The sequence below is a fragment of the Schistocerca nitens genome, chromosome 1 (assembly GCF_023898315.1).
Source record: "Schistocerca nitens isolate TAMUIC-IGC-003100 chromosome 1, iqSchNite1.1, whole genome shotgun sequence".
In the NCBI taxonomy this organism is placed as follows: Eukaryota; Metazoa; Arthropoda; class Insecta; order Orthoptera; family Acrididae; genus Schistocerca; species Schistocerca nitens.
Window position 1 is genome coordinate 171,784,798 of NC_064614.1, and position 144,179 is coordinate 171,928,976.

Here is a 144,179-nt window from a genome sequence, read left to right on the forward strand (position 1 = left end):
AGTGGGTTGAAAACCAGACAATTGTTGTTTTATATCAGATAGAATAGTGTTCCATGTCGGCGTGGTTGTGTACTCAGCGATTGCAACTGAAGATGTCAGCCAGATGGATCGCCAAAATATCATGCAGTGAAGACATTGGGAAATGTGAGCATCATTTGTCCAACTCGACTGATTTTATTCAATGGTTGAACTCTTTATGCGTTGGAACATCTGACTTTTTAGTTAGTTTTTATGTGGTTTCTCTTTTCACCCAGGTACCTGTGGAAGAGCCCTTGTTGTTAATTGGTCAACTTTCGGATGATGAATCTATGGAGCTGTGTCGCCACTTGTTGACATCGACATATTTTTTATTTAATGATGTATTTTTTGAACAAACTGATGGTGTGGCTGTGGGGAGTCCACTTTCCCCTATTGTCAACAATCTTTTTATGGAAGATTTTGAAGATATCGCACTCTGGACTACTTCTCTTCAACCTACATGTTTTTGGAGATATGTGGATGATACATTCATTATTTGGTCACATAGAATGGAAGCTCTTAATCGGTTTTTAGATCATTTTAACTGTCTTCATCCACACATCAAATTTTCAATGGAAATTGAAAAAAATGTCAAATTACCTTTTTTGGTTGTTCTGGGGACATAGCATATACTATAAACCCACACCAACGGACCACTATATTCATTCTACAAGCTGTCATCCACTACACCAGTGCATGTGAGTTCTACATACATTGGTCAAGAGAGCTTATGCCATTTCTAATTCTGAAACTTTGACACAGGAACTGGATCATCTTAAGGCTGTCTTCAAGTTCAACAGATACACTGATCATCAAATTACTCATGCTTTTCAATTTGGACCATCAAGTGAACCAGTGCCGGATACTAGTAAATCTACCCTTCGCTGGAAGTATTTCGTCAAAGATTTCTAGAATTCTCAGCAAATATGATGTTAAAAGTGTTCTTTTGCCTTTGTCCAAGACTAGTACCCAGTTTGGATCTGTTAAAGATGATTTGGGATTGAGAAAGCCTGGAGTTTATAAAATTCCCTGTCATTGTGGAAAGGCCTACATTGGACAGACTATTTGTACTGTTCATGACCGATGTGTGGAACATCAGCATCACATACATTTGCTTCAGCCTGGAAACTCTGCCATCGCTGAACATTGTCTCAATGAAGGGCATAACACGTCATTTAAAGAGACACAAATTATTGCTCTGGCTTCTAATCACTGGGATTGTGTTCTCAAGGAATCCATCAAAATACGATTATCTGATGACATTATTAATAGAGATAAAGCAATACATGGAACCTTATTTTATCTGACATGAAACGACAACAGTCTGGTTTTTGACCCGCTACATCTTAATTTGTGACTTATCACTTTCGACAGGTTCTACCGCTGGCGGCGCTGCAATTCTTCGCTTTGCTGGGGGCAGCTCTTCAGCTTCTCGTGCGGGCGCAGTGGCCTGGACCCAGGGTACAAAGGAGCCACCATTTCTGATGTTCATCAAGTTCAGCATGGTTCTGTACTCAGTGATCACACCTGAAGATGGTGGCCAGATGGATCGCCGAAATATCATGCAGTGTAAGACGATCATATCTGGCAGCATACGCGTTAAGAGCACAAAAGAAAATATTACCACCTGCTTAATAGGATGTTGTTCCACTTTTCAACAAAGTAAAGCAGAAGTATGTGGCACCAGATTTCTACACAAAGGTCAACCAATTCCCACAAATTACGGATGGTGGTTTACAGACATGCAGCTGGTGCCTGATAGGTGTTCCAATGGGTACAAATCAGGTACATTTGCTGGCCAAGACATCAATACTACTTCATTATAATGCCCCTGAAGCCGCTGTAGCTGTGTCAGTTAGACCGTCAGCGAGAGCGCATCGCTAGCTCCTGCTACTACTAAGGCGAGTACACCGTTTGCTTCTTACATATTTTACAAACAGCAGCGACTTATTTTCAGTTATCTGTGTAATTACTAGTTTATTTTTGTAATTTCTTGCGTGTTCGAGTGCTTACTAGGTAGAACCTTTTATTTCAATAACAGTGTTTTTGTACTTATTTGCTGCGCTTAGCTTTTAAATAGTTTTTCTGGGAAAACCTAGCGTAGTTTTCGCGTCTCGTATTTCAGTGAGTGTTTCTTGATTATCAGAGTAGCTCATCAGAAGATTATCTTGGGAATTTGTCACCGTATAGAGTAGGGTAAACATAGTCATGTGTAGGGACTGTGGTTGTTGTGAGCGGACGCAAGGAGAATTGGCCACTCTTCGGGGACAGGTGGAGGCTTTGTCTGTTAGGCTCATCGAGCTCGAGGCGCAGGCGTCGGCTCGTAGTGGCGTTGGGGCAACTGTGGTGAGACCTATGCCTACTTCGGTGGCCTTGGAATCACATGGAACCCCTGATGTCGCTGCGTCTTCCGGCAGTGAGCATCTTACCGGTCAGCCATCACTCCAGGGTGAATGGCGGACAGTGGTGGGCTCGCGCGTGCCTGGCCGAAAGGCGAAGGTGGGATCTGGCCGCGTGGCGGCTGCCTTACCCCTTTCCAACAGGTACGGGGTGCTTCCTAGTGGTGATGACATCGTTTCCGAGCCACCACAGGATGCCTCGCCTGTTGGGCCAGTGGCCGATTCTCCGGCAAGGTCCCGACAGTCACAGAGGGCGGGCCTATTAGTTATAGGGAGCTCCAACGTTAGGCGGGTTATGGAGCCCCTCAGGAAAATAGCGGGTAGGTCGGGGAAGAATGCCAGTGTGCACTCGGTGTGCTTGCCGGGGGGTCTCGTCCGTAATGTGGAGGAGGCCCTTCCGGCAGCTATTGAACGCACTGGGTGTGACCGGCTGCAGATAGTAGCACATGTCGGAACGAATGACGCCTGCCGCTTGGGTTCTGAGGCCATCCTTGGTTCCTTCCGGCGGCTGGCTGATTTGGTGAAGACAACCAGCATCGCACGCGGAGTGCAAGCTGAGCTTAATATCTGCAGCATAGTGCCCAGAGTCGATCGCGGTCCTCTGGTTTGGAGCCGTGTGGAGGGTCTAAACCAGAGGCTCAGACGACTCTGCGACTATAATGGTTGCAAATTCATCGACCTCCGTTATTGGGTGGAGAACTGTAGGGCCCCCCTAGACAGGTCAGGCGTGCACTACACACCGGAAGCAGCTACTAGGGTAGCAGAGTACGTGTGGCGTGCACACGGGGGTTTTTTAGGTTAGAGGGACCCCCCCTTGGGCGAAACGATAAAATACCTGACGGCTTACCAGAGAGAACATTATCATCGTTGATAAAGAACGTCCGTCCTCAGAGACCAAAAACAGGAAAAGTTAACGTAATATTGGTAAACTGCAGGAGTATCCAGGGCAAGGTTCCTGAATTAGTATCTCTTATTGAAGGAAATAGTGCGCATATAGTATTAGGAACGGAAAGTTGGTTAAAACCGGAAGTGAACAGTAACGAAATCCTAGACACAGAATGGAATATATACCGCAAGGATAGGATAAACGCCAATGGTGGAGGAGTATTTATAGCAGTAAAGAATTCAATAATATCCAGTGAAGTTATTAGCGAATGCGAATGTGAAATAATCTGGGTTAAGTTAAGTATCAAAGGTGGGTCAGATATGATAGTCGGATGCTTCTATAGGCCACCTGCATCAGCAACCGTAGTAGTTGAGCGCCTCAGAGAGAACCTGCAGAACGTCGTGAAGAAGTTTCGTGATCATACTATTGTAATAGGGGGAGACTTCAATCTACCAGGTATAGAATGGGATAGTCACACAATCAGAACTGGAGCCAGGGACAGAGACTCTTGTGACATTATCCTGACTGCCTTGTCCGAGAATTACTTCGAGCAGATAGTTAGAGAACCAACTCGTGAAGCTAACGTTTTAGACCTCATAGCAACAAATAGACCGGAACTTTTCGACTCCGTGAATGTAGAAGAGGGTATCAGTGATCATAAGTCAGTGGTTGCATCAATGACTACAAGTGTAATAAGAAATGCCAAGAAAGGAAGGAAAATCTATTTGCTTAACAAGAGTGATAGGGCACAAATCGCAGAATATCTGAGTGACCACCATCAAACGTTCATTTCTGAGGAAGAGGATGTGGAACAAAAATGGAAAAAATTCAGAAACATCGTCCAGTACGCCTTAGATAAGTTCGTACCGACTAAGGTCCAAAGCGAGGGGAAAGATCCACCGTGGTATAACAATCATGTACGAAAGGTACTACGGAAACAAAGAAAGCTTCACCATAGGTTTAAGAGTAGTCGAATCATAGCTGATAAGGAAAAGCTGAACGAAGCGAAAAAGAGCGTAAAGAGAGCAATGAGAGAAGCATTCAACGAATTCGAACATAAAACATTGGCAAACAATCTAAACAAGAACCCTAAAAAGTTTTGGTCATATGTAAAATCGGTAAGCGGATCTAAATCCCCTATTCAGTCACTCGTTGACCACGATGGCACCGAAACAGAGGACGACCGAAGAAAGGCAGAAATACTGAATTCAGTGTTCCGAAACTGTTTCACTGCGGAAAATCGTAACACGGTCCCTGACTTCAGCCGTCGCACGGACGCCAAAATGGAAAATATTGAAATAAACGATATCGGAATTGAAAAACAACTGCTATCACTTAGTAGCGGAAAAGCATCCGGACCAGACGAGATACCCTTAAGATTCTACAGTGATTATGCTAAAGAACTTGCCCCCTTTCTATCAGCAATTTATCGTAGATCTCTGGAAGAACGTAAAGTACCTAGCGACTGGAAGAAAGCACAGGTCGTTCCCATTTTCAAGAAGGGTCATAAATCAGATGCGAATAATTATAGGCCTATTTCACTTACGTCAATCTGTTGTAGAATAATGGAACATGTTTTGTGTTCTCGTATTATGACGTTCTTAGATAATACAAATCTCCTTCATCATAACCAACATGGATTCCGCAAACAGAGATCATGTGAAACCCAGCTCGCCCTATTTGCCCAAGAAATTCACAGTGCCGTAGACACTGGCGAGCAGATTGATGCCGTATTCCTGGACTTCAGGAAGGCATTTGATACGGTTCCGCACTTACGTTTAGTGAAAAAAATACGTGCTTACGGAATATCGGACCAGGTTTGTGATTGGATTCAGGATTTCCTAGAAGAAAGAACACAACATGTCATTCTTAACGGTTCAAAATCTGCAGATGTAGAGGTAATTTCGGGAGTACCGCAAGGAAGCGTGATAGGACCTTTATTGTTTACAATATACATAAATGACTTAGTTGACAACATCGGTAGCTCCGTGAGGCTATTTGCAGATGACACGGTTGTCTACAAGAAAGTAGCAACATCAGAAGACTCGTACGTACTCCAGGAAGACCTGCAGAGGATTAATGAATGGTGCGACAGCTGGCAGCTTTCCCTAAATGTAGATAAATGTAATATAATGCGCATACATAGGGGCAGAAATCCATTCCAGTACGATTATGCCATAGGTGGTAAATCATTGGAAGCGGTAACGACCGTAAAATACTTAGGAGTTACTATCCGGAGCGATCTGAAGTGGAATGATCACATAAAACAAATAGTGGGAAAAGCAGGCGCCAGGTTGAGATTCATAGGAAGAATTCTAAGAAAATGTGACTCATCGACGAAAGAAGTAGCTTACAAAACGCTTGTTCGTCCGATTCTTGAGTATTGCTCATCAGTATGGGACCCTTACCAGGTTGGATTAATAGAAGAGATAGACATGATCCAGCGAAAAGCAGCGCGATTCGTCATGGGGACATTTAGTCAGCGCGAGAGCGTTACGGAGATGCTGAACAAGCTCCAGTGGCAGACACTTCAAGAAAGGCGTTACGCAATACGGAGAGGTTTATTATCGAAATTACGAGAGAGCACATTCCGGGAAGAGATGGGCAACATATTACTACCGCCCACATATATCTCGCGTAATGATCACAACGAAAAGATCCGAGAAATTAGAGCAAATACGGAGACTTACAAGCAGTCGTTCTTCCCACGCACAATTCGTGAATGGAACAGGGAAGGGGGGATCAGATAGTGGTACAATAAGTACCCTCCGCCACACACCGTAAGGTGGCTCGCGGAGTATAGATGTAGATGTAGATGTAGATGTAGCATGATTCTGATCTTGCAGCATGGACAGTTATCCTGCAGGAAGATGTCATCACTATAGGGGGAGACTTGAAACACGAAATGATGCAGGTGGTCCGCAGTATTGTTCCCGAAGTTCACTCCTGTCACACTGCCGTCAATTACCAGCACGCAACCCGTGGAAGCCCAACTCAATGTACCCCATAACATAATTCTGCCCTTACTGGCCTTCATCTGTGGTGCGATTCATGTTACATGCAGCTATTCGCATGGATGTCGGCGTGTAAGAACCCAACCATTGACCAGGTGTAACAAGAAATGTGGTTCATTCAACAGACGACACCTATCTATTGTTCCACAGTGAAAATTCAGTGACGCTGTGCCTACTGCAATAACTAACGATGTCATTGGGTCAATACAGAAACACGTAGGGATCACGTGATATAGAGTTCCATGGTGTGCTCCGAAAAACTTTTGCTTGCACCAGCATTGTGCTCTGTCATCATTTCTGCCACAGATCACTACTTGTTCTAGATTACATAGGGGCAACCCCCCACCTCTACATTTCGTGGTGAGACATGTTCATCAGTACCATATGGCCTACTCGTTATTTCACCATCCTTCAGCCACTTTCTATAGGTGCTCATGATAGTTGTACGTCAACAGGTGACCAGCTTCACTGTTTCAGAGATTCTTGTTTCCGGTCGCTTCGCCACAAACATGTGCCCTTTGTCAAAACTGCTTATATCAGTGAATTTCCGCATTTGCACCTTTACCTTCGCTATAATGACTGGCCATTCGTCTCTCTTCCGTTTACATTCTTCCCTTACTGTGTCACATGCCTGCAACACCACCAGACGGTCGTGTGAAACCCAGCTCGCACTATTCGTTCACGAGACTCAGAGGGACGTAGACACGGGTTCACAGGTAGATGCCGTGTTTCTTGACTTCTGCAAGGCGTTCAGTACATTTCCCCACAGTCGTTTAATGAACAAAGTAAGAGCATATGGACTATCAGACCAATTGTGTGATTGGATTGAGGAGTTCCTGGATGACAGAATGCAGCATGTCATTCTCAATGGAGAGAAGTCTTTTGAAGTAAGAGTGATTTCAGGTGTGCCACAGGGGAGTGTCATGGGGCCGTTGCTGTTCACAATATACATAAATGACCTGGTGGATGACATCGGAAGTTCACTGAGGCTTTTTGCAGATGATGCTGTGCTGTATCGAGAGGTTGTAACAATGGAAAATTGTACTGAAATGCAGGAGGATCTGCAGCGAATTGACGCATGGTGCAGGGAATGGCAATTGAATCTCAATGTAGACAAGTGTAATGTGCTGCGAATACATAGAAAGATAGATCCCTTATCATTTAGCTACAAAATAGCAGGTGAGCAACTGGAAGCAGTTAATTCCATAAATTATCTGGGAGTACGCATTAGGAGTGATTTAAACTGGAATGATCATATAAAGTTGATCGTCGGTAAAGCAGATGCCAGACTGAGATTCATTGGAAGAATCCTAAGGCAATGCAATCAGAAAACAAAGGAAGTAGGTTACAGTACGCTTGTTCACCCACTGCTTGAATACCGCTCAGCGGTGTGGGATCCGTACCAGATAGGGTTGATAGAAAAGATAGAGAAGATCCAATGGAGAGCAGCGCGCTTCGTTACAGGATCATTTAGTAATCGCGAAAGCGTTACGGAGATGATAGATAAACTCCAGTGGAAGACTCTGCAGGAGAGATGCTCAGTAGCTTGGTACGGGCTTTTGTTAAAGTTTCGAGAACATACCTTCACCGACGAGTCCAGCAGTATATTGCTCCCTCCTACGTATATCTCGCGAAGAGACCATGAGGATAAAATCAGACAGATTAGAACCCACACAGAAGCATATAGACAATCCTTCTTTCCACGAACAATACGAGACTGGAATAGAAGGGAGAACCGATAGAGGTACTTAAGGTACCCTCCGCCGCACACCGTCAGGTGGCTTGCGGAGTATGGATGTAGATGTAGATGTAGAGATATTCAACCTCATTATGGGCAGTGGTCATAATGTTTTGGCTCATCATTGTATGTGTACTGGCATTTAAGTGTGAGAATTTCCAACTCCCTGAAAAAGACTTCTTTAAGATGTTCAGTTATTTTCTTATGGAATGCATCTGTAAAATAAATAGTTTTTGATATTAGCTGCATTGTCCCAGAAGATTATGCCATTACAATATTGAGTAAAAGTATGCTTCTAGTCCCGTTTGCAGTTCAGCACAATGAGAGAGATTTCTAAGGGTCAGAAGGTAGAACTAAGCATTTTGGTTGACTGATCCATATGCTGGTCCACCTCGGTTTATTGTCCATTTGGATGTTCAGGAACTTAACACAATGAGCCTCATACAGTGTATGCCAATTGATCCCTCCTTGGGAAAAAAGTGGAAGAAGTGATTGAGTCATAACTATAAGGGGCAGTCAAATGAAAATGAGATGAATGAGAAAACATTCGGTAAACTGTTTATTATTTCAAAAGTAATCGCCATAACTATCAGTTTATTTATCCCACGATGAGACAAGACTGTCAACTACCTCCAGTGAAAAACACTTGTGTTTGCCTATGGAACCACAATTGCACCCAGGCTTTGTCTGAAGCAAACTGATGAGCACAAATGTCTTTCTTCAGGGCTCCAAAAATATGGAAATCGTGTGGGGAAAGATTGGGTCTTTATGGAAGATGTGTAAGAGCTTCCAGTGAAACTTCTGCAGTGTAGTCAAAATAACATTTGCCCTTCATACAGTCCTGATTTCCCCACTTCTGATTTGCAAGTTTTTGCAACCTTGCAGAATGACATTCACGGCTGTTGATTTGCTTTGGATGAAGGGGTGCATGCCTGGGTACAACCACGATTCCGTAGGCAACCGCAAACATTTTTCCATGAAGGCATTGACCTTTTTGTCTCACGGTGGGATAAATGTATTGATAATTATGGTGATTACTTTTGAAGTTATGAAAAGTTTACTTACTTTTTCTCCAACTGTCTCATTTTCATTTCACCGCCCCTTATAAAAGTCTCTTGTTTATCTTCACTTAAAAAAGCGTTGGGAGGGGGTATTAGTACTGCATATTTCAGTCCTTCAGGAAAAACATCTGACTTATTGTTGAATTCCAAGTGGGGGTATTGCCTGAGACTGACCAACATATGTTCATGCCAAGGGACTCAGGAGGTTGATCACCATGAGACGAGGGCTAGACTTGGTTTGATAGATATCTCTGCTCAATTTACTGAGGGTTGGAGGATGACAAGGGGAATAATTGACTTAAGAGATACTATGATTTCCAGGTTTCAGTTACAGGAACTGGCTGTCCTGACCGAGGAGCCCCACAGAAGTCGTGAAGGCCTTACACAGAGATGGTTGACTGTCAGTCACCATTGTGTGTGTTCACTGAAACCCCCATACAAAATGAAAAATTATAGTGATGCACACATAAAAATTGCTTGAGTCATGGGCAGTGTGCCATGTGGTGATCTAGTCAATTGCATCATTCTGCCACATCCGTACATAATAGACACTTCTCAGAGTTTGTAGAACAATTAGCATTAATTTTCTTTTTAGTTCAGGTAGGGTGCAGATACTTAGCCATCACAGTGTTTATTATGGATGGCTTAAAGCAAAAAAAGACTCTCCCCATATGAACAGGCCTTGGAAGGCCCAATGGTACCAACTGACTGCTGTGTCATCCTCAGCTGGTAGGCATCATTGGCTGCACGTATAGAGGGGTACATGGTCAGCACACCACTCTTCTGGCTGAAGCCACTATTTCTCAATCAGGTAACTCCTCAATTGGCCTCACAAGGGCTGACAGCACCCTTCTTTCCAACAATGCTCGACAAATATTATGTTAAGAACTGACAGCAATAGTTTTCTGAACATTATACCTTTTGCTAGGGAAAGTCAAAAGCAAAACAGTGGCCCAGTATGGTGATTATCTCAACATTGCTAGTTACCATGGTAGGCAATGACTGAAGTGTGTGGCATGAGAGAAAGACAGACAGCACACAAATAATGTTGCAAAATATTTTTCATTTCTGTCTGCACAGATTACATAACAGAAACCCTTTAAATATTGTATCCATATCAACTTAACTGATCATAGTTCCAGATCTCAATTCTGCTGGTAGATTAGACTGAAATGAGCTGAGCGGACTAAACTCATCTGACTCCTCAACCAGCTGACTGACCTCTGCTGGATGTCCTGTCCTCAAGTTTTGTGCTCCCTTCTGTGCTAGCAGATTAAACTCCTCTGACTGACTCCTCAACCAGCTGACTGACCTCTGCTGGATGTCCTGTCCTCAAGTTTTGTACTCCCTTCTGCACTAGCAATGCCATGAAGTTGAGATGTTCTCCCTTCATGATTGGCTTCCATTGATGTAATGTTACATCCTCCACTTTTGGTGCATCCGGAGATCAGTACGTTGCTTGAAGCACCATCATGCTTTTCAGTGACCTATTGATTTTTGTATGCATAAAAGAAAATGGAAAGTCCAGGAGGTAATAAAAACAATATGGAAAGAGTAGATTGCTGTCACCACATACGACAAGGCATGAAAAGGAATGTTAGAAATATTTTAGCTTTCAGATGAAGTCCTTATTCAGAAGTAGAAAACACATAAACATCCACACAACTCACATAGACATGGCCACTGTCTCTGGGCACTATGGCTTTACTGCAACTGCATCTGACATGAGCAATGAGCTAGTTGAGGTGAGTAGTGGGAATAAGGAGGAGGCACTGGATAGGGAAGGGGAGGGATAGCAGTGTAGGGTGGGGGGAAGATGCTAGTGCTGCCTGTGGGGGCCATGCAGGGCAGAGGTAGAGACCTGATACCTGATAGGACTGCTAGGTGGAGAATCAGGAGGCTGAAGGGTGTGGGGAGGAGAGAGAGAGAGAGAGAGAGAGAGAGAGAGAGAGAGAGAGAGAGAGAGAGAGAGAGAAGAGGAAAAGACTATGTAGGCGGACTGGCAGGATCGGAGGCCGGTGTAGTACTGCGGTGGGAGCAGACATGAGGATAAGGACAAGCCAAGGCTGAGGCCAGGTGGGTTATGAGAGTGAAGGATATGTTGTAAAGTGAGTTCCCATCTGTACAATTCAGGTAAGCTGGTGTTGGTGGGTAGAATTCCAATGGCACAAGCGGTGAAGCAGTCACTAAAGTGAAGCGTGTTGTGTTGGGTGGTATGTTCAGCAACTGGGTGGTCCAGCTGTCTCTTGGCCACAGTTTGACGCTGGTCATCCATCTGACAGATAGCTTGTTAGTTGTCAAGCACAGTGGTTGCACCAAAGTTGGTAGGTCACATGGCTGCTTTCAAAGATGTCCTTTGATGGGGTAGGAGTATGTGGTAGTGGGAGGACATATGAGACAGGTCTTGCATTTGGATCTGCTGGAGGGATATGAGCCAAGAGGTAAAGGATTTGGGTGTAGGGATGGACAAGGATATTTCACAGGTTGAGTGAGTGGCAGAATACCACTGTGGGAGAGGAGGTATGGGGAGGATATTTCTCATTTCAGAGCAGGATGAGAGAGAGTCAAAACCATGGCAGAGAATGTAATTCAGTTTCTACAGTCCTGGGCATAATTGACTCATGAGAGGAGTGCTCCTTTGTGGCCGGACAGTGAGTATGTGAGCAATGGCACATGACTGGTGATACAAGGCAAGGGATATTTGTTTCTGGACATGGTTGGGAGGGAAATTTCGATCAGGGGTTGAGATTCTGGGTGGTTATGAAGGATTCCTCTAGATCAGGGCCAGCCAGGAATTCTGCACGTGTGCGGTGCTCCTGCACATGTGCAACTTCCGGGTGTCACAGCATGCACGCCGCAGCCGTCAGCATTCATGTAGTGCATGTTTCAACCCACAGATGTTGCTTTATCCACTTGCTGGGATACTCTGTACCAGCACATTCTAGTGCTCTTTCCACAGCTTGCAAGCCAACCATGGGAAGGTATTCTGCGTATTAAACATTTAAAATACTGTCACAGTCTACTCATTGAGACACCTACTTTTATGTTAACAGTTTAACCCAGTAAGACAAGTAATACAGTTAACAACCATGGGTTTTTATTAAGGCAGCTTGACTGACGGCACATAAATACCAGTAATGTTTTTGATCTAGTTTTTAAGAAAGAGAGCACTTAGCAACTTCCAATGAACCTTATTCACGATTTCAAATAACATTAAACTAATGCACGGTTTCCTATAACTAATTCTCGGTGCCCTCAGTTACACCCACATAATTTCTAACTCACTGACCTCTGAACAGAATGATAATTGCAGACCTCTTGATGATCACCTGTTATTTCAATACCATTATTGCTACATCTTTCATCAGTTCCGTATGAAATCTGCATAATAACCGACAATTAGATGAATGTTACATTTTATCGACTTCAGCTGAGCGTAGCCCTTCACACATTAAAAAAAAAAAAAAAAAAAAAAAAAAAAAAAAAAAAAAAAAAAAAAAAAAAACCTAAATGTAAGTATACATTGGAACAATCGGTTTAATGATCAACTTTCCTGATAATAATGTAACATGGAGCAGAATGAGGCACTAATGCACAGTTAGTAAACAATAATTTTTAATTATGAAAGGAATAAATCCAAACGTGTTTATCACTGGTCATGAGAAATGATAATCGAGTTGATGTGTCTCATCCATTTTCTTAAGGACATATAATTTTGCTTGTCGTTCTTCACTCTTGAGTACACTACACTCGTCTTTGTGTTATGTATTGTAGTGTCTTTTAATTGAAAACTTACGCTGGCCGCCTATTATTTGGCGGCATAACAAACACTGTGAGTTTTCACCAACGGCTACAAAAAAGAATTGCAGTTCCCAGTCATTTTTAAATGACTGAGAACATAGATCTCCCGTCCTTTGCTTTTTCACAGTACCTGCCATTTCTCAGTACTTCTCTGTTAAGGTTAAGGTTACGGTTACCGGGATAAACGAGACTGGGTATGTTGCACTCTCGCTTGTACCACATAAACAGGGAAGTGGAGCCACCGCCGTTCACTTAGGACACATGTCTAATAACAGATGTCGCTGTCGCATACGTGCACACATGTGCAGCACTTCTGCACGTCTGCACACTGTGCAGCGTTTGGCCGGCCCTGCTCTAGATGGTCAATGAATAGCTTAGCATAGGATGGCGTCATGCAGATGCCCATTGCTGTGCTGTGGATTTGTTTCTATGTGAAGCCTTCAAAGGAAAAGTAATTACAGGTGACAATTTAGTTGGTCATTGTGATCGGAAGGAGATTGTAGGTTTGAAGTCAGGGGGGCATTGGGAAAAGTAGTGTCCAATAGCAGCAAGGCCATGGGCACTGGTGATGTTGGTGCAGAGGTGGCATCGACAATGATGAGCAGGCGCCTGGTGGTAAAGCAACACAAACTGTGGAAATCGTTGGGGTCTTTTTATAGGAGGGCAGGTTATTGATAATGGGCTGAAGGTGTTGGTCTACAAGGGCAGAGATTCTGTGAGTGCACAATAATGAGCCACAATGGGGTGTCCAGGATGGTTGGGTATTACAAACATTAGGCAGCCTGTAAAAGGCAGGAGTGAAGGGAGTGATGACAGTAAGAAGACAGATAGACTCAGAGGTGAGATTCTATGAAGTGAGCAGGGACTGGAGATCCTGGTAGATTTCAGGACCAGCATAACAACTGTGGCAAGGCTTGATGGTGGACGTATCTGACAGCTGAGGGAGTCAGTCTGCTAGATAATCCCTGCGGTTCATAATCATAGTGAGAGAGCCTTTGTTGGCAAGTAGGATTGAAAGGTTAAGATCAGTTTTAGGTGAAGGACTGCAATTTCTTTCTGCAGTTGTGATGTTAGTTTGCATGTTGAGGGATTTGGGGAAAGACAGAGACGTAAGGTTTGAGGTTAGGAAATTCTAGAAAGTTAAGAGGAGGTGATCTGGGGGCAGTGGAATTGGAGCACAATTGGATGGAGGAATAAACTGAGTGGGTAGTGTTCAATATTGGTTTTGGATTGAGTCTTATTGGTAGGATTAATGGCGAAAATGAGTTTCCATTGTAGGGATTGTGAAAAGGAGAGGTCTTTAACAAGCCAAGCATGACTGAATTTGAGAGTAGAGCAAAAGGTAAGGCCTTTGGAAAGGGCTGATACTTCAACTGGACTGAGGTTTTTGGAGGACAGGTTCATGACAGTGTTGCAGGTCTGTTTAGGCCTTGGTTCTGTAGGGTGGTGTGAGAGAATTTCTGAGGGTGTCGTAAATGTAGTAGGTCAGCAAGGCAGAGTTTGGCAGCTATGATGGAATGCAGGGTAGCTTTGATGTGGGCTCTTGCGGTGGTGGTGGATAGTGGTGCTCCAAGGTGGTAGTATGAGGTACACAGGTTATACAGTATTTTAGGTGGCATTGTGCATGATGCTTTAGTGCCTGGAGAGCAAGTGTTTCAGTCTGGAAGATGGAATGCAGGAGTTCAGGATTACAGAACAGGAGAGTTTTATGAATGGAGAGGAGATAGTGCTAAGAGTTTTGGGCCTGACTGATTTTGTTTTGCAAGACTACGTTGGTGTGAGCTACGAACTGACAGAATCTCAACAGATAGAGGTCGTTGTGGAAGGGGGTGTCGCAACGGGATAATTTGATGGTCTGGTCATTTGGGGGGCTTTCATAAATTACACTAGAACACAGGAACAGTGCATGGGACTGGCTTTTGGCTAGGGATTAGGGAAATGTTTCTGTTTTTGCACAGACGGAAGGATTCATATTGGAGGACAACAATCATGGAAAATATGTAAAATTATATAAAAGTACATGGGAAAATCACAAAAAGGACAAAATGGATTAAATGTAGTGAAAAGGTGTAAAATCTGAGTAAGTGGGGCCTACAGAAAAAAAATTAAAACTAAATAAAATCAACACAAAAATGGGATGAGGGCAACGTGAAAAAAATAAATAAAAATATTGTAACAGAGTATGTTGCAGGTTAGTAGGTGGGTGTGTGTGAATGGGTGCAGCAGGTGTAATTGGATTAGGTGAAGTGAGTAAGCTGTGTACCTGAATAAGGGAAGAGAGGAGGAGGCAGCTCATAGGTATGTGGTTCAATGCAATATGTGTGGCACAGGAAAATATGCGAGTTACAAGGGAGGTAGGACAATATTATGAAAAGCATAGATTGCTACCCAGCATATAGTGCAAATGTTGAGTCGCAGACAGGCACAACAAAAAGACTGCTAAACAGTAAGCTTTCTGCCAAAAAGCCTTCTTCTGAATTACACAAAACACACACACACACTGCATTTGCATGAATGTGTGTGTGTTTTGTATAATTGAGATGAAGGCTTTTCGTCCGAAAGCTTACTGTTTAGCAGTCTTTTTGTTGTGCCTGTCTGCAACTCCACATTTCCACAATAAGGTGAGTACCAGTCTGTTTCACAGTTTTGTCATTAATCCATCCTGGATTTTCCATTGTTAGAAGGGTGTTACTGTGATCAGTTTGAAGGCCCAGGAATAATTATATTGATGAGAGGCATGTAGGATATGAGACACTGCACATAAAGTCTGCACAGGCAATAGGGAATGAAAAGGATGAATACTAAGTAATGTAATGTGACAGAGAATAATAGCAAAGGAAACAGCACTGGGTTGTGAGATGAAAGGAAAGCTGTTATACAAAATCAAACAGTGGAAAGTCCAGGATAGAATAACAACATATTGGTGATATTTGGAGACAGTGAATTCATTTTTCAAGTGTTTCCCTTGAAGACTTGACAACAGCTGCAAGTCTTTTAAGGAAACACTTGAAAAATGAATTCACAGTATCCAGATACCGATGTATCTGACTGTCTTTACAAGAAGAGTATAGGGGACTGAAGATGGCACTATTGAGATGCCGAAACTGGTCGTTTGAATAAAATAACTTCTCAAAATGTACAGCTGTTTGGCAATTTTCCTTGGAAGAGCTAAAATATTTCTAGCATTCCTTTTAATTAAGCCTGTCAGTAACTCATTGCCTCCTCTATGTGGTGAGTGGCAATCTATCCTTTCCATATTCTTCTGATGAATTCTGTGATATCTTCAAAAGCTGTATTGACAAAACTCATGCCTTCTTGTGGAATATGCAATGACTGTCCAGAAAAAATCAAATAGATCTGCTTCCAGTGGTCCATTTGTTTTATCCCTGTGTTTTCAGCTACTGTCACAAATAATTCTTTGAATTTGGTGGCCAATTATTTGAATGCAATATCTGTCTTAAACCTACTGTCACCAAAGAGTAAAATATCATTTCCATTATACAGTTTATTAGTTTCATGCTTAATAATACTATAAACCACTGTTACCTTGTTCTTAACAATTTCTATTTTTTGTGCAGAGATTATCCCTTAAAAAGTCACTTTTAATGAGGCTCTATGTACACTTAACTGTACACTTAAACAAGTCATCTGATTTAAGAGTCTAGCTCTTACTACATTCCAGCTTTGACATATTGCCAGTATTTCTTGAGCATATTGCCTAACGCTCTTTTGTGTATCTGTGACTGAAGTACACTCCATTTCTCTGGGATTAGATCCAACTTTACAAGCTAATATTTCTTGACAGCCTGTCAAAATTAATACCAGTTACAGTGGTCTTTCCCTAGTGAGACACTCATCTGTGTCAGAAAGGTGGACCGTAGTGAAAATCTGTTCTGGTCATGACTATCTTTTTCTGAAATTAGTTTGGTAGGTACTTGATGAGCTACTTTTTAACTACATGGGCCTCAATATCATATTTTTGTTCTATTCTAGGTGGAAAATTAAATTGAAGAAAATTAATACAAGGACAGATAAGCATTCAACTTGAAAATCAAATATGAGTAAAAAAACAGCACAAAGATGGTGATGATAGCTTATCTGTACAACTTTTCTTCTTTGGAACTGCCAAAAGTTGTTAAAAAATACACATATCAATCTTAATTATAAATTCATATTTAGTCATACCGAGCAGAGCTAGTTCAGTGGAACTTATGATATGGATCACCCTCATGAACCTTAAGTATGGGTATTTTACAGGAGGGGGAGGGGGGGAGGGGGGGGGGGAGGGAAGGAGGGGGAAAGAGAAAGAGAGAGAGAGAGAGAAATTGTATTTTTGTGTTTTATTTTCACAATTGAGTAGTACTGATAGTGCCTTATAGGTATTTATAGCAATGGTATCATTGCAAAATTCTGTTTTGCAAGTGTTATAATCGAGTTGAGTCACTAATGTTCTCTAAGTATTTACAGCGATGATATCATTGTAATATCTTGTTTTACAAGTGTTACAGCAACTACAGCAGAGGCACAAATTTTTCTGAATTGGAATTTCATCCTTAATTATTGTGTATATTAAGACCTTAATTTTGGCTGAGTGGAATTGAATAGTGTCATCTTACAATTGTGTAATGGATGCATCTCTCATCATTCACACATAATCTGTGTCTAGTGGTTGGAGGAAAGCGCAGGTCGAACTGTCTGTAAGAAGGATAGCAGAACTGGTGCACAAAACTAATGCCCAGAGTTACTAAATACATTCATAGTAGAATCTTCGAACATTTTCTGTTTAAACATAACCATATATCTTGAACAGAATGACTATCTCCATTTCAACTGGCAGTAATTCTTCTTACAAGACATTTGGAAAACCATGCATAAAAAATCAGGTGAATGCATTATTTCATGACTACCGAAAAGCATTTGACTCAGCACCACACCAACAATTTTTAATGAAACTATGACCATAAGGGGTGTCAAATGAAATATGTGACTGGATTGACAATTTCATGGTAGGAATGACATGACATGCTATATCGGACAGAGTGTCATCGACAGACATAGATAAAGCTTGAGGCGTGTCCCGGGGAAGTGTGTTGGGATCCTTGATCTTCATGCTGTGTATTACTGAATTGGCAGACGATATCAACAATGACCTCCGACTTTTCACACCTGATGCAATTATCTATTATTTACTACTATCTGAAAATAGCTGCATAAAATCTCATCTGAAGTTGATACAAGACTGATAGTGTGCTTTAAATGTTCAGAAACGTAAAACTGTGCTCCTAAAAAATACAGAAAAGTAGTAATCTATGACTGTAAGATCAATGGAATCAATCAAAACATATAAAGACCAGGACCTAACAGTTTGAGGGATATGAAATGGAATACAAGCTCAACCATGGGTAAAGCATCTGGCAGACTTCAGTTTGCTGGTAGGATGCTGGACAAATGCAATCAGTCTACAAAGGAGACAGGTTGCAAAAAACTCTTGCAAAGCAACCTAGAATATTGCTCACGTGTGTGAAACTGGTACTAAATAGCACCACCAGGAGATGCTGAATGTGTACAAAGAAGGGCAGCACAGATGCCTACAGGTTTGTTTGATCCATGGGAAAGTGTCACAGAGGTACTGAAGAAATTGGACAGGCAGATTTTTAAAGATAAGATGTCAACTATCCCAAGAAAGTCTGCTAGCAAAGTTTCAAGAACCAGCTTTAAATGATGACTTTAGGAATATACTACAAGCCCCTATGTATTGCTTACACAAGGATTGTGAGAATAAGATTAGAATAATTACAGCACACATAGAGGCATTCAAACAATCACTCGTTCTGCACTCCATAAGTGAATGGAACAGGAAGAAACCCTAATAACAGGTACAATGGGACATACCCTCTGCCATGCACTTCATATTCGTTTGCAGAGTACAGATGTAGAATGTTATGGAAAAGCCTGTACTGGCAGATGTTCGATGATGGGTGCCAACTATTCTGCAAAGTATAGTATTAAGTGAGGAATCTATTACAGATAGAGCCTGCTATGTAACATTCCCTTAGGGACTGTTAAGTCAGAATTAGACTAATTACACTGCATACAGAAGAATTTAAACTCATTCTTTCCATACTCCATATGTGAATGCAGTGAGAAGAAACACTAATATGTGGTGCATTGGGAAGTGCCCTCTGCTATGCACTTTTCAACAGTTTGCAGAATATCCATGTAAATACATTTATAAATGTGTGCAATGTTTTTAAACTAACTATTATTTGTGTAACATAAATGTAACCATGTATAAGTGTCTCAGATATGTATGTTACATTTACATTTTTAGTTACACATTGTTGTAGCTGTATATTATGACCAGCAACAAACAGCAATTAACTCTTGCAAATAACTGCTAAAACTGCCCCAAAGCAAAAAAGACATTATTATCAACAAGTTCCAGATGGACATACTTTTTCTTGATGAATATCATGAAATTTATTTTCTTTGTGGATGGAAAATGGTGTTATACAAAAGCAACATTTGTACAAATAAAGTATAAAGTATATAACATAAAAACATTATTCAGCTTCTGTCAAGGGCTTTGTGGAAATCAGCAAGGTCTAATGTTAACTACATACTTGAACATTAAAGTGACCACAAATGCAAGTACAGTTTTGTTTAATTTCATGGACTTCAAAACTGACTGCTGACAAAAAAGGCAAAATTGTGATTCTACATATGACTAACATATATAAATAATATACATGGCTAGCAATAATACAATTGCTCTGAGCACATTTTATCAGTCTTCACACTTTAAAAAAATTTATATTTGGCATATTTTTTTCCAATGAAAATTTGGTTAACAGTATTTCTGCAAATGTTTCTTTTTTGATACGTAAGTCAAATTCTGCTTTTAATTCAAGCAGAAAAATGTTTACCACACGAAAAGTGATTCATTATAAATGTACCTGTTGGTATCAAAGACTCATTTTATTTTAAGGAAAATATAATTCCATTCACTGCTACCTGGGCAAGTCTGCATAATTAAATCAAATGTCTACTAGCAACAACCTTGTAATATAATCTTGTATCAAAATGTTGAATAACAACAAATGAACATTAGTGACAATGTTGTAATACAACTGTTTATCAAAATATTGCAGGTAAATAAACAGACGATTCACTCTTCTATGTAATGAAAGACACTCTTCTTCTTCCTCAAAAATTTCCTTTAAAAAAGTGCATGTAATCACCCTGTTCTAAGCAGTCCACTTCACAATCTTGATACAAACTGAATATCAATCCACAAGTGCCCTTTTCCTTCTCACAGAATTCATGCTCTACTACCAGGCACATGACTAGAAAATAGCAATGCCTGTTCATCATAATTCAATGTCTGCTGGTTTGAAAAACGGTCGACATCGTTCATAGTACACTTTTGTGCTTCTCTCTTTCACCACTTCTTCCACATTCAGTTCTGACTGAAGCAATCTCAGCTGTAAAAGAAAAATTACACATTCTAACATAATAACAAAGTATCACATTCAGATGAAGCATAATCTTTTTTTGATTTTGTGTATAACATGCTCTATACTGTCATTAAAATTTGGGTGATTTTTTATGTTTATGCTTACTGTAAAGTCATTGTACAAACAGCCTAAAGTTTGTCAATAACTCTTATTTCAAGAGCAATCTGTACATGTCATATATTTTCACTGATTCATGTTCAGGAGTAGGTATGTAAAGTATCAGAGCAAATGCTATCAGAGACTAGAGAACATTAATTGGGAGAAGTACAATGGATCATGGGAGCTAGCAGAGCATGACAAATACAGAGAGTGTGCCAATAAAGATTTACTAATCTGAATCAATATAATCACAAAATATTTAATTGGTGAAAGACTTTCTTATCCTGATTCACATAATCTGCAATAAAATGCTATGCCTCATACAATAGTGTTCTGAGTGTCATATTGAGGACAGATTACTAAAATATAATTATCTAATCTTATTCTACTTTATTTGTTTTGGCCATTTAAGGAGTGTGTTTAAACTTGGTAGTTGGCTTGATGTTTTCCGTCTTCTTATACTGTCAAAATCTCTTCATGAACTCACTGCTTTTTACTTCAGTTCTTCTGACTATTTCTAGCTAGACTACTATTTATACTTCTCCATGAATCTTTGCTTATTATGTTCCAAAGGCTAGAGAATTTATTGTGTTTGCATCTGTGATGCTCATGTCTTGTAAATCTTCTCTAGTGTTTCCAAACCAACCAATTTTTCACCTCCTTTGAATTAATAATTTTCAGGAACCTTTTAGTGAGTCTATAGTTGGACGATAAATAGTTTAGACAAGAAGAGAATAGAAGCTTTCGAAATGTGGTGCTACAGAAGAATGCTCAAGACTAGATGGGTAGATCACATAACTAATGAGGAGGTATTGAATAGAATTGGGGAGAAGAGGAGTTTGTGGCACAACTTGACTAGAAGAAGGGATCGGTTGGTAGGACATGTTCTGAGGCATCAAGGGATCACCAATTTAGTACTGGAGAGCAGCATGGAGGGTAAAAATCGTAGAGGGAGACCAAGAGACGAGTACACTAAGCAGATCCAGAAAGATGTAAGCTGCAGTAGGTACTGGGAGATGAAGAAGCTTGCACAGGATAGAGTAGCATGGAGAGCTGCATCAAACCAGTCTCAGGACTGAAGACCACAACAACAACAACAGTAGTCCATTCTACTAATATGTCCATAAAATTTCAAGTTTTGTTTGCGCATGGTGTTAATAAACTTATATATTTGTATATAAAGGTCAGATGTTATCCTCTTCATCCAAATTCAAACTTTTTTGTGTGGCCCATATTGTTCTCAATTTCTGCAACTTTAGTGTGTCCACCAACATTTATATACAAAGGACATTTCTGGAGAAAGTGACAGTTTTGCAATACGCAGATGATATATGTATTTACATGGAAAGTACATCCCTAGAAAACAGCAAGTTACAACTGACAACCGCAATGTTCATGCTTTGGCAGTGGTTCATAAGAAATGGACTGGATAAATAAAATGTACTATTGTTTTGGGGGCACAGAATGAGCTTGCCTCAGGTAAAAGCCCTACGCCCATACCACTTCTCTTCAAAGATGGTAGTCAAATACCTGGGATTCTTCATTGACCATAAGCCAACCTGGAATGTGCACTGAAAATATGTGGCTAAGAAATGTGAGATATCTGTCAACATAATCAGAGCAATGTCAGTACAGCACTAACACTTTACCGCACAATGATATGTCCAATCATTGATTGTGCAAGTGGATGTTATGGATCTGCACCTGACAGTTACCACAATAGATTTAATAAATGCCAATATAAAGTGCAGAGAGAATGTTTGGAAGCAATGCAGTCCACCTCTAGACATGTACCTACAATCTACTTATGCTGGCAGTATCTCTGCACCAAAGTTCTTCTTAAAAGGTATCAATACGAATATGAAATTGATTGCCTCGGACCTTACCATAGAGTGCTTAACTGGACACTTCTGGATCACTAGAACTCATACTGCCCCTTCGTGCATGAGACAATATGCACATACACTGGCAGTTCCAAAACCATTGAATATGTCAGAGGTGCACACTGCAAACCACATTTGCAGAAGCCTGAGCTATTCAATTTACTAACAGTGGGATCACTGGCAATGAAGCTGGGGACCACTTACGCTGTGTCAAGGCATACCACCTAGACTGCTAAATGAATTATGGATTACCAGTAAGTCCTATACACACATCTAACATGGCACAAATGCAAGAAGTACAAAACAATTCACCTGTCAGTCCCCTAGTCCATGAAACCTCATACAAAGTGAATGCCTAGGCACCTCACCTCTCTCATAGCCCATTCAAATTTGATCACAGATTTTCCTAAACATCTTCATACCCACTGTAGAGACATCTTTCTGCCATTGTGGAGAAGAAGAGGATGCAAATCACCTTTCCTTAGGACACCCCAGGCTACATGGAAGTACTCCAATCTTTTTAGAAGGACTTATGAAGCTTGGGGTTGTCTGCTGTCAACCTGCATGATTACTTTGTTAGTACCACAGGATCACAAACTTTTCAATGTGATGTACAGATTCACTGTTGCCACAGGTGACCACGTATAGTGATGTTGCATCAAACTGTACATGCTATAGGTAGTGTGTACTGGGACATAAGGATAACATGTTGTATGTTTTAATTGTGTTGTATTTTGTTTGTGAAATGCTAGTGTTCCCTGCCACTTTTTATTACAATTTGATGCATCATCACTATGTGACTTTCAGAGCTATAAAAAGCACATACAGCTAGTAACATTAGAAGATCCAATAATGATATTGTAGATCTGTTGAAACCGATAATAGCAATAAAAACAGTTATTAGCAATCTTGGCAAACTTGATTCTTCAAGACTAATATAACCTTCAGATCACCTCCTATGAATGATGTAATGGCAAACATACATAAAGTTTTATAACATTATATTATTTGTTTACATTACATTTACATAACATTATATTAAATGTTTTAACATTATAAAACATTTGATTTTATAATTTTTCAACACTATCTGCATATTATATGTAAGTATGAGCTGGCTGTATGGTATAAGCTAAATGCCAATAAATTCAATTTAAAAAAGTACAGAACATGTTTAAAAGTTTAAAAACAATAGGTTTTCAATGTTGACTCAAAATGAAAAGAAGTTGTACCATCATAACTTAGAAGCTATACAACAGAAATCCAGTGCCACTCCCCTATTAATTCAAATTCAAAATACAGAATTTTGTTTTCATATGTTGTGCATTATCCTAAGTATTTACGAGTGTAAAGCTCCAAAACAACAAAATGCTCTGATACCAGAACAAAACATATGGTGTAAGGAAATGCTATGGTGTAAGGAAATGTTATTAATACTAAATTCCTGCTGTCATAATGAAGTGAAAAACAGACTATAAGTGGAAGGAAAGAGAGGAAGACTACAACAGAACATGAAAATGAGGGCCAACATTTAAGTTTTTAGAAATGGCCACTGCATAGCGCTCTTGGCATGAGATCTGACATCACCATTGTTTTAAAATTTGTCATTTGTTATAATATAGTGCTGTAAACGAGAAAGACAAGTGGAGACAATTACAGAGAATGATGTCGAAAATAAATTGTAGCAATTAGTACTCTATATAATACATCTTCTGTCACAACATGGCTTTTTTTATATCTAATATATAACAATGAATATTTCTATGTTTGTTTACTGTATGTGCTTCCTGTATAAGTAACCCAGTTATGATGAAACTTTGGTGAGTTGTATGTAGTGTGTTTGCCTGTGAAGATTTCCACCTACCATCCAAAGGGGTGGAGGTGAAAAAGGTGGTGACTTAGAAACCTCACTCAAACAATGGAAAATCCAAGATGGAATAATGAAATATTATGAAGAGAATAGATTGCTATTCACCATATAGTGAATATGTTGAGTCACAGACAGGCACAGAAAGAAGACGGCTAAACAAGTGAGATTTTGGCCAAAATGCCTTCTCCTGTAGGAGATAAAACATACACATTCACCCAAGCACAATTCACACACACGTGACCACTATCTCTGGCCACCAATGCCGGATTGCAAGCAACAGTGCATAATGGGAGAAGCAATCTGGTTGATGGGGGAAAGGAGGAGGCTGCAGCAGGGAGGGGGAGGGATAGTAGCGTAGGTGTGAGGAGACGATAAAGTGCTGTTTGTGGGAGCATACAGGGACATGGTGGGGATAGTGTAGGGCATATAGGTGCAGTCAGGAGGTTAGACAGGGGCGGAAGGGAGCAGGAAAGGAGAGAAGTAAAGAGACTGTGGGTGCATTAATGGAATAGAAGGCCGTGAAGTGCTGGAGGGGATAGGTGAGTGAAGGACAGTGACTAATAGAGATTGAGGCCAGGGGGGTTATGGGAATGTAGGATATATCACAGGGAGAGTTCCCACCTCCACCATCCAGAAAAGCTGGTGTTGGTAGGAACTTCACTCAGAAACATCTGGAGCAATTTCCATCAAATTTTGTATATATGTGACTTATTACTGATATAAAAATACTATGAGGGTACTGTGCCCCAACCACTTCTACAGATGTGGGTGGGGGTGAGAAGATGTGACATGTAAAAACATTCGACAACAACTGATGTTATTATCAAATCCATAGTTTTTGGAGTTGCTAGGCTTATTGGTGACAGTCTGATCATGTTTCACACCTAGAATTTGGGGTAGGGCCAGGGTGCAAAGACAGTGACAAGTCACCAAATCTCTGCACTGCCTGAAGGAATTTCTACCAAAATCAGCACATGTGTCATATGCTGTCTAAAAATATTTACTGTGACTGAAAGACATCCCTACCGCCTCTATGGCCAACTTGTATAAAAAATACTATGGAGTAAGGTACCCCCACTATTACTACACGGCATGTTGGGGTGAAAGATCATGTCACATGTCTCAAAACCACAGATACACTTAATGCCCGCTCTAGAGTCACATGACGTAATATAGCGGAGAGTCAGACAGTTCCCAGTAACAGTCCTTCCTCTTTAAACAGTTGTGATTTCGTAGGCTTTCCCAATGTAATAAGTCTTGAAAATTTAGTTTAGTTATGTCATGTTCCGTAGATCATTTTCACAATTATTTTATCGATATGATGTGGAACAAGTCAGATTGCAAAATATATATACACACATGAATAGTGCTAATATTAATATTACTGAAATTTTTAGTTCTAGACATGCAACCACATTTTTTAAAAATTTTTATTTATTTATTTATGTTTTATTCGGGTTTGCTGCTGGATCCTAAAATCAACTTGACTCGATATTTCGGCTATCCAACTGGTTGCCATTTTCAGGAGAATGCTGTTTCTGCTGATGAATCCCACTGAGAATTGACGCCAGGCTGCAAATCGACATCGTATATAGGCCACCATTCAGTACATGGCACATGCGCCGCCCATCACGGTTGCTGCCCTCCAAGACTGAGAGGTGGCACTGCCCTTAGTAGAACTTTGGCGGCAATGATACATCGCACTCAGGGTCGCACTGAAGAACATTCAATTTCGATGAATTATAGTACAGGATTCCACATCCTGCTAAGAAGAAACTCACTGTATCTGTTAATTAAATTATCCAACAACATAATTTCAATTGCCTCTTTATACATACTGTTCCAAAAACCGGAAATGTTGGCAACTACCACAGTTTCATCAAATTTCATACCGTGCGCCTCATTTACGTAGTGTTCTACTACTGCCGACTTTTCCAGCTGTTGTAGCCTCATATGACGGCAATGTTCCACACACCTGTCATGAACTGTACAAATTGAATGGTCAATGTAAGCCTTCCCACACTGACACAGAATTTTGTAAACACCGTGTTTCCTAAGCCCCAAATCATCTTTCACAGTGCCGAGTAGTGCCCTAATCTTAGAAGGTGGATGGAACAAACTCTTAATGTTAAAATTCCTTAAAATTCATCCAACCTTAAACGATATGCCTCCCGCATAAGGAAGAAAGGCCAGCGATCTATGTTTCTCTTCATGTACCTCCAGTGATTGTCCAAACTCCACAGAATGAATAATCTGCTTCTCGGAGTATCCATTTTCCTTAAAAACAGCCATCAGATGCACAAGTTCTTGGATTAAGCTGTCCGCGTAGGAAATGACATATGCTCTGTGTACCAAAGTCCTAAGGACACCACTGCATTGGTATGGTGGATGACAACTCTTAGAATGCAGATACCCATCTGTGTGAGTTGGCTTTCGTTGAATGCTGTGTCCCAAAGTAACATCTGGCTTTTTATAAACCATAACTTCTATAAATGGAAGCATCCCATCACTTTCAATCTCCATGGTAAATTTAATGTGGGGATGAAGACAGTTAAAGTGGTCCAAAAATCTATTAAGAGCATCAGGTCCATATGGCCAGACAGAAAAGGTATCATCCACATATCTCCAGAAGCACAGTGGTTGCAAAGCCGAAGTCCTCTGGTGCCATATCCTTAAAGTCCTCCATAAATAAATTGGCAACTATGGGTGATAAAGGACTGCCCATAGCCACTCCATCATTCTGTTCAAAAATGTTGCCATTAAATAAAAAACACATGGATGTCAGTACATGACGACAAACCTTCACCAACTCTTCCTCCAGTTTTTCACCAATCAAACTAAGGGACTCTTCCCTAGAGATTCCTGTAAACAAATATACCACATCAAAACTCACTAATAGATCTGAAGGACTCAGCCTCAAAGATTTCAATCGTCAAATAAATTACACTGAATTGGAGATATGGTGTTCACACTTGCCAACATATGGACTGAGAACAGATGATACATACTTTGCCAGGTTATAAGTGGGTGCATCCAAATTACTAAAAATAGGGCATAGAGGATCCCTTCCTTATGCAACTTAGGCAAACCACACAACCTAGGCGGAACAGCAGCACCAGGATGAAGTTTCTTATGTAAATCTTTGGACAACAAACTTTTTTTCAAGAGTGAAAGTGTCTTGCACTTAATCCTTTATGTGGGGTCACTAGATAATCTTCTGTACGCCGAGTTGTTGAGTAGTAAATCCATTTTTAGGACATAATCATCCCACATCATTACTACTGTGGCATTCCCCTTGTCAGCTGATAAAACTACTACTTCATAATCATTCCTAAGGGAATGAATGGCTGCTCTCTCTGAGGAAGAGATGTTATCCTGCAGTCGCCGAGGCAATGTTCTACTAAGGGTGGTGCTACCTCCCAGTCTTGGAGGGCAGCAACCATGACGGGCAGTGCATGTGCCGTGTACTGAATGGTGGCCTATATAGGATATCGATTTGCAACCTGGCGTCAGTTCTCAGCAGGGCTCATCAGCAGAAGCACCATTCTCCTGAAGATCGCGACCAGTTGGATCACCAAAATATCGAGTCAAGTTGATTTTAGGATCTGGCAGCAAACCCGAAGAGACTTTCTCATCTCAGTTACTGGCAGAATTACAAGTTTCCTCACAACCCATATGTAGCTGCAGGACAAAATTTGCTAGACATATAGATAAAATGTGTGCAAAAATATTTGTGGTGTGTGTGTGTGTGTGTGTGTGTGTGTGTGTGTGTGTGTCTGCATCTGCTCACCTCTAATAGCCTCATTTAATAACCATATTTATCTTATATTAACAACTTTCATTAAATTTATGATTCAATACAAACTCACAATGTACAGAGCTGTTGTCGTTTGTATGCTCCTGTACAGCTGTGAAACTTGGACAATCTATTGCTTCGATATCAAGAAACTTGAGCACTTCCACCAACAAAAAATTAGATACATCTTGAACATTAAGTGAGAGGACCATGTGACCTACATTGCAGTTCTCGAGAAGAAAGCACATCTCAGCAAATTGAGATCACTCATCAACTGAGATGGTTATGTCTTTTTCATCACAAGGGTGGTACGAGGCTTCCCCACTCAACTGAGATGGTTAGGCCATTTTCATCACAATGTGGTATGAGGCTTCCCCACCAAATCCTTTATTGTGAACTCTGCTCTGGCAGTAGACCTCACAGAGTCCCTCTCAAGAGCTTTAAGGACTAACTAAAACACATCATAAAGATGACTGGCATAAACAAACAAACAGGGGAAGATTGTGCTGTGGACCACTTAACTGTGGAGGGATGCTGCAGGTCCACCACTGTCAACTGATTGAAGGAGAATGTCACAGGCACAAAGAGGCCAAGCAACAAGCAAGAAAGCTCCGTCAGTTACAACCCCGCCCTCCTCCAAATGTTCAGTGCAATTTGTGTGGACACATGTTTTATGCCAGGATTGGTCTGTTCAGCCACTGGAAACACAGTGCATACTCACAACTAAGTTGCAGCTGACAATGATGGTGCAATACTGATGAAAATAATACGGTTGCACTGGGAGTAAAGAATAATAATTTATGAACTGTACTACAATAAGAAAGCAAAAATTAATATGAAGAGGTCAGAAAGGAAGGCTGAAATCAAGGAAGAGGCAACTTAATGCTGTATTTTGTCTTCATGTTGCTGTGGTTTTCAGTCTGAAGACTTCTTTGATGCAGCTTTCCACACTACTATTGTATTTGTCTCTTGGCCTCCTTCTACAATTTTTACACACCACACTTCCCTCCAACCCTCCAATACTAAATTGGTGATTCCCTGATGTCTCAGAATGTGTTCTATCAACCGGTCATTTCTTTTACTCATGTTATGCCATAAATTTATTTTCTTGCCAACTCTAATATGTACGACAGAGAAGCTATACAAAATCTGAAAACATTAAAACCCACTGAAAAAAGAAACACTACATCAGACTGCTGATGACATAGTTGGTTTCACATTCAGATATGGAAGTGAATCACATGTAGCAGGTAAACAGGGAAAAATCTTAAGTAACAACTAGGGAAAAATATTAAAGGGATTAACAATGTGAGGAAAACTAATGTCACTAAAGTCAATCAAGTAAAGTTGTTCTGCTACCTCAGCAACATAATTACATAAGACAACACTTGTTTAACAGAAGTAAAGAATATCATTAGAAAAACAAGAATTTGTGGGAAAGAAAAACGTTTTTACTAGGAAAACACATCAATGCAGAAATCCACAAAATCATTTGTGCGGAGTACACTTGTCTGTGGATTTGAAAGCTGGACATTTCGGAAACAAGAAAAGACCCAATTAGAGGAAACAGAAATGTGAATTGGAAGAAAATGGCAAGAACAATATGGATGGAATAACAAGGTAGCTTTAGGAAATGAATAAAGGAATGCAGGTGAGAGTCTTTATTTTGTTCAGTTATACAGCAAAATCATGCAGTACTGTAAAAAAAAGTAAATGAACATTCAATTTTTGGTCTTTTACCTTTGTTTGTTCTTTGCGTAGATTCTTCAGGAGGCTTATATCATCAACTCTACTTTCCCTTTGAACCTTCAGCTCTTTGACTCGCTCTGCAGCTAAAGTAATACATTTTTTAATGGCTGCTTCTCTTGTATCATAACTGGATTTCAGCTGGAATGAAAAATATGCATGCTATTCACAAGCAAGCACTTTATGCAACAGCAGTAACTAAAAAGTACAAATAAATCATACCTCTTCATAAAGCTGTTTGCATGTCGCTGTTGGATCAACTTGCCCTTTAAATGATTCTGTTGGTATAGATGTATTCAGCATATACACAATTTTGTCATCAACAGTCCTCATTTTCTTCAATGCATCCTGAAATTAAAAGGAAATACACTCATTCTGCAGCTATGATTATGATCAATTCAGTTTTTTTTTTTTTTTCTGTAAGCAATAAGAGACGTTTCTCCTCTCAGGAACTATGTTAAAGTGCAGTCATAAAATTATCTATAGAGCAACCCACCAGTGTAATGATTTTTTTATCTGTGGTCAGAAGTGCAGCAGTTTCATCCTCTTGTAGTTTTGGATCAGATTTCCAAGCATTGCCTTGAGAGAATTCCTATGCCTTTATTGTAGGACCCATTTATCTTTATTAAGTAACATAAAAACTAAAGTAAACTCTGTCCGAACAGATCTTGGAAGGCCCAGTGTTATTGATCGACTGCCATGTCATTCTCAGCTGACAGGCATCATAGATGAGGCTATGGAGGGGCATGTGGTCAGCACACCACTCTCCCAGCTGGTGTCAGTTTTTGTGACTGGAGCTGCTACTTCTCTGTCAAGTAGCTCCTCAATTGGTTTCATGTGGGCTGAGTGCACCCCACTTGCCAACAGCACTCAGCAGATCCAAATGGTCGTCCACTGCAGTACTAACCACTTAATTTCAGTGATCTGACAGGAACCAGAGTTACCATCACTGCAAGGCTGTTTGCTGATTAAGTGACACACTATAACCCTGTTGGTATTCCTCCAGGCCCACTATATTAAGTCACAGTCTCTTCTTACTTTTCCAACAAACTTTCTGTACAGCTTATCTCATGAAATAATTCCTCCTGGGATATTATGATAATTGTTTCAAGTGAGAACATTGATTGTTAAGGCGTTATGAATTATAGTATATTCAAATACTCACTAAACATTAATATTTTGATAACAATTAGCAATCAGCATTTCAGTTTACATGCCACAATTTGCTACCGGTCGCTTCCGCACTGAAACTTAAGCAATGACCAAGCGTGGCACAGACAAGCTATAAAAGCATTGAGATGGCTACTGAGCACTGTTGACAAATGCATTATCCAAACTTGACTCACTCCATCCTGGCCGGGAGTCCAACTGCAACTAAGTTGCACCACAACAATAACTGGTCTCCAGAGTATTGTCAATATAAAAATGACTGCATCTCAAAGGCAGATATTTCTTTGCACTATGATGCCCAGCTTCTAGAACAAATGGTAATGGTCAATACATCACATAATAGGGTCACATCTTATCATTGCAAAACAATCAATAAATTGGTGGAACTGACTTGAGTTCATGACAGTAGATTTTGACTAGATATTTGATGGTGAAATAGGTCACAGCAAAATTTTATTCAGGTGTTCTTCCTGAACAAATAATCCAAAATTGTATTAAAATGGAAAACACTTTCTAATGTTCTGTAATGATTTTCAGAACATTACGAAGTGCTTTCCTCTTTAATATTATTATTGTGTTCTGCCAAGCATCAATGAAAAATTTAGTTAATGTTAATCAAAAGTTGGTTACCACAAATTCTTCTTGGTTTTAGATTGTGTCATATTCTTCAAAGAAAACACTTCCTCCAGTTCAGATACTGATGTCACAGCTATCGGTTCACACCAGCACATGGCTTACTGTCTCTCATAAAAGAAACACCAGCTCAACCACACTCTCAATACACCAGAGCAACAAGTTTGTGAGATCACCATATATGGTGTGTAAAGTTATTGTACAGAACAAAGTGCCAGTTCACACAACTTTCTATTTGACATCACTTGTAAACTGTATTTTTTCCAGTATTCATCCTTGTGTGCATCACAAGATGATACAAATTTATCAATAATAAAATAATTTAGTCTACAACACAGAAGAATTTTATTATAATTGTCTCTGTCCACAAAGGTCTACAAATGTAAAAAAGAAATTAATTTGACATTTTTACCAAGAGTCACTAAGAGTGGCAATTGATGGCCTTGTTAGAAGGTTTGTTGAGAGCTAAGAAATTTTAGCAGGGAAAAAACAACAGCAGATTTCACAAATCTTATTTATATAAAATAAATCAGGAACAAGTACTTTCAGATCCTCAAGAGGAGATCAAACAAAAACTGCTGGGATCAATGAACGGTGTAACTCAATGTTGATAATGAGTAACATATTAGCAGATGTGCATTAAACCCTATGGAAATTTTTGTCCTAACAAAAAGACTTTGATGCAAAAATACTCTCTACACCTCTGAGCCCATCCTTGCATCAGGATGTTGCCATTCATGAGCATCAGGCCTACGGTCCATGCTATTCGTCCAGGGAACTGGCAAGTTACCTTAGCTCTTTGGGCCAGTTAGTGCTGCTATTGCCAGTTCTTGCAACTCAACCACATGTGGCAAGTGTCGGTGACACAACTTAAGCAGACTGAGGAAGATATGCAGTTCTTTAAAGGTTCTTGGTGGTGGAATTTATAAGATGGCTTCAACTTTCTCAGATATAGGTAGTGAACATCATGATGAGATCTTACAGCCCAGGAAGTTAATCTGTGTCCGGCCAAAAATGCATTTAATGATGTTTAAAACTATGCCGTACTGTTCTAAACATTTAAATACCAGTTAGAAGCAGCCAATGCTGTTCTGGCAAGGCAGAAAAAAAAACAGGATACCATCAAAATACACAAAGGAAAAGGGGAGACCATGTCGAATCTATAAAACTTTGCCAAGTTTGTGCAGAGTTTCGGAGGCAAAATATCACAAAATGACTCTCGAATAAACCAAACGGAGTGATTATGGCCATCTTCAGTATGTCTGCCTCTGACACTAGAATCTGAGTGTACACCTTGGTGCAGTCTAGAACACCAAATAAAGTCATACCACTTGGCATGTAGTTAAAATCTCATACTAAGGGTACAGGGTATCGTTTCAGTACAGTTCTGGTACTGAGGGTTCGAAAACTGCGCACGAGCGCCGAGCACCACACTTCTTAAGCACTAAGCAAAATGGGGACAATCAAGGACTGCTGCTCGACCGGCACATAACACAGTCCTGAAACATGCTGTTGAACTCAGCTTTTGCTATGGCCAGACGGTCTGCGTATAAACATTAGAGTCAACAGGACACCAGTGTATGCTACTGCATTTCATATGAAAACTGAGATTGTTAAGCCGGTAATGCCATCAACTAGCTGAGTGTTTGCCATGTCTAACAGTTGACACTACGCTGAAAACTTCTCCCCCTATAATGGGTTCTAACACAGCTGCAACTGTCAAGTCCCATGCCAGTTCATGCCAAAATCCAAGATCCCCTTGATCCGCAGTGTACCATACATTGGTTTGGTAGAATTATTAGCAGTTGTCAGGCAGAAGGTGGTCGCTGGTTGCCTGTTGTGTAACAGCATGTGTGGAAATATGCATAGGTTTGATCCAATGTCTACTATATATTTTCAATCGGACTTGCAGTCATTTGTGAGAAGGCGTTGCAATGCAGCCTGGCAATCAGCTGATGTGGCTACGTCCGATTTCTGCTGGCATTTGGATGGATGCAAGGCCTAGTACATTTATGCGCCTAGTCTCCAAAGCTTTTATAGTACCAACAGACAGAGGTTTCACTTGTACCAGATGCTGAAGAGGCAGTTGTAGAGTGACTTCTAGATTTCTTGTAGTATGTCCACTGTCCTTGCTGCGATCCTGCTTAGTCAACAGTTCACCAATCTGTTTAGTCAACAAATCAACCTTCGCTGCCACAGCGTCATGAATGGTGTGTGAAACCAGGGGCATTGACAAGCTGTTGCATGGCACTGTGACTGCATTTACTGACATGGGCATGATTGTGCTGAATATTTTACGAGCCTATTCAGCCACTGTGACCAAGCCATGTCGGTTTGTGTCACTTCACTTGAAGTGGCTGACAACTACTCCACAATGTATGCAGAAGACTATCAGGGTTGATACTAATGTCATCTTTACTCCGTAAATGTCTAGAATATTGTGACAGTTTCCTGCCACCAACTTCTTCTTGTGTTAAAACTTATCTGATTAATTCCTCTTGCGATGCAGACGTCCTAAGACACAGTTCTGTCTCCATTTTTTCATAAGCAGAGCAATGATCACATCTTCAATCTCCACGGCATATTTATGTTTCACCCAGCTTACCACGATCATGAATTTGGCGAAATCTGCTGTAATGCCCATGTAGAGGAAACTTGCTTCCACTTGGTCGAACCACAATGCCAGATTACATGGCTAGAAGGATGGTAAGTGCACAGTGAGCCAAGAGACGGAAGGTACACGTTCAGTCAATGATAATGTTATGTTACAATCTTATCCTTACAGTGCTATTGTGTGTTCAAATCATGCCATGAAACGGAAGCTATCTGATCAATTACCGTGCATGTCATAGTCAAGGTGTCTGGCGTACAAAATGCGACACTCGCACATGAGAAAAATTTTCAAACTTTATTCAGTTATACAGGAAGGAAGAGCTTGTCAATGGAGAACACAACTTTGAGAAATTCCACCTTATGGTAGTATTATTCCTACCTCTAACTAATAAGTATTTGTGAGCATAATATTGCTGTGAAACACAGTGCCTCTCACAGGTGGAATCAAAATATCTGACAGCGCAATAAAAATATTCGCTCGTGGTACCACAGTACACTGAGAAGCAGTGGTTCTGGCTGCTACAGACTCCCATTGTTCCACAAAATGCTACTTATAAATTTTCAAGAACCATATCAAGTTAAATGTACTTCAGCCCCATATATACACTATGTGATCAAAAGTATCTGGACACCTAGCTGAAAATGACTAACAAGTTCGTAGCGTTCTCCATCGGTAATGCTGGAATTCAATATGGTGTTGGTCCACCCTTAGCCTTGATGACAGCTTCTACTCTTGCAGGCATACGTTCAATCAGGTGCTGGAGGGTTTCTTGGGGAATGGCAACCCATTCTTCATGGAGTGTTGCACTGAGGGGAGGTACTGGTTGGTGTTGGTCAGGGAGGCCTGGCATGAAGTTGGCGTTCCAAAACATCCCAAAGGTGTTCTATGGGATTCAGGTAAGGACTCTGTGCAAGCCAGTCCATTACAGGGATGTTATTGTCGTGTAACTACTCCGCCACAGACCATGCATTATGAACAGGTGCTCGATTGTGTTGAAAGATGCAATCGCCATCCCCAAATTGCTCTTCAACAGTGGAAACCATGAAGGTGCTTAAAACATCAGTGTAGGCCTGTGATGTGAAAGTGCCACACTAAACAACAATGGGTGCAAGGTCCCTCCATGATAAACATGACCACACCATAACACCACCGCCTCCGAATTTTACTGTTGGCACTACACACGCTGGCAGATAACGTTCACTGAGCATTCGCCATACCCACGCCCTGCCATCGCATTGCCACACTGTGTACCATGATTCATCACTCCACACAACGTTTTTCCACTGTTCAGTCATCCAGTGTTTATACTCCTTACACCACGTGAGGCATCGTTTGGCATTTACTGGTGTGATGTGTGGCTTCTGAGTAGCCGCTTGACCATGAAATCCAAATTTTCTCACCTCCCACCTAGCAGTCATAGTGCTTGCAGTGGATGCTGATGCAGTTTGGAATTCCTGTGTGATGGCCTGGACAGATGTCTGCCTATTGCACATTACGGCCCTCTTCAGCAGTCGGTGGTCTCTGTCAGGCAACAGACAAGGTCAGCCTGTACACTTTTGTGCTGTACATGTCCCTTCACATTTCCATTTCACTAGCACATCGGAAACAGTGGACCTAGGGATGTTTAGCAGTGTGGAAATCTCACATACAGATGTATGACACAAGTTACACCCGATCACCTGACGACATTCGAAGTCTGTGAGTTCTGCAGAGCACCCTATTCTGCTCTCTCACGATATCTAATGACTACTGAGATTGCTGATATGGAGTACCTGGCAGTAAGTAACAGCACAATGCACCTAACATGAAAAACGTATGTTTTTTTGGGTGTCTGGATACTTTTGATCACATAGTGTATCATTTCTGCAGAGACCTCAAAGACAAGATTACATTAATTACAGGATGCAAAGAGGGTTTTAAGCAGTTATCCTCCCCTTGCTCTATACATCATTGGAACAAGAAGAAACCTTAACATATGATACACACTGCCTTGCCCTTCACAGAGGTTTGCAGAGTCTGTATACTTTGACCAAAAGCTTTCTGCTTTCAGTCTTTTTTATGTGTGTATCAAGCACTCAATTTACTCCTTGCAATACTTTTAAATGGTTTTATCAATTCATTGTTTCAATTATTGCTATGATCGCAGTATGCATTTACAACCTGCAATACATATGGAGACTACAGATTCATTTTGCAAAAGCAATAAACAAATCAGTTTTGGCGTGGTTGACTCCTCCAAATATCTTAAAAATTCTGAGACATGGTCATCTACACCAAGTGTCTTCCCTTTCCACACTACTGTCTTAAATTTTCTTTTGTGTATATGAACATTCTACATATTACTTTCACCTTCCAGTTTTCTATTTTTCCTTAATATTGGATTGCTATCAGCACTCTTGACGGCCATACAGTTGCTTCTCTGTTTCCCAGAGTTTTCTTTGATTTTTATGTAATCAAAATCCTATAGCCAAACATACTTCTGCAGTTCTGCATTTGCCTTCTAGACTTTCCTGCTTTGTATTTTCCTCAAAAAAATTAATTACATTAAAAAAAAAAGAAAACTACGATTTGCCAATGACACTGTCATTCTATACAGAAATTGGAAAAGTCTTGGAAGATCAGCTGATTGGAATGGTTAGTCTCTAGATGAGATGTAAAAGAAACACCAATAAAAGCAAAACAGGGGAATAGAGTGTAGTCATATTGAGTCAGGTAGTGATGAAGGAATTCGATTCAGAAATGAGAAATTAAAGGTAGTAGACGAGTTTTGCTATTTGAGTAGCAAAATAATTGAGGGTAGAAGTAAAGAGAAGATAAAATGAACGCTGACAATGGCAAGAAAAGCTTTTCAGAGTAATCAAAATATGTAACATCTAATTTAAGTTTTAGTGTTGAGGACTCTTTTCTGGAAGTATATGGGTGCGGCATAGCCTTATGTGGAAGTGAAATGTGGCGATAAATAGTATAGATGAGAAGAGAGCTTTTGACAAGTGGTTGCAGAAAAGTACTTTATATTAGATGCGCAAATCAGATAACTAATGAGGAGGAAATAAATCAAATTGACGTGAAAAGAGCTTCAACACACAATTGGCTACAAGAAGTGATTTGTTGATAGCACATATCCTAAGCCATCAAGGGATAATTAATCTGATAGTGTAGGAACATGCAGGAGTTAAAAATTATAGTGGGAGAACAAGGCTACAATGCAGTAAGCAAGCTCAAATGACTTGGTGCTGTACCTCAGGAGAATGTTCCCCTTTGAGAGCCCTGATAGTTTTCTTTGTTTCAGAGGGAGTTTATGTGCCTATTGCCCTCTCAGCTATACAGTGATTTGTTGTCTTAAAGCTCAGCCATATTTACCAGTGCAAAAAATTCCCTCAGTAGCAGTACCTCCATTGAATCTGGCTGGAAATTGGTGGTAGAGACAGTGTACCACGAATATTGTGGTCCACACAGGATTTGGAAATCAAATATTTTACTTGCTCTTTGATTGCTGAATTAAATACTGTTCATGGTCAGATCAAGTCTCATCTAACATAATTTATGCACAGATAAATGAGTAGCTACATACTACACTCAGTCAATGTCCTATAAAGGGATTGTTTGTGAGAGCAGTAATCTAACATTGAAGAGAGACAAAAGTTTACATGTGACAAACAGATAGTTAACAAAGTTGCTGATTAAACTTTTTAACTCACTGACCTTGAAGTATAACCGTTATTTCAATATGAAAATGAAGTGCGCTTTAAGTATAATTTGGAAGTAACACAGTTCACAGTCTGATGCTATTATCACAGAAGCATTGTTGACGTTTGGCACAGTCCGTGATACTATTACGCATTCAACGTCCAACTAACCATTTAAAACAGTCACTAACTAAACTCTCAAATACAGAATTTATATAAAATACAATACATTTCCTGACTTATAACTGATGCCAGAGCATCTTTGGTACATTTCCCTTATCAGCGGACATAGACCTTGCACATTTCATAATCTTCCACAGGCTGACTAAAATGGCTTCCAGCAGCTTCTCTTTTATAAAATTACAATAATTAGAGTTACATTTATCTATTGTCATTCACTGGCTTTTACAAATTACAATTAAACATTTATGCATCTGATTAACTGAACAGTGGAGGGAGACACTTCTGAATTTGAACTTTTGGATACAACAATAATGACTATAGAATTACGCTGTCTATTTTTCTAAAATATCTTATTCTGTTTCAATAACAATGTTTTAACTGTGAATGCTAATTACTCCAGAATTAAATGAGTGCAAAAGTTGCTAACGTATTTCCAAAGAAGTATAAATGCTACCATTCTTTACATGGCTTTTTCATCTACATTGTCAGGAAGTTTGAAATTACTGGTATTTCTAGTGTTCAGTTTTCAGGTAAACTAATCACACTTATGAGTTCTAATTAATCAAAAGAATATAATGGACAATAAAGTTACATTAGCTAAGCTCTGATTAATATTCACAGTTTTTAGTATTGTGTATGTGCCATATAAATTATCATATCAATGATATTTGCAAAAAAAATTGGCGTGGGGGTGGGGGGTGGATAATTAACAGCTACATGGAATCCACCTGCTTTGTCACAACCTTTATTCCCTGCAAACACTTGGTAATTGTTTTATGAAGTAATAGTTACAATTATTGTTATGACTGCAATTTGTAGTATATGTAGTCACAACTTCTATCAACGTATGAGGGTTGAATTAAAAGTAATGCCTTCAATTTCGTTAATTGGGTTTGGATGGGAATATTTTAATAAATCAAATGCAAAAATAATCCTTCGAATGTGATTTTTAATTACCAATATTCACTTTTCTGCATAATCACCAGCCAATTGGATACATTTCTGCCAACAATGAACAAGTTTTCTGAAGCCGTCACAGAAGAAGTTGACACTCCGTTTCCACAACCAAAGTCTCACAGTTCTCTCAACGTCTTTATCAGAAGCATGATGATGTCCCCAAAGATTGTCTTTCATTATTGGGAACAGATGGAAGTCAGTCGGTGCTAAATCTGGACTGTGTGGAGGATGCCGTATGATGATGAGAGTCGGTCTCTGAAGTTCTGCTGTGGTGGCACATGAAGTGTGTGGTTTGGCATTGTCGTGCTGCAGGAAAACATTTCCCTTTTCCTTTCGGACCCTTGTTAGCCATCGTTTCAGAGTTCACAGCGTTGTGATGTAATGCTCTGAATTTATTGTTGTTCCACAATCAAGGAAGTCAACTTGGATAACACCATCTGCATCCCAGAACATTGTGGCCATAATTTTTCCAGCTGAGGGCTGCATCTTGAATTTCTTTTTCCGGGGCAAGTCTTTGTGTTGATATTCCATAGACTGACTTTTCATCTCCAGGTCATAATGGTGTACCCTCATTTCGTCTCCTGTCACAATTGAATGGAGAAAGGCATCATCTTCATTCTCATAACGCGAGAGGAGTTCCTGGTAAATTTCAAGTCTGTGTGTTTTCATTTCAGGAGTCAGCATCCGGGGTACCCACCGTGCACAGATCTTCCGATAATGTGCCCCAATAATGTGACCCAAACGTTCTTGTGAAATGCCGATTGTGCTTGCAATTTCTCTCTGAGTGATACGACGATCGTCCTGAATCAATCTGTCAACATTTTGCTTGTGAAACTCGGTGGTGGCTGTCACAGGACGTCCATCTATTTGTTTGTCATGCAGGTTAGACGTTCCCACCTCAATATCTTTAAACTTACTCGCCCAATGATGCACATTACTCGCATCAACACAGTCACCATAAACTGCTCTCATTCTCTGATGAATCTCCTTTGGGGTGACACCTTCTGCTGTCAAGAATTCAATGACTGCATGTAACTTAAATCGCACTGACCGTCCGCCTGTGCATGGTTCCATACTTTACACTGCAACAATACAACCATTCAATGCTAAGGCTTCCCACCAACTGGAGCTGCAGAGAAGAGGCTACAGAACAACCAGTACCTGCTGCAAACCAACGTTGCCAACTATTGAAGAGTTACGAATGTGGAGGCATTACCTTTCAGTCAACCCTTGTATTTGTTACAAATGGACTGTACTCATAACTTTCTCATTCCTCTTAACAGAAATAATTTCATCCTTCATGTCTACTTTTCATGAATCTCATTATAGCAATATTTCACATTTATTTTCAGAGTTATCAGTTTCAGGTAGAAAATGAGAACATCTTCTCAACTTAAGAAGAAAAAAGAACAATGTGTTATAGTATTATGGAAGTATTTTTGTGTCATTACTAAATTGGAATATTTTACAGAATTAATACGCTTTTCTGAAGAGACAGTAATCTTTCATTTACTTTTCCCCAGTACTGTATTTAATTTTTTATTTTAATTTAAAGTTTATTCATAAATATGTTGAATGTTAATATCAATGTTTACCTTACTGTGAACTTCAAAATTGTCAACATTTTGGCAGCTAGAGACAGTGGTCATGAGTGTGTGAGCTGTATTTGCGTGAATGTTTGTGTTTATACTGTACATTTCAGAAGAAGGCCTTCTGGCCGAAAGCTGTGAGGACAGGTCATGTGTTGTGCTTGGGTAGCTCAGATAGTAGAGCACTTGCCCACAAAAGGCAAAGGTCCTGAGTTTGAGTCTCGGTCCAGCACACAGTTTTAATCTACCAGGAAATTTCATATCAGTGCACACTCCGCTGCAGAGTGAAAATTTCATTCTGGAAACATCCCCCAGGCTGTAGCTAAGCCATGTCTCCGCAATATCCTTTCTACCAGGAGTGCTAGTTCTGCAAGGTTTGCAGAAGAGCTTCTGTGAAATTTGGGAGGTAGGAGATGAGGTACTGGTAGAATTGAAGCTGTGAGGATGGGTCGTGAGTCACACTCTCAGATGGTAGAGCACTTGCCTGCGGAAGGCAAAGGTCCCGAGTTCGAGTCTCAGTCCGGCACACTGTTTTAACCTGCCAGGAAGTTTCATATCAGTGCACACTCTGCTGCAGAGTGAAAATTTCATTCTGAAATCAGAAACTCTGTTTACAACAGGTCAGGTATATGTTTATTTAGCTTCATGTTACATTATGTATCAGGGTACTACTACCTCTAGGACCTAACTGAGTAAAGATAACTATGATTGGTACTCAATCACAAAGAGCCAGTAACGTCTATAGACCATTTCAGTCTAACATCTGTTAGAAGTGTAGTGGTGTATGTATTTTCATCATGAGTAAATGGAAACATGCAATGTTAACTCTCAAAGAAAATCTGAATGCTTTGAAGTGGATAGACAATGGTGAGAATGTATCTAAACGGGCAATGGAACTGGGTGTTGGTAAAGCAACCATTTGTGATTGGAAGAAGAACTGAGTGAAGCTTGAACAGTCCTGTGCAAGCCTTCATGAAAAACACTCGAAAGTTGGCAGACTTTGAAACAGTCCCAGTACAGTAAAGTGGATGAAGCTCTTTTCCTTAGGTTTATGCAGGAAAGAGAAAGGGGAACTCCTTTGAGTGGAGTACTGGTTCAGGAGAAGGCTATTTACCTGAAGAAGTTAATGAATGGTGATGAGTCTTTTAGTGCGAGTATGGGTTGGTCGGACAGATTCGAAAAACGTCATGGAATCCGTCAGCTAACAATTACTGGAGAGAAGCTTTCTTCTGACCGTGATGCAGTGAAGGAATACTTGGGTGAGTTTGAAAAAATGATAAGAGAGGGAAAGTATTCTCCCCAACAAATTTATAACGCTGACACGATTGGCCTTAATTTTAAGGCACTATCAACAAAAAGCCTGGCATCAAAAGCAGAAGACCATTCTCCTGGTTTTAAAATGTGCAATGATCATGTGACTTTATTAGCGTGCAGCAACGCTGCTGGCAATCACAAGCTGCCTTTAATGCTGATCAGTAAATCTGCTAGGCCCAGAGCTTTTAAGAACTGCAACATGAAGTCCCTGCCTGTATATTATTGCAACCAGAAAAAAGCATGGATGGATGGTAAGCTGTTCAAAGAATGGTTTCATGGCCAGTTTGTTCCCCCTTGTCAATGGTTTTCTATGGAAAATCATTTGTCTCCCTGTGGAATACTTTTGATTGATAACGCGCCATCTCACCCCAGCAGTGAGCAATTATGCGATGGAGAAATTGTGGCAGAAGTTACACCACTTCTACAGCCGATGGGCCAGGGCGTACTGCAAAATTAAAACTGATTTACAGAAAACAATTCTTAAGAATGCTGATCCAAGATGATGGCATTCCTTTAGAGGGCAAAATAAAAAAGACCCATGTGAAGGATGTTGTTTATTGGGCAGCTGAGGCATGGCAGAATATTTCAGAAAAAACTCTGAGGAAATCGTGGAGAAAACTGTGGACATCTCTTGAATTTCAGGACAACCTAGGTGAAAATGAAGAGGAAAATCTACTACAAATGATACAGACAAACCCTGGATGTGAAGAAGCTAGTGAAGGAGACGTAGATGAGTGGATTGCAGTGGATGGGGCATGTGTGCAGAACCTTACTGACGCTGATTTAGTTGCTGCTGTGACTCAAGACCAGGAAGAAGTGGACTGCTGTGACAGAAGTGACAATGAGCCAGAAAGCGACAAAGGAGAGCTGGTGCCACACAGTGACGCAGCTGAAGCCCTTGACCTCACACTATGTTATTTGGAGCAACAGCCCACTACTTCACCTGCTGATTTGATGTTTATGAGACAATGGTGCAACTATGCATCATATAATACACTGTCTTCATTAAGCCAAAAAACAATGACAGTTTTTGTCATCTAAAAAGTAGGGAGAAAATGTCCGCTGTATTTTAGTAAGTTTGACAGCTTTTCTTTCATTGTTATGCATTGTTTAAACCCAATGTTTTCTTGACAACTTTTGTAATATATGTTTACTGTACAGTGTAAATTAAAATACTGTGTACGTACAGCAATTTACTGCACAGTTTTCAAAAGTTAGACTAACATTTTTCATGTTCAGATTTACTGAACGTTCGGATTACTGGGGTTCGGATTAGTGGGACTCTGCTGTATTATTTATAATTGTAAGGTGAATGTAATATGTGATACAAAGCCATAAAATCCATATATTCATTTTGATTGGTTGGTTGGTTGGTTGGTTTTGGGGAAGGAGACCAGACAGCGTGGTCATCGGTCTCATAGGATTAGGGAAGGATGGGGAAGGAAGTTGGCCGTGCCATTTCAGAGGAACCATCCCAGCATTTGCCTGGAGTGATTTAGGGAAATCACGGAAAACCTAAATCAGGATGGCCAGACGCGGGCTCATTTTGAAATACCCTGTACAGAGAAGGGCAGCACAAATGGTCACAGGTTCCTTTTTTATGTGTGGGAGAGTCACAGAGATATTGAACAAACTGAACTGGAAGACTCTTGAAGATAGATGTAAACTATCCCGAGAATGTCTTTTAGCAAAGTTTCAAGAACAAGCTTCACATGATGACTCTAGGAATATACAACCCCCTATATAGTCCTAACACAGGAATCATGAGGATAAGGTTAGAATAATCACTGTATGCACAGAGGCATTTGAAAAATCATTCTTCCCATGCTCCATATGTGAACGGAATGGGAAGAAACCCTAATAACTGATTCAATGGGACATACCCTCTGCCATGCATTTCACGATAGTTTGTAGGGTAGAGATGTAGATTTGTTGACCTTGAAAAAGCTTTCAACAATGTTAAATGATGGCAGATTTTTGAAATATTGAGAAAAATAAGGATACCCTACAATGAAACATGGGCAATACACAATACCTACAAGAGCCAAGAGGGGCGATAAGAGTAGAAGAACAAGAATGAAATGCTCAGATTAAAGGGCTGTAAGACAGGGAAGTAGTCAACTGATACATCAAAGAAGAAATAACAAAGATAAAAAAAAGGTTCGAGAGTGGAATTGAAATTGATGGTGACAGGATATCGATGACAAGACTTTCTGATGACATTACTATTCTCTGTGAAAGTGAAGAAGAATTACATGATTTGCTGAATGGAATGAACTGTCTAATGAGTACAGCTTACGTATTGAGAGTACATTGAAGAAAGGCAGAGGTAATGTGAAGTAGCATGAGTGAGAACAATAAGAACATTAAAATCATAATTAGTGATCACAAAGTAGATGAAGTTAAGGAACTCTGCTACCAAGGGAACAAAATAATCCACAACAGGTGGCACAAGGAGGTCATAAATAGCAGACTAGTAATGGCCATAAATGCATACCTGGCCAAAGGAAGCCCCCTAGTATCAAAAATAGGCATTAATTTTAGGAAAAAATTTCTGAGACTGGAGCACAGCATTGTCTGGTAGTGAAACAGAAGAATATTGAAAATTAAGTGGACTGAAAAAGTACAGAATGTGGAGGTTCTCTGAAGAATCGACAAGGAAAGAAATATGTGGAAAACCCTTCCAAGGGAAGAAGGAGCAGAATGATAGGACACCTGTTAATGACATCACGAAATAACTTTTATGGTGCTAGAGGCAGCTGTACCGGGTAAAAGCTGTGTAGGAAGACAGAGATTGGAATACATCCAGCAAATAATTGAAGATGTAGGTCGCAAGTGCTACTCTAGAGATGAATATGTTGGCATAAGAAAGGAATTAGTGGAGGATCGCAATAAACCAGTCAGAAGAGAGAGAATGCAGCAGAACTGCACGTTGCCTTTTTGGAGTCAACTGGAAGGGCTTTGTTGACCCAACCAGTAGACAACCACCTCCACTATCAACTTGTTCTCCAGGCATACATTATGAACAACAGAACAATTCGGCAGCATAATTACATGTGTAGATTGTGCGCAAGGGAATATCTAGATTGGAATCTGAATCAATGGTGCCAGGTTGTTAGGAGAAACCCAAATGGAATGGCTTGTGGTATTTGCTGACACGAAGATGATTGAGCACAACTGAGATCAGTTGATGCTTGCAAGCATTGTCACAGGTACCCTCTTCACACATTAGATGAACTCAGGAGGGCCATCATCAGAGAATGAGACAGGCTCGAGTGTCTTATCCCAACTACCTTGTGGGCAGCAGGTCGAGGAGGATCCATAAATGTTACAAGTGGAGCAACTTGGGACTGAATGTTACATAGCAGCAAACTTTGATTTCACAGATGGCACATTCAAACAAACTGGCTTTATTTTAGTTAGTTTCTTTGTCTTAACAGTAAATTTAATCCCACAAGTTTGCAGATATGCACGTGGTGCTTTTTTTTTTTTTTTTTTTTTTTTTTTTTATGTAGTTCATACAATTTAAGAGCTCTCAATATGCTTCTTAAATATACAAGCTTAGTTTTTCTTCCAAACTACATGAGCCAATCATTACAGAAGTAATTAGCCCATTGTCCTATATATGTGCTTGATGAATGACACTAATTACTTGTTTTTTGTTTCAGGCTTCAAATGTTTCAATGTGCACCAGCTGAGGCTCACACAACTGCACTGACACACATTTCTACATTTATACCTACACTCTGTAAACCACTGTAATTGCACAACAGAGTGTACTTTCCACTAGACCACTTATTAGGGCTTCTTTGTGTTCCATTCACATACTGGATGTAGGATAGATGAATGCTGAAATGCCTTGATGTGGTCTTCACCTGTATACAGGAGTGATATATGTATAGGGTTATAGAGTATTCCTAGATTCTTCACTTAAAGCTGGTTCTTCGACTTTGTACACAAGCTTTTGCAGTGTAGTTTGCATCTCTCCTCAAGTGTCTGTCATTTCAGGTTTTTCTGCATCTCTGCGACATCCTCCCATGCGTCAAACAAACCTTTTGTGTTGCCCTTCTTTGTGTACATTCAATGTCCTGTTAGTATTATCTGATGTGGGTCCCATAGATTTGAGAATTATTCAAGGCAGAATCACACGAGATTTTGTAAGTGACCTCCTTTCCAAACTGATCACATTCTCCCACTATCCTACTAATGAACCGAAGTCTGACAACTGGTTCTTCTAGAACTGAGCATATCTTATCATTTTTTCCTGCAAGTTGTTTCATATACGTAGGTATTTGAATATAATACTGATTCTAAATGTGACTTGCTGATATTATTATCATATATACTATGTATTTTCATTTTTTACTACAGACAGAACTTCGCTGTAGATAACTTCATCACCTGCAAAACGTTCGAGGTTACTATTAATATTGTCTGTGATGTCATTAATATACAATATGAACGGTGCAATCAATTCTACATCTGTTAGTGATTCTTCATCCAAGATAACATGCTGTGTCCTCCTTACCACAAAATTCTCAATCTAGTCACAAATTTCATTTGATAGCCCTTTTGACTGTAATTCTTCAGGCTTTTGCGGCGATATCAACAGATTGTTGTTTGATTGTACTTTCGTTATTAATTGTTGTGAAACTGAATCAAATGCTTTTCACTTTATCCAAAAAATATTGAATCTACCTAACTGCCTTGATCTTTGGCTTTCCATATGTTATGTGAGAAAATGCGATCTGGGTTTAGCATGACCAATTTTTTTGGAGCCAAGCTGGTTGGCATGGAGGTCATTCTGTTCGAGATACCTTCTTTGGAGCATCAAGCAAAAATACATGTAATGTAGTTTTGCAAAGGTGCAATATCACCAAAATATAGGTGAAATAAGTTTCTTATACATCCACCTAGCTTCCAGAACTAATAGTCCTTTTTCAGAGAGGAGAGAGGGGGACATTTTCGGAAAAGTTAAAAAAGATCAGGTCATCCAAGCCTCAGTGTGTGAGGGATCCACATTTAGTGAGAACATGGGTAGAGCTTCCTGACGAACGAACTATTAGTTCCAAAAGTTATGCAGTGTGTCTCTTTTACTCTTTGTGTGTCTATCTGCAACACATTTCTCATCCTGAGAGTAAGTACTTTCTCTTTAGATTATTGCTGTTTCAAGGGAAATTTGAATTGCAAACAATCTCCATAGCGAATGCTGTCTTCAAACTTAAATTATGCAATGGCAGTGGGCACATGACACCGTAAAACAAAAACTGGAACATGCTGTAATAAAAATACCAAAGTTTTTGCTCTCCACCAACCTAAACAAGGAGCAGTCAGCTCGTCGCATACTGCAGGGGATAAACTTCGTAAACATCTAACTTCTTTCCCAAACTGAACGTGAAGCTCTATATTTAAGGGTGGAAACATATCGTCAATGGAGCGGTACCTTAAATATCTATTATATAAATCTGCGTGTAAATGCTTTGAGACAACGAAGACAATGTACAATGGGAAAACATATTCATGTTACTCGGAAAAAAACATTTTTTTAAATCGAGAATGCTACAACGAACAGGTGGCGCATTTTAGCTGTTTCAAGACATTTTAACTTAGCCGGAATTTGGACCTGGGTACCATACAGTGGACTTTAGACACGAATACCACTACAGTGGCTGAGTAAACAAAACACTTATTTGTTTACCGTTTTTGTCATTTATTTTAAAATTCTTATGTGATTCACTTATTGTTTTTCAATTCTATATGCTTATCAAGGCCTTTAGTCAAGCACAACATAGTAGAAACACCGGAGTACTTCCACATCACATTCACGCGCCGCCTACACAGGCTACAAAGTGATAAGCTCTTTGGTAGCTTGTCTTTGTAGGTTATGTATTCCGGTCCGTGTAACTAAGAAACTGTAACAATATAAAGTGCTTGTCTCAAAGAAAAGCGCCTATTTTACCTTCAACTAACGCGTTACCCACAGTCACTGCAAACATATCTATATTTTACCTGGAATTCTAGAAAATCGCCACATTCTACGGTAGAGGAGGCTGCCATTTTTACTTAAATCTCGTACACCGAAAGAGAATACCCATGAGCCCCTGGAAGCGAAGGGCCTTGAAGTTGAAAGCTGCGGAAGAAATTTTCTATGATATATTCTTCTTATAAATCTCGCTTAGTAACACGATAAAAGGTAAATATTGGAGTCTAACAAGATTCTCTTAACGCTGTGCAAGTATTAAGGAGACTGCTGAACTTAGGGAAAAAATAGGAAATTGTGTGAAATTGCGTGTAATTTTAGGCCTGTGGACAGTGTGAATGTCAGCTGTACGCGAGTGACAAAACCATTTTGCAGAAACTGCTGCAGCACGTTAATCAGTGTCGTAGTAGCAGTAGTACTGTTTACCTGACGAATATTGAAGTATCGTGGTTCAGGCAACTGTGAATATTTCTGTCGATAAAAATCAATAAGTGACTGTTGACCTCGTGAGTCATCAAGCCTTTTAACAAATTGACAGTCACATTTTGTTGAGAGGTTAAAGTATTAATAGATGTGTCGGATGCTGTGGGGTAAAAAGCATTCTCATTGAAACTTTTCCCGAAGTTGGTTCTAACCATAACATCGGTCTTTTTATAGATGTCGGGGCCTACTCACAAATATCGCTACAAAAATGTGGGATTGGATTCCCAAGAATTGCGGCGTCGAAGAGAAGAGGAAGGTGTTCAGTTGCGGAAACAAAAACGTGAACAACAATTATTCAAAAGGCGCAATGTGCTTATGCCAGCACTCGCTGATGAAGAAGGCGGTATGCAGGTAAGTTTCTTGCTTTGATGGTCATTTATAATCTGTACATGGTTTGTTATAGTTTATTTAGGCCTATATATTTTCTGACGTCGTTGTTCAATATTTTTGAGACGATAGTTTCCCCATTAAGAAACTTCCCAGAACCTCTGGTTGCAAGATGACTAGCATGTGCAAAACATTGTAAGACTTAAAACCTCAGTCATCACCCACATATATTTTCTAGGTGGTGAACCACAAGCCTCGTTTCAATTTCAATAACTTAGTTGTTCAAGGGTCATTTTGCAATGATATAGCATCTCTTGGTTAAATTCAAGTAAAACAAGAGTAATTTATGTTGACATACAAATTTAGAAACACAGGGCTTGGCTGTAGTGAAAACCTAAACCAGGCTTGTTAGACAGAGCATGAACCTCCACCTAAACCAGGCTTGCCAGAGCATGAACCTCCACCTAAACCAGGCTTGCCAGACAGAGCATGAACCTCCATCCTCCCAAATCCGACCCCTGTATCTTAGTAAGTGCACTGTAGTCAAAATGGCGTAAGAAGAACAGGATGGCTTGCAGCGTTGTTGACAGCTTTTAACTGCAAAGTGCAAGCTGCTACAGGTGAAAATGGCACCCATTTGTGGAGCTGTGACAACACCGAGACATCACCACAGAGTTGTTTACAGAATCACGATGCACTTTTGGATGAGGTAGATGCCTGAAGCTGCTGCGTCCAGCCCACTGTGACTGCCAGTGATCAATATATGCAGACTCATCTATAGGGACCTGCCTCAGCCAGTTATACCTAATGTACAGTTCTTAATGTTTTTACATATTTGGAATAAGTTTGCTTGGTTAGATTGGAATAAGTTTGCTTAGTACAAGGTGTAAAACTTAGCTTCCGCTGTTTTTTCCCCAACATTTGAGGCTTTAATGAAACAAATTGGTTACACATGTATCATTCAAAGTATTTTCCATCGCTAGCCACTACTTTCTCCCATCTTTCAGGCAGTGTATGAATCCTGTGTCGAAAAAATTGTTCATCTTTTGAAACAATCCACGAATCTATCCAATTTGTGACTTCTTCATGAGATCGGAAGTGTTGGTCAGCCAGGCCATATGTCATTTATCTAAACAGGTGATAGTCAGAGGGAGCAATTTCTGGAGAATACGGCAGGTGGGGTAGGACTTCCCATTTTAACGTTTCCAAGTATGTTTTGACCCCTTTTGCAACATAGGGTCGAGCATTGTCGTGCTACAAAATCACTTTATCGTGCCTCCCGCTGTGTTGCGGCCATTTGTCTTTTAATTCTCTCCTCTAACGCATTAATTGTGTTCCATAACGAGCACCTGTGATTGTTTCACTTGATTTTAAGAGCTCATAGTACATGACGCCGAGCTGGTCCCACCAAATGCGGAGCATGATCTTGGAGTTGTGAATATTTGGCTTGGTCGTCGACATGGAAGCATGGCTGGGATATCCCCATGAATTTTTGCATTTAGGGCTATCATAATGAGCCCATTGTTTGTCCACGGTCTCAACGCGATGCAGAAATCTCTTCCGTTTTTGCCTCTGAAGCAACTGTTCACAAACGCTGTTCAACGTCTCTTGATTTCAGCTCAAACAGGACCCAAGTTCCTTCTTTCTGAATCATGCCCATAGCCTTGAGATATTTTGAAATGGCTTGCTGTGTCACTCCCACTAATTGTGCCATTTCTTCTTGAGTTTGACGCGAGTCTTCACTCAGCAATGTCTCCAATTCTGCTTCTTCGATAACATTCTCTCTTCCACCACTATGCCGGTCTACAGCGGTAAAATCACTGTTCTTGAAGCATTGAAACTACTCGTTACACGTTCTTTCACTAATAGCTTCCTTACCATACATACTTGAGAGCATTCGATGGGACTCAGCCGCTGTTTTCTTTATATTGAAACGAAATAGTAACACCTCCCTTTAATTATGAGAATTAGGCTCGTAAATTTACATTTTCAGTCAAGAACAACTTTATGATGCAGACACAAATCAACTAATGTTTGAATAGGGTTATGTTGACCGAGTCCAAGCTAACTGCCTGACGTCTGCGATCTGTTTCTTACGTCCGCAAATTACCGTTGTCGCCACCTATCGTCAAACGGCGGAAGCAAAGTTGTACACCTTTTAACATGGAAAAATAACACACTATTCATTGAATCTCTTCACACTTTTCACTGTACACAACCCTTCAGGCTTGCAGGTGCCTTTAAGATGATGGGGAAACTGCTACACCTCTACTAGAAACAGTGAAAAATCCAGGATGGAATAATGACGACACACACACACACACACACACACACACACACACACACACACACACACTTCTATCTGAGGCTCGGTGTGCAGACAGTGGTCATTTGTGTGTGAGTTTTGCGTGTCAAACATTAGAAACTTCAGGTAGGAATTGCACACACATTCTGAATCTTAGCAGTGGAGATTTGTGTGGTTATGCAAAGTGGAAGATCCTCTGAACAAGCTGTTGTCAGTAACAAAATTCAGATCACTGTTGTTTTGATGTAGATCAGGGATGCTCAACTCATCGATTGCAATCAACCGGTCAATTACCATGGTTTTATAAGTCAGTCTTTCAAATCCTTTGTCAGAAATCTGTTTTTGTAAAATACCAGTTTGTTGACAATTAGCATTTCACACGGATTTGCAGGGAGTAACTCTGACAACACTTGTCTCACCTCTTTCATCTTCATATGCGTTTCACCACCCTTAATACTCATGCCAAGCAACCGTCTTCCATCCTTGCCTGGTGAAGTTACTGCTTGCGAACTGGAAGTTGGTGCATTGTGAGTGGAGGTTGCAGTGAGCAGGGAGAGTGCTCAGGGTTTGCTGCAAGACTTGACCTTTGGATAGCACAGTTACAGATATTAATTGTGAAACACTGTCCTCAAATACAGTCAGAAATGTCAACAAACATCAAAGTTTGAAAACAGATTTTCAGTTTTGAAGGCAGTTATGTTCTAGCATTCATCGCTAAACTTTTCCAAAAGCTGGATGTTGAATATATTTAAAGTAAAATGAGTGCTCTTTTCTCTTGTACTAGGACTGAACTTGAACAGAAAATAATTGGATTTCAAAATGACATTTCCACAAAGTGAAATACAATGAAGATAACTTTTGGAAATTAGTGAGTGTGAAAACCTACCCTAACATTGTAAAAGTGTCATCATATGTTTAATCATTTTTGGTTCAATAATGAACATTGTGAAATCTATGTGTAGAAATAAACTAACTGATCCTCATCTTTCAGACTACGTAAGGTTGGTTCTGACAAATTATCTACCAGATTATAATAAACTTGGCAATGATATGCAAAGCCTAGAGTCTCACGAAACTTTTTTAACCATTTGATGCTGTATATTGTAATTTTTTCACATGGGTAATGTCTTGAAAATTGAGTAGTAAGTTTACAACTGTTGATGGAGAGAGAATTGCCTTAATGTTTTTATATAATTAAAATGATTAATTTTGGCTACAGTGTTGTTTCGTGCTAAACAATTACAAATTTTTAAATCAGTAGTCCTCCAAATGGACTAAACTGCATGTTGTAGATCTTAAGCCTAAGAGTACCCCTGATCTGGATGAAGTGATACAATCAAGTACAAGCCATGTATGCTAAAGCTGCCTTGATTTTGACTATATGTTGGAACAACTAGATGTTGCGTGTATCAAATTTAAATGAACAGCTATGGATTGTGACGCTAGAACCAAGAAGCTGTATAGTGCGAAAAACAGCATCCACATTTAATGTCCCAATAAATATGGTGAAGATTGACAGAAAGTTAGGAGAAAGAAAGAAAGAGAAATTTTTACACTGCCCAGAAGAAAATAAGGAAAAAGGATTTCGGACCAAATAAAATGATGAATATAGCAGGACGTGTCTCGGGATCAAAGTTCGTGTTCATGTTTGTGTTAGAATTGAAGGACAGAAGATGAAGAAGCAGGAACAACTCTTACTTAGCAGCCTTAAGAATCATTTATCATGCACTGAGACCACAGTGAATCAGAAATTAGATTCTGTAAATTCTGTGAATTATATCCAAAGTGCTGTGTGCCTGTCAGTTCTTCTGGAACAATCAGTTCGTGTCTGTGCAGTACATTGGAATGTTGAGCAGTGATAAGACAGAAGTCCAGTTCAAGAAGATTACTACAGTATGTTACTGTAGGTTGAGGCCAGGTAATTACAGGCATGTAGAATGTGTCGTAAGGGTAACTCCCATCTGTGCATTTCAGAAAAGCTGGTGGTGGAGATGAAGATCCAAATGGCTTGGAGTGAAGCAGCCATTCAAATAAAGCATTTTATTTTCAGCTCATGTTGTGCCACAGGGTGGTCTATTTTGCTAATGGCCACAGTTTGGCAGTGGCTGTTCATCCAGGTGGACAGCTGGTTTGTGGTCATAACAGTACAAAAAGCTGTGCAGTGATTGCAGCAGAGTTGATATATGACATGGCTTCTTTCATATGTCACCTAGCTTCTGATTGGGTATGATAGTCCTGTGACAGGACTGGAATAGGAAGAACAGGGTGGGTGGACAGGTTAGGTCTTGTACTTGATTCTTCAACAGGGATATGACCCTTGAGGCAAGTGGTTTGGATTGGGAGTGGCATAGGAATGGACTAGGATGTTGTAGGCGATGGAACACCACGTTAGGAGGGGTGGGAAAGATCTGTAAGATTTCAGGGCATGATGATAAGGTGATCAAAGCCCAAGCCACACTCCATCAACAATAGTTCGCGCACAATGCACGACTTCATGGACATATGGATTGTTGATGCTGCATCTGATGTCCCAGTTTCTTCCCCCCGATAATTACATTTATTCCTATTGATCCCACTTCATCCCTCATTCTCAAGTAGTTCACAGCTGCCCATGCCATACGAACTTTTGATCCTCAACCAAACCCACTCCCTTCCCCTTTTTTCTCTTATTGCAACACACACATAGTCCCATAGCTCATCTGTTCCTTTGCACCTACATTTCTGTATATTTTTAAGGTATTTTTATGTGGTTTCACATGGTTTCATACATTTTACGTGTTTTTGCATATTTGTATGTATTTTTACGTATCTGGGTGTGTCTTGGCGTATCTGTGCATGTTTTTGTGTGTCTTTAGGTATTTTTAAGCATCTTTTCTCTTATCCGGCTCCTCTCACAACCATCAACATCTTATTTTGCCCATTTGTACATCATTCCCATTTCCTTTACGCCAACCTTGCTGCAGTGGACCCCTGCTCCTTCTTTCTGCACCAGTTCAGAAAGTATCCCTTTCCCTGGTTAAAACCCAATCCCACATCCTATTTTTTAAATTCTGCCTAAAGCTTGGAATTCCCACCCCCAATGCCTTAACCATAAAAATTCCTTTCACTGGATCCCACCCCTCATTTCATAGTGACCTTCACCTTTTCACATTCTGCCAGTCACTGGCCCTCACAAACATTGTACTGCAAAAACATATCTCCATGGCATAGGTATCCCAGATCTACCTCTCCTCCCTCTGCAAGATACTGCTACTGTGCAATCTCTGCTACATACATTACATCTCTGAAATTTAATCCCATGGAGGAGCATTCCAGGCACCACCTCCATAAGTTATCCAACCTGCTGGCATCCTGTTGCCGCCTCAGGGCACCACTATCCAACCCCTATCGTACCTACAGTGTTCCTCCTTGTGCACCCCATGTAGCACCTAAATCCTGCCTAGCTGACTTTTTAAACTTGCCACATCCCCCAAAACTCTCTACCAATACTCTACCAAATCCAAAGCCGAAACAGTCCTTTCCACCAAAACTCAGCCTCCACAGAAGTTTGTCCTATGCAAAGGCATCACCTTTAGGCTTACATCCAAATTTAACCAAGCTGGACTTGTCAGAGACCTACTCTCCTTGTTTTGATGCCTGCAAAGTAAACACTTCTTTGCTGCAAATCCCTCCAACCAGAGCCACCCTAAATCAAACACCAGAGCCTGCCTCTCTCAGTTTATACCACCATCCAAAAGTGATCCTCCCTCTGTCCCTCCCTCCCTCCCATCCACCCGCTGTTCACCTTCCAGGAATTCCTCACCTCCAACTTGGTCTCACTAGTCTTTCCACAGAAGAAAGAATAACTATACACAAACTGAAAACAAATTCTGACACTGAGAGATTTTTATTCAAAATTATGACGTAGTCATCCTGTCATGCTGACAACGGTGCCACCACTATTGTTATGAATCACAGTAACTACCTGGCAGAAGGCCTATGCCGATTATCTGATTCCTCCTGCCAGAATGATCCCACCCCAGAAGTCCAACACAACCTCCAGTCCCCGCTAAAAGTCTTAGGCCTTTCCCAGAACCTCTTCCCTGAATCCATTTCCCTCCTCACCTGTATGATACCCGGCAGACCCACCTTCTACAGGCTCTCCCAAAATCCATAAACCCCAACAATCCTGGCCCCCATTGTGGCTGGTTATTGTGCCCCCACAGAAAGAATTTCGGTCCCCATTGACTAATACATCTAACCTATTGCCTGTAATCTAGCCTCCCACATCAAAGATACCAAGCACTTCCTTCACAGACTCTCCACCATCCCCACCCGTTTTATCTCCTGGATTCCTACCTACCACTGTTGACACCATCTCCCCATACTCCATCCCTTGTACCCATATTCTTACTACAATTGAACACTACCTTTACCAACATTCTTCAGAATCCAAACTCACTATCTCATTCCTCATACACCTTACTAACTTTATCCTAACCCACAACTACTTTTCCTTTGACGGAAAACATACAAACAAATATTCGGCACAGCCATGGGCATCCACATGGCACCCTCCAATGCCAAACTGTTTATGGGCCATCTACAGGAGATTTCCCTACACTCCCAAAATGCCATACACCCAATCTTGTTCATGTTCATTCTGATGTCTTCATGATTTGAACTCATGGCCAAGACACCCATCTTCATTCCTTCACAACCATAACACTATTTCTCCCATCTGCTTCACATGGTCCTTGTCAACCCAGCATGCCACCTTCCCAGATGTTGACCTCTTCCTCTCTGATGGTTCCATCCACACCTCTGTCCACATTAAAACCATCAGTAGCATCAGTATTTTGACAGCTGCCATCCCTTTCACACCAAAAAATCACTCCCATACAACCTGCCCACATGGGGATGGAGTACCTGCAGTGACAAGAACTCCCTTGCCCAGTCATGGTGAGGGTCTCACCAAGGCATACACAGACAGGCACTATTCCCCAGACCTAGTCCACAGACAAACAGCAAGCAAGGTGGCACAGTTGTTAACACACTGGGCTCGCATTCGGGATGACAACGGTTCAAACCTGCAACTGGCCATCCTGGTTTAGGTTTCCCGTGATTTCCCTAAATTGCTTCAGGCAAATGTCGGGATGGTTCCTTTGATAGGGCAGGGCTGATTTTCCTCCCAATCCTTCCCTAATCTGAGCTTGTGCATTGCCTCTAATGACCTAATTGTTAACAGAACATTAAACACTAATCTCCTCCTCCTCCTCCTCCTCCTCCTCCTCCAGTCCACAAACAGATCTCCTGTGCCATTTCCCACACCTCCAATCCTCCCACCATCACCAAGAACCAGTCACAAAGGAGCACCCCCTATTTCATCCAATACTCCCCTGGACTGAAACAACTGAATCACATCCTTCTCCATGGCTTTGATTATCTATCATCATGCCCTGAAATGAGGGACATCCTACCAGAAATCATTCCCAACTGTTCTAAAGTGGTGGTCCATTGCCCACCCAACCTCCACAACATCTTAGTCCATCACTATGCCACTCCCAGTCCCAACTGCGTGCCACAAGGATCAGATCCCTGTGGAAAACCCAGGTACAAGACCTACCCAATCCGTCCACCCAGCACTTCCTATTACAGTCTTGTCTCGGATTGGGCTACCTGTGAAAGCTGCTTTTTCTGACAAAGGCTGTGGTCAAAAGCTTACGTGTAAGAGTCTTCTAAATGTACCTGTCTGCAACTTAACGTGCCATCTTTATGGTAAGTAGCAATCTGTCTTGTCCTACATTGTTGATATTCCAACCTGGAGTTTTCATTGTTTGATATGAAAACATGAAACATTCACATACCGTAATTCAAGGTAATAGTGAAATAAACTCACCAGTTGATGTGTTCCCCATAGAACAAAGAATGCCTTCAGTTCAAGCAAACATATTTTTCCAGTTCTCGAACATTTCTTAGTACTGCTAAAGTACTTCGAACATAGTTTTGAAGATATGCTTATTAGTTTCAATTTAAATATGATATTTCTGCCATAGCAGAAGTAAGTGGTGCAGTCAAATACAGCTGAAGAGCTTTGCATACATAAGGGAGACTACTTTCAAGAAAAGTATTTTCAACAAACAAAAATTTCTGAGATCTTTGACATGTTCCTTTTATAACATTCTTAGGGGTTGTTTTACTTATCGTATCAGGCAATATGTCACAGCATAAGTCCCGGAGACAGTTACTGTAAAATTCCAACTTCAGAAAAGTTGAAATTAAAAATCCTCTTGCATTATGTTATTTTAAATACATTTATTATACTTTTAAAAAATAGTTAAAGCATTATTACAAAGGCAAACAATACTTACAATACAAAAAGAGCAGCTACATGCTCGCTGCTCAGAAACTAAAACCAGACTGACTCACTCTGCCAACATGGCAGCCACCCTTTATACTTTCTTAACAATCCCGAACAATCCTCGGCATTGTTTAAGATGAACATTTGATTAATTAACAATTAAAATTCACACAAAAAATGAAAATACATACATATGAATATAATAGAGGGAAACATTCCACGTGGGAAAAATGTATATAAAAAACCAAAGATGCTTTTACTTACCAAACGAGAAAGTGCTGGTATGTTGATAGACACAATAAAACACACACACACACACACACACACACACACACACACACACACACATATATTCAAGCTTTTGCAACCTCTGGTTGCTTCATCAGGAAAGAGGGATGGAGAGGGAAAGACTATAGAATTATATCTTGATCTTCTTTTAGATTTTTTGCTTTAATTTTTTTGTCATTTTTTAGAGCTGTTTAAAGGATGTGGGTTTTAAGGGAGAGGGTAAAGAGTCATTCCAATCCCGGGAGCGAAAAGGCTTACCTTAGGGGGGAAAAAGGACAGGTATACACTCGCGCGCACACACACATCCATCTGCACATATACAGACACAGGTAGACATATATGTCTGCCTGTGTCTGTGTATGTGCGGGTGTGTGTGTGGGGGGGGGGGGGGCGGCACGCGCGAGCAATCGAGCGTATACCTGTCCTTTTTTCCCCCTAAGGTAAGTCTTTCCGCTCCCGGGATTGGAATGACTCCTTACCCTCTCCCTTAAAACCCACATCCTTTCGTCTTTCCCTCTCCTTCCCTCTTTCCTGATGAAGCAACCCGGGGTTGCGAAAGCTTGAATATTTGTGTGTGTGTGTGTGTGTGTGTGTGTGTGTGTGTGTGTGTGTGTGTGTGTGTGTGTGTGTTTTTATTGTGTCTATCAACATACCAGCACTTTCTCGTTTGGTAAAATAAAATACATATATATATATATATATATATATATATATCTAAAAACAAAGATGATGCAACTTACCAAACGAAAGCGTTGGTATGTCGATAGACACACAAACAAACACAAAATGTGTGTGTTTGTGTTTGTTTGCGTGTCTATCGACATACCAACGCTTTCGTTTGGTAAGTTACATCACCTTTGTTTTTAGATATATTTTTCCCACGTGGAATGTTTCCCTCTATTACATTCATATCAAAATACATATATAAATGTATGTCTGCTCAGAACAGTAAGAACACTACGGTATTATTACATGTCTGTTATTTCTTTCGAGAATAAACTCTCAAATAAGAAATTACAATAATACATGTATATTTTCTATTAATTACTGGAGACTCCCGTCACGGGAATTATCCCCTTCATTTACAGAGCTTCTACACTTTGAACTGAAATAGATTAAACAGTTATTTTCTCAGTTATAAGTTTTTCTAGACGAGTTACATATTTTGTTTACATTTGCGATCCTGAATTAGACTGGGAAATGTTCATTTTAAATAGGCCTCAGTGGGCTGTTACGTTTCAACACCCCCAAAAGCATTTGTGAAACTGAAAGTTGAACAAAACCTTTTCTGGCATATGTACGTAACAGTCCTCATTTTATAAAAACTGGAAGAACAAGCATTTTACTTATGGTATGAGATAAATCCTATGTTTGATTAAAAATGTAAATTAATTGGGAAGTATTATGCAATAATTATTACTCAATAGTACAAGGGAAGAACACATTATTTCTTAACTGTAAGGGGCAGAAGATAAGACTAACACAAAGGAAGAAGCAGCTAGGAATGGTGAGAATAAGTCTTGAGGGTAAGAGATAAGGAGATGAAGAGGAGACAGAAAGCGTTCATGTTGGACACAATGAAAAGGAAGTAAATTGGAGTTACACAAATTATTTTAAATTGAAGTAGGCTGAATGAGCACATGTTACAGAGCAAGTTTTCATATGTGTAGTACTGCAGTGCTTTGGGGGAGGGGGGGTCAGAATTGCCTTCGCAGTGAAGTAACTTTTAAAGCTATCAGCTGTTGTGCTGGAGAGTGTACTTTGGTTAGGTACTGTGCTTTACCAATCTTTGCCAGTGTGTTTTCATTGTCGTTGACAGCTTAACATGCGGAAAACTGGACAGCACTTACTTATTTTGTGGTAATTAACAGTGGTCATCTCATGATTAACTGCTCCTCTTATGAGGTACATAATTGAGCAGTTGAATTACACATATGTTCTCTGTTGAAGAGAAAGTATTGTTATTGCCATGGGAAATGCAGTGGTGAGTCATATCACATAGCTGGGATGTTATCAGACCTTGTAGACATACGTGTCGACAGTGTACATTGAGTGTCTCAGTTTGAGTAAAGAAGTAGCTGGAGTGGCTGATGATGTGTTTTTTAAAGGGATATTGTCAACTATTACAGGTTGCAGTAAAAGCAGACAATTCACATAACAGCTAATTGAATACCCATAGCATCCACAATATTCTCCATGATATGGACTACAGAAGTCATTGTCCTACATTAAACTCTGCCTGTGGCACTTCACAGCACGACAAGGCACAGAAATTATTGTGGTTATTTGAAAACCACCATTTAACACTCGAAGTATGGAAAATATTTGTAATAAAGTGGTCATCTGTCTTCATCTTGGGGGTAGATGACCACTTGCATGCTAGTTAACAATGTGTAGTGCGCGCACACACACAGATCTGCACACAGAGCAGTTGCAGAGGTGAGCATTTTGCTCCCTGTTTGAATGTGCGATGGTGTTTGTTCAGTGGACATAATAAGGCTGAAAATCAGTGCAGCTACGCATTTGTTAGATGTTGAAGTTTGTGGGAGTGCCACTCATTGCAGGTGAATTATTGTCCGTCCTCGTTTTGTGTATATTGTTTCCACATTGGAATTGTCTTCAAGCCTTCCAGATTTATTTCCCTTCTGCCTTCCACATTTTGTATAAACTCTGTAAATAACCTACAGCTATTTGCATATTTTTGATCGTCATTGTATTTTAATGTCTTACTATTGCTGTATCACTTCCCACTATGGCAGTAAAAAATTTGAATTAATGATGTCCTACTTGAGAATATTACAAGCATATATTTGCTCCCACACATAAAACAGTTTCCAGAACAATCGGTATTTCCTTCTTTCATGAGAAGACATTACTGGTGCTCAGAAGGAATTGCAATCTTTGGATTCACAGTTTTGTTCTATCAAGCGGTTATGATACACGATTTTTCCATATTATAATGGAATATCAAATTTAAAAAAATCAAGGATATAGGGAGAGGATGAAGATGAGTGTGTGTCAGAAACAAAAAAAATCACAAATGATAAAATAGAGCAAATATGGAGTTGCAATACGTTCAGGAGTGATGGAGGATTGGTAGTGAATGGTAGATCTCCAAGTTAGGTGAATGTGGTATTTATACACAGACCATGAGGATCAATCACTTCTATTTTATAGATCCCATCAAGAGGAATCTTCTTGGATGTGAAACCAATGTATACACTAACAAAAGAAGAAATTCATAGAAACTTAACCTGTGTACTGGATTAATAACAAAGTATCATGATGCTTATTATTTTAGAAAGAGGCATGTTGCAGAAGAGCTGGAGATGCACAGCGATTGATTGAAAATGTGGTTTCTGCAGTGGTGGGATTGAACCATAATATGTGTTTTATGATCTGAGGATGACAAATACCAGCCGAGACCCGTCAATTCATTTTAAATTGATGTGGTTGTGCTGGAAAATAAATATTATGCTTAATATTATTTGTGCTACACCAACTAATTGTAACGTAATAATTTAGAGGAAAGCCACTATTTGAAACAAATTGCTGTGTATTCAGTTTACTAAATGGCCTCTGTCTATCTTATATTAGTAGCTTAATATTCACATTGAGTACATTGTTATTTTTCAAAGAAAATAGTTATTTACATCTGTAACAACACACCACTGCTTATCATGCAGCATTTGAATGAATTTTTCTACATACCATAGAGTTAACAGGAATTTTCAGTCCTTGAATGTAGATAATCAGATAATTTGTAGGAGTGGGTGATGTCTGTTTTTAATTTTTTTTTCAGCAGATTAGATAGTCATTCTGTCCCAGAACTTGACAGACAGATTAATAAATGCCAGTTAAGGTCCTTGATGTAGCGTGTTGCACAGACACCCAGTTAGATCTCAACAAATTATCCCAGGTAAGGTGCATTTATAGTTGTAGCAGACAACCAATTGATGTAACGTTTTTGTTACAGGATGACATACATTCTCTTATGAGTGCACCTGGAATAACACAGGCAATGGTGCAGGCACTATATAGTACAAATGTTGATGACCAGATGATGGCAACACAGAAATTTCGGAAGTTACTGTCACGTGAGCCAAATCCCCCCATTGACGAGGTTATACAGACTGGAATAGTACCAAGATTTGTTGAATTTCTGCAGAACAACACAAACTGCACACTTCAGGTAAGCAGAAAATTGCTTGATAAGTTTCTAAGGACTTAAATGATAACATTAATGATTATATGAGGTCATGTACAGTGCAGATGCAGACATTTATGTAATCATTCCTGCTAAATTTTTACAGTAGGTTCTGCAAAGGATTTGAGTGCCAGGGCACATTTATATATACCATAAGTTGATGCTATGCATGATTCTTGAAGTCTTATATTTTAAATTATTTGTGTACAATTTTCCTTCATTGTCTCAGCTTATTTCCCATCAAATATAAAATACATGTTGCAATACTAATAGTCTTCTGTCTACATCTTTAGTGTGAAAATTGGGATAAGACATCAGAGACTGCTGCTAGATTCAGCTGTTGCTATTAAATAATTATTGTTGTGCTATGAAAGAGCTTACTTGACAGTGGAACTGATCTGCAAAGTGGGAATAGTTGCTGAAATTGCTCTGGGTTGAGTTGAATTAATAGTAAAAGATTTCAAGACATTTGATAAAATTGTAACTGAAAGTCATACAATATTAAATTTCATCACAGTCTATCTGCATGAAGTTGATATTAGAAATGGGAAGACAGTTATCCAGCTGTTGTCAGACTCTTGCAACCACTGGAGGGGGAGAAATAAAATGCAGTAGAATAACAAAGAAATGAGTATGAAAATTATTCCAATTGTAAAACAAATCAGGTGTTATCAACTACTTATACATTCGTTAAATATATCTAAAAACACAGATGATTTGACTTGCCGAACGAAAGTGCTGGCAGGTCGATAGACACACAAACAAACACAAACATACACACGAAATTCAAGCTTTCGCAACAAACTGTTGCCTCATCAGGAAAGAGGGAAGGAGAGGGAAAGACGAAAGGATGTGGCTTTTAAGGGAGAGGGTAAGGTGTCATTCCAATCCCGGGAGCGGAAAGACTTACCTTAGGGGGAAAAAGGACAGGTATACACTGGCGCGCGCACACACACACACACACACACACATCCATCCATCCGCACATACACAGACACAAGCAGACATTTGTAAAGACACACACACACACACACACACATCCATCCGCACATACACAGACACAAGCAGACATTTGTAAAGGCAAAGAGTTTGGGCAGAGATGTCAGTCGAGGCGGAAGTACAGAGGCAAAGATGTTGTTGAAAGACAGGTGAGGTATGAGCGGCGGCAAATTGAAATTAGCAGAGATTGAGGCCTGGCGGATAACGAGAAGAGAGGATATACTGAAGGGCAAGTTCCCATCTCCGGAGTTCCTTTCAACAACATCTTTGCCTTTACAAATGTCTGCTTGAGTGTGTGTGTGTGTGTGTGTGTGTGTGTGTGTGTGTGTGTGTGTGCGCGCGCCAGTGTATACCTGTCCTTTTTCCCCCTAAGGTAAGTCTTTCCGCTCCCGGGATTGGAATGACTCCTTACCCTCTCCCTTAAAACCCACATCCTTTTGTCTTTCCCTCTCCTTCCCTCTTTCCGGATGAGGCAACAGTTTGTTGCGAAAGCTTGAATTTCGTGTGTATGTTTGTGTTTGTTTGTGTGTCTATCGACCTGCCAGCACTTTCGTTCGGTAAGTCACATCATCTGTGTTTGTAGATATATTTTTCCCACGTGGAATGTTTCCCTCTATTATATTTATACATTAGTTAAGATGTACATTTCCTCTATAGCATCTGGATTAGTGTCTGCTAGAGTTATTTCATTTTTGTGATGGCAGGAAACCTTTTTTTTTTTAAAATTTTATTTATTTATTTATTAATTTATTTTAATTTGAGATTATTGTATGTGGGGGAATAAACAGCAGAAAAGACATGTCCTTTCATAATCACAATGTTAGTGTTCAGACACCAGTGCAAATGCTATATGAAATGCAATTCACAAATACCTGTTGATGAGACATAACATATAATACAGTGTTAATAAATCATTGTGATTTGTTACTTATTAAAAAATGGTTCAAATGGCTCTAAGCACTAAGGGGCTGAACATCTTAGGTCATCAGTCCCCTAGACTTAGAACTACTTAAACCTAATTAACCTAAGGACATCACACACATCCATGCCCAAGACAGGATTTGAACCTACGACCGTAGCAGCTGCGTGGTTTTGAACTGAAGCGCCTAGAGCCGCTCGGCCACCACGGCCGGCTTACTTTTTTAACACAGTGATAGTAGGTGTAACCTAAAAGAGACTGCATCTGCTGTTGTGTTTTATTTGGGTTAGCTGTGAATTATCTGATGCAGATTTAATATGATTTTTCTTGATCTCTTACTTTCTTGAGCATTTATTGCCTTGGATACAGCAATAAAGAACTCCATTCCCTCCTTGCTCTCTGGTTGCTAAAAGAAAATTCAATATTGCAACTTCTTCCTTTCTTGAATAAATACACAAGACACCTCTTGTGTTCCTGTATTGTCTACAAAGTGTACAATAACCTTTAGGTAACATTACACATCAGTTCAGAATGCCCAGCATGAAGCCTCTATTTGCAAGTTTGTGCAAGGGGCAATGAAATCAGAAATGACATTTCATTAACAGTTCCCTCATAACCATTGTTAGCATTATATTGTCATCAACACAGGTACTTCCTCTCACGAAGTCCTGTCTTGAAGACTTCGGCTGACATTCAGCATGGTTCTCCATATGCAAATAACATAACAAATCCACACAACGTATTTCCTCTCCTGTATAAGAATTTGTTTTATGGCTTTCATTACCTAGTATTATTCGTAAGTAAGAACATGTAGGGATAAGATTCACTCTTATGGAATGGTATATAACACCATGCTACACTTACTAACATACTTTGCATAGTTTTCAATGATGAACAATTGATAGTTACACCTAATTGGCAGACTCTCCTTAGTTATTCTGCAGTTTATGATTATCCAGAGAAATAGGAGCCAGTACACTTTCCTGGACAGAGAGTGTTTGTTGAAACCCAAGGTACTGTCAGGAGTGCCCCAGGGTAGTGTGATGACACTTGTACTCTACACACGTAAGCCATCTGACTCATAAGATGAGACTGTTTGCTGATGATGCTGTAGTTTACAGGAAAATGTCATATTTGAGTGACTGTAAGAATGTACAGGATGACTTGAGTAGAATTTCTAATTGGTTTGATGAATGGCAGCTTGCCCTAAACACTGAAAAATGTAAGTTAATGCAGATGAGTAGGAAAAAGAATTGTGTAATGTTTGAATATACTATTAGTGGTACGTTGCTTGATGCAGTCATGTTGATTAAATATGTAAATGCAACGTTGCAAAATGAGATGAAATGGAATGAGCTTGTAAGGTCGGTTGTAGGGAAGGTGAATGGTCAACTTTGGTTCACTGGGAGGATCGTAACAAAGTGTAGGTCATCTATGAAAGAGACCACCTACAGAACATTAGTATGATCTATTCTTGAGTGCTGCTCTAGTGTTTGGGACCCTGCCAGATCGGATTAAAAGAAGAGATTGAAGCCATTCAGAGAGATGCTGCTAGATTTGTTATTGGTAAGTTCTATTAACACGCAAGCATTAGTGAAATGCTCCATGAACCTGAATGAGAATTTCTGGAGTGAAGTTTATTTGCAAACAACAGTTGGAAAAAGTTTAGAGAATAGGGCTTTGTAACAGGCTGCAGAACTTCCATCCCACTTAAGGATAAGAGAAATCAGGACTTGTATGAAAGCATATTGACTGTTGTTTTTCCCTACACCATACACCACATAGTAGCGTGCGGAGTATTTATGTAAATTTAGACAAGATGAATGAAGAATGCCATATTAATCCTTTTCATGTAAATCACTTTAAAGACACACTAGTGAGTTTCAGTATGTACACACATATTTAGAGTGTGAGTGTATGATATCATGGAGCTATGTAAGTTGTGTATGAATATTGGTGTTGTTTGTTTGCTTGTTTCAGAGGGGAAAAAAGTAAAATAGTTTGGTTTTGCAGTCATAGAAATGCCATCTTACCATAGTTTTGTAGCCACTAGACACTGCTGAAACCTCTCTCCCTATTGTGAAAATGTCATTCGCTCTTTGAAGTTGTAGTAGTAGTAGTAGTAGTAGTAGTAGTAGTAGTAGTAGTTGTTGTTGTTGTTGTTGTTGTTGTTGTTGGTGGTGGTGGTGGTGGTGGTGGTGGTGGTGGTGGTGGTCTTCAGTCCAGAGACTGGTTTGATGCAGCTCTCCATGCTACTCTATCTTGTGCAAGCTTCTTCATCTCCCAGTACCTACTGCAACCTACATCCTTCTGAATCTGTTTAGTGTATTCATCTCTTGGTTTCCCTCTATGATTTTTTACCCTCCACGCTGCCCTCTAATACTAAATTGGTGGTCCCTTGATGCCTCAGAATACAAAAAGGGAGATAAAGACTCTCCATCTAGTTACAGGCCTATTTCAATAGTACCCACATTCTCCAAGGTAATAGAATGCATCATGTACCAACAATTATCTCTCACTTTGAGAATCTAGGAATAATTAATGCTACACAATACAGGTTTAGGAAGAATCTGTCGACCATTGATGCAATCAACACGGTAGTCAGTTACATCCTCAAAGTTTTTGAGAACAAAGGCTTTGCTCAGATCTCATTCTGTGACCTAAGCAAGGCCTTCGACTGTGTTGAGCACACGCCACTACTAGAGAAACTAGAATTCTACGGTATCAAAGGAAACAGTCTCAGACTATTAAAAGCTTATCTCAATAACCGTAAACAGGTAGTTTGTGTTGGTAAGGATATGTCAAACATAGAAAATGTTAAAGTAGGTGTGCCTCAGGGATCTGTACTGGTCCCCTTCCTGTTTCTGATAATGATCAATGACCTCCCCTTGTTTATTAGATCCACCACTGTATTGTATGCAGATGACATGACTTTTCTTCATATCAGTAACAATCTTAATTATCTTAAAACCTGTGCTGAAAATACACTCACACAGCATATTGGTCAGAGCAAATGGTTTCCTGCTAAATGAAAATAAAACTCAGCAGAAAATCTTCACTCTAAGAGACAAGCCACTATCTGATGACCCTAGTTCTGTTAAATTCCTGGGAGTTTATTTAGACGAAAAGTTATCCTGGGGCCAACATGTAAACTATGTTAGTAGTAAGCTATCTAGAGTAATTTATTTATTAAGACAACTCAGAAATTGTGTACCTGAAACATACATCAGATCATCTTATTTTGCATTTTTCCAAAGTATAATATCCTATGGCATTATCTTGTGGGGTAACTGTAGTCATATACATGACATCCTATTATTGCAGAAGAAAGCCATTAGGATAATTACAAATTCTTCACATAAGGCTCACTGCAAACCCTTATTTACTAAACAAAAAATTATGACAGTAATAAACCTCTATATATACAATGTCTTAATCTTTACGAAGAAGAACCTACAAGATGTGAAACGTAGAGAAAATGTACATTGTTACAACACAAGAAGCATCAAACACACATACACGCCTTACCACAGATTATCAAAATCAATAAATAGCTATGAAGTCACAGGGCACAAACTATTTATTAAGTTGCCACATGCTATACAGGATCTTCCTGAACATACATTCAAAGAAAGACTGCATGAATGGTTTGTTGCCCACCCGTTCTATGATATCAATGAATTCTTCAACTGTAAAATGCAGTAATCCAACAGATGACCCACTGTACTTTTATTGTAATTTAAGCTAAAATATTTCAGTAGTCAATACCTTATCACACTGTGTTATAAATTGTATTTTCATTTGAAGTTGTCCATTGCTGTAACGGTCTAAAGACAATAAAATCTTTATTATTATTATTATTATTATTATTATTATTATGCCCTACCACCCGATCCCTTCTTCTAGTCAAATTTTGCCACAAATTTCTATTCTCTCCAATTCTATTCAATACCTCCTCATTAGTTATGTGATCTACCCATCTAATCTTCAGCATTGTTCTGTAGCACCACATTTCAAAATCTTCTCTTCTCTTCTTGTCTAAACTATTTATTGTCCATGTTTCACTTCCATACATGGCTACACTCCATACAAATACTTTCAGAAATGACTTCCTGACACTTAAATCTATACTCGATGTTAACAAATTTCTCTTCTTCAGAAACGCTTTCCTTGCCAGTCAGCATTTTATATCCTCTCTACTTCGACCATCATCAGTTATTTTGCTCCCCAAATAGCAAAACTCATTTACTACTTTAAGCATCTCATTTCCTAATCTAATTCCCTCAGCATCACCTGGTTTAATTCGACTACATTCCATTATCCTCGTTGTGCTTTTGTTGATGTTTATCTTATATCTTCCTTTCAAGACTGTTCATTCCATTCAGCTGCTCTTCCAGGTCCTTTACTGTCTCTGACAGAATTACAATGTCATCAGCGAACATCAAATTTTTTATTTCTTCTCCATGGATTTTAATACCTTCTCCGAATTTTTCTTTTGTTTCCTTTACTGCTTGCTCAAGTTAAAAAGTAAAAAAAAAAAACACCTAGATCCTTAGCTAAGAATTTCATTTGGATTCCACAGTGTGTTTGCACAAATGTTGACAAGTGAAAGAGTAAAAAATCTCCTTGAAACTTGGATTAATTGGCATTTTGAAAATGTTCTAAAAGCCATAGCCTTACTTTTTTGATTTATCTTCCCTACCCCATATGCCCCCTCTGCTCCTACCCTGCTGAAGCACATCTCTGCATACACTTGCAAGGATGGAGGGGGCCACATTGCCCATTGCTGATAATATTGTAATACCTTCTGTTGCAGTTTGAGGCAGCATGGGCACTGACGAATATTGCTTCAGGAACTTCCGCACAGACACAGATGGTCATTGAAGCTGGTGCAGTTCCCATATTCATTCAACTGCTCGGTTCTGAATACGAGGATGTCCAAGAGCAGGCAGTTTGGGCCCTGGGTAACATTGCTGGCGATTCTCCTGAGTGCCGTGACCATGTGCTGGACTCTGGCATTCTAGTTCCACTGTTGCAGTAAGTACTACAAATGCAGGGAGAATTAGCAGGTTTATATGACTGTGAGTAATGGAATTAAGTTTTGGAAACTTTGTTGCTTTTACTAATTTTACATTTATTGGAATGAGCATTTGTCATGAGGGTTGAGCATCAGAGATACCTTTGCATTTTAGAGCCTAGAGGGATAAGTGTTCAAAATATTTAAATTGTCTTAAATCCTTATAGCTATTACAACTTTTGCTTGCTTCTCCTTTTCTGTGTTAGTATGCCTAAGGCAGCCGTTACTGTTTTTATTGAGAGCAAACTGAAGGAATTGCAACAACTATTACATCAGCATGTGAGAGAAAGTTAGAAGCAGATACTATGTATCCGTGTGTGCGTGTGTGTGTGTGTGTGTGTGTGTGTGTGTGTGTGTGGTGCGCGTGCGGTTATCTGCTTCAGAGCCTGTATCCATTTCAGTTTACTTGTGGGATTAGTATGTGTAGATGCAAATAAAAAGTTATGCCATCTTCTTTTTCAGGCTTTTGAGTAAATCCTGTCGACTATCTATGACAAGAAATGCTGTGTGGGCCCTGTCTAATCTTTGCCGTGGCAAGAATCCACCACCAGACTTTGCTAAAGTTAGCCCATGCCTGCCCATCCTGGCACGTTTACTGTTTCATTCTGATGGTGATGTTCTGGCTGATGCCTGCTGGGCACTTTCCTACCTGTCAGATGGACCTAATGATAAGATTCAGGCTGTAATTGATGCTGGCGTCTGTCGCAGACTGGTGGAATTGTTGATGTGAGTACCAATTTTAACATTTCTTCTTCTTCTTCTTCTTCTTCTTCTTGCAGCGGCACAGTGCATTGCACAGTGTATAAAGTTCCACTCACCTCGTGGTAAATCTCCTCTAACATGCACGCCTACTTTGTTACTGACATGCAGTTATCAGGCATAAAAAGCTATAGAAAAGACATCTCTTTACAATCCTGACTACAAGCTTTACTAAAATTGTTTTGTCGGAGGAAGGAATAGTTACATAAAAGTATTTGTGTGTGTAATATTTCACTGTGTTACAATAAACTCGTACGCACCAGTCACTACCAAGCCTTACTCTAAACTGTACAAAGTCTGAAAAGTCTGTACGTACAAATCTTGCTTCCTCTTTCCACACACATTACTCCAGGCAACTACGTCTAAAGTTGTAATTCCTTACTCTTAGAAAAGGCTGTTCCCTATGGGTAGATAGTTATATACACATATTGACTGCACTGAACTCAAAAACTTCTATTATACCATAATTAATATTAAGATCTAGTATGTAAGATTTGTTTTTACTGCATATTGCCTCTGCTGCTACACCAATGAGCTGATTAGGTCAGATGGTAATGTTTTCAGATAAGCTGCACCTTCTCCTCAACATATGCAGACACCTTTTATTTCTGTTTACCTTACCTTCCTGTTTGACAGAAATTCTTTAACCATTGCACCAATTTACTTCTTCCGCCCTCTTACGATTCCATTTCTTATAACTAACACTATGAGAAACTTTTTCTAAAACATTTCTATACTAAAGAACCCTACTGTACAAAATCACATGACAGTCAAAGAAAGAATTATTCTGATTCACTTATGAACTACAGATAGTATAGGAGAAGAGTTTGACTGCCTCAGGAAACATGAAAAATGAGACAGACAGCTAGGGTAAGCATTATTGGCACGTAATAAATCCAACACAGAATATTGAACCCCCTACTTGCCAATTGCACAAGAAATTAGTCCCAAATATTACATCAATGCCAAGATTTTGAATGACCAAGAAATTGCACTCCAACAGCTGTCCTTCCAATTCCACAGGTAATGGCACCTCTTGTTTCACACTCTATGATAGCTTACCAGTAGCACCGATAATTTTTATTCCAGAAACACGCATCACTACTATACCCTCTGTGTTATTAATAGATTCAAAAAATGCCTGTGAAATACCTTTCAAATCACTACCACTGTCCAGTAAACACTTAACATGTATCTCTTATATTGCTGTTATTATAGGGTACCATACCTCCTTTTTACTTACCAAGTATCTTCTTCATACAACAAAACCTTATTAATCCTAGAAAGCAAACCTTTTCCAAAAGTCTTTTACTGTATTGACATGAATTGCACCGACACACATAATTTACACTATAACAATAATAAAAGGAGGAGATACCTACCCTACACACTATACAGTAATTACAACTTCTTTTGTCGCACTAATACAGAAGTCAAATATCGTAGTTTCCCAGCACACTACAAAATGAAAACATCCACAAAATACTTACACAATTACAGTAATATAATAAATAGAGTTACTTTTCCTATATACAACACATATTTACAATGCCTCATTTTTTGAAATACCTGTAATCAAAAATGGTAGTCTGCTTTTTAGCACTGTTGGATTTTAGGTTCAAAAGTCAATCTTCAATTGATTTACTCTTGTCTTTAACAGGGTTGTCCACTTTAAATGCTGTGACAAATCTCTGGATAGTGTCTATGCTGGCAATAGCTTCACTGAATGATGGTGTTTGCATTTCTTCATCCCTAACATCGTCGTCTTCTTCGATATCATCATTCTGCTTTACTTCATCTTTGCAGATTTCCTCAACATCTCGGATGCATGTAGTGATGGCATCATCATCACAAGCCACAAATTCATCAAAAGTGATTGGTAAATTGTTAGATACCTGCATCCAATCATGCATGTCCACTACTGATTCATCACCGTCTCTGTTGTGAGTGCTCATTTCATTAAATCCAGCCTTATGAAAGCAATTTTAGATGGTTTCCTTAGTTTCCATTTGCAGGATGTTCAGTTTAAACAGTTCATTCCTATCAATAAAGGCAAGTGCCTTAAAGACAAGAGCTTTCCAATACTTGCTTTTCAGGCTATGAATAATCCCGAGATCCATGGGCTGGAGTCAGCTAGTGCAATTTGCAGGAAAGAAATGCACTTTCACATTCCGCAGAAATCCTAAATCTGTTGGATGAGCAGGACATTTGTCCATAAAGAGAACAACCTTCCTGTTTCTAGCACCCATTCATGCATGAAAAGCTTGCAAGAACTTTTTGAACAAGTCCGCAGGAATCCAAGCACTTTTGTCGGTATAATACTTACATGACAGCGTAGCACTGTTCTTGAAGCAACATGGTTTGTGGGACTTTCCAATTACTATGGGATCCAGCTTGTCGCTGCCATCTGCATTGCTGCATAAGAGAACAGTAATTCTCTGCTTGCTCATTCTTCCTCCATGGCATTCTTCTCCTTTAACACTTAAGGTTTTAGAGGGCATGAGTTGGCAAAACAGACCTTTTCATCCACATTGTACACATCTCGAGATCGAAACCTTCAAAGAGGGGTGGCAGCACCTCTTCTTTCCAGTGTTCAACACTTTCATCACTAACTGCAGCACTCTCTCCACATACTGCCCTGCAAATTATTCCATAGTGTTTTTTGAACCTATCCAGCCAACCATTCGAAGCTTTGAATTCTGTTAGCCCAAGTTTCCCTGATATCATAGATGCTTTCATTTTTATCAATGCCCCATTTTCAGCATGTACTCCATTGAAGCACTCCATTAGCTTCGATTCCATTTCTTCATACGGCGACTTTTTAACATTTTTTCTCTGCTTTTGAACTGCACTGTGTTTCTTGATCCAGAATCTTCTCCTTATTGATATATTGAATATTGAAGATATTCTTGACAATAAAGACTGTGCAAGTCCTAGGCGTCGAGCCATTTCACTTACGAGCACATTTGTGTTATTCTCCAGTTCCCGAATCAAGTTCACTTTCTCCGTGACAGAGTTTTTCTTTTTGCTGCCATAGTCAACTGCACTACAGCAACGAATGTGAGTGAGCAAACTGATATACAGCTGGATTCCCCATGCAATACACTAACTGATGCAAACTTGCGTAAACTGACACTATATTGTAATGCTGCTACGAACGTACAAACTTGGACAGAGCTGGGCCGCATGTAAGCATGCAAAGTGGCATGAGTGTTAGCACGCTGTACATTGTTAGTCTTTGGCTGTGGCCAGCTAAGGTCGAGCTTGCTCGTACATGTAGCGAGGAATCGATATGGAAGATGATCAATCGTATCCAATATAAATGCTGGAGTGTACTATAGTTACTGTATTTACCTGGTTGCAAGCTGACCTCGAATGCAAGCCGCACCCGAGTAATGAGATTCGTAGAAAAAAAATTAAGTAAATAAATTTTACCCCGATTTCAAGCCACACTTAAAAGTGAAAGATATGGCTCATCATATGATGGATAAAGTATTAAGTGGCCCTACCTGTCAGGGATAGGGGACACTTAAAATTACGATTACATTGCAAAACACTGACAACAATGAAAATTTACAATATCTATCGAAATACAGTTATTCCATATCTAAAAGTACGTGAGCTGTGACGTCACAGGCGAGCTCTCTGCACTGCATACCGGAACACACTCATGATTTTTCATGTTTTATTATTAACGCTATCAACCCCTTGTCGCTACTTTCATACAAAGCATCATTCTCTGTGCCATCAAGTGCATTAGAAATACAGTATTTTTTAAATGCGTGATGAACAATTTCACTTGATACACATTTCCAAGATTGACTAATGCACATGCACACTTGAAACAAGCTTGCACACTTTATATGTCCTGTAGGCGTTACTTGTCTATCTTCTTTCGTTAAGCAATGTGTATACATATTTTTCTGCTTGTCCATAAAAGATTTGTTTAAACAAACATTTAATGGATGCAGACTGGACACCATCCATTCTGGAATTACAACTAAGTCCGTTTTACCCTCTGCTAATTTATTTTTCACAGCTAGTGTACAGTGACCTGCATACAAATCTAATACAAGCATGCATGGCAAACCTAGCAGGGTACCAGGACAATGTTGCGAGACAAGTCTGATCCACTCTAAAACGTGTCCTCCGTGAACCAGCCAATTTTGTTAGCATGTAAAAAACATCTTTAGGAGACACTTCGGACATCAGTAAAGTCTTCTGTGTGACATGAATGGTGGCAGTTTATGGCAATCAGCTGTACAAGCCAGCATGAATTCCTGGTGTGCAGTTTGATGATGTAGCACTGAAATGCGACGAGTTTTTCCCCGTATTTTTCAGGCCCAATCTGGCTCCCTTTAAAATCCTGGATTTTCTGATGTGCTTTTACTTGAATTATTTCTGCAGTTACAGGTAAGCACAGTTACTACTTTCTCACAAAATCGTTCACTATGACTTCCAACTCAGAGTGGCAGCCATGTTTTGGTCCAGAAAATGCTGTTCTGTTGCTGGAACAAGCTGAAAGTTGTTACTTTTGCTGTCTCCATGTCTTACCGAAGTTCAAAAGCAGACTGAAAGAAACGTTTTTGCGAGCACTGCTCTCATTAGCTGGAGTTGTCGAAATGTAAAGCCACGCTTGTGAAGTTTCTTCAAAACATCGATTTTGATGGTGTATATGTAAAGTACCCCCCCCCCATGAACCATGGACCTTGCCGTTGGTGGGGAGGCTTGCGTGCCTCAGCGATACAGATAGCCGTACCATAGGTACAACCACAACGGAGGGGTATCTGTTGAGAGGCCAGACAAACGTGTGGTTCCTGAAGAGGGGCAGCAGCCTTTTCAGTAGTTGCAAGGGCAACAGTCTGGATGATTGACTGATCTGGCCTTGTAACAATAACCAAAACGGCCTTGCTGTGCTGGTACTGCGAACGGCTGAAAGCAAGGGGAAACTACGGCCGTAATTTTTCCCGGGGCATGCAGCTTTACTGTATGATTAAATGATGATGGCGTCCTCTTGGGTAAAATATTCCGGAGGTAATATAGTCCCCCATTTGGATCTCCGGGCGGGGACTACTCAAGAGGATGTCGTTATCAGGAGAAAGAAAACTGGCGTTCTACGGATCGGAGCGTGGAATGTCAGGTCCCTTAATCGGGCAGGTAGGTTATAAAATTTGAAAAGGGAAATGGATAGGTTAAAGTTAGATATAGTGGGAATTAGTGAAGTTCGGTGGCAGGAGGAACAAGACTTCTGGTCAGGTGACTACAGGGTTATAAACAGAAAGTCAAATAGGGGTAATGCAGGAGTAGGTTTAATAATGAATAGGAAAATAGGAACGCGGGTAAGCTACTACAAACAGCTTAGTGAACGCATTATTGTGGCCAAGATAGATACGAAGCCCACACCTACTACAGTAGTACAAGTTTATATGCCAACTAGCTCTGCAGATGACGAAGAAATTGAAGAAATGTGTGATGAAATAAAAGAAATTATTCAGATAGTGAAGGGAGGCGAAAATTTAATAGTCATGGGTGACTGGAATTCGAGTGTAGGAAAAGGGAGAGAAGGAAACGTAGTAGGAGAATATGGATTGGGGCTAAGAAATGAAAGAGGAAGCCGCCTGGTAGAATTTTGCACAGAGCACAACTTAATCATAGCTAACACTTGGTTTAAGAATCATGATAGAAGGTTGTATACATGGAAGAACCATGGAGATACTAAAAGGTATCAGATAGATTATATAATGGTAAGACAGAGATTTAGGAACCAGGTTTTAAATTGTAAGACATTTCCAGGGGCAGATGTGGACTCTGACCACAATCTATTGGTTATGACCTGTAGATTAAAACTGAAGAAACTGCAAAAAGGTGGGAATTTAAGGAGATGGGATCTGGATAAACTGAAAGAACCAGAGGTTGTACAGAGATTCAGTGAGAGCATAAGGGAACAATTGACAGGAATGGGGGAAAGAAATACAGTAGAAGAAGAATGGGTAGCTTTGAGGGATGAAGTAGTGAAGGCAGCAGAGGATCAAGTAGGTAAAAAGACGAGGGCTAGTAGAAATCCTTGGGTAACAGAAGAAATATTGAATTTAATTGATGAAGGAGAAAATATAAAAATGCAGTAAATGAAGCAGGCAAAAAGGAATACAAACGTCTCAAAAATGAGATCGACAGGAAGTGCAAAATGGCTAAGCAGGGATGGCTAGAGGACAGATGTAAGGATGTAGAGGCTTATCTCACTAGGGGTAAGATAGATACTGCCTACAGGAAAATTAAAGAGACCTTTGGAGAAAAGAGAACCACTTGCATGAACATCAAGAGCTCAGATGGAAACCCAGTTCTAAGCAAAGAAGGGAAAGCAGAAAGGTGGAAGGAGTATATAGAGGGTCTATACAAGGGCGATGTACTTGAGGACAATATTATGGAAATGGAAGAGGATGTAGGTGAAGATGAAATGGGAGATACGATACTGCGTGAAGAGTTTGACAGAGCACTGAAAGACCTGAGTCGAAACAAGGCCCCCGGAGTAGACAACATTCCATTGGAACTACTGACGGCCTTGGGAGAGCCAGTCCTGACAAAACTCTACCATCTGGTGAGCAAGATGTATGAAACAGGCGAAATACCCTCAGACTTCAAGAAGAATATAATAATTCCAATCCCAAAGAAAGCAGGTGTTGACAGATGTGAGAATTACCGAACAATCAGTTTAATAAGCCACAGCTGAAATACTAACGCGAATTATTTACAGACGAATGGAAAAACTAGTAGAAGCGGACCTCGGGGAAGATCAGTTTGGATTCCGTAGAAATACTGGAACACGTGAGGCAATACTGACCTTACGACTTATCTTAGAAGAAAGATTAAGGAAAGGCAAACCTACGTTTCTAGCATTTGTAGACTTAGAGAAAGCTTTTGACAGTGTTGACTGGAATACTCTCTTTCAAATTCTAAAGGTGGCAGGGGTAAAATACAGGGAGCGAAAGGATATTTACAATTTGTACAGAAACCAGATGGCAGTTATAAGAGTCAAGGGACATGAAAGGGAAGCAGTGGTTGGGAAGGGAGTAAGACAGGCTTGTAGCCTCTCCCCGATGTTATTCAATCTGTATATTGAGCAAGCAGTAAAGGAAACAAATGAAAAATTCGGAGTAGGTATTAAAATCCATGGAGAAGAAATAAAAACTTTGAGGTTCGCCGATGACACTGTAATTCTGTCAGGGACAGCAAAGGACTTGGAAGAGCAGTTGAACGGAATGGATGGTGTCTTGAAGGGAGGATATAAGATGAACATCAACAAAAGCAAAACGAGGATAATGGAATGTAGTCAAATTAAATCGGGTGATGCTGAGGGTAATAGATTAGGAAATGAGACACTTAAAGTAGTAAAGGAGTTTTGCTATTTGGGGAGCAAAATAACTGATGATGGTCGAAGTAGAGAGGATATAAAATGTAGACTGGCAATGGCAAGGAAAGCATTTCTGAAGAAGAGAAATTTGTTAACATCTAGTATAGATTTAAGTGTCAGGAAGTCATATCTGAAAGTATTTGTATGGAGTGTAGCCATGTATGGAAGTGAAACATGGACGGTAAATAGTTTGGACAAGAAGAGAATAGAAGCTTTCGAAATGTGGTGCTACAGAAGAATGTTGAAGATTAGATGGGTAGATCACATAGCTAATGAGGAGGTACTGAATAGGATTGGGGAGAAGAGGAGTTTGTGGCACAACTTGACCAGAAGAAGGGATCGGTTGGTAGGACATATTCTGAGGCATCAAGGGATCACCAATTTAGTATTGGAGGGCAGCGTGGAGGGTAAAAATCGTAGAGGGAGACCAAGAGATGAATACACTAAGCAGATTCAGAAGGATGTAGGTTGCAGTAGGTACTGGGAGATGAAGAAGCTTGCACAGGATAGAGTAGCGTGGACAGCTGCATCAAACCAGTCTCAGGACTGAAGACCACAACAACAACATATGTAAAGTGTTTTTTTAATTACTATGAATATTTGAAAAATTGCTGAATTCGCCCATGATAAAAAATACCTTAACATTCATTACTCAAAACTAGCACAACAGCTTCTGTGGCAGCTTCTAGCAGCAAAAAGCAGCAATAAAGGCCGCAATTGCACCCAAATGAAAACTGCAGGTGGTTTTATAGATTTCGAAAACCGGAAAAAAAGTGTGGCTTGCATGCGGGCCGCAAAAGCCACTATTGTATTGTTTTCAATATTTAATATTCCTGACACTAAATGTGGGTTTTGCCGTAATGCGAATTACATTAAATCAAATATAAAATTGCATTGCACTTGTGGAATAATTTTCGGGACTTGAAATTGCTTCTGTTAAATGTGGGTTTACGCTAAATCGAGGTCACGCAAAATCGGGCCTATACTGTACATCATTCTCATCACTACTGGATTCGTCATTGCTATCATCATTACAACTGCTTTCAAAATCAGACACACTTTCACTTTCTCTGTGCTTTAGATTTTGTACCTCTTCCACTGTTTTCTCTATTTCAGTCACTTTTGAATTTACATTTTTATTTACTTTTACCAGTTTTTCCTCTGCCACTACTGTACCCTTGGTTTCTACCTCAGTTTCAAAATCATTTTTAATCTGATCCATTTGGTTCTCAAGTTTAACTCTTGTTTTCAGCACAAAATTTCGTGGCAGCTTTGACTTCAATTTTACATACTCTCCTACTACAGTCATCACAAAGCTTCTTTCTCTCTTCTACACATTTACTACTCGTCAATGTTAATTTCTCATTAGTGTTATATACTACTGTATTTATCTTTCCATCACAATCTTCAGCTGTCGCCTCAACCTTCTTATTTAATTCTAAAAGATTAGAGCTGACTACCTTAATCTCCTTTGTAATTTCTTTCTTCAGGTTCATCCTTTAAGTTAACCATGTCAGTTCTAATGCTATCAATGTTCTTATCCATACTACTAATGTCTTTTTCCATACTACTAATGTCTTTTTCCATACTACTAATGTCTCTTTCCATACTACTAATGTCTCTTTCCATACTACTAATGTCTTTTTCCATACTACTAATGTCTTTTTCCATACTACTAATGTCTTTTTCCATACTACTAATGTCTTTTTCCATACTACTAATGTCTTTTTCCATACTACTAATGTCTTTTTTTTTCCGTGCTACTAATGTCTTTTTTTCTTTTTTTTCAATAGTACTAATGTCTTTTTTTTCCATAGTACTAATGTCTTTTTTTTCCCATACTACTAATGTCTTTTTTTTCCCATATTACTAATGTCTCTTTTTTTCCATACTACTAATTTTTTTCACACTAATGTCATTTTTCATACTAATAATGTCATTTTTCATACTACTAATGTCTTCTTTCCTACTCATACTACTAAAAATTTGCCTTAATGTCGCTTCCAAATTTCCGTCCGCCATGAACTATTGCCCTTGCCTACTTTCACTACTAGATTCCTCCTCCTTAACTTTTTAACTTTAATGACCTCATCCACTTTAGCACTGTTTTAGTCCATTTTGCTCTTTACAATAGCACTTTCGTCCCCATCCTTCAAGGTTACATTCATCTTCAGAACCCGTCGCACTTACGTCCTTCTGTTCATTTAATAACTTAACCTCTACAGCTTTGTCCTCAGTCACACTGTCTTGTTCGTTAAGGCCACCCATTATGTAAAACTTAATATTAAACAGCCTTTGCTATGAAATTACCTTATTCTCATTCACTCTTCTTCTGCTGTTCTGCTGCTGCTGCTGTTCCTGTTGTCATCTGGATATGCACGGCTGCGGAAAATAGTAATTCTCTCAGCAAGGCATCTTGTTTATCTCTGCTCAGCTGTGTTCACCTGTGTGCTGATCGGCTGCTCCTGTACTAAACGACTGCTTCCATAGACCCCGCTCGCTGATTGGCAGCTGTCATACTGTGACAATGAAACCCATGTGTTGATTGGTTGTTGCACCACTGCACTGTGAACCGCTGTTATGTTCACTGCTCAAAATTCGTGAGTCTTTGTTTATTGCGGCTGCATACAATATTCCTGATGTCAGGGCACCACATGTGATGGTTCACCTTCTTTATTTCTTCGTTTTTTGTCCTCTGTGTCAACATACTGGCTGAAAAATATGGGGTGAAAGTGCAGTACTGTGTGCTGTAAATGATGTAGGTGACAAGTGCACATTTGTGTTCCACAATTGTTTGCTTTCACTCTTCACAACCCCCCATATACACATTTAATATGGCCAGTGCACTATTATTTAATTCTTGATAAGCCTCATTAATAGTTTTCAGGTGAACATCCACATACTGCTACAATAGTTTACTGTTGAATATCTGTGAGTAGTAAAAACATAACCATATAATTCACAGTTCTTTTGGAATAATCAGGCGCGTATGGAACACACACTGTCATTGTTTCAACATGCAGCCTAATTGTGTAACACTTATTTCACAGGTAAGTTGAAGCATTGTTGTTGTTCTAACCAACACAGGTTTCTTGTCTGAAACTCGGCCATGGACTGACTTGTCTCGTGACCAAAAATCGGACCCTTATATATCCTCACAATAATAGGGGCCGAAACTACATGTTGTTCGAAGTTAAATTTACAGAAATTACAATTAAAACTTAAGTCATTAAATTAACTGACTACATCGAAAAAAATTTCTGTCTTTTTAACAGTTTCGTTTATTACAAGAGTTAGGCCGAATTATTTGTTTAAATTGTGAACTTAACAAATATAGTCATGCAAACAATACTTTTAACAAAGCTGTTAATTACTTTGGAATTAATGAAGGGCTGGCTTAGCTAACATGTTTTTGAATAGAGCTAAATAGACACTTTAAGATTACTAGCATTTTGTCTTCCAGGTGTTTACAATTATTACAGAATTTATATTTGTTTATAAGTCAACAATAGAATTTAAGTTACAAAAGAATTACTGATTTCACCCTATAACAATAGATACCAACTAGGAATAGTTGAAATAAATTAGAAAATCAATTACACACACAAAACTAAGCACAAAATTAGACCTGGTGTTGTATTCTTTAAAACTTTTATGGAAAGGCAGATTATATTCACATACATTAATGGTTATGAGTTAAAAGTGAAAAAATGAATTTTAAGAAGACAGATGCAAAACAAAAGGGGAAGTAAAATTATCCCACCTTGCTTTTCCACAAGTCCACATGCAAACATAATTCATAACTGTAGCCAGTTTATGGCAATTATCAATGACACTTCCCAAATTGTTTCTGTTAGAATAGCTCGCTCAAATGTTGTTATAAACAATCTCTCATAACACAATGTTCACGTTGGTGCAAGTAAGCAACATTCCATTCGGAATTTCTGTATTTTAAATATCACCAAAAATTCAGAATTTCAGCCTGTGCATTAAATCAATTATTTTCAGTGGAGCATGTATCAATTGGTCTGATCCCTATGAGATCCAAGCCCCGACTCTATTTATCTCTCTACGCAAAAGAAGTTTCTAGTTCTCCAAAAAATGCACAAATATGCTAATTTCTTATTGGCAGAGAAACATCACAGCCAATCAGAAAGCAGCATATAAACAAAACCAGAGCAGTAAATTAACATAAATAAATTTTGAAAACCCACAAATGTAAAATTCATTCCCTTTTAATAAAACTACTTTTCTGAAATCATAATCTCATTTATCCAGTACTATAAACTGACTAAATAGTTTATAACAAATTCCCCGGTACAAATGAGTAACACGCGTCATTCTCGAACATTCTTCATGTGAGCAATTACTTCACTGTGTAGTATTTCGCATTCACACCTTCATTCACTCTCACAACTAAGCACAATTATAGTTGTAATTAATAAACAATTAGAAAATTAAACAAACAGAACCTGAAATAAAACTGACAGTATTTTGACTTCAGCGCAAACAGTGTCCGTCAGCTAGTGACCTCTATCAGATCGTGTAAAAACAGCATACACTCATGCAATCTGATTTCACCTGTCCTGTGCATTACTCGTACTGCACGTCTGATCACTGCTGTAATTTCTCATCTAAATAGGTGCAATTTAGAGGTGCTAAGCAACATTATTCTTCTTCTTTTTCTTCACTTTCCATGTTAAGCCATTTATTGCCTATTACAGTTCCAAGCTTCCAGAATCTTGATTTCTTTTTGGTTTGTCTTTCCTTATTTTCGTAGATAATCTTTCAGGATCCATTCCTTTTTAATGTTCAGTTAACCTTCTTTTCTTTATCCTGCGTCAACCATTCTGATTCTATCTGTCCTTTCACATCTCTTGACAATACTTGGAAACCTTATCTCTGAACACTGGATATGCATTTCCTACTTCTTGTTTACTACCCACTATTCTTTTCCATTTAATAGTTTTCCTAATGCAACCATCTCGTAAAACTTTAATCTGTGTATTCAAGAGTTTTATTTTTCAGCTATCTGCTATCTATAAATATTTCTAAACTTATTTACATTATTTTGCATGTTTTGTATGTTATATAATAGCAAAGAAATTTGAAGAGTTTGCCTTATTCTATTATTTTATTGTTAATAACAATTTTAGTCTGAGTTGGTTATTTACTTGTAAAAGCCGTGCTGTTAGTTGTCTGCACCGAAATTTTGAGGTAATATTTGTAACACAATTTATGCCATTTGTGAGCAGCTGTGTGCATATCATTTACCTTCTTAGAAATCAGTGCAAGATTAGTGGCATAAAGCATTGTTTTTCTCCCGTACCCCCTGTTTACTTTAAAACTTCATTTTTAATACATATTGAACTTAATTTTTAATACATATTGTGACGTAGTGACATGCATTGATGATTAGGAATCTGTAAGATTCTTCTTGCTGATCACAGTAGCCTGGTGCCCTACAGAATGCGTTCCCATGCCGAGAAGTTACCAGCTCTCATCACAGTCCTTGAACGCTCCAGGCCTACTCATGCGTGTTTAACTTTCCAGACTGTATAAATGACACAACAAACTGTGGATTAATAAAGTCATTATGTAGCCTTTCAGATTGACAGTAGTTTATTGCTATAAGAGTTTCAGGTCTACACCAGAAATAATTTGAGATACTGAAATTTACCCAAAACCTACATTTTATAACTTTTCATTACAAGCAACTCCCTGACTTGCACTTTGACAGCTGCCACAACCTTCCACACCAAAATATTCCTCCCATACAGCCTGGCCACCTGTGGCAAATGCATCTGCAGTGATGAGAACTCCCTCGCCCAGTATACTGAAGGCCTTACAACAGCCTTCGTAGACAGGCAATACCCCCCCCTCCCAGACCTAATGCACAAACAGATCTCCTGTGCCATATCCCCACACACACCTGATCCTCACATCCATCCCAAGAATACCAATACCACTTGGGACTGGAACGACTGAACCGTGTCCTTCACCTTGCCCTGAAATGAGGGACATCCTACCCAAGATACTTCCACCCCATTCCCAAAGTGGTGTTCCGCTGCCCACCATCTTAGTCCATCCCTGTGCCTCTCGCACCCTGAATCCCCTGCCACAGGGATCATACCATTGTGGAACACCCAGTTACAAAACCTGGCATGCCTAGCCTCCCAACCAGCACCACCTACTCCAATCCCATCACAGGCTTATCCTACCCCATCAAAGGCTGGGCTACCTGTGAAAGCAGCCATGTTATATACCACCTCTGCTGCAGCCACTGCACAGTGTTTTACATTGATATGACAGCCGACCAGTAGTCAACCAGAATGAATGGCCACTAACTTAGTATCGTAAGAGTATTGCTGAAGTTAGAATGCAGCACAGATTTCTTAGCCAAGAGTATAGTTTAATTAGTAACTTCAGTCAGACCCGATTCAATGAATCCCCTTTCCAGTAGAAAACACTTTGTTGACATGCTTAGGACAGCATTTGATTTAAATAGCTTCACCAAGTTGAACCACATTATGTTTCACTTCAGGGGCTGCCATGGTTTGAAGAGCTAAGTGAGCAAATTCCGGAAAAAGAATGATTCCCACACTGCCCCAAGATGATTAATAGGTGTGGATATAAATTACATCCATTGTTTGTTGGGCCTGGATCTATCACTTTTACACCTGTATTGAACACACATAATGAGTTCTTGTGCATGTTCTGAATTGGTGATAAAAGAAATAAAGAATATGCTCTGTACAGTACTTCATAATATTCCAACAGTTGGTAGTTGATGGTTGGAGACACATCATAATTGTAACAGTCTATGGAAACCAGTTTGTAGGTGTTGGCCACTGATAGAATCATGTATATGATTGAGTTAACCCCTCAGCATCAGTTAAGGCCTGAAGATGGTGTATTGAATCACTGAAACTGATAGCCGTATAATAAATAACATAGAAAGGACAGCTGTAGGTGTTCTGTTTTATTACATAAGTGAACGGGTGCAGGTGTTCCATTTTACGTAAGTGAACAGCCAAAGTCTCTCAAGCCTTCAATCAGAAGGATGGACATACAAAAACAAATAGTAAGTGTGTTTCTTGATTAAACAGAAGTCTTTCCACGACTTATAAAGTAAAAATATTGTCAGTAGTTGTCACCATTGTCTAAAAAAAATTGGTTCTTCTGCAAGCAAATATCCAGCTATTGACTCGAATCTGCTGTTGATAATTCTGGCACACTGTTTGTAAGTTGTATTAAGTAGGGCAAGTACTTGGAAGTTATTACAAGCTCTTTCCTCATCTTTCTTGTACAAATGATTTCTTGTTGCTTCTGGCACATACTAAAAAGATGTATCAGTCTACAGTGAAGCTAATTCAGATAATTACGAGCAAACTTGGTTTCGTGCTGTTTCTGGAGTGCACGTAATGTGATATTTGCAATGTTTTGCATCACCAAAGATAGAAGCATCCTCATTTAGTATATCACAACAGACTGATATCCTTTTTGAACTCACTGTAAAAAATTTTTCTGATTTATTGGGATGAATACTATTGCACCAGTATTCTAGAACAGCTGGGATGTGTACAAATTTTCTTATCTCTAGTTTTCTAATGTACTTTCTGGCTATTATCGAAACAAATTTTTTGAAGAGGTTTATAAAAGTGGGAGAAGTGATGCAACAGTGAAAAGGGAAGTTTTAAATTCTGTGGCAATCATTTACATTGGGATTCAGGGTGCAGCAGCTTGTTCAGGTAAGAGACAAGTCGTAGAGACTGCGTAGCTTGACATTAGTAAAACATTCTTGATCTTTACTCAGGGGTGCAGCATGAGGAGAATCTACGTAATTTTACATTAAAATTCTGGTTGACCTGTGGGTAAAGCTTGTTGCTCTGTAGGATAACGTGGTCACAGTTGAAACTGGAAACATGCGGTGTGTATATATCTATGAGATTTTGTAAGCAAATGGTTTCATTTTCAAAATTTGAGGAAAATGGGAAAGAAGGAGCAGATCTTGCAAAGTTAGGGGGATTACTCGTAGATTCAGACTTTGATGTGGACCATGAAGCATGAAAGGGTAGCTCAGTCATTAAGAACAACCACAAAAGGCAATTTTGTATGTTCAAGTCTTTGTATGGCACAAAGCTGTAGTCTGTCTGGATGTTTCAAGAAAAAGGAAAATTAAATCTGTTGTATGGTTAAGCATTAAATTATTGTTCGCCTATGTTGGTTCTTCAGTAAGATTTTGCATTTACTCTTTTCCTTTTGAGAGAAAAACAAATGATAGTTAATAAATTGCTCTGGACTAGCAAGTTGAAACTAGTTTCATTTTTAATATAAAGGTAAAACTGTGTTTATCCATTGAGATGTTGAACATATGTTACTATATGTGTAATGCACTTACTTCTGTGGAAAACTTGCAGGCACAATCAGCACAATGTTGTGTCTGCCGCACTGCGTGCCGTGGGCAACATTGTCACGGGAGACGATGTTCAGACGCAGGTGATCCTTAACTGCTCGGCCCTCCCTTGCCTTCTGCATCTGCTTGCATCACAAAAGGAATCTATCAGGAAAGAGGCATGCTGGACCATTTCCAACATAACTGCAGGAAATCGGCAACAAATACAGGTTACTGATTCAAATTTTTGTCAAATACAGCTTATATAAGTGAAGTCTGTAAGGCAATTTTTTTCTTTTCAATTTTGTGCATGTTACTTCATGACGCACTGAATAAATTAGTAAATTAGATGCTTACATTCAAAGGAAAATAACCCCTTTCATAATTGACTAAATACTACTAACATGACCGTTACACTGTGTTCTGAAATTTTCCTAAAGTATTTCATCTCTGTGTGCTACTGAAGTGACATTTTATGTCACAATAAAAAGGTGTGATACAGAGAGTGGCTGTAAATGTAAGTTTTGTGTGAATAGTATCTATGAAACTATTCTACTTTTTTTGCCATTTTGCAGATGTGGAGTACTTTATTAAGGATAGTTTCTGTTATCTATGTGAAGAAATCACTGTTGCTTCAGTGAGCATATTAAGATAAACATTACTTCTTACTTAAGTTGTCTGGGATATGCAAAGTGATTTTGTAAAGCTGTAGAAAATAAAATGAGGAATGCCATATAGAATGGTTTGAGGTTGGGAACATTGTGTGAGCATCTGTGCTGGAATTGCATCTTGTTTATTACATTATTGGTAAAAATACCTGTTGGCAATGTTAAAATTATAATGAACTTCAGTGCTCTAGAGTCAATGGCAGCCCCAATGTACTTCCCAAATTTTCCGTATTATGTACAGATTTAAAAATCTGTGAATAAGCAGCCTTATTCTATGGCTCTTGAATATCCATGTTTGTTATCTTTGTATCCTGTAGACAAATGGGATTTCAGTTGTATTTTTTAACAGTTGTAAGTGTTACCTCAAATGTAGAAATTACATAATGTAACATCTTAAGCCACTGTTTAATTTAATCTTTATTGTGTGACTGGTTTCTGTGAAAGAGCATTGTGCAGTACCTGTTGTACACACTTAATGGATACAGGAAAATTTCAGGTGATGAGGATGTTTAGAAATTGTAGTAAAAATACAAGCAATACTTAAATATTTTAGTCAACATCAAGAATTACATAAATACATAAAAAAGTCAAAATATAATATTTACAAATAATTTAGTATTTTTGGTGTTTATGTGTAACTCTTGCTGTTAACAAATATATGTAAGTACTACCTTTATTTTTACTAAAATTTTCATACAACCTTTTCACCTGAAAGTTTCATGTCTCCATGATCATGTGTACAACAGGTGCTGGATGAAGGACTTTGACTGAAACTGGTTGCGCAACAAAGATTAAATAAAATATCAGTTTAAGGTGCTACATGATGTCATTTCTACAGTTTATTAAAACTACGGAACACGACTAATACAAAATATTTTGTACCTTTAAAGTCAAACAGCAAGTGTACTCTTTGGGTTGTGGAAGTGTTGCTTTGTGTGCTACATGTGAAAGTGTTGCGAAATTCTGAATGATTTGGTTTAAATGGTGATTTTAATAAGTAATAAGCATATGTTGCAGAATTTCCTTGAACTATAGGATTACAGAAAGCTGGAGTGTTAATATTTTGTTCCATGTGCTCAAGTGACATTAATATCAATTTACATCTGCACCTGTACTCTACAAAACACCGTGAGGTGCATGGCAGAGGGTACGTCCCATTGTACCAGTTATTAGGGCGTCTTCCAGTTCCATTCGCATATGGAGCATACGAAGAATGGTTGTTTGAATGCCACTGTGCATGCAGTAATTATTCTAATCTTATCCTCACTATCAGTGTGTGAGCAATACATAAGGGGTTGTAGTTTATTTGTAGATTCATTATTTAAAGCTTGTTTGTAAAACCTTGTTAGTAGACTTTTTTGGGATAGTATGTCAGTCTTCAAGATCTTGTCAGTTGAGTTCCTCCAATGTGACACTCTCCCACAGATTAAACAAACCTGTGACCATTCGTGCTGCCCTTCTCTGTATACATTCAATATTCCCTGTTAGTCCTATACGGTGTGGGCCCCACGTACGTTAACAGTATTCTAGAATGGATCACATGACTGATTTGTAAACACTCTCTTTTTGTAGACTGATTGCACTTCACCAGTATTCTGCTCATAAACTGAAGTCTACACCAGCTTTACCCACAACTGAACCTGGGTGATCATTCCATTTCATATCCCTACAAGTGTTACCCAGGTATTTGTATGAGTTGGACTATTCCAACAGTGACTCATTGATATTATAATCATAGTATACTGTGTGTTGTTTTTTTAAGTGCACAGTTTTAGTTTTCTGAACATTTGGAGCAATTTGCCAGCTCTGTATCACATCACAATTGTATCAAAATCTGACTTAATATTTATACAGCTTCTCTCAAATAGTACTTTATTGTAGATAGCTGCATCATCTTTAAAAGGCCTTATTTTACTGTTAATAATGTTTGCAAGGTCGTTAATATACAACATGAACAGGAAGTGTCCCAACACACTTCCCTGAGGCAAACCTGAAATTACTTTTAACTGACAGTTCTCCATCCAAGATAAAATGCTGTGTCATGCCTACCAAAAAGTCCTCTGTCCACTCACAAATTTCACTTGATAGACTGTATGATCATACTTTCAACAATAAGCGTAGGTGCAGTACTTAGCCAAATGCTTTTCAGAAACCAAGAAACACTGCATCTGCCCGGTTGCCTTGATCCAAAGCTTTCAGCATGTCATGTGAGAAAAGTGAGAGTTGGGTTTCACATGATTGATGTTTTCGAAATCCATGCTGGTTGGCATTGAGGTGGTCATTTGGATCAACATGCCTCAGTGTGTTTGAGCTCATAATGTGTTCTAAGATTGTCCAACAAATCGATGTCAAGAATATTGGATGTTAGTTTTGTGGATAACTTCTACTACTGTTCTTGTAGCCGGGTTTGACCTGTGCCTTTTTCCAAGAACTGGGCACAGTTTTTGTTCAAAGGATCCACAGTGGATTATAGTTACAAAAGAGGCTTACTCAGCCAGAAATTCGGCATAGACTCTGACAGGAATTTCATTGGGACCTAGTGCTTTGTTCAGTTTTAACAATTTCAGCCATTTCTCAACACTGCTGACACTAATATTTATTTCGTTCATCTTTTCAGTGATATGTGGATTAAATTGGGGCAGTTTTCATGACTTTTGCTTTGTAAAGGAACATTTGAAAATGGAGTTAAGCATTTCAGCTTTTGATTTGCTATGCTCAATTCCAGTTTGTCTCATTCACTAGATACTGGACACTAACTTTGGTGCCTCCAGCAGATTTTAAATACGATCAGAATTTCTTTGGGTTTTGTGAAATGTCATTTGACAGTATTCTGCTGTGGTAGTCATTGAAGGTGCATTGCTCTCTTGACAACCAAAGGCATCTATGTATAGCCCTACGCTTTGTTTTATACCTATTTCACAGTAATCTCTGTTTCTTTAGAAGTTTCTTTACTGTGACTGTATGCCAAGGAGAATCCCTCCCATTATGAACTGTTCTACTTGGTATATATCTATCCATTGTGAGGTCAACTATTCTTCTAAACTTGAGCTAGAGTTCCTATACATGCTCCTGACCTGTGCTGAAAGTTTCAAGTTAAGTAAACTGAGGTTTCCTCTTAAGTTTTCAATTACATCAGGAGATGAGTTTTGTGGCTAAGAGAAAGACCAGTTATAATTTTATGCCCACTCCTGTTACAGAGTTGTGCCCAAACAATCTCAAATGCAACTTCAATTTCTATCTTGGTGGATTTGAGTTTCATGTCTACTGCGACAAATACACCACTTCCATTTCCCATTTGTCTATCCTTTCAATATACACTTATATTTTCCTCCAAAATCTCACAGCTACCAATTTCAGGTTTCAAACAGCATTCTGTATCTAGTATTATGTAAGTTTAACTGCTTTTCATGAGCAGTGCAAACTTTGAGACTCTTGTTGCAAATGCTTTGGCAGTTTACCATTAGGATTTTAATACTCTCACTTGTTGCAGGCATTTCTTTTGATCTTGCACAGATACTTCTTTGTTTCCTACAGCTATTGTTATCTGGATTGGATGGAGAGTCGCCTAATCTAAAAAAAACCTTGTGTGCACCACACACACAGTCATCTACCTGAGTAGCAGCCTCTGATGTGTTGTGCGCATCTATTTAGGGGGACCCTACAGTTCTCATCCCTTTGGCACAAATCCAGGAAGTCGCAGCCTAGCTTGTCACACAACCTTCAAAGTCTCTAACTCAGTCCTCCTACTTGACTGAGAATCAAATGGCCACAATCAGTTCTGGGGACAATGCTACAAATTGTTAGGTTTGTTGAAACTCCATGCACAAGGCCGGTCTTCTCAACTTTCTCACCGGAATGGCCCAAGAATGATGTTGGAGCCCAATTGACAGGCATCGTTTGTTCCAAAGTGCGCCACAATCTGCAGTTTGTTGCAGCCTGTTCCCTCAGTGGCTCTTGGAATAGCCTCTTCAACATGTTTGATGTGGCGCCAGGCGTACACACTGAGTGAATGTGGTGTCCTTTCCTGTCTCTTGCTGCCATTTCCTTAAGGGAATATATCCACAGTGGAAAAAGTTTCAGTAAGTTATGCTAAAAATTGCTAAATATGCATCCAATATGTGATCATTGGAAAACATTTTGAAAATATAAATCATTTGGCATTCCACCATCATCCAAGGCACATACTACTTGTCGAACATTTTCTTCGTACTGGTCTCTCTAGTTGTGATTGTGTAACAGTCTGAAGACTTTGGATTGTCGATGTTTAGTGTCCAGCTGCTAACAGTATTACATATCTAACACTAACGGTATTGTTTTTAGCCTTAAAGCAGTCATTAAAATATGTAGTGAACATTGTGTAGTTCTGTAGGGCCTTTTCATTTCATCATTTGTGATACAGCTGTTCTACTCCCATTGCAGGAGCTCTCTCTCCCCTCAGTGAAGATTGGTTAAAATGTAGAGTGTAGCAAGAAAAATAATTAAGTTTTGCTGAAAGCCGCTTTTGAGAACTAATACATAATTGCAGCAATAAGTTAGTATCGTAATTGAAACTGTACTTCCATGTGCCACTTCTACTTTCGTACAGGGGGCAGTGACTGTGTAGCTCCAGTGCTATGAGACATAAGCAGAATTTCATTCATCCAAGTTGCTTCTCTGCTTCCCTCAGAAAGCGTGCTCTGCACTGCACCCTACTTACAGTTGTAATTGTTCAGCTCCGATGTTGACCAGAGCTGAACAATTACACTTTAGGGATAATAGTAATTCTTCATAAAAGAAAATTGCTGACGTGTGTGGTTGAATAAAAATATGTGCTTTTCATACGCATATTTATGTTACAGTCCACTTTAATTTATTATTTAATCTTGTAACTCAGGTGTAACAACATATTACTTTGTAACTCAATAGTTGCTTTAAATAATGTCCACTCTCGACACACAACATTTGGAGAAAAGCTAAAGCTCATATTGAGCTGTGTGTTTTGGATACCCTCAAGTTTGTTACCATTTTGTAGTTGCGCCCAACGTGTTCTTATTCATAAGTTACTTTAGATATTCCCATCAGAAATAGAGGTGTGGATGACCTGAAGATTATGGAATAGGGCTTCATCTTCCAGTCTAACTTCAGCACTGAGATGACTGTGGATATTCACATTTAAATGATCTGTTGATCTTTTGAAGATCTGTCAGTATTTAGTAACACATCTTGTGTGACATGATTACCTTAAAGACAGTAGGCAGAGGCAAAAACTAAGTGAATTGTTCAATACAGCAGAGGATACTACTTATAGGCATGTTTAAACTGCTATTCCTTAGCTAGCTTCACAGTGCCCTTTGTCCCCTATCTCAGTATATTTGGTGGAGCTTTCCATGTGTTAATATACACACAAACTAAATTGACACTCAGCATGGTGGCTGATGGGAGGGACCCTAAATGCATATATCACTTATGATCGCTCCCATCAGCCACTGTGCAGAGTGTCAACTTAATTTGTGTATATAGTAGTTGCTCTAATTTACAAAATTGCCACGTGTACACGTATGTACATACATTAAGTCTATGTCATTGTCTTATGCTAATTGTAACATACTTACGTCACTTTAAAAACATGACAAACCATTTGCATAATGAGTGTAGGGGCTTGTTTAACTAATTCACCCATCTTGATTTGTATTAATCTATTTTTTTTAAATTAAGTTCTGCATATGTTGTATAATCTCATATGACCTTGCACCATTGACACTTTTTTCTAATGGATTAAAAATGAAACAAATAAATACAGCACGAAGACTGTCACAATTAAATCTTTTGGCCAGTAAGGCCTTTGTCAAAAGTAGACTACAGACACACACACACACACACACACACACACACACACTCACACACACACACACACACACACACACACACACACACGCAACTCTCGCACACAACTGCAGTCTCAGGCAACTGAGGCTACACTGCGAGCAGCAGCACCTGTCCTCTCCCATCCAGCCCTGTCTCTGTTCCCATTCCAGCACTACACAGCCTACATTCCACTGCCGCATGCAGTTTTTTTACATCTCTCCATTTCCACTGCACCTCCCCCCCCCCCCCCCCCCCTCGCCCACCACCACCACCATCACTACTCCCCTGCCCTCCGTCTAACCTCCCGACTGCACTTAGCGGCCCTACCCATCTCCACATCATTCCTGCATGCTCCCCAGCAGCACATCACTGTCCGCCACCCAAACCGTACTGACCCTCCCCTCCCCAGCCTCCTCATTACCCCCACCTAATCGCCACTCCCATCATGCGCTGGTCTAGCTGCTTGCAGTGTCCTGAGACTGCAGTTGCGTGTGCGAGTTGCATTTGCGTGTGTGTGTTGTGTTGTGTTGTGTCTATTTTTAACGAAGGCGTTACTGGCCAAAAGCTTTTTATGACAGTCTTTTTGTTGTGCCTATCTGCCACTCATCTCTGCTATATGGTGAGTAACAACTTTCCTTTTCATAATATTGCTACATTCCATGCTGGATTTTCCATTGTTTGAAATAAATAAGCATATAGGTGTATTTGATTTACTGATTCTTGCACAGTATTATTGCTTGCTATAGCTTAAGGTATGGGTCATGGAATTTTGATGTACTGTATTTACTCGAATCTACGCCGCACTCTAATCTAAGCCGCACCTGAAAAATGAGACTCGAAATAAAGGAAAAAACATTTCCCAAATCTAAGCCGCACCTGAAATTTGAGACTCGAAATTCAAGGGGAGAGAAAAGTTTTAGGCCGCACCTCCAAATCGAATCAAAGTTGGTCCATTGTAATATGAGACACAATTTAGGTCGAATGAATGACGATACAGCTACAGTAGTTTGGTTCGAGTTGTAAGCTTAGCAGTTAAGCTTTACCAGGTAGCCATTGCTATGCGTCAGGCGCTCCGTCCGTATTTATACGGGTACCCTTCCTTTTCCACGTGCTTCGTCTGGTTTGAATCTATTGCTTATTTTGCTTCGATCTGATAAGTGCCGTTTTCTTTGTTATAGGTGTTTACGTCACTTTAAGCTGAAAATGCATTACTGTACTGTGTCATGCATTGTTTGTCGCATTCTGATAGTGCGTGTTTACGGTCTGTCGCCGCTCGCGGCATGGCTTGCTTTTGTGCGCGCTAATGCCGCTAACAATAAAAAAAAAAAGAGAGAGAGGAATCGTCTCATTAGCGAAACAATGGCAAGAGACTGCTATTTGTTGTTACTTACATTGCTGCTTTCTTTGATAATGATCAACAAGAACCAAATAATAGACTGCTTATGATAGAACATGTTCTGAAAGAGAGTTAGGCGAAAATTTTTCTCCGTTTGAAAATCTTTGTGGCCGCTTCTTTAGTACATCAAATTCTGCACAGAAATTAAGTCATTTTAGATTTGAAAATCTAGTCAGTTGCCGTGCTTCATTTCTGACTGTATCACTATTAGGCATAAGAATAATACGAATATAAACATGACACGATGCATATATTCTTCCGCGTTTGCTGTTGTCTCACTCTAGTTTCGTAGTTTATTAGGCAGGCAGGATTTAAATGAGATAGCAGCAAACACGAAAGAAAACGTGGCAAAATGTTTATATTCGTATTATTCTTATGGTGAAAAGAATACTGCATATGATTCACAATTCATAAAAGTTCTTATTAGCAACCATCTCTTGTCAAAGGTAGGAAAAATTTCAGAACGTAGAGTTGGCCATATTGACAAACGTCCCAAACAGTCTTGCCAGTCGGATTTTCGTAGTACAGTGAAATTCTGCTACATTTGAAGATAAACAATACGGAGTTTATATTTACTTCGTTGGATAATGTATGAAAATGCAGTGGTCAAACTCGGGGTGGAGAAAAAAAGTTAATCTTCCACCTTTTTTTTTTAAAATTATTTACTGACGCAGAGGTTTTGGCACCAGTATTTATCTTTGTGCCTACAAACCATGCCTGTGTAGCGCTACATATATTCAACGGCAGAAGTTCGTTGTGGTGTCACCTACCAACATTTTTGAAAACTTCCGCTTGCTTTGCACTCGATTCTAAGCCGCAGGCGGTTTTTTGGATTACAAAAACCGGAAAAAAAAGTGCGGCTCAGATTCGAGTAAATACGGTAATTGTTTTTGATCAATTGTGGGAATTTATCATTGTCTGATCACTGTCCTAACAGCATCACACTTTCTCCATATGTTTACAGGCTGTCATTGATGCCAACATATTTCCTGTTCTCATTGATATCCTGGGAAAAGCCGAATTCAAAACTCGAAAAGAAGCAGCTTGGGCCATCACTAATGCTACGTCTGGGGGTACTCCAGATCAGATACGTTATCTTGTAGATCAGGTAAGGCTAATCAGTTGTTCATGTAGTACTTCAGTGATTTAATGTGACATGTTACTATGGGTTTAAATTATATTGCTACCTGTGACTTTTTCATACTGTTTGTGGCTTGTTCATCACAGTAATTATTGCTGAGGCTCTTTGACTTTATGCCAGACAGGATCACTTAGACAAGGTTTGGGTTCCAGTGCTGGTAATGGTGAAATCACTTCAACATTACTGCTGCAATAGAAGCAATAATTTATTACTTTTTACCATCTGATTCAGCAGCATGTATGGTAATTTATTTTTGTCACTGTAGAAGACCGTGCTGTTTCACCTAAGTAGTGTTTAAATGCAAAATACATTGCTTTCCTTTTTGCTGTACTGCAGTTAGCACCTGCACACTTTTTGCTTAATGACATTCTAAGCAGAGCCCTTGTTATATCCACCCTCATTGATTAATCCACTAAATTACAGGCCCATATCGTTAACGTCGATATGCAGCAGGATTTTAGAACATATATTGTGTTCGAACATTATGAATTACCTCGAAGGAAACGGTCTATTGACACACAGTCAACATGGGCTTAGAAAACATCGTTCCTGTGAAACACAACTAGCTCTTTATTCACATGAAGTGCTGAGTGCTATTGACAAGGGATTTCAGATTGATTCTGTAGTGGACTGTTAAGGCAGCCAGTCCACAGTGAAGTAGCCGAAAGGGCACGCGTCAACTCACGCCGTCTGGCGTTAAGTCTGGAACAGGATTCGTAATGAATGTGATAAAGAAAAGAACGTAGCTACTAGAACACTTAACTTTTATATTGTCCTTTGGTATACAGCATTCTGGATGATACAAGTGAGACTCTTATCTTGAGGTACATGCAACGTTACAAATGGTTAATGGCGCCTTGCTAGGTCATAGCCATTAACTTAGCTGAAGGCTATTCTAACTGTCTCTCGGCAAATGAGAGAAAGGCTTCGTCAGTGTAGTTGCTAGCAACGTCGTCGTACAACTGGGGCGAGTGCTAGTACGTCTCTCGAGACCTGCCTTGTGGTGGCGCTCGGTCTGCGATCCTGACAGTGGCGACACGCGGGTCCGACATGTACTAATGGACCGCGGCCGATTTAAGCTACCACCTAGCAAGTGTGGTGTCTGGCGGTGACACCACAGATTCCATATTCCTGGATTTCCGGAAGGCTTTTGGCACTGTACCACACAAGCGGATCGTAGTAAAATTGCGTGCTTATGGAATATCGTCTCAGTTATGTGACTGGATTTGCGATTTCCTGTCAGAGAGGTCACAGTTTGTAATAATTGACAGAAAGTCATCGAGTAAATCAGAAGTGATTTCAGGCGTTCCCCAAGGTAGTGTTATAGGCCCTTTGCTGTTCCTTATCTATATGAACGATTTGGGAGACAATATGAGCAGGCGTCTTTGGTTGTTTGCAGATGACACTGTCGTTTATCAACTAATAAAGTCATCAGAAGATTTTAAAAAAATGCAAAAAAATTTATAAAAAATATCTGAATGGTGCAAAAAGTGGCAGTTGACCCTAAATAATGAAAAGTGTGAGGTCATCCACATGAGTGCTAAAAGGAACTCATTAAACTTCGGTTACACAATAAATCAGTCCAATCTAAACGCTGTGAATTCAACTAAATACCTAGGTATTACAATTATGAGCAACTTAAATTGGAAAGAACACACAGAAAATGTTGTGGGGAAGGCTAACCAAAGGCTGCGTTTTATTTGCAGGACACTTAGAAAATGTAACAGACCTACTAAGGAGACTGCATACACTATGCTTGTCCATCCACTTTTAGAATACTGCTGCGCGGTGTGGGATCCTTACCAGGTAGGACTGACAGAACACATCGAAAAAGTTCAAAGAAAGGCAGCGCGTTTTGTATTATCGCGAAATATGGGAGAGAGTGTCACAGAAATGATACAGGATTTGGGCTGGAAATCGTTAAAAGAAAGGTGTTTTTCGTTGCGACGGAATCTTCTCACGAAATTCCAATCACTAACTTTCTCCTCCGAATGCGAAAATATTTTGTTGACACCGACCTACATAGGGCGGAACGATCACCACGATAAAATAAGGGAAATCAGAGCTCGTACGGAAAGATATAGGTGTTCATTCTTTCTGCGTGCTATACGAGATTTGAATAATAGAGAATTGTGAAGGTAGCTGCTGCTGCTGCTGCTGCTGCTGCTTTTGTTGATTCCCCCATCCCCACCCCCTGATCTCCTTGTTTGATTTCTTCTTGTGTCTTAACCATAATATTCTTTCCCTTCTCATATCTTCCTCTTAACACATCTTTACTCCTCTCTGTCTGTCATCTCTGTAGTGAAGCTAACAGAGCACCTACTAATGTACTACCTTGATCTTCTCTCACCAATACCTTCCCAGCAATTATACTCTAGTTGTATGTTCTCTTGTAGATCTTTTCTTTATCTCATCTTAAAGCAGGATGCAGTATAGATCGGGAAATTGACTTTCACTGTGTCACATGAGGTTTCTGATGGATGATAACCATTTCATTGTTACTCATTGCCTTCTCCTCTGTAATTAAACTTCACAGAATACCATATGCCACTGCATTTAACTGAATGTCTGATTAACAGTTAAATTAAATCTTGGACCTCGAGCTGTGAACTACTATTTCAGGAAACACTCTTATCATCCACAGATGGATCATTTCAAGACTTTGCTGACCGACAACTACTGCCTGCAGCACTACAACCCATTTAAGCAGATGCAGTTTCACTTATTCTCATTACTCACCAACACTTTTGCCTCTTAGGCTCTTATGCACACTTTGATATTCAGACAACCTGTAAGAACAACCTTACATTGTTCATGTCTCCGTTCACCTTCACAATGAGTGGCTCTCTCAGCATGGGCATTGATCGAGCTGCCTATTTTTCCCAGCCTTCCAAATCCTATCCTATCCTCCTTGAGGAGGAAGGTACTATCAGTTCCGTAAACAAGAAATACACACATTAAAAAGAGTTTTGCATCACCTTGGTTCCTAGAGTTCTGGAACCTGTACAGAAAATTGGAATAGAGAGCAACATAAACATCGTTTCTGCCCTTTTTATTGATCATGAAAACCACACATTGCATGTTGTACCACCACACAGCGAGACCTTCAGAGGTGGTGGTCCAGATTTCTGTTCACACTAGTACCTCATACCCAGTAGCACATCCTCTTGCATTGATGCACGCCTGTATTCGCCGTGTTATACTATGCACAAGTTCATCAAGGCACTGTTGGTAAAGATTGTCCCACTCCTCAACGGCAATTCGGCGTAGATCCGACAGTGGTCAATGGATCACGTCGCCCATAAACAGCCCTTTTCAATCTATCCCAGGCATGTTCAACAGGGTTCATGTCTGGAGAACATGCTGACCACTCTTGTCGAGCGATGTTGTTATCCTGAACGTAGTCATTCACAATGGGGGTGCGAATTGTCGTCCATGAAGACAAATGCCTCACCAATATGCTGCCGATTTGGTTGCACTACTGGTTGGAGGATGGCATTCACGTATCGTACAGCCGTTACGGCACCTTCCACGACCACCAGCAGCGTACGTCAGCCCCACATAATGCCACCCCAAAACAGCAGGAAACCTCCACCTTGCTGCTCTCGCAGGACAGTGTGTCTAAGGTGTTCAGCTTGACCGGGTTGCCTCCAAACATGTCTCCGGCGATTGTCCAGTTGAAGGCATATGCAACACTGATCGGTGAAGCGAACGTGATGCCAATCCTGAGCGGTCCATTCGGCATGTTGTTGGGCCCATCTGTACTGTGCTGCATTGTGTCGGTTGCAAAGATGAAACTTGCCATGGACGTCGGGAGTGAAGTTGCGCATCATGCAGCCTATTACTAACACAACATCCTGTGGCTGCACGAACAGCATTATTCAAAATGGTGATATTGCTGTCAGGGTACCTCTGAGCCATAATCTGTAGGTAGCGGTCATCCACTGCAGTAGCAGCCCTTGAGCGGCCTGAGTGAGGCATGTCATCGATAGTTTCTGTGTCTCTGTAGTTCCTCCATGTTCGAACATCACTTTGGTTCTCTCAGAGACACCTGGACAGTTCCCTTGTTGAGAGCCCTTCCTGGAACAAAGTAACAATGTGGATGCAATCGAACCGCGGTATTGACTGTCTAGGCATGGTTGAACTACAGACAAGATGAGCAGTGTACCTCCTTCCTAGTGGAATGACTGGAACTGATCGGTTGTCGGACCCCCTCCGTCTAATACGCGCTGCTCATGCGTGGTTGTTTACATCTTTGGGCGGGTTTCGTGAAATCTCTGAACAGCCAAAGGGATTGTGTCTGTGATACAATATACACAGTCAACGTCTATCTTCAGGAGTTCTGGGAACTGTGGTGATGCAAAACTTTTTTTGATGTGTATAGTTTCCTCTGCTTTTCCATGTGTGTATTGGCAGTACTCTGTCTCCTTGTATTGGCCAGCTGCTCTGTGTCTTTGTAAATTTGTGTTTATCTAATGATTTCAACAGGGGTAGACCCATTAAAATGATTCTTGTTTCAGGGGTGCATACATCCGTTGTGTGACCTATTGACAGTTATGGATGCCAAGATTGTCCAGGTGGCACTGAATGGTCTGGAAAACATACTCAGGCTAGGTGACCAAGATGCCAAGACACATGGAGGCATCAATCCCTATGCAGTGCTTATTGAAGAATGCTATGGTAAATATTTTTTGTGCAAATTTACAAAAATTCCTCCCAAATCTATTGTGTGATGACACTTCAGTAAAATTAAATGCTCTACAGTGCAGTTAGAATTACTTTTCTTGCGAATGAAAAATGCTTTGTTGCCTAACCATACGTAATTTGTATAATTCCGTGTGAATTGGTACCGCTGAAAATTTTTGTGTATCATTGTACTAAAAATACCTGGAGTTTGCTGGCAGTTATGGGCAAACTTCTATCTGTCACTGTTTTCTGTAACTGTACGTGTGTTCTATAGGCACTGCAAAAAAGTTACATTCACTCGTATGAAAAGATAGCAGTAGTCATATATAACAAGTAAAAGTATCAAACTTAACTTTCACATGAATACGAAGCAGTTATCCCAAAGAAAGCAAAAAATTGTGTGGTAACATTATAATCATTCATATCTAAATGACTTAACAAAAGAAACAATCGTATAAGAAGGAAAGAATAATGCACAGATTAATTGGCCAGAAAGAAGCTTGATTAATCTGCAGATAAGTCAGTTGCAAAAACATAACCATTTCTTGTGACTCTTCAGGTATTCTGAGCAGATATATTCAATATATGGCTCTCAGATCTGCTGCTGGATAATGATTTCAGTATCCCACAGTATTCCCCCAAGGCAACTGCTGCTTTCTGTTGACAAGTAGCAACAGCTTCTGATTGCCTGCAGTAATGAACATTCACTATGTGAAAGCAAGGATTTATTGTAGGATTAACAAAATAACCTGATCTGGTGGCAGACCCTAGAGCCATACTTGATGATAAGCATTTGTGCCAATGAAAGTCACATTTAATTCGAGGAAAAGGGTAATAATCTCCTATATTAATAGTATTTATTTAGTTGATTTTATGATGGGAACTTCCAGTGATCAGTTTGCTTCACATTCAAGTGAACCATTAAATGGTAACTATGGTCTGCTAAGCGATATTGGTGTCGTGGTGATGTTGTCCATACTTTTGTTTTTGATACACCAGTCTTGTTTTAAAATAATGTTCCACGTTTTTCCTGAGAGTGCTTTCTGAATGAGAATTGCTGTACGCAACAGGATAGCATCTTTATTATGGGATACTTCGGATCAGTTCTATGTTACGTGTATGTTGCAGCTGTTACAATTGCAGTGATAATGTTTCTTTCAAGAATGTTTTCCAGCTACCCTGAATACACAGTTTGGATTTGATACTTGTTTGTGTTTCTTTAATTGGTAATAAGGCTCCCAGTGCTACTTCACTTCTGTATTCTTCACTGGCTTCATATCAACATGTATTTCACCAATGTTTTTGTCATTTGACATTAGTCTTCTTTATTGTCATCTGAAGTATTTTTTGGTTGCTATTAGTTTTCTTCTGTCCATATACTACTTCTTTATACAGTTTTAAACAGCAAGTTGATTGTATATTAGCAATTAATAGAACAATATTTGTGCAATGTATATGAGGAAGGCACCTGAACACTCTAGGATATGGATTAGTGCTGCAAGGGAATGTAAATTTTAGTGACAAGATTGTAATTTGAATTTGACGCTTCTTCTGTGCAGTGTGGTGGAAAATCTGAAGCACTGGCAGTTGTCAGAGCCAGTCAGTGAACATACACTATGTGATCAAAAGTATCCGGACCCCCCCCCAAAAATATACGTTTTTCATATTGGGTGCATTGTGCTGCCACCTACTGCCAGGTACTCAATATCAGCGACCTCAGTATTCATTAGACATCATGAGAGAGCAGAATGGGGTGCTCTGCGGAACTCATGGATTTCGAATGTGGTCAGGTGATTGGGTGTCACTTGTGTCATATGTCTGTACGCGAGATTTCCGCACTCTTAAACATCCCTAGCCCGACTGTTTCCGATGTGGCGGTGAAGTGTAAACGTGAAAGGACATGTACGGGCCAACCTCGTCTGTTGACCGCCGGCAGTTGAAGAGGGTCGTTATGTATAATAGGCAGACATCTATCCAGACCATCACACAGGAATTCTGAACTGCATCGGGATCCACTGCAAATACTAAGTCAGTTAGGCGGGAGGTGAGAAAACTTCGCTTTCATGGTTGAGCGGCTGCTCATAAGCCAGCCATCAACCCGGTAAATGCCAAATGACACCTCACTTGGTGTAAGGAGCATAAACATTGGACGATTGAACAGTGGAAAAACATCATCTGGAGTGACAAATCGTGGTACACAATGTGGTGGTCCGATGGCAGGGTGTGGGTATGCAAATGCCTGGTGGTCATCATTTGCCAGGGTGTTTAGTGCCAACACTAAAAATTCGGAAGCGGAGGTTTTATGGTGTGGTCATGTTTTTCGTGGAGGGGGCTTCCACCCCTTGTTGTTTTGTGTGACACTATCACATCATAGGCCTACATTGATGTTTTAAGCACCTTCATGCTTTCCATTGTTGAAGAGCAATTCGGGGAAGGTGATTGCATCTTTCAACACAATCGAGCCCCTGTTTATAATGCACGGCCTGTGGCAGAGTGGTTACATGACAATAACATTCCTGAATCCTGTAGAACACCATTGGGATGTTCTGGAACGCCGACTTGTGACAGCCATCACCGACCGACAACGATACCTCTCCTCAGTGCAGCACTCTGTGAGAGTACACACATCAACCACAGCGTGTGCCCAGGGCTGATTTCCTCAGGCCTCAGGAAGCGATCTGGCCAAAAATAAATTTTAGCTTTGGGGCACCAGAAAGTGAATACACTGTGTCGTGTTGTTGAAATGACATTCCAGTGATGAGACCTGAAGCCCATTGTCATCACTCAATAATTGACAAAAGTAAAGTGGCTACTGCTAGTATCAGTAGCTAGTCATAATTTTGCTCCTGGTTATAGCCTCTGACATCATGACAGTCAGTAGTTCCAACTCTGTTACCTAAATGAGTTCAGTTACTGTTATGAAATTTTCACCTGCTCTAGCCATCCACCTTTTGGTAGTGAGATGGATGTTAAGAATTTATTTTGTAAGAGCAATGACCTTGAAATACAAAGAGGATGGCTTGAGGCAGTTTTCCTCACAGTTTAAATTTTTTAATAAGTCTGAATTATTTGATACATTGGTGCACAGTAATTTATTTGGAGACAGTTTCATCTTCTCTTCATTTGCATCCTTTCATTTCCATTAATATGATCTGTCACTATTACAGGGCTCTGAAAAGTGTGCTAGAGTACAATAACAAAGTGTTTTCATAATTCGAAATGGTTTTCACACACATACACCAATAACTTATGGCTGGTTCTCAAATGTAGTCGTACAAAGATAATTTGTAATGTTTGTCTCTCTGGTGTTTACATCATAAATTCTTGCTATTAGTAACAGCATGTTCTGGAATGCTGCTCCTTGTGCAGGGTGCAAGAACTGGAAATCTTTTTGACCAGTGAAAAAATGTCCAACCCAATTATACATACTTCTGAAAATATTTTACTTCATTATTGTTTCAGGTCTGGATAAGATAGAATTCTTGCAGTCACATGAAAATATGGACATCTATCAAAAAGCATTTGACATAATTGAGCACTACTTTGGAAGTGAGGAGGAGGATGCGAGAGTTGCTCCAGCAGTCGATGCAGAGGCACAACAGTATCAGTTCAATGCTGACCAGAGCGTTCCAATGGGTGGCTTCAATTTCTGAAACTCTGGATGATGGGCCACAAGAGTCGCCTCGTGAGTAGTTCGGAGTTTATTTTCGTTCTTATTGAAGTGAACTGAACTGGCAAAAATTGTAAATTTTAAAGAAATGGAGCAATTTTGTGATCATTTAAAAGGAACACGGAAAATAAGAACACTAACTAATGATATGCAGAGAAGAAAAGAAATACAAAATTAATATTCTTTCTGCAACAATGTCTCAGTTCGCGCCTTGTGTGCTGCTGTTTATTATTCTGCAGAACTGAAAACTCCTGTTCTCCGGTTGTGAAACATCATAGAATTAATACAACAAAAATGAGTATTTGTGGGTCCAAGTACATGACAGGGTCACTGAATCCTGGGTGTAAGAATCTGTGATGTTCAGGAGCAGAGTATAGTTGCCACTTGCAAGACACACTTTTGTGTTACTTGAAGTAATTGTGTCTAGCTTTCACAGTTACCGGTAGATTTCTGTTCCATTCCTCTGCCTGGATAATGCAGTTTCTTTTGCCTGGACCCTAAAAGATGAATGCCATGTGGAAGTACTTTCTTAATTAAATAATGTTTGTAATATATCTTGCATGTGTAGAGCATTGTGCAGGTGTAACTAAATACAGCAGTTTATGATATTGTAATGTGAAAATTTGCTGTGACCATTCTGGCCTCTTGAATGTGTATGTATTCAATTGGTTTGTAGCTTGAAAGAGTATCTCTCTAATGAAAAGGAGAGGAACTGATATCAGGCATATTTTTTTGTTATGCAGAGGTAATTCATAAATATTTGGGGTGTTTAAATGCTGATACAGTGTTTCATATTGTCCAGACATGCTATAGAAATTACTGTAAAGAACACTGTAAACGCTTTGACAACCCACAACAAAGTCTGTCAGTGCAAATGATAGTTTTTTCCTCGCTTCATTCATGCCTTTCAAAACGCACACTACTACTTTCTGTTCCATTCCCAGTCCTGTTACTTTGCATCTGTAGATCTACCTTTATTAACAGAATCCCTCAGAGTACATCTGTGTTCCAGTATTTTTCCTCTGAATGCTACGCTATGTATAATAAATGATGTACACTGTTTACTATTTAATTTTCTTTTGACATGCTATGAAAAATACAGGAAACATAAACATTGTGGAAACTGATAACTTTTCACTTTTTGAATTGTATAGTTTCTTTAATTTCTCATACAGAAGCTGTAATGAACAACATTCTCAGTTTCTTTACTGATAACCTTGTAGTTCATGCCCCCACTTTGTTACCTGCTCGCCAAGAATTGTTAACATTTTGCGCAAAGTAAATTTGGTTCTAAAAGGCATTCAATGTTGTGCCTGTCTTTAATGGCGAAACTTAGTGAAGCTATGAAAAATGCGTAAAATTAATAATTCTTTGCATTACAAATGACGACGTGATGACTGACCATAGTTAGGTGACAGTGAAATAAATTTGACTGGACTTAAAGAAAAAGTTAAGTGAAAAGTGATGACTTAAAGGACAACTTCATTAGATCCTTAAATGTTTACAATTACAAAATTGTAATACTTTGTAAGTGATCAAAATAAGAACTGTGCATTGAGCAACTGAATTAAGATTGTTCAATCAGCAACAGAAATTATTTCGTGTAAATTACATTGATAATGCTTGGTGCTCTCAGTGGATTTTTAAAAATGTAAATAGGATAAATATTCTGATATAAGATGTCCACTGTTATAGAAAAGCTGGAAGATATGTTATAGTGCTGTTTGAATTTGGTGGCACCACCCAGTCATTTCAGTGTTTTGTATTCTGACATTGTGCCCTCTGACACATTCAGTAGGGGATGTCATGTTATTTATGGAATATTTATTGTGTTAAGACTTGAGACATGTTTCTCTTTACTTTGGCTGGTAGCATGTATTTTTAGCCAATTGTAGAGAATGTGTTGGAAGTAGGAGGTAGAAACAATTGTGTTTCTAATTCATTTGTAATACATTGTTGAAATGTGTTGCAGCTGATACGTTATGGCTACCACATAAGAATGCATGTCATATTTGTTGAAATGAAATGAAGTTTTCAGAGAACTCGTGCTGTATATTTTATTTGTAGTCAAGAGTGTCTCTGTAAAACCCACAGATTTTTCTTTGTTGAAGAAGAGAGCCTTTGCACACTATGTATGCAATACTTTTGTTGAATATTTTGTAAAGGTAACAGAAATCCATTCAAATAAAGGCAGTATTTTCCATAAAAAGCAATCAGTATAAAACAAATGCCAACTCTTTGTAAATTTTTGCAGATCAAAAATGTGGAAGAAAAACGAGATGACAAGAAATTCATTAATTTGGTCTTCTAGAATGTTTGCTGAGAAGTACAGACTGATACTGGTATGGAATGTGATAAGACTGCGTAGGGGTCTCCCCCAAATACTCTTGACTAAAAACGACTGCCAATACATGAACTGTCGAAAGCAAAAAGTGGGAGTGTGAATCATGTTTTATGTTCCATAACTGCCTTGAAAACAGAGCTAGTCAACTTTCCACCTCATACTGAATTATAAATTTAATAAAAACCCTTTGTAAGAAAAATGTATTATATTTAATATTCTCCTTTGTTTGACTGGTACTGATATTAATACTGATGATGTTACAATATATAGTTGGCGAAGAAGCAAGAGTGTATAAAAATGAGAACTGTGTTGCTTGAAATAAATTTGAAACTGTATTGATATAGTTTTAATAATTTAACTGCTTGTATTCTGTTACACCATGAGGACAATATAAGGTAAGGAGTAGATTACAAGTTTTTTTTATCAAATATTATGTTTGTTCCATGGAGAAGGTAACGAGATTTCAGTAGTTAGAATATTTGGGAAGTATGTTTGCTAAGCAAGTAAACTGATAGTTCCTTTCCCATTGTGCAAAAGCTATAAATCTATTCTGCTTCTTTTTATTAGCACCTGATTAATTCCTTGAAATGAATCATTTGCCCAAACAATATTGTACCCAACATTTTTACCAAAAGCGAGTTAGAGTTGGGATAGCATTATATCTGACCTCCTTTATCTACTGGTTAAATTGTTTCTATCTTGCATTATTTTTGGTACTGTTGTCAAACCTCAAAACATTGTAACTTATCATTCTGGGTTATGCACCGAATGTTGTCGTAACGAGAGGAGTGCAACAGTGTTTGAATAAAGGAAGGAAATTTAAGTTAATATTTATGAGGTAAAGGACAATATATGCAAGGTGTTGAAGGATAGCAGGTGCCCTATACACTCTTAACCAATGCACCCCGAAGGAATTATCCAAATTAAATGGAAATCGCTAGATGTGATATACATTTACAGGAAAACAAATTATTACAATTTCAGAAAAATTGAATGATATATTCAAGAGAAGACTTTCGCAAATTGAGCAAGTCAGTAATGCATTGGTCCACCTCTGCCTCTCATGCAAACAGTTATTTGCCATGGCATTGATTGATACCTGATGGATATGTGCCAAATCCTGTCAATTGGTATTTTAGAATGTCAAAATCTTGAGCTGGTAGGAGGGCCCTGCCGTTACCACTCCAAACTTTCTGTAAGCATGAAGACTAGTAGTAGAAAATCACCGTGTGTGGCAGACTGTATCTTGCTGAAATGTAAGCCCAGGGTGGATTGATATGAAGGGCAACAAAATGGCATAGAATATCGTCAACTAACTGCCGTGCTTTAAGGATGTCATGGATGGCAACCATAGCAGTCGTGCTAAGAAATGAAATGGCACTCCAGACCATCACTCCTGGTTGTTGGGCTGTATGCTGGGTGACAGTCAGGTAGGTATCACACTGCTAGCCAGGGTGTCTCCAGACAAGTCTTTGCTGGTTATCAGGGCTCAGTTCGAAGCAGGAGTCATCACTGAAGACAGTTCTTGTCTGGAGACATCCCAGGCAGTGGTGGGATACCTACCTGACTGTTGCCCGTCATACGGCCCATGAACCAGGAGTCTGGGTAGAACATCCAACAACTCTGTCAATCAGTTGCCAAGCTGAATAACTGCTTGCATAAGAGCCAGACGTGGACCAATGCTTATTGACTTGCTCAATTTGTGAAGCTCTTTCTCTTGAATAAATCATCCAATTTTTCTGAAAAACTAGTCATTTGTTTGTCAGTACATGTGCAGCACACCTATCAATTTCTATCCCACTGGAATACTTCCCTTAAATATAGCAGATTTTGTGAGAGATGTTAAAAGTTGAATTTTGTTCTTTTCTAGGAAAGAATGTGCCACTGTCAGTTTTCACGTGGAAATTTATTGGCAAATTATAAGGTGCAACCTATTTGGATATTTTATGCACTTGATTATGGCAGAAACATAATTTTTGGTTTTCCAGTGCACTGAGGTAACTGGTGTGAAGAGATGAACAACAGAAGAAAGTGTGTCTTGTCACAGTTGTTCACTTACATGTCATTTATCTTTAGAAATCAGTAAGGTATGCATTTGCCGAAAGACACTGTGTAATTTTTTGTGTATTACACCTCAGAGTGTGCAAATTTTTATCAACACATTAAAGAGTAATCCACACCTTGAAGACAAAAGAGGAAAGCATTTGAACAGGCCTCACAGAATCCTGGATCATGACATAGATCTAATGAAGAAACAAACTGAATTGTTTCTAAACCAAGAAAGCCGCTACTTTTGGCATAAAACTGTTAGTTGCCATTTCAGTCCAGATCTGTGAGGGCGTAATTGTATGTCTTTCTCTCCAGGAGAAGTACCCTGAACTAAATTAGCTACAGTAGGTTTAGAGATATTTTCAGAAGTGATTTTAAATTAAAATTGTGTTTGCCAACTTCTTATTGCAATAAACTTTTTATGTTGGTGGTTAGTGCAGAGCCTGCTGAAGGAAGTAAGAAAGCTGAAAAGGAAGGTACATTTCATCATGCTAGGGCTGAAACAGCATACAAAACACTTGCTGCTGATACCAGAAAAAGCAAACCAACAGGTAATAGTAACTTTGTGCTGACACAGTTGCTGACAGTTAAATTATTTTTCTGTATTTTATCAATGGTATTACTCTTGCCACAATCTTCCAGTACATAATACTGGTAGTAACACTGCTTTCATGGGTTTTTGGCATGAAAGCATTACCAAGAGAGGCTCAGTAAAGATATTTTCATGAATGAATGCCAAAGTATATTCTTATACATTCCAATCCACTCAATGATGGGTTCAGAATCTGATCTGAACAGTGAGTTGGGCACAATTGGCAGATAATTTCCCTTTTGCAGACTCTTGATCATCCATACATACTATAATAGAAATTCCTCATTATAGGGAATAGTTTCCTACCATGTGGTATGATCATGCCTTTATAGAAAGGAACAAGAGATTCTTTCTGTGTATCACACTGACAATTGGATTCCACTGATTACCAGTGACAAGGACAATGAATTCCTTGTCTGCAAGACAGAACAGAGGATTTCTGGGATCACCCCTACTACACTAAGGAGAAGAAACAGTTATAACATTGTGCATCTGTGTGTTTATCAAAGCATTGCAAAAAAACTGGGAGGAGAAATATGTTGCCATATAAAACTTCACTTTTCCCTGTCTTGTCTGATAAACTTTTGCCAATAAAAGTTTGAGGAAGAAAGACGTAGTCTTCATGTCTCAATATTATTCCCACCTAAGAAATGGGATTTCTGTCAGCAACTACCAAGTGAATAACAGATTTTCATATTCATCTAGCAAAACCCATTGATTAAGGACTGAGTGTACATGTTTAGCATAATTACAACACCAGTGGTGTTGAATTTTTCAGTATCTTTTGCTTCAGCTTGTGTAGATTTATATTGCAATAAATACTGTGTGTTGACCTGTTTTGTGGTATTTTTTCAAAGTAAGCTTTCTGTTTCTGAAATAAGTAACAAAGTGTGTTTTAGCAGTACAACATTGTTTGTCCAAGAAAGTTAAAATAGTTTCAAAGATAACATAAGCAATTATATAGTAATTGTTACAAAAAGGAAGAGGCAGATTGGCATTTTATGTCATATATAAAGCCCAAATAGATAAACAAAACAAGTTTTTTTCTGTAAAATGTACAACATTGTTCGGGCGAATGATTCAAACATAGGTGAGTACTCTACTGACCGAGCATGTTCTTTTCTGACACTGAACTCAAAACTTCCTGCATTTGTTCAACTGTTAAAATCTGCTGGTCACAGCATTTTCATTACAAGTAGTAAACATAAGTGCAGAGGGAGTACAGTTGGCTTTATACAAAGCCAACCTTACACAGGGTATGAATGCAATTATGAACTGGAATGGGATAAGTTTTACAATACTTTGATGTGGCCTTTGATGTTGGGTAGTATTTCAGAGTGTGAAAGATGTGAAAAGCTAGTCAGTGCAGTGTAAGATCGCATTCTGTGCCACAGGTCAACCTGCACAGAATTTATGTTGGAAAAGGCCACTCTGAAGCTAATCTGAGGTATTTGGTGGTTTTTGCATTAAAACTCACATGCTATGAGTGTATGCTGTTTCAAAAACCCAGCGCGCGCACGCACGCACGCACGCACGCACACACACACACACACACACGCACACACACACACGCACACACGATACATATTTTTTGGTACAATTTTTTTTAAAAAAAGTTTTAGCAAATGATACATCAGTGGTTTAAATGCAAAGGTATAAAAGGGGATAAAAACCTCTCCAGAAGTTGTACTCAAGCATTCTCTTTCTATCTCGATCAGTTTCATTCAAACAAACATTTTGAGGTGAGCTTGGAAGGTGTGGAGACAAACAACATAGAAATTTAAACTTTCAGAATGCTAATGATGCATGCATAAATAGTATATCTGATACCTTACTGATCTGTAAATTCTAGGAACTATTTTAGTTGCCTTGCAGGGTGTACAATTTTAACTTCTCTCTACTGCTTGAAACTTCATTTACTTATTCAAATATCTTGTGACACTGTTTAGGAGGAAGAACAGTATCTTTAAACATCTTAGAATTCTTGAAGCAGATGCCACCTTCAGAATTTTCTCCACCTGTCTCCTGCAAAATTTAATAAACTTAATGCAACTTTTCCAACTGTTTCCATTTATTGAAACCAGCCTGTGGGTGCAGATGTAGCTGGCAACTGCTGCTGCATAGCAGTAGTCACAGATTCGCACATACAGGGAAATGTGCTTAATTTGCCATGTATAGTGGCTGTGAACGCTAGAAAGACGATTTCGTGTACAAAATGGGCAAAAACATTCAAACAACTTTGTGTGGTAAGTAGTAAGGTAATAGCAACCCCTCACAATTTCGCTCCCGTTACTGTAAATCGTGTTCTGCAGAAGATGAAAGCTATTCTTGAAGAATTCATTGCCTTTAAACTTCCGGCTGGTGCTGACGTGTTGCTACACGTCTAGCTTAGCGCAGCCTCATTATTGCATAATGCATCAATCTGTGGTAAGCAGCATGCATCTGGGCTTCTACCGGGGCCGGGACTATCCAAGTGGCCTGTTTTGCCAAGTGCTGAATGCTTTCTGTGATGTCTCCTGTTGCTTGAAGATTGGTCATCTCAGAGAGAATTATTAACGTAGGCATACAAAATATTCTGACTTTGAGGGTGTTTGTGTATTAACAGTTGTTACAAATTCACAGAAATTTAAAGATAGCTTTTTGTTGAATAGTATCTGATGTGATTTTGGTAAACCATTTCGATAGTTACATGTCACTTTCCCTAAACGTCAGTAGGTCACTGTTTCTTCATAGCTACAGATCAGTAATACCTACAGTACAGCATGTATTCAGTACAGTAAATGTTGTTGTTTGTTGTGGTCTTCAGTCCTGAGACTGGTTTGATGCAGCTCTCCATGCTACTCTATCCTGTGCAAGCTTCTTCATCTCCCAGTACCTACTGCAGCCTACATCCTTCTGAATCTGCTTAGTGTATTCATCTCTTGGTCTCCCTCTACGATTTTTACCCTCCACGCTGCCCTCAAATGCTAAATTTGTGATCCCTTGATGCCTCAAAACATGTCCTACCAACCGATCCCTTCTTCTAGCCAAGTTGTGCCACAAACTTCTCTTCTCCCCAATCCTATTCAATACCTCCTCATTAGTTACGTGATCTACCCACCTTATCTTCAGCATTCTTCTGTTGCACCACATTTCGAAAGCTTCTATTCTCTTCTTGTCCAAACTAGTTATCGTCCATGTTTCACTTCCATACATGGCTACACTCCATACAAATACTTTCAGAAACGACTTCCTGACACTTAAATCTATACTCGATGTTAACAAATTTCTCTTCTTCAGAAACACTTTCCTTGCCATTGTCAGTCTACATTTTATATCCTCTCTACTTCGACCATCATCAGTTATTTTACTCCCTAAATAGCAAAACTCCTTTACTACTTTAAGTGTCTCATTTCCTAATCTAATTCCCTCAGCATCACCCGATTTAATTTGACTACATTCCATAATCCTCGTTTTGCTTTTGTTGATGTTCATCTTATATCCTCCTTTCAAGACACTGTCCATTCCGTTCAACTGCTCTTCCAAGTCCTTTGCTGTCTCTGACAGAATTACAATGTCATCGGCGAACCTCAAAGTTTTTATTTCTTCTCCATGGATTTTAATACCTACTCCGAATTTTTCCTTTGTTTCCTTTACTGCTTGCTCAATATACAGATTGAATAACATCGGGGAGAGGCTACAAGCCTGTCTTACTCCCTTCCCAACCACTGCTTCCCTTTCATGTCCCTCGACTCTTATAACTGCCATCTGGTTTCTGTACAAATTGTAAATACCCTTTCACTCCCTGTATTTTACTCCCGCCACCTTCAGAATTTGAAAGAGAGTATTCCAGTTAACATTGTCAAAAGCTTTCTCTAAGTCTACATATGCTAGAAACGTAGGTTTGCCTTTTCTTAATCTTTCTTCTAAGATAAGTCGTAAGGTTAGTATTGCCTCACGTGTTCCAACATTTCAACGGAATCCAAACTGATCATCCCCGAGGTCCGCTTCTACCAGTTTTTCCATTCGTCTGTAAAGAATTCGCGTTAGTATTTTGCAGCTGTGACTTATTAAACTGATAGTTCGGTAATTTTCACACCTGTCAACGCCTGCTTTCTTGGGGATGGGAATTATTATATTCTTCTTGAAGTCTGAGGGTATTTCGCCTGTCTCATACATCTTGCTCACCAGATTGTAGAGTTTTGTTATGACGTGCTCTCCCAAGGCCATCAGTGGTTCTAATGGAATGTTGTCTACTCCCGGGGCCTTGTTTCGACTCAGGTCTTTCAGTGCTCTGTCAAACTCTTCACGCAGTATCGTATCTCCCATTTCGTCTTCGTCTACATCCTCTTCCATTTCCATAATATTGTCCTCAAGTACATCGCCCTTGTATAAACCCTCTATATACTCCTTCCACCTTTCTGCCTTCCCTTCTTTGCTTAGAACTGGGTTTCCATCTGAGCTCTTGATATTCATACAAGTGGTTCTCTTCTCTCCAAAGGTCTCTTTAATTTCCCTGTAGGCAGTATCTATCTTACCCCTAGTGAGACAAGCCTCTATATCCTTACATTTGTCCTCTAGCCATCCCTGCTTAGCCATTTTGTACTTCCTGTCGATCTCATTTTTGAGATCAGTAAATATAGAAATAAATATAGATCAGTAAAAAATAAATCTAGAAATAAATACACTTTATTTTAGATAAGTGAATATTTTTGTATATCACATCATTGGTTGCTTTTGTTCGTTTGCAGATTATACTTTTCTTTGTGTGTCAGGGATGAAAGTCATAAATAATAGTTTTATTTTACAGAACTTTTGTAGACAAAAGCATTTTGTTGCTTTTTATGGTCAACAAAATATACTGATTGTAACATCTTTTTCACATATTGGCTTTCGTAGCGAGCCATAGCAAAAACTTTTTTAGCGATGAGCAAGGAGACCTGATTGACTTGCCAATAGTGCACGAGGAAAACCCAGAGGCTACTTTCGCAACTTGTCGAGAGTACCCTGGGGAGCAGCATGATGAGTTAACTTGGTGCCATCTGCCAGGTATGCATCTGTGCCTCTCCCCATAACAACTTCAAAATGGTGGCTTCTTTTTTTGTAATTGTAAAGTACCATCAGATATCTGATACAGTGAAAAATAAGTGATGTGTTGTGAATTATAGTGCATGCATTAATAACATGGCAAAAAGTTCAGCAGCCATGTTACACTGCAGTTTGGAATTCTATTGTCTCGGGAAGATACCACCACAAAACATTTGAGGTTGTAATGTCTGGAACATGCTCGTAAGCTGAAGGGTGCTTGGACTCAGAATTACATGCACCGATGTGTTAAGGTCAGGTCCTTCAAATGATTGGAAGTATGTCAGTGAATACAGTCAATCTAACAGGATAGCGAAAAGTTTTTGCCATTTGGTGATTGTGTTCAACCACTGCATATAAGTTTTTCACATGCTAAAAAATTGTCAATAACATATTTGAACATTACTGTGGCTCTGTCTGCCCACAGAATATAGCAAGAAAATGAGGTTATTCTGTGCTGCAATGCAGAGACCACAAGCTATGGCTTGTATTGTTTAGGCCTTATGAATGGAAAGCTTTATTTGTGACAGTCTTTTTGTTGTTCCTATCTGTGAAATGGAAGAGGATGTAGATGAAGATGAAATGGGAGATACGATACTGCGTGAAGAGTTTGACAGAGCACTGAAAGACCTGAGTCGAAACAAGGTCCCGGGAGGAGACAACATTCCATTAGAACTACTGACGGCCTTGGGAGAGCCAGTCCTGACAAAACTCTACCATCTGGTGAGCAAGATGTACGAGACAGGCGAAATACCCTCAGACTTCAAGAAGAATATAATAATTCCAATCCCAAAGAAAGCAGGTGTTGACAGATGTGAAAATTACCGAACTATCAGTTTAATAAGTCACAGCTGCAAAATACTAACGCGAATTCTTTACAGACGAATGGAAAAACTGGTAGAAGTCGACCTCGGGGAGGATCAGTTTGGATTCCGTAGAAATGTTGGAACACGTGAGGCAATACTGACCCTACGACTTATCTTAGAAAATAGATTAAGAAAAGGCAAACCCACGTTTCTAGCATTTGTAGACTTAGAGAAAGCGTTTGACAATGTTGGCTGGAATACTCTCAAATCCTGAAGGTGGCAGGGGTAAAATACAGGGAGCGAAAGGCTATTTACAATTTGTACAGAAACCAGATGGCAGTTATAAGAGTCTAGGGACATGAAAGGGAAGCAGTGGTTGGGAAGGGAGTGAGACAGGGTTGTAGTCTCTCCCCGATGTTATTCAATCTGTGTACTGAGCAAGCAGTAAAGGAAACAAAATTTGGAGAAAGTATTAAAATCCAGGGAGAAGAAATAAAAACTTTGAGGTTTGCCGATGACATTGTAATTCTGTCGGAGACAGCAAAGGACTTGGAAGAGCAGTTGAACGGAATGGACAGTGTCTTGAAAGGAGGATATAAGATGAACATCAACAAAAGCAAAACAAGGATAATGGAATGTAGCCGAATTAAGTCGGGTGATGCTGAGGGAATCAGATTAGGAAGTGAGACACTTAAAGTAGTAAAGGAGTTTTGCTATTTGGGGAGCAAAATAACTGATGATGGTCGAAGTAGAGAGGATATAAAATGTAGACTGGCAATGGCAAGGAAAGCGTTTCTGAAGAAGAGAAATTTGTTAACATCGAGTGTTGATTTAAATGTCAAGAAGTCGTTTCTGAAAGTATTTGTATGGTGTGTAGCCATGTATGGAAGTGAAACGTGGACGATAAATAGTTTAGACAAGAAGAGAATAGAAGCTTTCGAAATGTGGTGCTACAGAAGAATGTTGAAGATTGGGTGGGTAGATCACGTAACTAATGAGGAGGTATTGAATAGGATTGGGGAGAAGAGAAGTTTGTGGCACAACCTGACTAGAAGAAGGGATCGGTTGGTAGGACATGTCCCGAGGCATCAAGGGATCACAAATTTAGCATTGGAGGGCAGCGTGGCGGGTAAAAATCGTAGAGGGAGACCAAGAGATGAATACACTAAGCAGATTCAGAAGGATGTAGGTTGCAGTAGGTACTGGGAGATGAAGAAGCTTGCACAGGATAGATTAGCATGGAGAGCTGCATCAAACCAGTCTCAGGACTGAAGACCACAACAACAACATCTGTGACTCAGCATCTCCGCTATACGGTGAGTGGCAACTTTCCTTTTCATAATATTGTTACATACCCAAACAGCTGTGATAATGAACAAAGAATATGTTTTTGAAATTTCTGTTCACACAGAAAATATGCTACTGCTATGTTCTCTCTTGCAGTACTATTTAAGGGGTGATATTTGTCATTTTGGTGTAATAGAATCAACGGACTATCAGTAATTCGAAAACTGACATGCAGTGCACTGTCAAGTTAACACATAATACAATATTGTTTTCTTAATATAGATAACTGTTTACAGATTTTAGGTCTTGATTAAAGCAAACATTGACACAACTGCTCTCGTCTTTCTAGGACTTTCTCGTAAAACAATTTCATGTATTGATTTTTGTAGAGCAGCTACTTTCTGCAGAGAAGATATAGTGACAGTACCAACAGGGGAGAATGAATTGTCAAGCATGGAAGTGGCAGGAGGAGTAAAACAAAAAATGCTGAAAAGAGGAAAGGAACCAGGAATAGATGGCATTCCTGCAGAAATCCCGAAAAAGGAAGAGAGATCGTACAGGAGAGAGAGTACCATCAATCTGTTAAATTCGGAGGAGAAAAGATCCTGACAGAATGGAAGCAGTCTGTCTGCTTAAGAAAGGAGATCTAGTGAGATGCAGTAAAATAAGAGTAATTATGTTTCTGTATACAGTTTACAAGATCCTGAACGTGTTGTAGCTGAAGCTGACAACATACATAGAGGAGGTGCTTTGATTTAACAAACAGGGTTCAGAAAGGAAAAATCAACTATAGATCAACTACATATAAGGCAAGAGCTGTCAAAGAGCTAGGAATTTTGCAAAAATGTTCATTGTTTTGTTGTGAACTACTAAAAGTGTTAATGTGAATAGGCAAGTGATAATGACTAGAACTGAAAAGGATGCAGTTTCCCAGAAAACTACTAAAACTAACACAAGCATGTATAAAATAGACAACATGCAGAATGAAGTGAGTTGGAAACATATAAGGGAGGTTCCAGGTGAGGGCTGGAGTGTGACAGAGAGCCTGTCTGTCCTCCCGTCTGGTTCTTGAAAGAGCACTAAGAAAGATGATAAGCCTAGAGACTGGAATTCAGCAGGGTAGGAGGCTCAACATCCTGGCCTATGTGGATGATGTAGTTTTAACAGTGCAGAATGAGTGAGATCTGGTTCAGATGGCAAGAGTGTTAGTAGAAGAGGCAGAGAGAAGAGACTTGAACATATTTCCCGTCCCGACTACTCTTTCGTTAATTGTTTTTATAAATTGTTAGTCTCTTTGGTTCATTTATTTATTTTTTAATTATTATTATTAGCGTAACAACGCATATATGGAAAGAGTGACGAGAAATTCTTTTAACAATGCTGTGCCTTTAATTTCTTTATCATCGTTACCTTTTAGTAAAATAAAATGATTCTATGGAAGTCTTATTGTTCTGGATCTGGCCTACAATTTAAAGAACGATTTTTAGTAACTGCAACCCATGCTAAGGATCAATATATCTTTCCTACTTCATAATTATTCAAAGTTGAAATTACTGTTTTATGATCACTGATGTTACAGTTCGTACAATCGTTCAAAAACACAAGTTTGCAGTGGATTTTATTTCTTACTAGAATGCTGTTTCATACCACGACTAGCCCAAGAACATGAGACTCTCATTAAAGTAAATTACGTTATCACTATGAAATTTAGCCAGATCAGAACGGAGCACAGCAAGATTCCTATCAGATTCGGTAAGTACATTAAATTATTTGCACTGTAATTTATATCCTATCAGCAGCCCGCGTCAACCTGCAACACATCATAAAATCTGCTGATCTTCACTGCCAGTCTGGGAGCTAAAAGAAATAATATTATTCTACTATTATTTTACCGCTTCCTTGCGGTATACTCGACGATGTTGTAAGTCGTTTAAATACGCCGCGGCAGCGGCTCTTCTTTCTCCACACAGCTCAGCTCCACAGATAATAATTTTTTTTATATAACTGAAAAATATCTTAACAGGATGGGATAATAGGCAAGCAAGCTTTAACAATTAAATAATACACGTTTTCATTTAAACAACTCTATTGAAACATCTAAATATCTCAACAATTACAGACCTGTGTAAATGCACACGTAATGGCGTACAATTCCCAATCTCGACAAAAGAATGCTACCTTCTCGCTCTCTACGACAACAACAGGAGATCTTTCTCTCACAGCTTCCAGATTAAGAAGACAAAGACTTTACTTTACATCATGCATTATATACTAATTCATTTTGTGATCTCTGTACAACATTTATCTTCTGTGTCGGTCTTATTACTCGCCGACGCAGACGTTCTCAGAAATAAATAATAAGGAAAAAATACATAATTTTACACAATGACACAATATGACACATCTAATATTCTCATTATTACACAATATATTGTCTTTGTTTATTACTAGACGTTACAATGCCCCCTGGCAGCAATTGACTAACGTTGAAAATGTTCGGCAATATGCTGCCACTAACGTCTGTTTAGTTATTGTCTGTTACTTCTGTTGGAACATTCACTTTACACTACTCAGTTCTTTTACACTGTAGGTTTAATTACACTTTGTATACTGTTCTTACACTTTGCGAGGTGACCGTCAACCTAGTCCCAGGGTCATTACATTTATTTGGCTCCCCCATTCGGGCTACGTGCGATCAGAAAACCTGGGAAAACTGCGCCGGAGCCATGGTCATCTCACCAAAGGTTCAAACTCTATTCAATGTTCACATATAACAAAGGCTATTTGTGATAGTATGCTACACTTTTAGTCTCTTTGTTATCAACATAATACTTGTGTTCTGGATTGTAATGTAAGTCACTTATTACACATTTTTACAATAGTATAATGAATCGTCCTTGCATTTACTCGCGACAGTTGGTTTAAAATGTCTAGCATTCGTGCGAGTATCCTTCATCAACATGACGAAAACATATTAGATCGATACATCACTAAATCCATGAATATTTTGAGTTTGTGTTGGATAACAACAAAAAAATGTTTATCACGTCTTTTCGTGTCCATTAAACACTTCTCATGTTAGTACATTAAACACATAGTTCATAGTTCATTTGAGTGACAACAATGTGGTATGGAGCTGGCGGCGCAAAGCAATTGTTGAGTAGCGTCGTCTGGAACGCCGCGTACCGACGGTCGCTGGGTTCGACGACCGGCTCTCAATAACATCGACGTCGTGCTGGCGTGGCGCCCACGCAGTCGCAAACCGCGCTGAACCATTCGCTGGTATCGGCGAGTGGCAGTGGTTTACCGCGACCGGCTGGATGGCGGCACGGCACTCGTCTCTGCTTCTCCGCATGGCTCCCCGTCGTAGCGCATGAAACAAATATTCCACAACGGTGTACTGTCTTTAAGGACACAGATTACTAGCTGTGGAAGAAGAGGCAATTTGTTAAAAGCGTTTATTGTTCAGTAAGCCGTCGCTTCACTGGTATGCACAGGATGTTTTGGCGTGATAACAGGTTTCTTGTGGCATTGTGACACTGGTATTCAGAGTTCGTCACACGCACATTGTACTACACGTTTTCATTCACTTTCACGGTTGATGCACTGCCAGAGCGTCTTTCAACACGCGAAAATGGTTCGTTACACTCATACTACATGTCTCCGCCGAGCGATGTTTGTTTAAATCGACTCCGAACGGACCAATAACTACTGTTTTTATACATTGTCTATTGTTCGTTGAGCACTGCACTAGGACAGTCTATCACTCAACACTAGACTTATCGACGTATATATTGGTGCAGATACAACAGTCATTTTCTGTCCCTACTACACACAATATTCCGTCCTGTACTTAATTGTTTATGCACACAGTTTATTTTTCAACACCTTTTAACTGTTCTTTGCATAGTCACTCTCATTTACATAGCATTTATTTGTTTTTACCTTATCACAACACACTTTTCATATTGTTACTAGGCGTATATAGCCCTTTTGTAAAATTTTTTAAAGGTGTGTGGATTTTTTTTTTACATAGTTTTTCTTTCCTCCTTAGTGTAGCTTGCCTGGTTATCACCCATCTATCATACAGATTTTACCATGTGCATGACAGCTTGACTTGGGCATATTGCTCAATAAATACTTCATTCATCACTAACATTATTTTTAATGATTTCTCCTATATGACTACAGTGTAGGTTCTGCATTGTCTGACTTAACTCCCGTATCGCGTAATGAATATTCAAGGGCGTGTACCCAGTACACAGGCTTCAATTGAAGCATTGCTACATACAGAACGGAGTTTCCACGGAACGGGTTGTTTTTAATTAGCTTCTGCTCCAGTGTCGTTCTCAAATCACTACTGGCAGCAAACATCACATCATATAATTGTTACATATTGCAAAGTCAATGTTTGGCTAGTAAAGACTCTCTCTCTCAGGGTTCCTTATCTTAATACAATTACAGCAATTACCTTACTCTATAAGATTGCCTCATTAATTGCACTTACACACTACACATAGAAAATGGTTCAAGACATTAATTGTTTATAAAATGATTCAAGAAATTAGTCCTCACTTTGTCAACAAGAAGATTGTTCATTGTTTAATAAGCACATAATATCTTAATGACTAATTGTCTGTAAACAAAATCTGTCCTGTGTAAGCTATTGCTCACTTTCTGATTCCACTTCCTCCCAGCTTCATTACACACAAATTTCTTTTTAAATACTAACATCCTTATATTCTAAAACACAATTAACATCTTCTTACAACTATTACTCTTTATATGTGATATGTCACTGAATAAATAACTTCACGTCTTCAATGATGTCCCACTCTAACATCTTTCGAATCTCTTTGGCTACTAATTCCCTCCTCGACCAAGGGATGGAGTAGGTTGCGCGACAGTATGTTTTATGGGGCATCACCTCTATGTGATAGTGGTACCCTTTGGCTATTCCTGGTCGGTCGGTAAATACCGTAGTATATTCCGATAGCAGCTGCGTCAACTGTTGCTTTTGTGTATCATTTAAACCTTCAGATTCGTGCACTTTGGTTTTAAATGCCTCAACATTTGTCTCAAAATTTTGGTCCTCTAAATTTGGGTAATAGAGGTCTGTTGCATGTGAAAAATTATCGAGTTGTAGTACCCAAGGGTTCCTACCTTTGATATTGATTCGATTACAGCACGGCACAAGTACCTCCTTCGATTTTATCATAGATAACTCAATCCTTCTACCCCTATTAATTATGCTTAATTTCCCTACGGAGAGGTCGATCAATGCGTCCCTCTCTCGGAGAAAATCTACTCCCAGAATGCAGGCCACCTTTAATCCTTTAACCACGAGGAACGAGCTCACTATGGCTTCGCCCTCCTTATGAATCTCCACCTGCACCTGGTACTTAACTGATTGGCTCTGTGCACTAATGGCTCCAGACACCTTACAATTGTTAACCGGGAAGGTCGGAATACTATGTCCCTTTCCCAGTGCTTTAAATAACTCCATACTCATCACACTTACTGAGGCACCTGTGTCGATAATTATGTTCACTGCAACATTATTGATTCTAGCTTCAATAATAGCTTGCACATTTTCGTTATTATCTTTCTTACATTCGTGCGGCTCATTCAGTAGCTCTTTATCCATACTAACACCTTCGTTGTATCGCAGCATGCGTATCCCAGGTATATTACTATTACTCGAGTTGCTCTCACTCCCTCCCTCGGCCGTCGATGGAGAGCATATCGAGGCCGATTCTAGTTTGTTGGATTAATTACTTGTGAGGTACTTGGACGGTTATTGTCCGCGACCTCCACTATATGTACATTCTGATTTGTAGGCCGCCACGGCTGCGCAATAGGCGCGTTTTGCGGTGGTGGTCTATTGTTGTCATACCGGTCACTAGCCTGTCGTTCTGGGCTTCTACGCTGATTCTGTTGCCAATTTCGATTACTATCATTATAATTGCTCTGCCACTGACCTCGCGCATTTTTCCAGCGGTTGGTCCCTGACATTCCGGATTCGTACCTGTCGTCAAATCGACGCTTTTTGTTATAAATTGGTTGTCCATACCCGTTCTGGCCTCTACCGTTACTACCATTTTGCGATTGTTCTTGTCGCTTGCTACCACCCCCACCATTTCCATGGTTGTGGTTCTGTGCACTACTATTTCTATCGTGTTTACATCCTGACCCATTATTCCGCGAGTGATCGCACGCTGATTTTGCGTCTTCCTGTATCAAGTCTATGGAATCTAGGACCGACAGGAAGTTTTCCATGTCGCTTTCTGGTACATGTATTAATTTCTCCTTGATATGAATAGGTAAATGTGATTTTAGTAGTCTTACTATGTCTCTTGGTGATATAGGCTCGTCCCAGTAGCGCGTTTTGTTTATATATTTTTCAAAATACCGCCTCAAATTCCCAAGACGGGGTGAGTACGGTTCGGGATTATATACCTCTTTTCTTAGTCGCTCTTGTATACAAGGCGACCAATATTTTGACAAAAATGCCCTTTCAAACTGTTCGTATGTCTTGCAGCTGTCTGCTACTTCTGTAGCCCATAGCGCTGCGTCACCTTGAATGTACGACATTACGTATTGTATTTTCTGTGTTTCGTTCCATACACTGGGTAAGATATTTTTAAAGCTTTTTATGAATACTACTGGGTGTACTGATTTCCTTTCAGTAGTAAATGTTTGAAATTGCCTATTTTTAATTAAACTTTCTTCCACTAATATTTTTGAACTACATGGGTTTGCTGCTGGGACATATGCTGTGTGCTCCGAACCGGAGCTACAGCTCTTCGCATTATCGACTACAGATTCCCCATTGTTGTATCGCATATAAGTTTGTGCGTTGCCAAAACCATGGGCTTTTGGCGACAGAGGTTCCTGTTCCACATGTTTCCTGCTTTGTGCTAAACCTTTCTCCAGTTCGGATACCCGTTTGTTAACATTCACTTGCCACTGCGGAATATCCTCACTGAGTATTTGTTTAATTGTTTGCACATCATTCTGTACTTGACTATTTACTGCGGTACTGAATGATTCAGAATCTCTATTTGCTATGGCTGCTTCTACTTTAGACTTAATATTCGTGTCAATCTCACTCTCCTTCACTTCTAGCCATGAGTTAAATTCTGTTTCAATTTTATTTGCCTGTTCATTCCACTTCTGCTCTACAAGCTGTGTGGAATCTATTTCGAGCTTTTCTACTCTGTTGGCTAATACACCTATTTCGTCTACCATGTTAGTGTTTGCTACTTGCAGGTTGTTGACCTGTTCAGTCAGCTCCTGCACGGCCCTAGGTATCGACTCATAATTCTTTTTCATATCTGCTATCTCTTTTTTCATACTTTCTATCGCTTGCACAAGTTGCTGGTCTCGCTCAGCTTGCTGGCGATCTCGCTCTTCTAGCCTGCGATCTCGCTCAGCTTGCTGGCGATCTCGCTCTTCTAGCCTGCGATCTCGCTCAGCTTGCTGGCGATCTCGCTCGGCTTGCTGTTGCGCAAATTCTGCCTGGTAATTTAGCACACACTCTAATATAGCCTGAATTGAATACCCACCAGGCAGATTACCACTCTCGGGTTCCTGCTTTTCTGGTGGTGGTACAATTTCTTTATCTACATCGACTTGATGACTAGTGGGCGGAGGCACTACTTCCTGTGCCCCTGCCCCCCCATTTTCGCCTGTTATATCCTCAAAGAGAGTACTAGTACTACTTGAGGCACCCGGTTCCACATTTCCTTCACTAGCTAATTGTTGTTCCTCAGTATCCATATTGCTTGGACGTTGACTACGCAACTTAACCATATTCCTAAATTGCTTACTAAAACACAAAATCTAACAGTTTTTCCCCTTGCACACAAAATACATCACTTTATATACACTACACTGCACACTAAAAATTACTATCTACCACCACTTTGTCCTGTCACAAATACTAACATCAAACTACGTACAATATGCACACCACTAGCGATATGAGATTACTCCACTGGAGCTCAACTTCTACCAACAGGACAACTACACTGTAGTCTTACCTTTAATTTATCTTATCTCGGGGTTCGGCTGCCCCCCGGATTACGTAGTCGTTAGAGCTTCTCAGTACTATCAGGATCGTCTTCTCAGACTCGCTTGCAGTAGTGCGTTTTGTCATGAAAGAGTGTTTGCACATTCATTAATACATAGCATAGATTCATGATATACATACATACATTTAACACTAAATACATATATATCTATACATACATAACAATAGACACTGAAAGAAAAATACATAAAATTTTATAATTGTGGCCACTGCAAATTCGTGCCCCACGTTTTTGGGCGACAGTTTCCCGTCCCGACTACTCTTTCGTTAATTGTTTTTATAAATTGTTAGTCTCTTTGGTTCATTTATTTATTTTTTAATTATTATTATTAGCGTAACAACGCATATATGGAAAGAGTGACGAGAAATTCTTTTAACAATGCTGTGCCTTTAATTTCTTTATCATCGTTACCTTTTAGTAAAATAAAATGATTCTATGGAAGTCTTATTGTTCTGGATCTGGCCTACAATTTAAAGAACGATTTTTAGTAACTGCAACCCATGCTAAGGATCAATATATCTTTCCTACTTCATAATTATTCAAAGTTGAAATTACTGTTTTATGATCACTGATGTTACAGTTCGTACAATCGTTCAAAAACACAAGTTTGCAGTGGATTTTATTTCTTACTAGAATGCTGTTTCATACCACGACTAGCCCAAGAACATGAGACTCTCATTAAAGTAAATTACGTTATCACTATGAAATTTAGCCAGATCAGAACGGAGCACAGCAAGATTCCTATCAGATTCGGTAAGTACATTAAATTATTTGCACTGTAATTTATATCCTATCAGCAGCCCGCGTCAACCTGCAACACATCATAAAATCTGCTGATCTTCACTGCCAGTCTGGGAGCTAAAAGAAATAATATTATTCTACTATTATTTTACCGCTTCCTTGCGGTATACTCGACGATGTTGTAAGTCGTTTAAATACGCCGCGGCAGCGGCTCTTCTTTCTCCACACAGCTCAGCTCCACAGATAATAATTTTTTTTATATAACTGAAAAATATCTTAACAGGATGGGATAATAGGCAAGCAAGCTTTAACAATTAAATAATACACGTTTTCATTTAAACAACTCTATTGAAACATCTAAATATCTCAACAATTACAGACCTGTGTAAATGCACACGTAATGGCGTACAATTCCCAATCTCGACAAAAGAATGCTACCTTCTCGCTCTCTACGACAACAACAGGAGATCTTTCTCTCACAGCTTCCAGATTAAGAAGACAAAGACTTTACTTTACATCATGCATTATATACTAATTCATTTTGTGATCTCTGTACAACATTTATCTTCTGTGTCGGTCTTATTACTCGCCGACGCAGACGTTCTCAGAAATAAATAATAAGGAAAAAATACATAATTTTACACAATGACACAATATGACACATCTAATATTCTCATTATTACACAATATATTGTCTTTGTTTATTACTAGACGTTACACATAGATAAGACCAAATATCCCATAGTGAGCACAGAGAATGATGGTAGACTTTCACGTGGATGGTAAAATCTTTGAAAGGGTAAAGAGTTCAAATATCATGGGGCAGTACTCACTGAAAGAAATGAGATGGACCAGGAAAAAATGACAAGAATAAAAGCAGGGAACAAGTGAAGGTTTGCACTCAGAAAACTACTCTTGTCTTGACCATGAAGGTTAGGATCTACGTGACTGTAATACAACCTGTGGTCCTATAAGAGCAGAGACTTGGACTCTAACCCAAAAGATAGAAAGGAAATTCCTGAGATTTGAGAATAGTATTCTGAGACCAATTTTTGGGCCAGTGAAGGATGGCAACAACTGGAGAGGTAAGAAAACTGTGAATTGCAGGAGCTGTTCTTATTACTGAACATTGTGGCTGTGATTAAAGAAAGGAGGCTTAAGTGGTACAGGCATGTATGCATTAATGAGAGGGCCAGACCACCAGACAGATGGCGGAAGAAGACATCAGAGATAACAAAGGGGGAAGACCGCCGCTGAGATGGATTGACCGAATCAAAGAGGATATGAGTACGATGGAACTAGCTGGAGAAGAACACATGGAGTGAAGAAGATAGAGGAGTGTGTGAGAGAACACTGTGGTTTGGGTGGCCAACCTAGTAAGTATGTACGTTTTATGTCTTATTTTCTACTGAAACATACCTCACAATGTTTGTACCTGCGGTGCTACAGTTTGTTGTCTACACAAGAAATTTAACTCACTTTCTGTGGATTCTTCTGCAGAGCTCATGCACGTGCCCTTTTGTGATGTACAGGGTTCAGAAAGAACAACTCCCCTGTTTTGGGAATTAACACCAACAAAACCGTATGAGATAGCGAGAAATACTTTTTACTGAAATAAAGTACACAAAATGCCATTTACACCAACAGTTTACATTAACAGTTTTTTAACAGTATATCAATAAAATGGTGGTATCCATTTTTGATGCACTCAGTGAGCCTCTCTAAGAAGGTTTCCATTACTCTGTGAGTCATCTCAGGGAGAATGGAACCAACCTCATTTGCTATTGTTTCCTTAAGAGCTTCTAGGGTTTTGGGGCGATACTGGACACCTTGGATTTTGGTCAGGTGAGTGTGGAGGCCATCCAATATTGCCTTGTAAGGAAACATGTTTCTCATGATTTCAATTGAGCCACGAGATGTGTGGCATGTTGCATCATCTTGTTGAAACCAAAATTTTTCTGCTCCCTGTTCGTTAATAATGTCATTAACTTTTGGCCATAGAAAGTTTTGCAACATCGCACAATAACAATCACTATTTACTGTGTCACACTGTCTCCCTCGAAACTATAAAGACCTGACCCACAAACTGAAAAACTGTCCGACAATCTACTGATGAAGTTCTCAGGTTTTTTATTTTTATTTTTTTTAATTTTTTTTTTCCCCAGACCAGTATCTGAAATTTTATGTATTTCCTGCATCCAAAACATTAAAATTGGTTTCACCTGTAAAGAGAGTGACATTTGTGCAGTGCTCGTTTCGAAGAATGTCTTGGCACAATCTTATACAGTTTCAAAGTCTCTGTCACTCAATTCTTGAGTCATTAGAACCTTATAAGGGCACATCTTTCGCTATCGGTAAAGAATTCTGTGAACATTTTGGACCAGTAAGTGTTGGTCTGTCGCGTCTTTTCATGCTGAGCATAGTGGAGACTGCTGGATTGAATGCTTAATAAAGCCACATTTTATTGTTCCTGTTGCAGTGCAAAGGTGGCCCAAAATTCCCCTTTCGAAGCAGAACTAGTTTCTCTAAAATTCTGAACCCATGTGTAAATCATTTTATTGTTGGGAACAGGATCATGTTGATGAAGTGTAAAGTGGATGCAGAAAGAACGTTATGTCGCTATTACCGCTCCACCATTTTTAATAAACTCACCATATCTGACACTGACAATGGCACATATACAGCAGTTAACTGGTGCTATTCCCACCACTCTACGCCATTCCCTCATGTAGCTGTGTGGTCTCAAAACAGTGGAGCTCTTTTCGCCATACCCTGTAAAATGTTTTTCAATTAAAAATGCTTTAGAAACGTTATCTGCACCGCTTGTGCCAACAGTGTGCATAAATTATTTTCAAGTTCTAGGCTTGGCTAACCAAAGTTAGGCCCAAAGCGAAACGACCTGCTACTGACCATTGCAATGATTGCAGCAAAGCAGAACTACAAGCATGGAGAGTGAAGCTGTACTATATTTTAGACTGTGGCGTCACAAACAAGGCTATTTAACCCAAAAAGTTTTGCTATTTACGCACTGTTTATAGCAGATACTTAACCCATTAATATCCCTCTGACTGCTGAGGAGTGCCACTGACGAGATTTCCACTTGGTGATGATGCTTTCTCTCTTTTCAGGTTCATATTGAGATAGCGCACACTAATAAAAATTCAGATCCTTAAGAATGTTTCTATTACCTCCAGTGTGACATGAGGATGTTCCTGTGAAGTCATGTTGGCAAAGCTCCTAGAATTTTCCTTCGACTGAGTGTCAGTTGCATTAGCCTCATTCAACAGGAGCTCAAGTTTTGAGATCTGTCACATGTGTTATCACATTTTACATCACAATATGCGATATAACTTGCCAGGTACATGAATCCTACTGCTGAGCATTCTACATCATCTGTCACAGCAGATGGAGCACCTGTCTCACAACCACAACTTACATCCTCTATCTCTGTTTCCTCACCTAGCAAGACCATTGTTACACACATGTTTCTGGTAGTCCTCTTCTAGTCCCAAAGATAAACTGTTCGACAGTGGGATGTGACGAACAGTCTTTTGCAGAAGCAGCAAACACAGATGGATGGATGTTGATAAAACCTACAAATACCTCTGCAAACACAGATGGATGGATGTTGATAAAACCTACAAATACCTCTAATCTGTGAAAACAAATTTTCAAGGCACTCCAGGTTCAGCCGTTCAGTTAAAATATATTTAATGATGAGTGACAGAAGATCAGAATGAAGTCCACATAAAAAATTAACTGATATTAGCAGACTTTTTCTGAAATGACAATAGTTGTTTTCTGTTGCCAAATTGTATGTTTTCACAGCAAAAATCATGGTGGTAAAAGTAATGGGAGTTGCAATGACATCAAAAACATGAAGCCACTGTCTGTCATCTTAGTTGCTCCAAAACATTACCTTCAGGCGTTTTGATTCATTTAGAGTCACCATATGATTTCCTAGAAGAAAGCAAATGAATATTGAATGAAGAAAATTGTTGCTGTCCGCAGCAATATGCGTCATTGATTGAAATATTTAGAAGCAGGAGCTTTTTCTGGTACCTAATCCATAAAGACTTCTTTGTTAATCACAGATTTTCTGGACTTGAAACGTTCAGAACATTTAATCTTGTAAAACTTGTCTGCTTTCCTCTTATGTGGTTCATTTAAGTCTTTAGATGTTTCTGCTTATTCAAAGACTGTATGTGAGTTGCATCTTGCTTGTTGTTTATTTGTAAATTAAGATTGGAACAGTCTGCTCTAAATTTTTCACACAGTAAACATAAGTCAGTTCTGGGGCACCAAAAACTTATGCTGTAATTAGTCACAAGAAAATAATAATGTACAATCACCACTTGTAACATGACTCATGGTCCATAATCTTTTTGAAGACTCAGAAGTATACCAACATATCTGATGCCTACATTTTCCTTAAGAAATAACTTTATGCACAATCTCGGTTACACTAACACACGCAGGTATTTGTTCAACTTACTATGCACATTTATGTTCAGAATTGCATCTGCTTAATACATTGTGCCAGATTTGATCTCCTGCATGACGGATGAATTAATAAATAGAAACTGTAGTTGCATGGCATCCTAGTACTGTAAGGCCTATTGGTTTTTCACAAAGCTTGGTGTAAACTTAAGTACTTTGAAAACTCAAACTGAAATTCAAAAGTAAAAATCAACAGTTTATTCCTAAAACATATATAAAGAGGTCCTGGGAAATGTACAATAATTTAGTGTGAAACTACATGCTATTAATTAAATCTTTATTACAATACCTGATACCTGTGGTCTAGGGGTAGTGTGTTTTATTAGTAATGAAAACGACGTCAGTCCCGGGTTTGACTCCCATCACCGCTTAAATTTTGAATAAAAATCGTCAGCAATGGCGGCCATAAGACTTCTGGCATAAGAAGTCACCCTCATTCAGTCAAAGGTCTTGTTAAAGAGGGTGCATGAGTGGACAAAAGTTCAGGACACTCAAGCTTGATGTGTAATTGAAAAAGTGTCATAATCTCTCCATTTGCAAAAGATTCCAGACTAGTCCCCCATTCGGATCTCTGGGAGGGACTGCCAAGAGGGAGGTGACCATAAGAAAAAGATTGAATAACCAACTAAAGGATAACTTTCTATGAGGCTGGGACATGGAATGTCAGAAGTTTGAATGTGGTAGGGAAGTTAGAAAACCTGAAAAGGGAAATGCTAAGGTTCAATCTAGATATAGTGGGGGCCAATGAAGTGAAATGGAAAGACGACAAGGATTTTTGGTCAGATGAATATAGGGTAATATCAGCAGAAAATGGTATAACAGGAGTAGGATTCATTAAGAACAGGAAGGTAGGGCAGAGAGTTAATGTGAACAGTGCTGTAACAGGGTTTTTCTCATCAGAATCTATAGCAAGCCAACACCGACAACAGTAGTTCGGGTTTACAAGCTGACATCACGAGGCAAAGATGAAGAGACAGAATGTATATGGGGATATTAAATGTGTAATTCAGTATCTGAAGGGACATGAAAATCTAATAGTCATGGGGGATTGGAATGTGGTAATAGGGACAGGTGTAGAAGAAAGGGTTACAGGAGGACTAATTGAGTTCTGCAATAAATTTCATCTTGTAATACGGAATTCTCTGTTCAAGAATCACAAGAGGAGGAGCCGTACTTGGAAAAGGCCTGGAGATTCAGGAAGATTTCTGAGAGATTACATGATGGTCAGGCAGAGGTTCTGAAACCAGATACTGGATTATAAGGTGTAAGCAGGAGCAGATATAGACTCAGATCACAATTTAGTAGTGATAAAGAGTAGCCTGAAGTTTAAGAGACTATTCAAGAAGAATCAATGCACAAAGAGATGGGGTCTGGAAGTACTGAGGAATGAGGATATAACACTAGCGTGTATGTCACTCTTCCCTAAGAACCGAACTTTTAGTCCTGTCACAGGAAAAGCCACATATAACTCTTAACGTGCCGTGAAACACGCTAATGTTACCCTCTGAGAGGATGTCACAATTTTGACCATGTATGTGTCTAATGGACAAAGGTATCAGACTATAATTTTGAATATGGTGAAATTAACAGAAAAACCGAATGGATTTTAATCTTGGGAGTCAATGAAAGTAGTAAAATCGTAAATGAATGGTCACCAGCCCAATTAGGCACATTAATTTGGAAATATATGTTTAAATATATTGAATATTGGTTACTGAAGTTACTTTCGTTGAGATTTCCCTTTGAATAGCAAACAGGATACAAACTGACACAGTGAACTCTGGACTGTGTGTAGCAGCAGTTACCAATAATGCACACACCAGTAAATTATAGGGAGTAGGTTTGCACCAAGCTCATACTAATGACAGCTACACTCAAAAGCATTACTTAATCAAATACTGAAATGTTACTGCATGAAGTGCAGAACTAAATTTGGACATGAGGGACTTTTATCTTAACTGACATGACAAAAACAAATAAAGATGAATAATATACCAAATACAATGTTTAAGATCCTCTACAAATATCCGTTTTCCTTGGCAACAGTAATAGTTCAATTTTTTCCTAATAAATGGAGAATATGATGGGGGTCCCATACACACAAATTAACTGGTCCATACCCATATACATTACTGAATGTATGAAGTTAGTGAAGCAGTGGCAAGCAACATGGTGGCTAACTGTATTCGTGGCTCTTGATGTTCGAATGCTCTATAAAATCTCTTCTTGGCGTTGGATTTTCAACATATTAGAGCCATTCCTTTATACCGAGAATACCAGATAATAGCCAGATCCACATCCAAGGCAAATCCTGTGTAAAGCAGCTTCCAATTGCCTCTCTTAGCACTGTTTAAGTGTACCATGCCACGGCTAGCCACATACTGCATACTGATCACACAAAGGAGCCGCTCAGTTCAATGGTCAAAACCACCTTTTACATTGCGCCATTCCACTTCTGTTGTGGGGGGACTTCCCTACAGCTTTTACATGTTACAAATACAAGTGCCCTAAGAATGAACCAGCTTTAAATAAACATTTTCTTTTTTTGAGTATACGCATATTATAATAATTTATCATTTTAACATATCTTTTTGCTTTTTCCAACTCTAATTTTCTTGTCACATATCAATGAATTTAAATAAATCAGAATATACACTCCATAATCATAGACACACAGTTGCATAATATAAACCTACTTCTAATTGATATAAGTGTTACAAGGAGATATGGTTCAAGTTTTCTGAGGCTGTGGGTAGTGTGATAAGGGATAGCTCAATGGGCTCGAGTTGAGTTGGGGAGCAATGGACATCAGTTGGTCAAAGAAGATTTATCCAACTGAATCTTTCCTTGAGTTTGTATGAATTAAAACAAAACAATTTCAGTAAGGTCATGAAAGTATTGACATGGAATAAATCAGAATTCACTGTTTTGACATTAATTTGTTGGTGTTTTTAATGCGTTCATCATGAAGAGGAATGGACATCTCTAAAAAAAAAGCAGTCAAAGAAATTGGAAAGAAAAACAAAGGAACTAGGAAGCTAACTGTGAATTAACCATGGATAACACATGAAATACTTCAGCTGATCGATGAAAGACGGAAGTAAAAAATGTTCAGGGAAATTCAGGAATGCAGAAATACAAATCACTTAGAAATAAAATAAAAAGGAAGCACAGGGAAATGGCGAAATGTCTGCATGAAAAATGTAAAGAAATGGAAAAAGACATGATTGTTGAAAGGACTGAATCAGCAGATAGAAAAGTTGAAACAACCATCGGTGAAATTAAAAGCAAGAATGGTAACATTAGAGAGAGCGGATAGATGGAAAGAGTATATTGAAGGCCTCTGTGAGGATGAAGACTTGTCTGATGACGTGATAGAAGAAGAAACAGGAGTTTGTATAGAAGAGGCAGGGGATCCAGTATTATATTCAGAATGTAAAAGAGCTCTGGAAGACTTAAAATCAAATAAGGCAGAAGGGATAGATAACGTTCTACAATTTCTGAAATCATTGGGGAAGTGGCAACAAAACGACTATTTATGTTAGTATTTAGAATGTATGAGACTGGCAGTATACCATCTGACTTTCAGAAAAACATCATACACACAATTCCGAAGATTACAAGAGCCCAAAAGTGTGAGAATTGTCCCACAATGAACTTAACAGCTCACGCATCCAATTTGTTGACAAGAATAATATACAGAAGAATGGACAAGAAAATTGAGGATCTGTTAGATAATGATCATTTTGGCTTTAGGATAGGTAAAGACACCACAGAGGCAATGCTGATGGTGCAAATAAAGAAAAATCAAGATACATTCATGCCTGCAGCTCATGGTCTAGTGGCTAGCATTGCCACCTCTGGATCACAGGCTCCCGCGTTCAATTCCCAGCTGGGTTAGGGATTTTCTCTGCCCGTGGACTGGGTGTTTGTGTTGTCCTCATCATTTAATCATCATCATTCATGACAGTGGCTAGATTTGACTGTCAAAAGAATTGGACTGTGTAAAAATTGGGACTTTGTACAGGTACTGATGACCAAATACAGGATCATCATCATCAAGATTCATTCATAGTATTTGTTAACCTGGAAATAGCATTTGACAATGCAGAATGGGGCAGGATGTTCGAAATTCTAAGAAGAATAGAGCTAAGCTATAGGGAAAACCTAGAACGAAGTGTTTAGATTAGAAAGAGTGTAATACAGGGATGTAGTCTTTCACTCCTACTATTCAATCTATATGTTGAAGAAGCAATGATGATGACGATGATGATGTTGATGATGATGACGATGTTGATGATGATGATGATGATGATGATGATGATGATGATGATGATGAAGTTCCATACTCCGTGACGGTCAATCTATATGTTGAAGAAGCAATAACGGAAATAAATGAAAGGTTCAAGAGTGGAATTAAAATTCAATGTGAAAGGATATCAATGATAAGATTCGCTGATGACATTGCTATCCTCAGCGAAAGTGAAGATGTGCTGAATGGTATGAAGAGTCTAATGAATGCAGAATATTGATTGAGAGTAATTGAAGAAAAATGAAAGTAATGAGAAGTAGCAGAAAAGAGAACAGCGAGAAACTTAACATTGGGATTGATGATCACAAAGTCTATGAAGTTAAGGAAATCTGATACCAAGGCAGCAAGATAACCCATTAGGACAGCGCAAGGAGGACATAGCACGCAGATTAGCTCTGGCTAAACAGGGAATAACTGGCCAAGAGAAGTCTACTCATTTCAAGCGTAGGCCTTAATTTGGGGAAAAAATTTCTGAGAATGTATATTTGGAGTACAGCATTATATGTTAGCGAAGCATGGCTTGTGGGAAACCAGAAAAGAAGAGAATCGAAGAATTTGATATGTGGTATTATAGACAAATGTTGAAAATTAAGTGGACGGATAAGGTACAGGATGAGGAGGCTCTCCACAGAATGGGCGAGGAGAGGAATTTATCAAAAATACTAACAAGAAGTGGGGACAGGATGGAAGAACATCTGTTAAGACTTCATGGAATAACTTCCATGGTACTAGATGGAGCTGTAGAGGGTCAAAACTATAGCGGAAAACAGAGATTGGAACACATTCATCAAATAATTGAGGATGTAGGTTACAAGTGCTACTCTAAGATGAAGAGCTTGGCACAGAGAAGGGAATTTGTAATGGGCCGCATCAAACCAGTCAGAAGACTAATGACTCAAACAAAAAGAAGCATGTAAATGTTACAGAGGTTAGGCTGTCATTACCAAAAATAATGGGTTACTTGGTCATTGACGCAAGATATTTATTTTACAGGGTCTAGACCAGTGCTCAAATAGCAGCCCATGGGCCGCATGTGGCCCAAATCAATAATTTGTGTGGCCCTCAGATCTAAGCCACAGTTTATAATGATATGCATCTAGTAACTAATAGACAAATCCAAAAATGTCAATTAATCGTAAGAGCTTCTTAAGACTGTAGTTTTCCTGCTCAGTAACAAACAAAAATATTTGGAGAGAAAGTAATATTTTAAGGTGTACTTATTTCAGTTGATGTTGGTGAATTTGGCCATGAGCTAAGTAAAGTTGGTCCCTTACCTCAGGGAAGATGGGATAAGTAGTGCAGCCATTGTGGAATTAAAGGATGTGTGAGGGGGGATCTTTTATAATTTATATTCCAGGACTGACAGCTTGTGGGTATGTGCGACTTGTACTGATCAGCTACTATGGTATAAATTTTGACACATAATATGGATTCGTGAATGTGTGTTAAGGAAACAGTCATCGTCAAATGTGGTACATATTTGTAGCAGGCTGTGGGGACACAAGCTCTATAGACTTCCATCCCCAAGAATATCACTGCAAAAACAGTATCTCTGGACCTTGGGCAGTGTGTTCTGAGACACTAAGTGTTTAAATTGTATATGTCTGCATAATGTGTATAAATAAATATTGTATATGTGAATTGGTAATGTTGACAGTCATTACACATCATGAACATCATGTTTGTTACCAAATTCCTACATTAGTGACCCCGAGTTATTTGACAACCATGCCGTGACATTTTCGTGTGACACATTGCTCCACCTTCACCCAACGTGAGAATCCATCATCTTGTCAACATGGATCCTACACACCACTGATGGTCAACCAGCTGCAGTCAACGATAGCAAGTGTTGCAGGTGTTTATCTAATGACTTTTCACCGCTACAAGTTGGAAATTGCAATATATCTGTGTTTAATACCCGCACAACAATGCAACCACTGTCACATCAGCAAGCACGTAAGTACTACAATATTGAACTTCCATTGACCACAGTGCCTTTAACGAACACTGGAAATAGTGCTATGAGTTTTTATGTGAACACTAACCTTGTCAGACTACATAATGAAGGGACAAAGACGATGACGATCGGCGGTAATGAACAATGGCGCTACCATGACGCCTCCGCCATTCTCAAGTGCAATATGCCAATTGATACACACTCAGCTGAAACTAATACTATTCGCAAGTCTCCCTATCAACCGAGTGACTCTTCCATTTTTGAGATATCAGGCATTGACAGGCTAATGACAGACACCAACCACAGTGAGGTATCTAAAGCCGAACAATCAGTGACAACAAACAAAATTGCAGTTCAGTACATTTGGTGGTCTCAGGGACAGATAGTGCCACTTAATAATAATTTTGAACAGAACGGCATATTTCCAAAAACTGCTTTCACTCTCTCACATCATGTGAGTGATGTCACGGCAGTTGTGCCGCATACCATGGTACACCTCGGGTGTGACGTCATGGCCCCGTCGGCCATACCATTCCCCGCACCCCAGCTTGCACCAGTATACGCTAATGTCTATTGCGTGCTAGTACGGACACACGACACAGCAGTTTCACCACAACCACACATCAACAGGTGTCAGGATGCCACAACAGATGCATCAACAGCACTACAATCACAAGATGGATATCAGAATTACAACCTGACTGCTACACCACCCGCACCGACAACGGAGGGCATCAAGTTCGAGCAGACATCACCACCAAGCCTACAGTGAAGCCCATACCACATGGGCCGACAATGTACCACAAATTTATCCAGCTGACAATGGTTACATGACACGCCGCCGATCCTATGGCCACAGTGCACTGACATCCTGCACTGCAAGGGCCTCCAACCGACTGTGACTTCACCCCACCTACTGCAACATGCGTTATGACCAAGGGGTGTGACACCATTAACATGGACTTACTCGATACACCACCTATGCCGCGCGCTATATTTCATTACATTGACACCACCTTAGCAACCACGATGGCTGCGACGTGACTAACGGAACACTGTGTACAGTGGACATATGGACAACCACCACCAGAAAACTGTCATATCAAAAAGAACTATATTTCTCTACAGTCCGCCAAACTTCTATACATCACACAGGCGACGGCACAGAAATATCATCCGCACTGCGACACTTGCCACTCCATGGGCATGACATCACTGCCTCACTGGCTGGCTGCGCCACACTCTGGACCACAGCTCCACACCATGCTGACGGGTAGAACAAACAGTGGCCATACCTCATCAGACCACCACAGTCGGTCCAAGCAGCATCATGCAACCACTGCATGGCGACAATTCAGTGGGACAACACAAAACAACCACTATGGGAACCACCCACCATCTATCAAAACTCCACCTGCTGTCCTTTCACACAGACTCACCAGAAATGTGGTTTGCTTTATGCGAATGTATGATGAGGACAGTAGGGATCGATGACGTCCAGAGCAAGCTGTTAATACTTCTCGGTGCACAAGCAGATCTCGTCAGCGATCTACTGCTAAATACTGTGACTGCACGCAAGTATCAGACAGTGAAGTCACTAATACTGCAATGATTATCTCTCACGCCAGAGCAACAATTGCACCTCGCCATAAATGAGACGACACTGGGTGACGACACATCATCGGTGTTATGGCGCAAACGGCTTCTAAAAATTGATAACAACCTACTAGACTGGGCACTATAGTCATTAAGGTTATTCAACCTCCCAGAGCAAATAAAGACAGCACTTCTAGTACATGCAGAGACACCAATGGAAACGTGCCTACAACTGGCCAATAGGATGCTGGCACTGACATGCCATCAGACACTGATCAGTGCTAGGACAACTATCTATGATCACCACACCAGAGACAGGCATGGTACACAACAGATAAGGATGGCAGACAGTGCAAAACACTGTGCACAGACCCCGGGCAACCTCCTCTTCCTCCTCCTCCACCCCCCCACCCCCCTCACAACTGGACCCCAACCACCTTGCAGGCTGCAACTGCTGCAGCGCCATAACAATCACGGCACACAGACCTAGCTCCTGCAGGAAATAAACAAGCAAGGGAGATGGCTGACGACCTGGCCACCACAACACAGCCCAGACAAAACAAAATGACAAGTGGCTACTGCTGGTTTCACGTGCGATTCGGCACCGACACATGCCACTGCCGACAGCCATGTGGCTACCCAAACAGCACTGATGGACTGGCTTAGGTGCACCAGCCCATCTCCCTACAACAAGCCACCTTTCAACTGGAGATACTACAGCACATAACATGCCACACACACAGGCAGATGGCACACAGCTGTTTGCTTACGACCGCTGGCTATACCAGTACCTGCTGGTCGACAAGTGCGAGGACATCAGCACACTGTAACCTTACCCTCCCACACATCACCATTCAAGTTCTCATTCTTTGCACAAATTTTGAAAACTTCAAGAGGAATAAGATTAAAAAATAAGAACTTCTTTAATTATCTTGATTATCCCGTTGTTGTTGTTGTTGTTGTTGTTGTTGCTGGCTCAAAATCTTGTGTCTAGGAGTACATTCTTGCTGCTGAAAATTTTGATTCAACGTTACGGGTTCTTGTTGCACTAAACAACCGATGAAGACCTGCCTGTTGCTGTTATCATCTTTTTATTTTATCCCACTCTTCTATACCACTCCGACTTCACAATCTCCTTTTTTATCACACCACAAATTACATTATTAGTTACAAGATAAGCAAAATACATGCATTACATTCTACAGTACTCACAATTTCCAAATAGTTTACAAATCAAATAAGTTTACAAACTTTCTGGACAGGAGAAGAATTATTACCAAATTATATCATTATTTCATAAACAAATCCAGAAACAAATTTAACAGTTAGCGTTAGATTACACAACTAATAATATGAATTTTAAGTATGCCAGAAATTTTGCAATGTCAATTATTCTTAAAAGAAGAGTAATTTTAACTATTAGTACATATTGATTGTAACACATTAATTTCTTTTTATTTATTTTAGCCTGAAATATAATACATATCAGCTGAGATAATTTTAACCTACGCAAGAACTGATAGTATACATGGTATCAGTTATTTCTATAAAAAAAAAGGTAATGTTCGAGGAGGATGACTCATTATATCATCCTCCTCACAAAATTTGGAAACAGAGTGTTTACAATATTTTGTGACAGACTATAATGTTTGCCAAACAGTGTACAAAATGATGTGCAGGATAGCAGATGGATGTATAGAAGTATCTGATACATAACATATTACAGAGAATATAAGAAAAATATCTACTATACAAATCATAATCTATACATATTTCAGGATATAGCATTCAGATCTGTGGAACATACTGACGCAAATTAAATAATAGGTCAAAACTACAACATCACACCACTATACTATAGAAATAATTACAGAGAGAATGCAAATTACTAGTATTACAATTTTTAAGTTAAGATCTATAAAACCATACCTTCAAAAGAGAAGAGAAAAAATTTCAGAGCCTAAGTGTACGATGAGTGAGCTGACTCGAAAAACTCGTGATGACAGGTACAGACCAGCAAAAGTGTATTCAGTCATGAGTAGGAATCAAACAGCCTTATAGATCATGGTATTTACAGATATGTTGACTCATGAAAGGACAAAATAATGGAAAAATATTAGGGCCTAAGTTTACAATGTGGGGATCAATACATAAATCCAAATCACACCAGGTACAAACCAGCAAAAAGGTTTCGACACAACAAAATGAATAAAACTCGTAATCATGTCAATAAGTCCAAGTATACGAAAAGAGTAACAGTGAGAAGCATCTAGCTTCAATCAATGGTTGTATGCTCTCCTTGAGTACATACACAGTCACACTGAACAGGGATACCCGAAACAGAGCTAAGCATGAGTCTGTCCATTTAGGTACAATATTGCAACACTCAGGATAAATCAAGGCACACATAATCGTAGTTATCTTTGAATGATGACACAATCCAGAAGCTTGAGAACTGAAACCATAGCAGGAAAGCAAACATGTTTACATCTTGTTATATTGTCCATACTAGTAAATGGCTTCCACACTAACCTACATACACAAAGACCTAGAAAATTCATTTACAATTGAAAAAAATATACATACTGATTTAAAGTTATGTAATGAATGGAAAGTCAATCCCCCTCCCCCCACAAAAAAAAAAAGAAAAAAAAACCACGCATTTATGCTGAATAACACTGCCCTTAGCAGTCTTCGTTAACAATTCACAAATATCAGACACAACACACTTTACAGTCGACAAATGCTCGAGTACGTTACCCAGCACCCACAATCTCTTGCAAAATGACTTCAACTACAGATGGTCCAGCGCACCTGAGAGCCATAGGATAACTGTACAACCACTATCATGGATACACAAGTTAGTACAGTGCCTATTATACTTGGTGACACAGCTCTTGCTAGCAGGTTGAACAGTGACAATGTTTATGCTCTTGCGAGCAAGTCAAATAGTGACAGTGTTTCTGCTCTCATGAATGGGTTACCCACTGACAAGTCTACCACCCCTGCGGATAGATCAGACAACAGGATTCTGCCCCCTGGACCATCCCTACCAAACAAAATAGTTACCATAGTTACAGAAGGCACTGTCCACAGAATTAATAGGATCACCCGTCAGCCCCTGCCTAGCCCACCCACAAACTCAAGGCAGCCTTTCTGCGGCGACTATCGGTACCTCAACACCAGTATGATTACAGATAGCTACCCAGTCTCGAGTATCCAAGATTTCACACACGAGTTAGCAGCGGCAATCATCTTTAGCATACTGGACTGTAAAAGAGTGTACTCACAAATACCTATGGTCCCAGCAGATGTTCACAAAATGGCCGTTATCACTTCATTTGGTTTATATGAATTCTTATTCATGCTGCGACGAAGCAAGCTGGGATCTTTTTACTTCCTCTCTTGTTTTGCCATCTGCCTGCTTAACTTCATTTTATTTTCACATTTGACTAATTACCATTAACATACATTGAGTGTAATCTGCATTTTTGCAAAAGAGAAAGGTTTCCCCTCACTCTTAAGAAATACACCACCAAGTCTAATTCTGTGCTTAGTTTTGTGTATGTCACCAATTTCCTAATTTATTTTGACTATTTCCAGTTAATACTTTTGTTATAGGGTGAAGTCAGTAATTGTTTCATGACTTAAATTCTATTGTTGACTTCTAAATAAATATAATTCTGTACTAATTCTAAACATTTGAAAGACGAAATACTAGGATTCTTAACAGATTTATTTGGCTCCATCCGAAAAGATATTAGCAAAAACAGCCCTCATTTAATTCCAAAGTAATTACCAGGTTTGTCAAAAGTATTGTTTGTGTAACTACACCTGTTAATTTCATTATTTAAACAAATAATTCGGTCTAATCTTTGTAGCAGAAGGAACTGTTAAAAAGAAGAAATTTTTCTATATATTCAGTTAACTGAATGAGTTATGTTTTAATTGTAATTTCTGTAACTTAAACATCAAATAATGTATAGTTTCAGTGCCTATTATTGTGAGTTTATATAAAGGCCTGATTTTTTGTCCCGAGACAGTCAGTCCATGGCCGATTTTCAGACGAGAAACATGTATTGGCTAGATAAACAACACTGCATCAACTTAACCATGAAATAAGTTTAACACAAATAGTCCGCGTGTTAAAACAATGACAGTGTCTGTTCAATAGTGTCACACATACTGTATTATTCTGCAAAAACTGTGTGGTTAGGTTTTTTATTGCTCACAGATGTTCAACAGTAAACTATTGTAGCAGTTTGCTGACGTATGTGTGCAAACTATTAATGAGGCCTATCAAAAGTTAACCAGTAGTGAACTGGCCATGTAACTGTGTAATATTGTGGGGTTGTGAACAGTGAAAGCAACTGTGCAACTGTCAGCTACATCATTTACCGTAGCCAGTGTTGAACTTCCACCCCCATTTTTCAACCAGTATAACAACGCAGTACATTGACACTAAGGACTATTAACGAAGAAATAAAGCAGGCATATGTCACAATGCCATTTGGCTTGAAAACCACCACACAGACTTGGCAAAAATTCATTGATGGGTTGTTTTTCAATGTGATACACTGTTATTACCATAAAAATACATTGGGGAAGAGGCAGCTAACATGGACAGCCGAGATGCAAACTGCTGTGTCGGCAGAAGTGCCGACACCGTGTGGTTAGAGGCTGGCGTGAGATCTGAAACAGGATACGTAATGAATGCTATAAAGAAAAGTACGTAGCTTCTGGAATACTTAACTTTAATTCATAATTGTAGAACATCGCTCTTGATGATACAGAAGTATTATAGCAATTGAATACGGCGCCTTGCTAGGTCGTAGCAATTGACTTAGCTGAAGGCTATGCTAACTATCTTCTCGGCAATTGAGAGAGTCTTCGTCAGTGTCTGTTGCTAGCTACGTCGTCTGTACAACTGGGACGAGTGCTAGTACGTCTCTCTAGACCTGCCATGTGGTGGCGCTCGGTCTGCGATCACTGACAGTGGCAACACGCGGGTCCGACATATACTAATGGACCGCGGCCGATTTAAAGCTACCACCTAGCAAGTGTGGTGTCTGGAGGTGACACCACATTCCTCCCCCGCAAATCGGCGAACGGTTGTGTTATAAGGCTTCCGCCCGCCGTGGTGAGGACCCCATGTTGACGTATGCGACGAGGTGGGGAGCCTAACAGCAGGCGAGGCTGTGCCACCCGCACCCGGCCATTCGGTCTGAGGGGCGCTAGGAAACGCCTGAAAACCTAGTCCAGGGTGCACGCCAACATGCGGTGTATGCGCCCTTAAAGACACAGGAGGGGCCGAAGGGTCGACCTACATCGCGTCGGGGTACCCGACGGGCGAAGATGACATCTGGTCCGGAGCGGGCAAGAGGTCCATGTCGGAGGACAGCTGGTCACGGGAAGCGATCGGCGGCGCGCGACCCAGGGAGGCGCTGGGCGGCTGCAGCGACGCGTCTACTGCGGGCGTCGCCGGCGGCGGCGCGTCGCCATTGGGCAAATTGGAAGGCAGCGTCGGTAACACCTGGGGATGAGGCGAGCCAGTAGATGGGTCCCCAGGGCGCTGACCGGACGGCACCGTCGCTGAAAGCAGACGGGGAGCGGCAGAACCCGTGCGACGACAGAGGCGCAGCTGATTGAGATGCCGACGCACCTCACCAGAGGCCCCCAAAACCAGATACATAGCGCGGCCGAGGCAGCGAAGAATGCGCCCTGCGAGCCAACCCCGTGAACCTCGATAGTTGTGATAGTATACAACGTCGCCTGGAGCAAAAGCAGGTGGCTGCCGCTGCACAGGAACCTGATGCGGCGGATGCAGCAAAGACATCAAGGTTCGATGAGGACGACCGTGTAACAACTCAGCCGGCGAGCGACCATCTCGGGGCTGAGAGCGATACGAAGACAAAAAGAGCAATAACGCGTCCTCCCGAGAATGCGACTCTTTCAACTTCAACATCTGTGACTTGAAAGTCCGGACCAATCGTTCAGCGGCACCGTTTGACTGAGGCGAAAACGGCGCGGATGTCAGATGTTGAATACCATTGGCCTTGCAGAATGACTGAAATTCTGCGGACATGAATTGTGGGCCATTGTCGGAAACAAAAGTCTGTGGAAGACCTTCAATGCAAAAGATAGCAGATAACGCTTGGATGGTGGCAGAAGACGTCGTGGAAGACATCCGGACAACAAAAGGAAAATTACTGAATGAATCGACCAGAACCAACCATTGAGCATTCCAGAATGGACCAGCAAAATCTATGTGTAAGCGTTGCCAAGGGGAAGTGGCTTTCGGCCATGCAAAGAATTTCCGCGGTGGTGCGGACTGTTGTTCGGCACACGCCATGCAAGAAGAGCACATATGCGTAATCGCAGCATCGATTCCGAACCAAGTACAGTGCTGACAAGCAAGTTGTTTCGTTCGCACTATACCCCAATGTCCTTGGTGGAGAAGCTGTAAGACAGAGGACTGTAACGACGTTGGACCACGACTCTGGACTGATCATTATCAGAACGCAACAGCAAAACACCACGTCGGACAAAAAGTCTCTCCTTGTGAGCAAAAAATCGGTGAACCAACGGATCCTCGATCCGTGACTTTGACAAGGGCTATTGCGTAGCAACAAAACGCAAAACGGTAGCAAGGACAGGGTCAGCAGCTGTGGCTGTAGCTACACGACGAAAATCAATCGGAAACAATTCGACCACGTCATCGGTTTCCGAATCAATGAACATGCAAGCAAGTTCGGAAGAATCGAATACTCTATCCTCAGCAACAGGCAAACGGGACAACGCATCGGCGTTTCCGTGCTTAGCAGTGGACCGATACAAGATATCGTAGCGGTACTGCGAGAGGAAAATAGACCAGCGAATGAATTTCTGCGCTGTACGTGGAGGTACAGGCTTGTTCGGATGAAAAAGCGATGTCAAAGGTTTGTGGTCGGTGATGATGGTAAAGTGACGACCATACAAGAAATCATGGAACTGAGTAACACCAAAGACGAGAGCCAAAGCTTCTTTCGAGATCTGTGAATAATTTCTTTGCGCAGACGAGAGCAATTTTGACGCAAAGGCAATAGGGCGATCATGCGATCCATCTTTGTGCGCAAGCACAGCACCGATCCCGAAATCCGATGCATCTACCATCAACAAAAGGGGTTTCCGGGGATCGAATGGCGTAAGGCAAGTATTAGAAAGCAACGCCGATTTCAACTGGCGAAAGGCGCGTTCACATTCCGTCGACCAGACGAACGGAACACCTGTACGGCGTAAGCGATGAAACGGAGCTGAAATGGAAGAGGCATGCGGGATATACCGGTTATAATAATTTATTTTTCCCAGCACACTCTGTAGCTGCTTCAAATTCTGCGGCGAAGGCGAGTCCTGTATGGCACGGAGGTGCTCTGGACTCGGATGTATGCCTTGTGCATTAATTACATGTCCCAAATATGGCAAGTCACGAGCAAAAAATACACATTTGTCCTTCCGCAAGCGAAGACCATTTTGTCGCAAGACCTGAAATAATGTTCGGAGGTTGGCTAAATGTTCTTCTTCTGTCTTTCCGGAGATCACAATATCGTCCAGATAGTTTGCTGCAGTAGGGACCGACGCACAAACAGTTTGTAGATATTGCTGAAACAACGCAGGGGCGGATGCACACCCGAATGGCAGTCTTTTGAATCGATACAAACCAAGATGCGTGTTAACCACCAAGATGCGCTGGGATTCGTCGTCCACTGGTATTTGCAAGTAGGCATCTGCTAGGTCCAACTTCGAAAAATATTTACCCGGGCACAGTTTGTCAAAAAGATCTTCCGGGCGGGGTAAAGGAAAAGTTGCAATTACTAGTTGTGGATTCACTGTTGCCTTGAAGTCCACACAAAGTCTCAATTTTCCGGAAAGTTTTGGCAAAATTACTAAGGGTGATGCCCAGAGAGAAGCCTGCACACGTTCAATTACA

General features: G+C 39.7%; 2 protein-coding genes across 6 annotated transcripts; one reads left to right on the forward strand and one right to left on the reverse strand.

Annotated features, from left to right (window-relative positions):
* Positions 1-19,345: 19,345 nt before the first annotated feature.
* Positions 19,346-48,094, reverse strand: LOC126244710 (protein MIX23). Of its 4 annotated transcripts, none has more exons than XM_049948261.1 (5): positions 47,984-48,015; positions 31,175-31,303; positions 30,051-30,176; positions 29,823-29,969; positions 19,347-20,401 (listed from the first exon to the last, which is right to left on the reverse strand). In XM_049948261.1, exons 3-5 carry the CDS (start codon positions 30,159-30,161, stop codon positions 20,288-20,290), a joined length of 372 nt encoding a protein of 123 aa, XP_049804218.1. In that variant the 5' UTR covers positions 30,162-30,176; positions 31,175-31,303; positions 47,984-48,015; the 3' UTR covers positions 19,347-20,287. The 4 variants fall into 4 exon arrangements, with proteins under 4 accessions (XP_049804220.1, XP_049804218.1, XP_049804219.1 ...); XM_049948262.1 differs by having other exon boundaries at positions 31,175-31,300; positions 47,984-47,998; XM_049948263.1 differs by lacking the exons at positions 31,175-31,303; positions 47,984-48,015 and adding an exon at positions 47,712-47,802 and having other exon boundaries at positions 19,346-20,401.
* On the forward strand, positions 48,009-105,549 carry LOC126244684 (importin subunit alpha-7). 2 transcript variants are annotated; one of them, XM_049948258.1, is made up of 9 exons: positions 48,009-48,167; positions 48,612-48,788; positions 61,674-61,889; positions 68,639-68,859; positions 69,362-69,625; positions 85,487-85,691; positions 94,334-94,477; positions 99,031-99,190; positions 102,659-105,549. In XM_049948258.1, exons 2-9 carry the CDS (start codon positions 48,612-48,614, stop codon positions 102,847-102,849), a joined length of 1,578 nt encoding a protein of 525 aa, XP_049804215.1. In that variant the 5' UTR covers positions 48,009-48,167; the 3' UTR covers positions 102,850-105,549. The 2 variants fall into 2 exon arrangements, with proteins under 2 accessions (XP_049804215.1, XP_049804216.1); XM_049948259.1 differs by lacking the exon at positions 48,009-48,167 and adding an exon at positions 48,304-48,460.
* Positions 105,550-144,179: the final 38,630 nt, after the last annotated feature.

What these genes read in the sequence shown, in the direction of transcription:
- LOC126244710 (XM_049948260.1), bottom strand. Translation starts at nt 48,031, where the DNA reads ATGGCAGCCTCCTCTACCGTAGAATGTGGCGATTTTCTAGAATTCCAG. An exon ending in GCAAACAGCTTTATGAAGAG is followed by an intron (nt 29,970 to 30,050) that starts GTATGATTTATT and finishes TTTTCATTCCAG; the next exon opens with CTGAAATCCAGTTATGATAC. An exon ending in TACGCAAAGAACAAACAAAG is followed by an intron (nt 20,402 to 29,822) that starts GTAAAAGACCAA and finishes TTTCTTTTACAG; the next exon opens with CTGAGATTGCTTCAGTCAGA.
- LOC126244684 (XM_049948258.1), top strand. Translation starts at nt 48,612, where the DNA reads ATGTCGGGGCCTACTCACAAATATCGCTACAAAAATGTGGGATTGGAT. An exon ending in ATGAAGAAGGCGGTATGCAG is followed by an intron (nt 48,789 to 61,673) that starts GTAAGTTTCTTG and finishes TTTTTGTTACAG; the next exon opens with GATGACATACATTCTCTTAT. An exon ending in ATTCTAGTTCCACTGTTGCA is followed by an intron (nt 68,860 to 69,361) that starts GTAAGTACTACA and finishes CTTCTTTTTCAG; the next exon opens with GCTTTTGAGTAAATCCTGTC.